The 144,179-nt window shown below is 44.1% G+C and overlaps 3 protein-coding genes across 4 annotated transcripts in view; 2 read left to right on the forward strand and 1 right to left on the reverse strand.

Annotated features, from left to right (window-relative positions):
* Window positions 1–2,412: 2,412 nt before the first annotated feature.
* Window positions 2,413–18,927, forward strand: Nars1 (asparaginyl-tRNA synthetase 1). 2 transcript variants are annotated; one of them, XM_087895995.1, is made up of 15 exons: window positions 2,413–2,567; window positions 3,552–3,634; window positions 6,465–6,530; window positions 6,645–6,737; window positions 6,823–6,912; window positions 7,893–7,971; window positions 9,255–9,325; window positions 10,612–10,698; window positions 12,536–12,757; window positions 12,856–13,055; window positions 13,423–13,558; window positions 14,467–14,580; window positions 16,512–16,643; window positions 16,965–17,096; window positions 17,825–18,927. In XM_087895995.1, exons 1-15 carry the CDS (start codon window positions 2,525–2,527, stop codon window positions 17,954–17,956), a joined length of 1,680 nt encoding a protein of 559 aa, XP_087752121.1. In that variant the 5' UTR covers window positions 2,413–2,524; the 3' UTR covers window positions 17,957–18,927. The 2 variants fall into 2 exon arrangements, with proteins under 2 accessions (XP_087752121.1, XP_087752122.1); XM_087895996.1 differs by having other exon boundaries at window positions 2,424–2,567; window positions 3,555–3,634.
* Window positions 18,928–28,350: 9,423 nt separating this feature from the next.
* Fech (ferrochelatase) lies at window positions 28,351–61,575 on the forward strand. Its single transcript, XM_048419671.3, has 11 exons — window positions 28,351–28,501; window positions 33,978–34,101; window positions 39,169–39,288; window positions 42,507–42,655; window positions 47,112–47,246; window positions 50,599–50,705; window positions 54,258–54,356; window positions 56,082–56,189; window positions 56,604–56,768; window positions 59,378–59,437; window positions 59,872–61,575. The coding sequence occupies exons 1-11, from the start codon at window positions 28,435–28,437 to the stop codon at window positions 60,004–60,006; spliced, it is 1,269 nt and encodes a 422-aa protein (XP_048275628.3). The 5' UTR covers window positions 28,351–28,434; the 3' UTR covers window positions 60,007–61,575.
* A 46,336-nt stretch (window positions 61,576–107,911) lies between these two features.
* Window positions 107,912–144,179, reverse strand: part of Onecut2 (one cut homeobox 2) — a 59,802-nt gene continuing 23,534 nt past the window's right edge. Inside the window, exon 2 of the mRNA XM_048419208.3 lies at window positions 107,912–120,264. Coding sequence (XP_048275165.2) covers window positions 119,978–120,264 — 287 coding nt within the window. The 3' untranslated portion in view covers window positions 107,912–119,977. The remainder of the gene's footprint in view (window positions 120,265–144,179) is intronic.

Below are 144,179 nucleotides of genomic sequence, written 5' to 3' on the forward strand. Positions count from 1 at the left end.
TAATGAATTATCATGTACTGTTTGAAATCACCAAAAAGTCAGATCTGGATGTGGGCTGGGCTGGTCCCCCCCACCCCTATTTCAGACCCAAACCTGTTTGTCTCATAGTATCTTCCAAGGCTCCTTGTTTGCGGAGGGGGATAAATAAATAATAATAATGGGGAAGAAGAGGCAAGGTCAGCTGTGTGATGCTCAGCCTGGTGCCTCAACGTCCAAAGCCGGTTTCTGCTGACCGTCTTGAGGGCTTGACTTGATATTATATCTCTATCTGCTGCTATTTGCTCCTTTACTTAGAAGCCTCGCCCCAGGGGACATTCTGAGGTGCCCAAGAATCCCAGTGCAGACTCCAGCTGGCTGCCTTAATCAGGCTGCTACTTGCACTGAATAAAATGGGAAAGATGGATGCTGAAACAGGAAGTGTGTAGGTTTCAAGCGAGAGCTAGCAGAGGTCCCAGATAATGACGTGAAGCAAAAGACAAGTCATTTGCTAGCAGCTGGGGCAAGACCGTAGGAGACCTTATGGGACACTGGCTAGGGAGCTCATTCGTGTGGATGGGAGGAGGGGAGGGAGGGAGATGGGGAAAGAGTGAGGAGTCCACCAGAACCCTCAGAAATTAGGCTGAAGGTTTAATTCACGCATGATCAGGAACAAAGGAGTACCAAGTGTCACTTCCTAATTCAGATTAGTGTGGACATGATACATATAGTATGCTTTTTGTGAGATGTGTACTTTTCATTTTTCAAAGTATCCAGGACTCAAGAGGTTAGGGTCCAGATCAAGGTCATGGAGCCAGTTGTGTTATTTTCAAGTGTATATGGTTTCAGAGCCCTAATTGCTCAAACTCGTCTTCTCTAATGTGATATTAATTTTTAAACGATTTTTATTTCTTATTGCTCCTGGATGCTTACAGACAAGCAGTTCACAAACTTGAAACGGCTGGAGGATTACCAAAGAAAAAGTTCTCCAAGAACTAACTAACGAACGAAGGAACTAACTTTTGCTTAAATTTAACTCTCCAATTTGAGAGGGAAGTTGAATCTTCAGTTCCTGAAAATAGTCTGGTAGTGATATATATCTCTACTGCTGTCTGCAGTTACGGATTTTATACATTACTTATATTTTCCATGCCCTACATCCTTTTTCAAGATGGGACGGGGTAAGAAGAAATCACAGTGATTTCTCTTCTCTCTTCAAAATTTGTTTTGTGGAGCAAAATACTAAACACACATGACCGCTCTTGGAAGTCTTCTGCGGGTTTGACAGGACCCAGAAGAGGAACCCGGAAGTCGCCCGAAATCAATATGGCGACGTCGGATTCGTATGCCCTGAAGATTAGCAGGTAACTATGGTGAAAGTTAAATACAGACAAACCCCTTTACGTGCACCGCAAACCAAATGGACCCAGTAGACATACCAGAACAATCTGGAGAACAGAACGGGAACACGGTGACCAGAAGAACAAAGCGCCCTTCAACTGGCCACAGTCTGAACAATGTCACTAATTAACCACAATTCCGTCAGTGAGTCAAACAATAAAGGGCACTGTCAAATTTCAGCCCGTTTCTGGAAGGGACTCTCAGCTATGCATCAAGGAAACGCCAGCTTCTGGAAGTTCTGATTAAATGAGACTGTTTGTCTAGGAGAATTAACCAAGCGCTTCCTCAACTCCAGGCAGTGCTGCAAGCGCTAAACCGATACTGGCCAGACACGTTATCATAATCTGACTGGTGACAGGGAAGATCCACGGTCGTCTCTAGGTATCTCGGGGACTTTAACACAACGCATGCAAATAGTGAAATAACGGACGCCTTATATCCAGTAGCATAGTGTCTGCAATGAGACTACATAAATCCTCATGCTTATTTTAAACCATTTGTGGATTAGTGATCAACTAATGCAATTAAATGCTATATAAACTGTTCTGTGGGGGAAGCAGGTAGATGGTCAGCTCATCACAATTCCTTTCTTTAAAAAAAAAAAAACTATAGGGGACTCAGAGGTTAAGAGCACCGGTTACTCTCACGAGTTCGTTTCTCAGCTCACAGCCATCCTTTACTCCGGTTCCAAAGGATGCGGTGACTTTTCTTGTACAAAGCACACACCTGGTGTACGTACATAGATGCTGGCAAAACACACATAAAAGTTTTTTAAAAATACATCTAAAAACCCTTTTCCCTCATATTGGTTGACTCAGAAACAGAATCTGCCATGTGTTCAGCTAGGTGCAGAGTCGGGAAGGCAGGGAGCTTAACCACGCTGTCCAACCCACTCCAGAGAGACCCAGTTCCGCCTCCGGAGTCCCGGGAAGGCACCCCGCCCAGTACCTCCGAACCGGAAGTGTTCTCTTCCCTGACCAAACATGGCGGCCTCTGCGTCACTTGCCCACCTTCTGCAGCCAATGGATGCCCGATGTTCCGCTGACTCATATTCGCGACGGCTGCGCTACACGGTATGATGCAACGCTTCAGTCAAGGAAGCCTTGTGTGCACGTTGAGGTGACCAGGCTGCGGTGGTGCGGAATCGATGTCCTCGGAGGTGATCAGGGCGACTGCAGGGATGGTACTCGGTGAGTGAGGTTCGGCTTGTGGTCCGGTACAGAATTGTTCCGGCCGAATTCTCAGAACTCCCTTTCGTTCTTGGCGCAGCATGGGCACGCTCCCAAATATTTGTGGGGTTCTGGTCCTTCGCACCAGACCCTCAGACCTGGGCCACCTGGGCACCGGACTCGGTGACCTAAGTCCGGTTCTACTCCAGCCCTGTGGGTCCCTCGGCCACCGCCTCTCTAGCCCAGCCCTACTGCCAAAGGCTTGTGATGCCGCCCAGACTGGGGCTCAGCAAGGCTCTGGAACCTAATGAAACCCCCAAATATGCAGATATTCTCTTGATCTTATGGAAGATTTAAGACTGTAATTATTTTTCGCACAACCTCATTTTTCTGCTGAGATTTGCAGCCGTAGAAATAAAAGATTTGAGAGACCGAGGCAATGTCCCAATTAGACCTAGCAGTTGTGAGGCCCTCTGCGGTTTAACCCCAGAGACTGGGTTTGTTTTGAAGAGCAGAGGGAACTGTCATTTTTCATTTGCTCTCGGTTCATTGTTTACCGGGATGCCTGATTCACATCTTGTTGTGTTTCATCCTCAGTACATACAGCCCTGTAAGGCATATATTGTTTTCCTGATTTTAAAGATAAAGAAATAAGCACAGTAAGGTTAAATAAATTCTCGCCGGGTCACCCTGGCTTTTAATTTAAGGTATAGCATCTAATCAAGATAGGATGGATTTCAAAATCCCGGCTTTATTGTTCACTCAAGGAAGAGTCGTTCCAGCAGGTTAAATCAGTTTTGTAATTCATTATGCTTGGTGGGATAGTCTTAAAAAGGGAGATCGGGGAAAAAATAATATGTTGATTTCTTTTGGCCTGTGGGTGTTTTTTACAAACCAGATGCTTTTTCTGTTTTCAAAGATAGAAAATGGATAGAGCTGCAGCAAGGTAAAGTGGCTGAGAGTTATTGATGAACGATGAGTAACTTTTCCTCTTTTTACAAACAGCAGAGCTGTATGTCTCTGACCGAGAAGGAAACGACGCAACAGGAGATGGAACCAAGGAGAAGCCATTTAAAACCGGCCTAAAGGTAACCTCATGAGGGTGGCTTCTCCACCTTGAGGAAGGACCGTTGTGGCGAATGTCTGTTCAAGAATTTTATTCCGTTCTTTCTTTAAAAAGAAAATACTACCTTTGTTCATGGGGGGCAGCATTTGTGTGCCTCTACATGTGGAATCAGAAGATACTATCCGCCATTTGTTCTGTCCTTCCTCCGTGTTAGGTATCAAAATCAAACCCAGTTCATCATGCCTAGTGGCAGTCACCTTTCCCCACTGGGTGATCTTTCCAGCCCAATAGTTTTATTTCACACACTAGAGTTTGAAAAGAGTCTCCTCAAAGGGAAAGTAAAGGATGTGTACATTTAAAGCAGTTCTTTTCCTTTTCTCCACGAGGTATTCATCTCTGCCCTTTTTCTCGTCAGATTTGTCTGTTTTTCCGCTCTTGTAACAGTAAAAGTTACCTCTGAGTCACACTGAGCTTGTGCCTGGGGAATCTAAAGAGAGGTCTCTTGGTGTATTTATCATAGTACAGAGATCATCCTGACCCTGAGATTCAAAGACTTGACCCATCCGAGGACCACGCCTCACAGCAGACTCAGGAATCTGAAGGGTGAAGACAGAAATGCCTCTTGAGTAGTGTACTGTTCTTTCAGGGCCTAGGAACATCCTGTGAGGTTAGCTCGTTCCTAGTGGACTGTTACACATGCCACAGGAGTGCGTCAACTCACAGCTAATCCCATCAGGTTAGGATGTGATCCAGGGTGTCTCCACCATACTATTTATTCATTGACAGGCCCGTTGAACTGAAATGCTGGGGTCCTCTGGTTCCAACTACCCTATGCGGGTCGGGGGGACTAAATGCTCTGCTCCCCCTTTGGAAGGGCAGGCCCCTGACACTCCTTTTTCCATGCATCCACGTCTGGGCGATTCTTGTTTTTCTAGATGCCTGTCACTGTCAGTCATCAAGTCCTCTTAACCTGGAAGTGTTCTCTCTTTAGGTCAGGCCAGGGTCTTAATATGCCTTAATATGTCATACCAGGGTCTTGGTTTTGTTTTTTTTTTTAACTTTTAAGAGTGAAGTCTTGTTCAATTGAGGCATCTCCTGTGACTTTTCAAAACTGAGAGCGCTTGAGGTGAGCAGCGGAAGAGGAGTGCTGCAGCTTGAGTATGTCCTCCTGTTACGAGGAATGATAGGCAGTTTCCATCCCTGACATAAAAACAAATGAGTATCGATGTGTTGATGAGAGATAGAGTCCTTCCAGAACACTGTAGGCAGCCAACAGTGGTCCTTCACGCTGTGGTCTGATGGGGCTGTAGTTGGACATGCAGTCCAACATTGATGTGGTAGGTACAGACTGTGGTCCCATGATAATTTACGGTTAAGTCCCTTGGTGTTTGCAGAATCACATCCCTGCTCTATAGCAGGCAGTGAAGTGGATAAAATCACACTAGAAGGTTAGGGTTCCTCTTGACCTTGGTTTTGAAAAAGGAAAAACTGATCAAGACTGGTAGAAGTGGGAGATAAACTTGCAAGCTAGATTCTCAGGTCTTGGAGGTTGGAGGATTTAGAGTATGAAGGAGGAATGTGAAGTAGTCATTGGGCGTGCTGCATGTCTTCTGAGAATGGGTGGAGATTTTCCAGGAATTGGGCATTCCTCCTCTTGTTCCTTTTATGTTTGTGGGGAGTCTGTGTGTGTGTGTGTTTGTCATTTTTAGTATGTGTGGGGGGGAGGTCTTAGGTAATCTTAAATGAATGTTGCTAATGTTTCCCTACAGACCTAGCTGTTTATACCCCATGTGACTGTCCTTTGTAATTTTATGGCCTCTAGTCTTTAGCTAAGAATGAAACCAGACAGTTGAGGCCATATGGCTCAGAGCATCTGAAGCGGGACAGCAGCTCAGTAGCCCTAATGGAGGCTCAAATAGGCAAAGAATAGACGTTTGGTGGATCTCAGAGGCTTTATAGACTTTAGATCTTACCTCCAGAAAGAATAAGACATTTCTTTTCCTGTGTGAGAGATTTTCAGACAGTGCTTCAGGTTACTAAGATACTCATATTTGCCTTGAGCCTGTAATTCCAGCACTTGAAAGGTAGGAGGATCAGGAGTTCAATCCTCAGCTACACAGCAAGGTCAAGACTAGTCTGAACTAGAGACCCCATTTAAAAAATTACGTTTTGGGGCCAGTGAGATGGCTCAGTGGGTAAAGGTGATTCTGCCAAGCTTGACAACCTGAATTCAGTCCCTGGGATCCAAGTATTGGAAAGAGAGCTGGTTCTCCTAGGTGTCCTCTGAGGCCCCCCCATGATCAATAAAAGCATAACAAGCATTTTTGTTAACTAACTGAAAACACACAAACGATAAACTATTAAATGATTTATAATACAGTAACGTCTGATATACCAATATCGCCCAAAAAAGAATAGTCTCAAGAATTCTTCGAATTAAATGTAACTTAGCTGTTATTTTGTTGAGTTTCAGACCTGCCTGACCTAGGTCTAAATTTCACAAATCGCTAACCTCTCAGATGTTGCTGGTGAAGGGGTTTTGCTCTCAGCTGCTGCTTTTGTTGGCATAGCTGTGCTTGTCCCTCAGTCTGTCTGACTCTGCTCTGTGTGGAGGCCGTTTACTGTGTGGGTGAAGTGGTTGGAGTTTTCTGTAGTGTGACCTGCCGCTCTGAGAGCCAACTCCTCTGAAGGAGGCTCAGCCAGATATCCTCTTGACGTTGAGTTTTGTCTCTTGGGTCCTGAGAGTTTCTTCTAAGCTCTTCGGCATGTTCAAATTCATAATCCAGGTGCGGTTTTGGTTACTAAGCACTGTATAATATTAAAGAAATCTTTTCTCTCTCTCCCTCCCCAAGGCTTTGATGACAGTTGGAAAAGAGCCGTTTCCCACCATTTATGTGGATTCACAAAAGGAAAATGAGGTAGGGCACGTTAATCGCTGATCATGTTTTGTGAATGATAAATTTTTCTGAGCACAGAGAGGGGTCGAAGATAATGCAAATCTCTGTGTTCTCTCTCTCTCTCTCTCTCTCTAGAGGTGGGATGTCATTTCTAAGTCACAGATGAAGAACATTAAAAAGATGTGGCATAGGGAACAGATGAAGAATGACTCTCGGGAGAAGAAAGAGGTGACTGGTGAATTTGCCACTGTGCACACTCTTATAGTACAACACCCCAAAAAACTACATTGACCAGTTGCATTGTGTTTATCAGGCAGAAGATAACTTACGGAGAGAAAAGAACCTGGAGGAAGCAAAGAAAATTATCATTAAAAATGACCCAAGCCTGCCAGAGCCGGCCTGTGTAAGTGTCCCGTCATTTCTGGCACTGTGGGCGTGGCTGTTTCTGGGCCTGCAGGACATACACATCTTTTCTTCTTACATTTTGTTTTCCTTCCTGGGGGAACAGAGACACAGTGTTTGAAGTGCTGAGGTTGGCATTTAGAGGGTCATTTTGTTGCTAAAACTAGAAATTGTGTGATCAGTAGATTCTGCTCTGGCTGATGGGTATCAGGTGTGGAGTACCAGCTGGCTGTGCTGGGTGATTTGAGACAAATGATTTTGCCCTCTGTGGTATCAGTTTCCTTACCCAAAAGTAAAAAGGTCGAAATCTCTGTGGTTTTCATAAGTTTTACAAATATATAAGAAACGTTTATGATTCTCTGAGGGGAAGTTTGCGCGTGTGTTTTTTCTGGACCCAAATAGATGGCTGACTCGGAAGTGAGTGTGGCTTGAGTTCCATTGATGCTTTTGCTGCCCAGCGTCTGTCACCTCCTGCTCCCTCCCTCGCCTCCTCGTTCCTCTTCACATTTCCTCTCTTGTCTTAGTGTAATCTTCCTGGTGTGTAGGTGTGCAGAGGGACTGGACAGGCTGGGATTGATGCTACTGTGGGGACAAACGAAATTCATTCCTTACCTGGTTTTCTTTAATAGGATCCCAGCCAGTTGTAGGTATCTCTCATTATCGATTTTACACTGATAGAAAAGAACTTTTTTTAAAATTAATTGTTATGGTGGGGAGTGTTTTTCGGTTGGTTGGTTAGTTTGAGTTTGTTGTTGTTGTTGTTGTTGTTGTTGTTGTTTCGACAAAAGGTCTCATTAGTATCCCTCATAGAGATCTTCCTGACTTGCCTTACAAGTACTGAGATTAAATGTGTCCACCATCACACTCAGCGGTGATTGTTTTTAATACTTTACTACAATCTATGGGTCTATGTAATATTAGTGAAAATCTTGGTATGTGATAAATGGCATAATTCAGATAGTTTTTATTTAAATTTGACAGGTAAAGATTTGTGCATTAGAAAAATATAGAGGCCAAAGAGTGAAGGTGTTCGGCTGGGTCCACAGGTTGCGTAGGCAAGGTGAGTGGGGTGGTTTTTCTTTCCCTCTTTTCAATCTTCAGTAAACCTGGTCTTAAATGAAGAACTGATGTGGGATGTCCTTTTGTATATGTATTGCTTAGTGAATAAAACTGTTTGGGCCAATGGCTTAGCAGAGCAAAGCCAGGCGTGAAATCTGAACAGAGATAGAGTAGGCAGAGTCAGAGAGGTGCCATGTAGCTGCTGAAGAAGGACTCCCCTAGAACCTTTCTGGTAAGCCACAGATTAATAGAAATGGGTTAATTTAAGATGTACGAGTTAGTTAATAAGACGCCTGAGCTAATTGGCCAAACAGTGTTGTAATTAATATAGTTTCTGTGTGATTATTTGGGTCTGGGTGGCCAGGAAATGAACGAGCAGCCTCCATTTACAAAGAACATCATAAAAACACTTCTCCGGGTTTGTTTAGGCTTTTGGTATGTTTACTGTCTTTTTTAAGTGATGTAACAAATTATAACCTAAATTCATATGTAATATGACTATGAAAGTTTGAAGATTATTTAGATATTACTTGAACTGTTCGTAATCACATTGATCAAGAGGTGTATAACAAGTACATCATCCTCAAATTGAATTTTAATTATTTAATGAGAAACAGAGCTGTGTGTTATAAGGAAAAACAGATCCTGATCTGGAATGTGATTACAGGTGTGGGTGTGTGTGTGTGTATTTTAAATCTTATTTTTTAAGTTAATATTTTTGTTGGTTCGTGTTTTCCTTCCTCCCCATGTATGATGTGTGTATGTATGGTGTGTATGAGTGTGGCATGCTTATGTGTGGACATGTGCATGTGGAGGACTGACATTGATGTCTGAAATTATCCAGGATCTCTCTTCCACCAGCATTCTAGTTTTGATTTTTATGATTACCTTCAACCTGTCTTTTTTTCTCTTTTTATTAGTTTATTATCTTGCTATAGGTGATTATCAAATCTTTCATAGAAACAAATAAGTTATAAATAAGTGTTTAATTTCACATTTTTTTACCCCTCTTTCTGAGTGCTCAGCACTGTTCTTTACATTATAGGAGATTCAGAAGTAGATAAGACAGTGCCTCAGCTCCTTAACCGACTTACAGTCCCATGATCGTGTAGATTGTGTGGATCATGTGGTTAGAACATAAAGTACACAGAGACTAGGCTTGGGGACAGGGATTTCAAAGGAAGAGGGCATGGAAAGGTCTGAACTCCCATGACTGACTTTGGGACTGTTTTATGTAGGAGGATTGTGAAGTACTCTGCTTGAACTTTTGTCTCCCTTTCCTAGGAAAGAATTTGATGTTTCTGGTGTTGCGAGATGGTACGGGCTATCTGCAATGTGTCTTGTCAGATGACTTGGTAAGTATTTTATCTTACATGTGCCCGAAAGATTGAATTTAATAGGGTCCATTGCTCTAAGTTTTGATAATTTTAGGATCTCTACATATACTTTAAATTTTTACTGTGTTAACTGTGGATACCTATGTCGAAACCGTTGTGTATCATAAATGTAAAAAGTTTTGATTGTATCTTGGAAAAGCTAGAGCGAAGCTTTTGTTATGGAAGTTTTCTGAACTGTAAAGACAGAACAGTATAGAGAGTCTTATGACGGGCCTGAGTAACCACCAGCTTATGCTGGGTCTTGGTATCTTTCCCTGGATGTCACATTCCTAACAGTGTCTCCTTGTCGTTCATTATCTCTCTTTCTGCTCCCAGCTATTTGTGGGAGGAAAACCCAGAAATTCCTCTGTGGAGCATCTCACAGATGGGTTTGGTGAATTCCTGCCTCTCTGTCACTTAGTGTGCTTCTGCTTGCCCTGTGTTTTATACGTGGACCTTGGTCTGACGGTGTTGATTTTTATTTTATCCTTCACATGAATGCTTCCTGTGCAAAGCTGCTCTGGTTATGTCCGGAGGCACATGATGTTGACATGTCTTTGTGATCAGTAGCTTTCAGTGTAAGAAGCCTTATCCCTCTATTGTCAAATTGCCCATTATCTTTCTCCTAATGACTTTAGCATCTGCTGGTCATCGCAGTGTAGAGAGGCTCTGTCTTAAGTCAAAAATGAACTGTGTGGATATGTAATGGACTAGGGTCTTTTATGCTTATGTATCCATGTAAAGAGAACTTAAATATGTTTTTACATAGCCATATGTTACTCAACCATAGCACCACAGTCCAAGAAATATGTTAGCAAGCGATCTCATTGAACAAATATCAGGGTGTGCCTCGCTATCATATCAGTAGGTAATGTGAGCTACCCTTAGGTAATAGGGAGCACTCTGCTGCTAATAGGAGCATGTGGTGCATAGGTACATTGCCTCCTCCAACAAGAGCGCTTGCACGCTCTTGCGCTCTCTCGCGCTCTCTCTCTCATCTTATGAATCAGTGGTGAACCCAGGGTGGTAGCATAACCTGTAATCCCAGCACTTGCAAGAAGAGGCAAGAACTTGAGCAGTGCAAGGCTAGCTGGAGCTACATGAGACCCTGCTCAACAAGAAGCCAAAAACAAAATTAGTGATAGTATCAATCCTGACTTACAAATATTTGACTAATAACTTGTTTGTAAACAATTCCTTTAACTTTATTAGAATATTTTAAAATCAACATAAGTAGCCTAATATGAGCTTTGACCTTTTTGCAGTGCCAGTGTTACAATGGAGTAGTCTTGTCCACTGAGAGCAGCGTGGCAGTATACGGAACACTAAACCTGACTCCAAAGGGCAAGCAGGTGAGCAGGGTGAACGCGTGGAATAAAGTAGTCGGTATCGAATGGTTTGTTCTCCAGTGTCTTTATTGGTACATTTGGCGTTTGGCATATAAATACACAAATGTGAAGTAGTGTAAATTCAGTATACTGTGTTCTTTTCCAGTAAAATATATCTGCTAACAGTTTATGTTGTAGTCTGATTTTTCATAGCTATAGCAGTCTCGTGGACTGGGAAATTTATGAAAACAAGAGAATTTTCTTGTAGTTCTGGAGGTTGGTTAGTCCACAATGGAGGGGCTACTTTTGGTGACGGCTTTCTTGCTGTGACACACTGTGACTAACTGCGTCAAGACTAAAGAATGCATTCAGTGGGTTGGGATGGGGCTGAGCTGGCTTGTGTGACAAATCTAGTCTCATAATCAGGACGCTAACTCTCCAAGTGACGGAACTCATCCATGCAGGTAGGGGCCTCCCAATCTGAACACCTCCCTCTGCTGCCTCAGTGGCAAGTAATGTCACTGTGACTTTGAGAGAATTCAGAGTTCACAGTCAAATCAGAATAGCGTGGGGATACACATCATTTTTAATCCCAGCGCTTGAAGGCAGTGACAGATAGATTTTTGTGAATCAGTGTGGTCTACATAGTGAATTCCAGGATGGCCAGAGCTACATAATGAGAGCCTGCCTCAAAACAAAACAAAAAACAAACGAAAAAACCTTAGCTTTTCAACTTAATTCTTGGTTAGTTGCGCAGCCACTTTGCTATGGTGTAGTAGTAGCTTCAGCCAGGCGAAAGTAAAATCTTGACCACTGAGAGTTTCAGAAAACACTAGTCTAGACTGAAACATTTTGAACAGAAACTGGTGGTAATTTAAGAAAAAAAAAAGTAGAAAGAAAGAGAAGAAAAATGTGCATATATTTGTGCCTTAGCCAAGGACAGATAATCAGTCAGTTGGCAATCACAATTCAAATAACTACTGTGGTTGTAATTGTTGCCCAGGAAGAGAAACCTACAGATGTAGCATATTAACCACAAGAGGGAGCAAACACTCCTAGCCCAGACAGAGTCCCTGTAATAAAAGAGAGTGTCTGGGTGAATTGGCCCAGCCCTCCTCGAAGTGGCGTGGCAGAGATGGAGCGGTTGTCATGGTGTTACTTGCTGTCCACTGTTTGGCAACACGATAATTCCATGTCCCACAAATGTGAGGCTTTTAAAAAGAATTACTTTCTGTTGAGTCGGTAGGGGAGATTTTGACTATCTTTCTCCAAATAGATAAGTAGATAAACTGCTTTTAGTGAAACTTTACAAATTTAAGATTTTATTTTTTATTACTTCAATTGTGTGTGTGTGTGTGTGTGTGTGTGTGTGTGTGTGTGTGTGTGTGTCAGGAAGCAGAGATGTCAGACCCTCTGGAGCCGGAGTTGAAGGTGGTTGTGAGCCACTCTGTAGGTGTTAGGAACTGGACTCGGATCCTCTGGAAGCTTAGTATGCACTCTTAACCGCTGAACCAGCTCTTAGCTCCGTATTTAAGTTTTGATATATGGATAAATATGTTAACTAAATCTTTAGGTAAATGCTAGAAAAATAAACCATGATGCTAATAGGTCATGTAATTAGAGTTGGTTTAATTCTTAGTGCATGCCTTCTTATTTATAAAAGTGTGTGTGTGTTTACATGGAAAGAAGTATGAAATATAAAATTATAGTATTGAGTTACTGGGTGTGTAATTTTGGAGGCTAAAACTACTAATGATGCTCTTAAAATAACACCTGGAAATTTGGACCCAGAATCTTCAGTATTGTCAGCTTACTGTCTGTCTCACTCCCTCTGCTTTTCTCTTCTGCTTTTTAACTCTAGGCTCCAGGAGGCCACGAGCTGAGCTGTGACTTCTGGGAACTGGTGGGGCTGGCCCCAGCTGGAGGGGCTGATAACTTGATCAACGAGGAGTCCGATGTGGATGTCCAGCTCAACAACCGGCACATGATGATCCGCGGAGAGAACATGTCCAAAATCTTGAAGGCGCGGTGCATGATCACCAGGTGCTTTAGGGACCACTTCTTCGACAGGGGCTACTGTGAAGTAAGTGCCCGTTCCAGGTCACCGTCTACGAGTGACGCCCCGTGCCATTGGAAGGCTGCTGGCAGCAGCAGACGTGTGTGCTCCTTCTCACCTAACAGGTCACCACCCCGACGCTGGTGCAGACGCAGGTGGAAGGCGGGGCCACGCTCTTCAAGCTTGACTATTTTGGGGAGGAAGCGTTTTTGACTCAGTCTTCGCAGCTGTACCTAGAGACCTGCCTTCCGGCCCTGGGGGATGTTTTCTGCATCGCCCAGTCCTACAGGGCCGAACAGTCCAGAACACGAAGGCATCTGGCTGAGTACGAAATTGTCTACCTAAGCTGCCCCTTGGGCAGGGCTAAAGTTCAACTAGTTGAGTGAATGCTTAGCATACTAAGGCTCCAGGTTCTGTCTGCAGCATCACATAAAGTAGCGGGCATGGTGGTACATGCTAGTTATCCCAGTTGGGAGGTGGAGGCAGGAAAGGCAGAAGTTTAATACCAGCCTGGACTATAAGACCCTGGCTGAGAAGCAAGAAAAGGCAGTTGGCTTCTTAGGTACCAGTCAGTGAGGGTTGCGAGAGCAGGGCCTTGGTTCCTTTCTGAACACTTCTCCCAGGTCCAGATCTTTGCTTGAGAGACACTTTGTGTAAAAGAAGAGCAGCTCTCAGCTGTGTCTGTTGTTTAGATTCACGCATGTGGAAGCCGAGTGCCCCTTCCTGAGCTTTGAGGACCTCCTGAATCGTTTGGAGGACCTAGTGTGCGATGTGGTGGACAGAGTCTTGAAGTCACCGGTGGCGAGCATAGTGTATGACCTCAACCCGGTAGGTGTGGCGTTTTCTCGAAATGAAGGGATTCCAGTCTTGTAGAAGACAGCATCTCTCTCAATTTTTGTAGATTTGGTGAGCTGAAATAAGTAGGCAATGTTTTGAAGACTTAAACTTATATTGGTAATTGCCAATTTTAGCTTATAGAAGAGGTGGTTCATAAGTATTTCTTCATCTAAATACTCTTTCATATTAATGATCTGTAGGATTATTCTCTTTCTTTAAGAATTTGTTATTACCTTATGTGTTAATGGTGTGTGGGGGCCTGCTCGTACAATGATGGCACATAGAAGGCAGAGAACAGCTTTGTGGAGTCGGGTTCCACGGATCAGACCCTGGCTATTGGGCTTGCCTGGAAAAGGCTCCGCCTGTCTGATGTGGGAGGTCCTTCTGTATATGTGTTGCTTTTATTGGTTGATGAATAAAGATGTTTTCAGTTAATGGCTTAGCAGAATAAAGCCAGGCAGGAAATCCGAACAGAGACATATAGAGAGAGTAGGCAGAGTCAAGCAGACGCCAGCCAGCCGCGGAGGAAATAAGACATGTAGAAAATGAGAAAACACCATGACCACATGGTAATACATAACTAATAGAAGTAGGTTAATGTGAGATGTAAAAGCTAGCTAAAAATATGCCTGAGCCATTTTGCCCACTTGCATGTCTGTGCACCACATGCATGCAATGTATCTGGAAGCCAGAAGAAGGTGCTGAGTCTCCTGGAACTAGAGTTATAGATGGTTGTGTGCTACCATGTGGGTGATGGGAATCAAACCCAGGTCTTCTGGAAGCTCAGCCCTTTTCTTAACCACTGAATCATCTCTCTAGCTCCATTTTTGTTTCTTAATAGATGTTTTAGTCTGAATGCTTTCCTTTTATACAGTTTTTTTCTCTTCTTTTTACTCTAGAACTTTAAACCTCCCAAACGGCCTTTCAGACGAATGAACTATTCAGATGCTATTGAGTGGCTGAGGGAACACGATGTAAAGAAAGAAGACGGGACGCTCTATGAGTTTGGAGACGTATGTATCCCTTTCTCCTTGCTTCAGAGGGGTTGTGTGCTAAGGCTGCTGATGGTGGCTGCTTGATGCTGGAAGCCTCGACTTGTCCTCAAGTCAGTAGTACTAGCAGAAACTACCTCTTGAGATTATCTGGATTCCTGATAGAGTGGACTTTAGAACAGCGTCCTTTTGGGCAATTCTAAAGCATTGGAGTTCCTTCTCTTCCTGCTCTCATGATCATTCGTCGGCCAGTGCATTCCTGAGCCTCCCACCATGCGTTTGGGGGTGTCAGTTATAACTGATTCAGACCTGAATCAAATAATGTATTTGATTATTTTTAGCACACTGTAGGTGCACACGCCTGTGTGTGTGTGTGTTTACAGGTGAAATGTCAGTAGCTGCTACTCGGCAGTTTTGGGGTTAAGAAGGAATTTGTATGGAGTTGAGAACAAATGACACAGCAGCTCTCCACACATGGCGCTTGCTGCCTTGTAAATTCAGTTCATGATGCATAGCATAGTTCTGCACTGAAGGTGTTTTGGTTTGTGGTTTTTGGTGTGTTTTTTGTTGTTGTTGTTTGTTTTATTTTTTTGAGACAAGGTTTCTCTGTAGCTTTGGAGCCTGTCCTGGACTAACTCTTGTAGACCAGGCTGGCCCTGAACTCAGAGATCTGCCTGCGTCTGCCTCCCTAGTGCTGGAATTAAAGGCATGTACCACCACCACCACCCAGCTTTTGAACTGAAGTTTTAAGTACTTTATTATTTCTAATACTTAGCATGGTTGAATGGGACAGTCACTAACTGTAGAGCCCAAGTATTCTAGTTCCCCAGGTGGACTCTCTCAGCCTGCTGTGTCACTGAAGGCTAGTGACCAGATGAAGTGGGTAACGCCCCTGGCACAGGATGTCCTCAGTGAGTGCTGGTGGGTGATGTGCGTTTCTGCTGTCCCACAGCAGTAGGACTCTGGAGCTAGCAAACAGTTGCAGACTTTCCAGTGTAGATTCGTCTCACACAGATCCCCCAGTGTGGGAGGAAGATAGAAGCTTGGAGATCAGACTGTTCCCCGCTCATCCCTGTCTTTCATACCTGAGGGCATAGGGCTTCGGGGAACAGAGCCAGTGACTGCCAAGTTCTGTTTCAGTTCCTTTTTTTCCTCCTGAGACAGGGTTTCTCTGTAGCTTTAGAGCCTGTCCTAGAACTAGCTCTTGTAGACCAAGCTGACCTCGAACTCACAGAGATCCGCCTGCCTCTGCCTCCCGAGTGCTGGGATTAAAGACATGTACCACCACCACCACCCAGCCTGTTTCAGTTCTTAAAACAAATCAATGAGTTTTGTCCAGTTCTCAGTTTTTACTGGGACAGGAGTTTTGAGTTCCGGTTTGAATATGATTTCCTAAAGGATGTTTTGGGAGAGGCACTAATTTAGCTTGGTTTATCATTTAATATTTCTTGGTTATTGTTGGAGGTGTGTCGGTTATTTTATGACTGTTTCTGTCAGTGAGTGATGTTTGTAACAGGAAGGGAGTGCAGGTCACAGTTTAAAGAGGAGTTCTTCAGTGCTGTGCAGAGCAGTGATGTCCTGAAGCGTACACCGTCTTCTGCTCTGGAGACCAAGCGGGCCATGTTCGTGTGAGAGCTTGGGTCTGGCCACTGACCAGGACAGCGAACAGTATCTTGTCACAGCTTAGAGATGTCTGGCAGTGGTTTGTTCCCCAGCAGCCTCGGCACACTGCCTGGGCTGTGTTAAAAGAAGCAGGTCTTCCTATAGTTCACTTGATACCACGAGTAGGTTTTCCTCTTTTTAGAAGGAATTGTTCCTGTGTTGCATGTCTGGGCTTTAGGTCCGTGTGTGTCCTCTGCTGTGGTATAGAAGCATAGCCAGGGCCAACTGATGCTGGAAGAGCTGCTCTCGGTTCACAGTTTTAAAGTTAATGAAATCTGGTTTCACCTCAGGATATTCCTGAAGCTCCTGAGAGACTGATGACAGACACCATTAATGAACCGATCCTGCTGTGTCGATTTCCAGTGGAGATCAAGTCCTTCTACATGCAGCGATGTCCTGAGGATCCCCGGCTCACTGAATCTGTCAGTTTGTGGTTCTCTGAGTATTGGAAACTTTGCTGTTTTAAGGGACTGGGAACTGTCATTTGGGATAAGATACAGCTCATGACAAGTATTTTATAAATCTATAATGACAGTAGTTAAACTTAAAAAAAATTTCTTCCCTGATTGGGTTGACGTGTTCTGATAAAGAATTTAAGTAATACTTGAATTTTGCATAATCACAGGGCTTCCTTTCAAGTTAGGAGCTTAATTGTAATTTTCCTTAAAGCCTTGTAATCTTGTCTGATAGACTGGCAGTAATTGTGATAGTTTTTTGTTTGTTTTTTGACTTATTATTTAAAGGTTGATGTGTTGATGCCCAATGTTGGTGAGATTGTGGGCGGCTCGATGCGCTCTTGGGATCATGAAGAAATTCTGGAAGGCTATAAAAGGGAAGGAATTGACCCCGCTCCTTATTACTGGTATACAGATCAGGTAAAAACAATTGTTTAAATTTCTTTAGCTTTTTTCACTGTAATACATTTTTCATATATTGAAATGCCTTGTGTTGTATGGCATTGGAGGCCAGAATCCCAGGTCACCCATGAGTAGATGATCTCTGTTTGCTTTGTGTAGCATTTGGATATTGCCATTTTTGCCTTCAGCCAAGTCAGTGCCATTTGCCAAACTCTTTGTCTGCTGCAGGTTTTTTGTTTTTTTTTTTTAATGTGTATGGACATTTTCCCTGCATGTATGTTTCACATGCAGTGCCCCCAGAGGCAGAAGAGGGTTTGAGAGCTCCTGGAGCTACCAGTACAGATAGTACTAAGCTACCTTGTGGGTGCTGGAATCTGAACTCAGACCCTCTGGTAAAGCAGCCAGTACACTTAACTGCTGAGCTAACTTACCTTACTAGCCCTGCTGCAGTTTTTAAATCTATTACTAGATCCTGCCAACATCTAATACTGTTCCTCAGTCTCCTGATAAGTCATGGGAATTAGGCAGAAAGGTTGAAATCATCTCTTCCTTTCAGGGTGGCTCTACATCCCTGATGTGGTATTTATTATCTCTCTGTGTGGTTTATGAAGGCATGTGGATTTGGGCTGCATTATTATTGCAATGAGTAGTTGTGGAAGTTAGCTCATGGTAGTGATTTTAACATGTTTAGTTATAGTTTTAAAGTAAGCATACGTTCTTTCTCTTTCTTCTCGTTTATTTAACAGAGAAAATATGGTACATGTCCTCATGGAGGCTATGGCTTGGGCCTGGAAAGATTCCTAAGTTGGATTCTGAACAGATATCACATCCGAGATGTGTGCTTATACCCTCGATTCGTCCAACGCTGCAGGCCATAACCGAGGGCCCTGAAGCATGAAGGAAGGGAAAACGTTCAAGAAAAGATAAGACTGCTTCTGCAAAAGAACAAAACTCTGAAGCCACCCCTTGATTTCCAGTTGGGCTAGTAGCTTTTTCTGTCTCTATGTGTTTTCTTCCCATTACCATAAAAAGAAGTAGATGTGACTTGAATACAAGGTGACATTGATGTCCCTTTAATAAAAATACTCATTACAAAATTTTCAAAAAGTACGTGGCATATCACTCTTTAGTTGGGAAAACATTTTATTGTACTGTAGGTTACAATCACTGTATTAAATAAACCATATATGATTGTATAGTTTTAAATATAGTCTGATATTCCATCAGCTTTATATTTTTGTCCTTTTAAATGTCACAGGAATTATTTAATGTATTATATACATGTTATAGCAAACATCTAAAAGAGAAATTGGCCATATGATATAAAAATCTAATACTAATTATAGTGCAACAGTGTAGCTATTGGGATCGAATACTGTAGTCTTTTACATTCGCTATTAATCTTTTCTAAATTCACACAGTGCTTCTGATTCTGAGGGGCATGAATTGGTAGGAAAAATTTATGAAGGGGGATTGAGTTAAAATTTACAATGAACATGATTTGGATGATGGGTTATTTAAATGATTCCAAGTAACTCCTCAGCCTTCAATCTGAGAGCAGGGTGAGGCTCGGCTTCCCTGTTCTGTTGTAATTCCGAGTGATGAAAGGTAAATATGGTCCCAAAGGATTTGCACCTGGAACCTTAGCCACCATTAGGCAGCTAAGTCACCCACCCAGTCTCGGGTACCATCTGCGCTGCCCGACAGGATCCTAGTTGGTTTACTGCATGGCCCCAGTGCAGTTGATTCGTTTCTCCCCCAGATGCATGCCATGTGTTCTGATGGGCTGTATTCCCACCAATCAATAAATAAACGCTTGTCAGACCCTTCTCTGGCTTGTTTTCTCAAAGCTGAAATCTCTGCCTCGTATTTTATATCGTCTGCGTTGTTGAATCTGTTTGTTGTGATTATTAGATTCCGAGTTTACTATGAGTGGAGTTACATGATAGTAAGATAATCAGTTTTTAAATTAGACTCTTGTGTCCTAGTTAGAACTGTTTTGCACTCTTTTGCTGTTTTAAATCCATTAATTTCCTACTATTTTGCAAATAAATAAAAGGGCAGATGGAAGCGAGGGGTTTGTGGCCGAGTACTGGAAGAATGTCAGTGAGCTGTACTTAGTTAGCTTCATGACCAAAATTTGGGGGAAGAGGTTAGGCTCAGTTAGCCTGAATTTTGATTGTATAAATAGGCTGATAATTAGAATACTAAAATGGAGCCAGGATTAGGTGAGATCAGGTGTCGGGTTGTGGTGACCTGGGACCAAGGAACTGAGTGTGACTGATTACAAACCCACTTAGGGGTTTGTCATTTCTCTCGTGTGGTTCTTGATCTGCTCTGAGGATCTCAGATGCCATCTTTCATTCCTGTGGAGGACCAGCTTCTGGACATCTCTGGTTCTAGATTCTGCTCTCCTAGGCTCCTATTTCAGGGCTCTGTCCTCTCAGACCTGTCGATGGTCACATCTTCTGTAGTAGACCTGCTCAGAGGAATGAGAAGTTATACTCCAGCAGTGCCCAATTAAGGATAGCTTGGTGTTTGGCTTTGTGCAGTGATAGGAAAGATTAGCCTAGAAAGCATTTTGCTTTTCAGCTTTAATAGTCAACAAGTTGCAGGTGTTAAATGCTTATAAGGTATGCCATATGCTCGAGGATTTGCCTGGCTGTTAGCTCAGTGCTCTGAGTATGTTTGTAGGCTAGGCCACACTATGATATAAGGTATAGAAATTACATGTTCTACCTGTGGTATTTTTAGCTTATGCTAGGGTTATGGGGGAGTAACCTGTATGCCAAGAAGCACCTAGATATACTATCAGTGGTCTTTAAATGTCCTTCAACCATTTTTAGCAGTTCAATTTTCTCTTTATCTCCTTCCCACCATGTTGTGTGAACATTTCCTAAAAATGTCTTCTTAAATATATAGAGAATAGTTCAGCTCTGTTTTGAGTAACCCTGGACGCATATTACCCGAAGATCTTATAAATAAATACTAGTGCTTGGATTTTACACTAGACTAGCCCAATCTGGATTTATGTTTTTTTTAAATATTTATTTATGTATTTAATGTATACAATATTCTGTCTGTGTGCATGCCTGAAGACCAGAAGAGGGCACCAGACCTCATTACAGATTGTTGTGAGCCACCATGTGGTTGCTGGGAATTGAACTCAGGACCTTTGGAAGAACAGGCAATGCTCTTAACCACTGAGCCATCTCTCCAGCCCCTCAAATCTGGATTTATGGATGGGGTCTTTTTTTGAAAATTCCCAATTAAAACTGGTGTAGGGTGATTCCCTTAGGCCCTCTTCTTACACTAATATTTCAGTCCTTAATGACCTCTGCCATCTCTAGTTGAGAGGAATACTGGGGAAAGGCTGGGTTATTTAAACAGTCTTAGCGTCATGTATGTCTCTCAAACCTTCGAGGAAAAAAGACGTCATGACATTCAGGTACCGAAACTCCTGCCATCTGAAATTGTTCAATGTAGTGACTCTTGTGCTAACAGTTCCTTATTTGGGGGATCATTAGGCAGACTGTCAGCGTGATCAGAATTAAATGCAGTCATGAGTGAGCACCAAGTTCTAGAGCGAAGGTTCAGCTAGCTGACGTAGCACCAGCTCTGAGACATGGAAGTTGTCAAAGTTTAGCTTAATTTAGATTTACCTCCATGCTGCTGGCTCACATGCTTTTTTACATTGTCACTTCATTTTAGACGTCATCTGCTCTTCGGCAAACAAGAGCCGTACTTTCCCGTGTGCACCCCTCGTGTCTCCATCTTTCCATCGAGTTACCATTTCTGTTGGATATGTAGTAAATTGGAATTACTTTGCCTTCCGTGCCTTTTCGTTTTCCTTGCAATTAATATCAGGTTTTATTCAGTTGATTCAATCACCGAAGACATCCAGACTTCTTCTTTCTGGTAATCTTTCTGTTGTTCCCTCTACCTGTAAAAGTCCCCTGGGCTGTCTACCACTTTTACCTAGAACCTGCACAACTTGTCCAGGAATGCAGTCTCCACTTGACCATGAGATGCTTGGCCGTGAGATGGGGGAGCTGCCCCACCGCAGAGTGGGAACCTGGGCATCTGACAGCTGCTTTCACGGACTTTCAATCCATCTCATTATAGCATGTTTTTCTCATCTCCACTTCCAAAGGCACCTGCTGCCGCCAGTCCTAGCCACTAGGGATTCTGTTGTCTAAATCTAAATGGTTCTTATTTTAGAATGGCCAGCTTACAATTCAGTTTTTCTTCGGCTGGCTGAACCATGAAATATTGATTCATCTGCCCTCTAGCTTCTAAAATTCTGTTCCTGTGGTGTTCTTTCCCTCTTTATTTTTTGACTTGTGCTTGAGAGCAAAAAGCACCCCTACCCCACCACCCCCATTCTAAGACCTCTGTGGAGATTTTGGTGGGGTTTGGGCCAAAGTGAAGCTAAATCTGTGTGTAAGCCCCGTCTTTACCTAGAGGTCACAATTCTGTATTTGAGCACACAGATCAGAATGAAGGAAGGGGAGGAATACACAATCATTAGCTGTTAGGTAGCGCAGGTTGGCAAGGAACGAAGACAAATGTGGTAAACCTATGAAACTTAAAGATTTAGGTTAAGTGGGTCTTGGGAATCTGAGAGGCTTTGTCCTTGGACTGTGACTGTTGAACGGAATTTCCACAGTGCAGCTCAGCTCAGCTGTCATTCTGCCTTCCTAGGTTCTCAGCAGTGGTCCTCCGTGCTGATAAATTCATGACACTGGCCATGAACTCCAAGAGGGCTCTCTGGCCCCTGCCCCTGTTAGCATTTTATTTTTTGAGTTGTATTTTGGAAGAATGGAAAAGCCCCCACTTTGGGAACACTGGCACACCTGTGTTCAAACACCAGCCTTGCCCCTGGCTCTGTGGCCTCAGGCAACTCGGGCCCTCTGCGCAGGTGTTTCCTTCATCTGTGGAATACGGTGGGATCACCTTTCAAAGAGTGTGTTTAGTGAGTGGAGTCAGTGATTGGCAGGGTCTAGACATTCAGTGGAGACCCTCTTTTTAAAAATCAGCAATTCCTTTGGCAAAGGTGGGGATGAGCCAAGAACTAGGCTCATGTTCCTTCCAGCTATGGTTAAAATCCTGCGGCTGTTGACTTGCTCGGGAAGAGCCCAGCGATTCAAGGACAGGTTGTTGGGAAGGAACTTGGGTAAGCCAGCAAACGGAAGACAGTAAGAGCTTGGGTCCTGAACGACCACCTCTAGGTGATGTGGCAAGCTCCTTTATCTTTAGGCAAAAGTGTTTTAGGTGACTGGTGATGGCAGAATGCTGTCTCTCCACTAGTCCAAACAGGATATTGCAAGACCAAAGAGTTGATTTGTTCAGTTTTGTGTAGTCACAGGTCCATACCTGGTAAATTTCGAGAACGTCTTTGTTATGTTTGCTTTGGCACCCAGGTATTAGAATGGGGGTAGGGTGGAGCATTGAGAAAATGGACCTCGGACTGTTAGTTTTGGACCGTCTTTAGAGGTTTCTATGGTTTGTGTTTTGAGACAGGGCCTTCCTACTTAAGGCAGTCCTGCCTCAGCTGCCCAAATCTGCCACGCTGACAGTTCCTCTTGTAAATTCTGATAGCCCTTTGGGTGAGCATTCCTTAGCCCTCTGAGCCTGAAGTCAGTGAAACTTCTGCTCACCCTTTTGTCCCCCACTGTAAATACATTCATTGGGTACATTTAATGCTTCCCCCCTTAGCTGAGTGTGAAAAGGACAGCTCTGGGAGACAGAATTGCCCGGAGGAGTGCAGGTAGCGTCAAAGCCAGAGCTATTAGGTTACAGTTGGGACTGGGTAAGAACTGACCCCAGTGAAAACGCTGAGGGACTTTAAGCAGAGCATCCATAGAACAATGCACACATCCTCAGTGTGCTGCTCTGCCGTTCACAGGCGAACATATCCACATAAAAGCGGGATGGTGGAGCTAGGGCCAGAGCCTTATGCAAAGGGGACTCAGATGCCTGGTTCTTCTGTAGAAAATTCCAGAAGGCTGGCTCTCTAGCCCGTATCAAAAGGAGCTTGGAGTGTGCACAGTTCCAGGAGGGAATAAAAGCCTCCTGGGAAGAGGGTATTGCAAATTTACACACCTTCAAAGAGGAAGACTGAAGCCAAGAAAATAATATCAGTCTGTTGGGAGCTCCCTGGGCTGCTGGCAAGAGGAAACAGACAGGCTCTGTGAGCATCTTTTTGCCACTGTGAAAATGGGGACACCTCACAAATAGGAGCTCACAAAAGTGATAAACCATGGAGGAAGTAATATATTTAGTTACGTAGTGTGTGTGGTGTGTGTCTTGTTTGTTGGTTTTTTGTTTTGTTTTGTTTTGTTTCGAGACATGGTTTCTTTATGTAGCCCTGGCTGTTCAGGAACTAGCTCTGTAGACTAGGCTGGCCCACGAACTCATAAGAGATCTCCTGCCTCTGCCTCTGGAATTCTGGAATTAAAGATGTGAGCTCCCATCTCCTGGCTTGGAGTGTTGGTGCTGGAGAATTGTCTGTATTCTGTCAATCATGTTTTAAATAAACACTGATTGGTCAGGCAGGAAGCATAGGTGGGAAAACAAGACAGGAAGTAGAAGCGGGGCAGTGAGAACAGAAGGATTCTGGAAAGAAGGGAGCTATTCCCCCAATCCTGCCCAGGCCACCAAAGAAGCAAGATGTAAGCTACCCGGCTGAGAAAGGTACGGAGCCATGTGGCTAACGTAGATAAGAACAATGGATCAATATAAGCTACAAGAGTTAACAAGAAGCCTGAGCTAATGAGCCAATCAGTTTTATAACTTATGGAGATCTCTGTGTGATTTTCTTTGGGGCTTGCCGGTTGTGGGGAACTGGGCAGGACATAAAGCCCAACAAGCAGCCCCTCATGTTACAGAGTGTGTGTCTTAATGTTGGTCCAGGTGCTTCCATTCTGTCCTTATGACCGAGAAAAGGAACTCTTAGGAACTCAAGTGTGTCAGTGCTGCAGGAAGGCAGTTCAGAAGGCCATGCCAAAGACCCCTCATCACCCGCAAAGTCCTAGTTCATCAAGGAGCCTTGGTTTCACCTCACCTCAAGCCTCACTCTGCTCCGGCCATGAGACCTCCTTGCAGGTCCCTCATGTCCCCTAAAAGAAGTTGATGTCCTAACTCCTCGATCCTGCATGTATGTATTTATTTGGAAATAAGGGTCTTTACCAATGTACTCAAAATTGGACTATGGGGTTAGTTGGTTCCAGTATAACAGGTGTTCAAAGGCCTGCCAGTCACCACCAGAAGATAGGGAGTGACCAGGATGGACAGGGGCTTGTGGCCCTGTTGATACCTTAATGAAAGTTTTCAAAATCCAGAGGGGGGGGGGGAAACCAGCAGAATTTTGAGACTTTGTCCCACTGACAAAGGAAACAGAACCCCTGTACAGGTTTCACTTGCAGAGAGAGGTCTTCCTAGCCCAGTTTCACCTTCCCAGAATTCATGCCAGACTGTGTCTACAGAAAGTAGCAGTTCCAGCCTCTCTGCATTCTTCTGCCTTTGCTTTCCTCCCTGCCCCCCAGCCATGACCTGTCTTTATATTGTGTATCTTTGTATTTTTCGTAGACAGCTGCCTAAGTGACCTAGAATGTTAGTTAGCTCCATATGGGTACCGATTACCGTTCATTCCATACATTAGGTATTTGGCAGTGGCTCTGCCTTCATACTTGTCTCGTAAATGAGCTACTTGCACGTACATACACGTTCCTTTAGAACCTTTTCACACTTTTATCCCCCACGTTACCTGGGGCAGCACTTTTCTCACCGTGGACACACTCAGTAGTGAGTGTGAGTGCTGGTGGGCTCCGGACAGTTTTCCTTGTGGTTTAGGAAAGCGTGTTGCAGTTGGGTCCGGATTTGGCGGCTCAGGTCTTAATTGTGAGGACAAGGGCTCAGATTTCCCTGAGTGATGATTCCAGGCTCGCCATTTGTCACGTGGAACTGCTATTTCTCTCGCGCGGAATCCCTTCCCCCAGTCTTTTTCTGATTAAGGAGACCGAGTGGAGTAATATAAATTTAGTTTGGGTAGCTCAGAAGTGCCAATCACTGCAAATAATGAATTAGGGGAGTCCCCCCTTCCCTGAAGCACTGAGCTGAAACCAACAAATTCATTTTATTTAGAACTACAGGCTGAACTCCAGAGTGTTGTCTGTGACAGGCAAGTGCTTTATTCACTAATTAAGTCACAGGGGCTCAGACAAATCTTCTCCCTCGCGGCTTATCTCAGTCAACACAAAGCCTGTATCTTTCAGCCTTCTGTTTGCTAATGGAATTGGTATAGAATTTTGCTTAAAACGCAAGCTGGGGTGGGGAGGGGAAGCATATATATGCAAATATATGTAAATCTCATTAGGGAGAGGAGAAGTATTTATATGTATATGCAAATATTTGTAAATCTCACTTCTTTAACCTTTCAAGCACTTTGTAAAATATTCTGTAACCCTGAATCCGGAGTTCACAACTTCTGGGCTAAGAACTATGTATTTTGTTTGTTTTTGGTTTCTTCAGACAGGATCTCTCTATATAGCCTTGGCTGTCCTGTCCTGGAGTCACTATGTGGATCAGGATGGCCTCAAACTTACAGAGCTCTGCCTGCCTCTGCTCCCAAGTGGTGGAATTAAAGGCGTGCTCTATGCTCAGCAGAAACTTTCTGAAGTGTGGTCGTACATGCTTAGAATCCCAGTGCTTAAATGGTAGAAGCCAGAGGATCAATGAGTTCAGGATTGTCTCAGCTACATAGTAAGTTCAAGGCCCACGTGGGCTGTAGGAGGCACTGTCTCAAGAAAATAAAAAAGCAAAATACACCTGCTTTTTTTCTGTCAGCCCTGGCTGTCCTGAAACTCTCTCTGTAGATCAGGCTGACCTCGAACTCAAAAGATCCACTTGCCTCTGCCTCCCGAGTGCTGGGGATTAAAGGCGTGTGCCACCACCGCACGACTTTAAATAAAAATTATATGAAATGCATTTTATCTGCTTATTTCATAATAATAATTATAATAATAAACTACTCACTTGGAAGCTGTTTTATTTGATATAAGGGCAACCTCAAAATATACTGTTTTTGTTACCAGAGTCAAGAATTAGCAAAAGGGCTCAGACTGGTGACTCAGGCAGGCCTCTAATTCCAGCTACTGGGGATGCCTAGGCAGCAAGGTGACAGGTTCAAGGGTTCAAGGCCTGCCTAGACACAGATTACAAAATAGCTCAAGATCACAAAGATTTGCTTGTTTTCTATTTCTGGTGTGTGTTCTCACTCAGTGCTGTGGTACATGTGTGGAGGTCAGAGGTCAGCTCTCAGGAGTTGCTGCTTCCCTTCCATCGTGGATTCCAGGAATCGGAGGTGGTCGGGTTTGTATAGCAAGCATTTTACCTGCTGAACCGCTTCTCACCAGCCCAAGTTTTGTCATCTTTTTAGAACCCATGAATCCCCAATATGTCCATCCAGAAGCTTTGCACACAGAAAATTTTGAGGTTTTCCGTCAGTAAACAAAGAAAATGAAAGAAATCATGCTCATTATTTTTTAAAAAAATGATGTTGGATTAATGTCTGAAATAAAACAATTTTGTCAGTTCTTTTCTGCTTTCTGGCCACACATAAATTTTGGCTGTCTCAGCTGCAGGTTTTGTGAGAAGTGGTGGCATTTTGCCCCATCACTAATCATTAGCACGTCTCTGGGAGGGGCCAAGAAACCCCTGTTATCTCCACTTAGCAGGAGTGCTCAGCTCCGGGGTGGCGAAATGACTCCTTCAGGGCCTCCCCGAGGTGACAGAAGAGACGTGGCAGACCTGGGGGCCTCACCCTGCATCGTCTAGCACAGCATCTCTGAGTGTGTTGTGGAGCCTCCGTAGTTCATTTTCTAGATGAACTTCAGAGAAGTTTCAGCTTTAGATGACCATAGAGGTCATCTTGTGATGATGGGTGTTCAGGGGTTCGGCTTGTCTCGGCCTTCTATAAGAGCCCTGGGTCCCTCCCATCTCTGCTATCGTTTTTGTCTAGATGTTTGTTCCTGGGCAGGTATTTTCCCTCACCTCCACTTTCTCACAAGAAAGGAAGCAGCCCCCTCAAGAAACCAGTCTCTGCCTTATCTGCCTCCATCCCCTAAATTTCCCCCAGGCTCTCTACAGGGCAATCTCTAGTACCATTTGATTTTTGAAGTCAAGAATTGCCAAAGGACTTGGTCTGATGGCTCAGTATTGCAATACCAGCTACTGGGGAGGCTGATGCAGGAAGATAGCAAGTTTAAGGCCTGCCCTGGCAACTTAGAAAACCCTGACACAAAATGAGATGTAAAAAGAGACAGGCCACAGGCCTAACATGTGTGAGGCTCTGGCCTCAGTCCTCAGTCCCAAGGGGGAGAATGCACACGGAGGTAATCCTGCCAGTTATATGAATTGTAATACATTTACATTTTACATCTGTCTTATAATAAACACAATAAACTAGTAAAGCCAAGAGCTCAGATTTTAGCCAACAGTAGTCAGGTTTATCTGGACTCCTGCCTTCCTTCCTTCATCTTTTGCTCTCCTTCCCTTCCTCCTCCCATCCTTCCCCCAAGCCTCCATGAGGACTTCTTCCGTCAGCCATACCCTACCGTTCTCTCTGCCTAGTGCACTCTCAATCTTTCAAAATGTTCTGTCTGTTCTGCTTATTTTGTCTCCCCATAGTCCCTTCCTAATCGGGTCTGCATCTACCTTCCTGACCTCCACCCTTCCTAATGCCCTCACACCAGCGATATTACGCTGGTTCCTTTGTCTTAAACTCTGCTACAGAAAGGTGCTTCGAAGAAAGCACACGCACACACACACACACACACACACACACACCCTCTCACACTCTCTCTTTCTGCTCTGGAAACAAGTTGGAAGGGTCTACACTGTGATAAAGTATTGAAGCAATCAAACTGGGAAAAGGAGGCAGAAGCCTGATCACGTCTAAGGACAGTATGGAAACGTTCAGAAAGTCTTTTTGCTGAGTCGTGGCTGCCGTTCCAGTTTCGTCCAGGATGGCAGACTGAAAGGTCCTCCGGCGCTGCAGACCTAGCGGGACCCGTGATAGCACGGGGACCTAAAGGAACTCGGGTGCGCTGCTCCATGGTGGCAGGAGCCGATCTCCAAGCCACAATCTCTCGGCCTGTCCCAGCTTCCAGCCCCCAGCATCTGGCCAGTTGGACCTACACGCCACGCCCCTAACCACACCCCCGGGGCGGACTCCTGCTGGCCCCGCCCCTGTCGCCTGGCGAATGTGCGGGGAGCGTTTGCCGAGCGCAGCCGGGCAGGCGCTCGCCGGGCCTAGCTGTTTCGCCGCTGCAGAGGATCCCCGGCCGTCCCGGAAATGCTTTCTGCCGGCGCCAACCTAGCTGCGGCCCTGCGGGCTGCGGGCTCGCTGCTCCGCGAGCCGCGTAAGTGGGGTTGTGTCTGCGATCGCGAACGCTAAGAGCGGCCGGGAAGCCGCGGGTTCGAGTCGCCCGGGTCAGCTGGGGGGCCTCGAGCAGTAGCTAGAATTAGTGATTACCGGAGGGAAGGTCTCTGAAGGACCCGACGTCTAGAGATTCAGGAGTCGTCACCATTACTGTTGGCATCTGCCTTGCAGTTCGCTCCCTGCTGGTGACGATCACGGTGTCCACTGCTGCTCCGCCCAGGCCAATGCCATGGCTTCTGGGTAGAAGGACTCACTGTGGGAACGCCCGGACTAGAGTTTTGCGTGGGATATTTAGAGAATAAGTGAGATCTCAAGTATTGCTGATACACCTCGTTAATGAGTGTGCCCACTAGATGAGCTGGTGGGACCCTGGGTGGGACACACTCCGACCGAATTGAGCAAGAACACTTTGAGCCAGGGTCCCAATCTCGCCAAACTCGCTTATTTGCTGTGAAGATTAGGACGCAGATGAACTAGGCAGTAGAGAGTCCCTCAGTTAACTAATGTAAAGGACTACAGCTTTAGACACTCATTTAACGAATTTGAATGGTGACTACACCTCACCCATTCCAAAGGAGTTTCCTAATCTGTCAGTTTGGCATCTACTTCAGGTGGAGAAAATATACTCCGAACATCCACACGTTATTGCGAGTGCCTTAGTTACAAGACAATAAGGTACATTGAAGATAGGACATTGGGGAACAAAAGGTTTTATCTTTAAGATAAGAACAGGCCAGTAAAGGGGGTAGCGAATTAATCCTTCACCTTCTTTTCTGTTGCCAAGAAAGCCTAGCAGACCCAAAACTGGAGGTCATGAAATAATAGAAGAAAAGACATTTTTTTTTGGTGTAAGTCAGAAGTAACTGAGTGAGAGGATTCAGAGACCACAGTTTATCTCAGCTCCAGCTGTGTTACAGGCTCCAACGCTTTGAAAAAAAAAATAGTTTTATTCCTTGAGAATTTCATCTGTGCAAACAATGTATTTTGATCATATTCGCCTCCAACTCTTTTCCCTAACTCCTTCCATATTCATGCCCACTCCCCTCCAACTTCCTGTCTCCTCTCCCCCCACCCTTAACTCGTAAATCCAATTTATGCTACCCAAATACCCATGGGTTTGGAGTCACCCGCTAGAGTAGTGGATCTCAACTTTCCTAACGTTGCGGCCCTTTAGTACAGTTCCTTATGCTGGGGTGACTCTCCCCTACCCCCCACCATAAGATTATTTTCGTTGCTACTTCATAACTGTAATTTTGCTACTGTTATGAATTGCAATGTAAATATCTGTTTTCCAATGGTCTTAGGTGACTCCCGTGAAAGGGTCGTTTGACCCCCTAGGGTAGCGACCCACGGGTTGAGAACCATTGCACTAGAGCATGGTCGACCTATCAGGGGCCGTACCTTAAAAAAGAACCTAACTCTTCCCTCTCCAGCAGCCATTGATTGTAATTGCTCCTTAGCTAGGTTGGGACTCAGGAGCCCCTCCCCACACCACGTTGGACCGTTGACTGGCTTGGTCTTGTGCAAATCTTGGACAGCAACCACAGCAGCAATGATGTGATGTCGTGAGGGTAGCAGTCTTGGCACGTCCAGGTTTTGCCCGATTTCTCCACAGTGTCTGGCTCTTACCATGCTTCTGCTCCTGCTTCTGCTGTGTCCCCGCAGCCTTTTGTGGGTAGGGGCTGAGATGTCACTATTTGTGGCTGAAGGCTTCATTCTTTGCACTTTAGCTAGTTGTGAGGTTCTGGGTTAACCGCTCACACCCCAGTTTTTAAAGACGGTATTACAGTACTTTTATCATTTTGGTGGACAGGAAAAGATTAATATTAGCTAAGAGAAAACTGTGTATTTTCTGCATCTGAATTCTGGAAATGAAAATGGAAAAAAAAACAGTTTTATGTTCTGTGTTTTTACCGCTTAGAAGTAGTAAGATGCTTCCTCCAGTGTGCTACACACCACACACACACACACACACAGACATACACACAGACATACACACACCACACACACACACACACACACACACACACAGAGACATACACACAGACATACACACACACCACACACACACAGACATACACACAGACACAGAGGGAGAGAGAGAGAGTGTGTGTGCGTGTTCTGTATTTTCTCATTCAAGAATTCTATTAGATTTATGCATTTTTTTTGGTTTTGTAATTTGTGTTCTTAAGGTTTTATGCAGAAATGAAACTTTCATCTTTCATGTAATCACTTATTTTGTCTTGTATATTTTGCAATATACAAAATTGTAGTTTATTATGCATTCAATGCTTCTCTGTTCAATTCCATCTTTTAAATTTTTTTTCATTTTTAATTATGTGTCTGTGTGTGGCTATGTGCATATGACTACAGATTCCTACAGAGGCCAGAGGGGTCAGATCCCTTTGGAGCTGAAGTACAGGTATTTGTGAGCTACCCAATGAGTGCTAACCTTTTTTTTTTAGGCTTAAGATACATATACACATCCATAACATCTTCTGCTTCTTTTTTGTAGTATATGTAACAGCAGCCATGCGTGGAAATTTTTTTCATGATATGCTCAATGCTCAAAGTAAAATTGCTAGGTGTTTTTGTTTTTTGGGTTTTTTTTTTGTCTTTTCAAGACAGGTTTTCTCTGTTGGTTTTTGAGCCTATCCTGGAACTAGCTCCTTTAGACCAGGCTGGCCTTAAACTCAAAGAGATCCACCTGCCTCTGCCTCCCAAGTGCTGGGATTAAAGGCATGTGCCACCACCACCCGACTTTAAAGTTGTTTTTGTTTTCTTTTAAAATTGTGTGTATATGTGTGTGAACCTGTGTGGGGATGTGTGCATATGAGGTACCCCAGGCATGAGATCTGGAATTGGGGTACAGGTGTTTCTAAGCTACCAGACGTGGGTGCTAGGTACTGAACGCAGGTCCTCTGCAAGAGTAGCCAGTGGTATTAACCCCTGAGTTCTCCAGCCCCAATATATTTTAATTTTTAATAGTTCAGAAATTACATTGGTTTTGTAAGTTCTTCTAACATGGCCATACATGACAGTGTTGGCTGGGAGATAGTGACAGTCCTTTTCCTATTCCTTGCTACAATCCATTGGAACAACAAAAATCAGAATAACTATCCACAACTGGAAGGCAAGTCCCCCTACTCCCACAGTCCCTGCTTCTAAGATAGCATGGGATCCTATTTAATTTTAGTTAGTATATGTAATTTGTACAGTTTGTATGGGTTTCTCTGTGACATTTTCATGCAAGCATAAGACAGCTTAAGCATACTCTCCTCCTCTGTAATCTTCTCTGACCACCTGCTCCTCATGCCCTGCAGTATCTCTAATAGCTCAGTTGCCAGAGAGGGATGTTTTAAGATGTTCTTGATAGGTATGTTAATCCTGAGTCACAGCAGGAAGGATCCCTTATCAGTACCAAAATTTAGTCAGCCAGAGACGCAAAGGCATGACTTGTACTAGGAAATTGTAATGTACTAGCTGGGGAATCTAGTCCTGCCCCACCTTTCCTTTCCTTAGGTTCACAGAAAGGAATCTTATTTATGACCATCCAGTTAGAGTTCTGTCTTCATACCCCATAGGGTCTGATGGAATCTTGTTCATGCAGGGACTTGGAGACATTCCACATGATTGAATCCCTGGTTAAATCTCACCATGCAGTTCATAATTAAACTTGTCTGAAACAGGGGTGCGGGTTGTTTGAGGCTTCATCTGAGTGGAGCTGAACTTATTTACATCCATCTTTCCACTCTGCCTTGATTTAGTAAGGCTTCCCCAGCATAAACTCATGGAGTGGGCTCTGCTGGGATTGTGCGCCATCTGCTTTTATTTATTGGTTTTGAGGCAAGATCTGGCTCAAACCCCAGATGGTCTCAAACTAAAGATCCTCCTGCCTCAGCTTGCTGAGTGCTCTGGTTACAGACATGCACCAGCTTGTGAATGTGTACTATCTGGATAGAAAGAAATCTAGGTGATTTGGGAGTCCCATTTTCTTTTATTTGGTTCCCATTTGGGTGATTTCAAGAAGTTAGAGCAAGCATGGTTGCTTTCTCTAGAAACTTCCAAATGAAACTATTATACTAATATTGTAGTAGCCCCTGTCACATGGCAGATGCTACAGAGTGCTTCTCTTGATTTTTAAATCCTCTGAGTTTGCACCATCCAGGATCCATCATGATACAGAGGGAAAGTTAAGGCTCTATGAATAAGATCATAGTCTGATCCAGGTCACACTGCTTACAAAGGGGAGAGCTGAACTTAGGTCAGACCTGTTTGATCCAGCCTGAACTTTGCCCTCATCAGGGCGCTTAGAGGAGAACACAGGCCGAAGATGATTGGTCCCAGACTAGTTTCTGACCCGGTATTAGGAGACAGGAGGCCACACAGTAGAGACCACTGTTCCTTATTATCTTCCTCAGTTCTAACTTGTGGTTTCAGTTTAGATTTACTATTATTTAAGGACCAGTGCTTCAAGTTACAACTCAGTATGGCACATGCACTCCTTGGTTCAGTTCTTTTCCTACTCTTGTGGAGCCCAGGTCAAGGGTATACACAGGGCCGTGTGTATTGCACATAGAATAGCAAGTCCTGTCCCTTGTCCTTAACTGATAGACTCTTCTAACCGCCTGGGAGGATGAAGTCTTGAACTCTCCTATACCCTTGCGGAGAAGAGGCTTTGAGAAGGTTGACCCTCAAGCTTTCTTGCTTCTCTTCCCACCAGCATCTCTTTCCTACTACCCCTTGGCCACCCTGAAGGTTACTACTGCTTATATGGATGGCAGCATCTGCCCTATGGAAGAGAGATGCAGGGAAGGAGCTGCATAGACTCTGGAATTAGCTATGGAGCTTAGCGGGGAGGAAATGCTTGAGCTGTCAGCTCTGGGAGCCTGGTCTGCCATGTGGAGTATTAGGTTCTGAGCTATTCTACATCTCGTGGGTGCATTCCTGCAGAAGAGAGGTGCCCTTTCTTAATTGTCAGAGCACAGGGCAGTTCTGGGATTCCTATCACTGACGTCTTACCCAGAAGGCTTGAAGAAAGAAACTGGATCCACAGTTAGTGGGGAACTGGGCTCAGCTTCTACTCTGATCCTATGTTAGTAGTTCTTCACCTTCCCCATGATCAGCTCTGTCCCACGGGTGGAAATATTCTGAGTGTGCAGAGGTTCAAAGAATGAGATCTGAGCAAAATTTGCAGCCAGGACAGGGTGAAGTCCTGACAGGAAGGTGTGTGTGCCTTCTAAAAAGATAACGCCACCCTGGGAGAGGGAACCTGCACCCCAGCCTACTAGAGAAAGGAGTCCTCCGTGTTTTACCTGCCTACAGAGACTCTGGGAAAGTCACCTCTGCCGTGCTACCATTTTCAAATTTAAAGCTAGCAATTATGCCCTGAGGACCCCTTGAAAAGAAATTACTTTCCAACTAGATTTCATGCTAGCCCTTTAATTTTGTCACAGTGGCGCATGGCAGCTCGAGGGCCTGTCAGCCATGGAGGTACCAGTCGGGTGCAGCGGCAGCAGCCACCTCAGAGAAAGTGCATCACGCCAAACCTGCAAAACCTCAAGCTCAACCAGAAAAGAGGTAACTTTAGGCTAAGCTAAGGCGTTCTTTTTGTTTTTCTATTATGACAAACGCCAAATGGGCTCAAGCAACCTAGGGGGAGAGGGATTGGGAAAGTGGAATATATTTATTATCAATGGTATGTTCTTTTCTTGGTTTCCTTTTAGCAGCTACTAAATAATGGGTTTAAGGACTAATGAAGGACAGACAGCTAATGGCAGTCTTCAGTCACATAAGAATGTGGCCCTGGTATATGTCAGATATGAAATCAACTGTGCATACTGAAAGTCTGTGTGTGAACTGAACCTATTTATGCCTGTAAAATGTATGGCTTGTATAGGACAAAAAGTAGCTAACCTACCAAGAACTTCTCAAGGAGATTCTACCATTATTACCTTTTGCTTTTAACATAGTGAGCATAATTATCAATGGCGTCTTATGGTTTGTACTTTATTAAGGAAATAGAGTGTACTTCACTCTTGGTATTTATGGGAGGCGGTTCTGTAGCCATGGTATAGCTGAGTGTTCTCTTCAGCAGCAGAAGCCACAGATGCCCACAGATGTGATACAGAAGAGCAGGTTTTATACAGGGAAGTTGTTGGGATCTAAGAAGGAAAGTACCTGTAATTAAATGACATCATGACTTTCCTCCTGCCAGACAAGACGCCATTCTAGAACTGTATAGTATATTAGTTTATTAGTTACTTTTCTATTGCTGTGGTAGAACACAACTTATAGAAGAGTGTATTTGGGCTTACAGTTCCAGAGGGTTACAAAGGTTGGAGCAGCATCAGAGAGCTCACATCTTGTACCACAAGCAGGAAGTAGAAGCAAACTGAGAGTAGTGTGAGTCTTTGAACCAGTCTGGAGGCCCAGCTCCAGTGACATACTTCATCCTGCAAAGCTACACCTGCTAAACCTGTCCAAACAGTGCCCCCACTTAGGGACCAAGTATCCATATGCCCCAGCTTATAGGGGACATTCTGAAACCACCATGAACAGCTATGTGAATGAAATGTTTTCATTTTGTGTTTGTTATTTTTCATTGTGATATCTCATTGTGATATTTTATTGATTGAAGGCTAAGAAACAGGTTGATTTAGGATATGGAATTAGGACAGGTCCCAAGTCCCTTCCTCTCATCTCTGTCTTCCTAGAGGATGCTGTCAGTGGGTAGGGTAGGAAGCACAGGCCTCTTGAGCTTGTGGCGTGCCAAACAGGACATGGCACCTTATGTACCCTGTGGAAAAACTGTTAGAATGAGGGGAAGGATTAATGCTCTGTACTAGCTTAGGAGTCCACAGGCTTTTTGTCAGGAGTTTGGTTGTTACTTTGTTTTTAGGTTTATTTTAGGCAGCACCATCTCCTTTGCTGCTCTTTACCTGGAAGAAAAATGATTTCATTGCTGTCTTAGGTTTTCTAGTGCTGTGTAGAGACACCATGACCGTGGCAACTCTTATAAAGGAAGAACATTTATTTGGGATGGCTTGCAGTTTCAGAGGTTTAGTCCACTGTCATCATGGTGTGATATGGTGGCCTGCAGGCAGATGTGGTGCTGGAGAAGGAGCCACGTGTCCTGCATCTTGACTCTCAGGGAACAGGAAATGAGCTGAGACACAGGCCATGACTTGATATATATGAGACTTCAACACCTGCCTCTCCAGTGACACACGTCCTCCAGCAAGGCCACACTTTCAAATGGTGCCACTCCCTTTGGGAGGCATTTTCTTTCAAACAACAATTGCTATATTTTGTAGTGACAAAAGTCAATAATATAAATGGTCTTAATATTATATTAATTGTTAAAATTAAATAAAAGTATAAGGCTTAGATCCTATTAAGCAACTTTATATAATATTTATATAAAACAATAGAAAATTCAGATGGAAAGAGGATTTAAAAATCCTCTTACCATCTACTGTTTTATTACCTGCTCGTATGTACTTACTGACATGTAAACAGTGCTATGTGTGTTATTTTACAGGTTTTTCTACTATCACCATATATTTATATGTTCTATGTTGTTTTAGTTATTTTTCTTCCTGCTCACAGTGTGTGGGTACAGTCTGTCATGGTGGCAGGAGTGTGAGGTGGCTGGCCGCATTTTACTCTGCACTCGGGAGGCAGAGAGAGAGAAATGCTGCTGTTGCTCAGTTCATTCACTCTGGGATGCATGGAATGGTGCTCCCCACAGTGAGGGTAGATCTTCTCACCTCCCTTAACTCAGTCCAAAGAGCCCCTCCCAGGCATCCTAAAGATTTGTCTCCTGACTAATTCTATGTGTTAGCCAGTTGACAGTCAAGCTTACCCATCTCCAAGAGTTTAGGAGTAGTTTAGGAAATCACAGTTTATTTATCTAAGCCCCCTTCCCGGCACTGGGTATGTCTAGTTTTGGATACTTGAGATGCTGAAGTAAGGAGTATCCTGGGCTTCGTTTGGGCTGGACTACAGTACTAGGCCAGCTGCTGTGCTAGGTTAGGAGTCCGCAGGCTTTTTATCAGGAGTTTGGTTGTTACTTCACTTTTAGCTGTTATAGGCAGCACCATCTCCTTTACGGCCTCTTTACCTTTGCTGTTACAATGTCAAGGCAGCCAAAGATATGATAGGTACTAGTGGGGCTGTGTTCCCGCTGTGTGCGTTCTCTCTGTGTGGCTTTTTCTCTCTTTCCCTTGATCTCTCTCTCTCTCTCTCTCGGTCTGTCTGTCTCTCTGTCTCTCTCTCTTGGTCTGTCTGTCTCTCTGTCTCTGTCTCTCTCTCTCTCTCTGTATGTGTGTGTATGTTTGTGTAAATTTGGTGCAGATTCTATTGTTTACTGGATTCTATTCTAGAAGTAGCATAGACCCTTGGGACACTGGTGTCTTGTAGGTTTTTTTATTTCCTTTCATCAGCATTGCTTAGATAGCACAGACTAAAATGACTGTTTGCTGACGGATGAGTTTCAGCTCCTGTTGGGTACATTTCAAAGGAAAAGCTTGTGCTTTGGAAGTCCCAGCCTGTAACAATGCAAAGCGTTTCAACTTTTCCCAGTGAGTTTCCAAATCCATGTTGCTGTGCATACTTGCTGCTCAAACAAAGACAGCCTTGGCCAGTGCTCCCTTGGTCTCAGGTGTGATCTGTCTGCGGGGCCGGGAGACAGCGCCCCTTGATTAAAGCCGTGCGCGCCGTACTGGACACACAGCAGAGGCCGACTAATGCAGCACTCCGCATGCACAACACAGTTTGGAATTAAGCGTTACGTGGGCTGGGGCATTTTCAAATCATATGCGACTCTTTCATGTATAAAACCAACACGGGTTTGCGAAACGTGAGCAGGGCCGAGGAACATCCGCTTTAGAGCCCACTCTTGCTCTGAGCTCAGGTGTTATGGACGGATAGCGCAGTTCTAAATCCCGTTCGCACATTGATGCCCTTTGCGGCTTAGGTAAGTCTTTTAGCCCAGGCTTCCTTAACCAGTAATCTGCTAACTGGCAGCAATCCATGGGGAAATGCATTTAATTTATTAGGAGTCACAGAGTTTGGAGGGTGAAAGACAAGAATTTGGGGGTAAGATGGGTGGTCTCAGTAGGAAGATTAAGGGAGATTGCAGCTTCACCAGGTGATGCGTCTGGCGTGTTTAGGTAGCAAGGAAACTCAACAGCCCTGTTAGTGTAATTGTAGCATTTTTGGGTGAAAAACTTTGGTAGGGGGTAGGGAGGTGATTCTGGGTTAAGGGCCTGCTGAGCAGTCGTGAGTTGAAGCCCCTACACCCACATAAAATCTGGGCACAGCTTTTCATGTCTGTAATCCCAAGGCTGGGGGGTGGGGCAAGAGAATCCTAAGGGCTCACTATCCAGCCAGTCTAGCTGAACTGATAAGCTCAAAGTAGGAAACAATAGAGGAAGACACCAGACATCAGCCCCCAGCCTCTCTATGTGCACAGCTGGGTATGTGTGTCACCTCCTCACACCCCACCCTCACATGCATGTGCACATACACAGGTGCCGAATATCCACACACAAAGTTCTGTAACTTCTTAAGTATAATTGCTTGGTGTAATCCTCTTAGTAAGAAGAGGATTAGACCTTCTCTCTCTAAGGTCTGGAGACATCTGTAGTTGTCACAGCTGAAGTGAGGAATTAGCCTAGTTTGGTTTCTGTCGCCGTGACAAAACATTGACCAAAAGCAGCTTGGGGAGGAAAAGGTTTATGTGGCTTGCAGGTTACAGTCCACCATTGAGGGAACCCAAGGCAGGAATTCAAGGCAGGAACTAAAGCAGAGACCATGGAGGAGGGGCGCTTCCTGGCTTTCTCCCCGTGGTTTGCTCACCTCTCTCATATGACCTGGAGCCACCTGTCCAGTGCTCACACCACCCCACACCAATAACTAATGGAGAAAATGTCTGACAGACATGCCCACAGACAGTGTGATGGAAACAGTTTCCCAACTGAGGTCCCCTCTTCCCGAGCGACTCCAGTTTGTGGCCGAGTTGATAAAATACTAGCCAGGACAGGTAACACTGTCCCCCAGGAGGTGGAGGCTAGGATGTGACCAAACACACTACTTTGTGTAGGAGGGGCCTCAACAGTAAAGGACTATCCCCCCAAGAACGCCAGGGGTACAGAGACTGAGAAACACTGGCCTCAGACAGGTGAAAAGTGGGCCTGCTTTATCTTTACCAAGTGGAACGTCAGTCTCTGTAGTAAGAAGAGGTTTGATGCAGGGCATGGAAGCATTCATAGTAGTATTGGGGGCGAACTCTGGCCGCTTATTTCTCTGCTTTTTTTTTTTTTTAAATCAAGAGTGAATGGAAGGAGGAGGTGGAAATATTGTCAGAGCTAGAGAGTGGAGAGGTACGTTGTGAGACTGCAGACATGGCAGGCCATCCACTCATGAGCTCACTCCCGCCCGCAGTGGCTATCCATAGGAGACCTGCTCAGGATTGTGCTCAGATGGGAAAGGGGTTCCTGAGGCCCCGCCCCTCCCAGAGGAGTAGTTGGCAGGTCAAACTAGCGGTTCCTAGGCCAGAGGGAGTCACTTTCTTCAGCTGAAGTAATATCTGCCCCGGAACAAATGAAAGTGTGGCCAATGAACTGTTTTTTTCTTATGCAGGAAGCCAAAAACCGGCATCTTAATGTTAAACATGGGGGGCCCCGAGACCCTTGGAGACGTTCAGGACTTCCTTCAAAGACTCTTCTTGGACCGAGACCTCATGACACTTCCCATTCAAAAGTAAGATATACTGCATAAACAGAGCGTCTTCTGCTTCGCTCTGACCTTGGGCATGCTGTCTTCTGTTGGGAGAAGGAAGTGGTGTGTCAACACCCGCAGGGGAAGAGGCGGGCAGTGAGTTCTTTCCTTGAGCCCTCTTCTCCCCAGAGCCCTGGAAATTATGGCTGTCTGAGCACAGCCGAAGTCACTTTAAAGTTTCCAAGGTTTTTAAAGCTGTGTTTGTGCGTGGCATTCACCTGCTCACTAGCTCAGCTTGTACTTGAGGGTGGGTTCTGGCTTCTCGCCTCTTCCTTTTATTCTTATTTCCCTACTCCTTTTTGCTAGTTTTTTCTCAAAAGATGTTTTGTAATGAAAAATTAATCCATGCATATGACTAAATGCAAATAATGTATTTACACTAAAAAGCAAGTGTCCCTGTCACCTTGAATCCTAGCCCCAGCTAACCACATGTCAGTGTTATTCTATTTGAAGCAATGCATGAATATGTGCATGTCTATCCACCTGTATGTATTTCCCACTTCATGATACAGATGTGAATGTACTAATGCACCTTACTTGGCCCTTTGTCATTTTTGTTAAAGTATTTTGTTTCATAGCATATTATATAGATCTACCTCATTTTCTTCATGACTGTTGAGAATTGCAAAATGATTAACTTGCATTTCAATGGTAGGCAATGCTTACAGTGTAGCAGTAAAACCTGTTTTGGGTACCTCACAGCCCACATATGCAGCCATACAGGATTAACCTCATTTTGTTACATTGAGAGCAATGCGGACTGTGGAGATGTCTCAAAGTTCAATCCCTGGAACTCATATCTTTTGTCTTGTTTTGTTCTTTTTTACAAAAAGCTAGCTGTAAGCCCAGCCCTGGGGAGGTGGAAATACCCAGATCCCTGGGACAGAATGATCAGCCAACCCAGCTTGCTTTGTGAGTCCCAGGCCAGGGAGAGACCCTATCTTCAAAAGCTGGTTGCAGAGGAACAATATCCAAGGTCATTCTGTGGTTTACATATACATGCAATCAAGCACATATGTGTGCACACACATCTGCACCCAAATACACGCATGCCTCCCAGCACAAGCGCACACACACACACAAACATATGAAGAGCAATGTATGGCACTGAGAATGTAGCTGTGGTAGAGAAGAAATTATGCTAAAAGTTATTTCAGCTTCGGATTCATAGACTCATTTTGTTTGGTGGCTTGCTAGTCAGATCCCAAGAATAGCCTCGCTTTGTCTTTACTCTGTTGTCTTAGAATATTATTTACTCACTTGCCAGCTGAGAAATGATTGAAGCATTTATTTCCAAATGATCTATGTTGTCCTTTGTTCCTCACTGTTTGGTGGTGTGCCACCGATGTTGGTGAGCGACTGTGGAGTTGGTGCCTTTGCGGAGTCCTTCCAAAGCATCCCAGCCACGTCCCAGCCATGTCCCAGCCACAGCAGCACAGTCACCTCTGCCTTGGCTTAAAAAGAGCACATGGCAGGTTACAAGGTGTTCTAAGGGCACTTTGAGAGTAGAAGGCACTGTCTTTGGTGCAATTATAGATAAACTTACCTTAGCCTTAGCACAGAATGTACCTGGGTGCTCATGGAACTAAATATGTTTCCCTGTGCAATAGTGAGAGGCTTTTTTTAAGATTTTATTTTAAGCTGAATGGTGGTGACCCCCACCTTTAATTCCAGCACTTGGGCAACAGAGGCAGGCGGATCTCTGTGAGTTTGAGATCACCCTGGTCTACAGAGCAAGTTCTAGGATAGTCGGAGCTACACACAGAGAAACCCTATCTCAGAAAAAAAAAGGATTCTATTTTCAGTTTGTATATAAGTGTGTGTCTGGGCATGTGTGGGCACAGGGGCTGAGGAATCTAGAGGAGGGTTGTAGAAGTTGTAGATGGTTGTGAGCTGCCCAACATGGGTGTTGGAACAGAACTCAAGTCCTCTGCTAGAGCAGTACCTAGTCTTAACTGCTAAGCCATCTTTCCAGTTCAGTAGTGAGTTTTGATGCCCAGGAATTTTGGAATTAAATCCCCGAGGTCTCTGTTTGATATGATGCTTTCTCATCTCTTCACTGCAGTTCTGTCGCTGTTGAGAGATGATTTTTGTAATATATAAGAGCATCTGTGGTTGTTTTAGAAAGGAAGTATGGTAAGAGCCATGTATTATTTTCTAGAGAACTTTAAGATTGTACCTAATATATAATAGATGTGTCAGAAACTGTTGTTTGAATCTTAGTCTTTTTTTTTTAAACATTTTGAATTTTTTTTTAAAGATGTGTTTATTTATTATGTATACAGTATTCTCAGTACTCTTCCTGCAGGCCAGAAGAGGGCACCAGACCTCATTACAGATGGTTGTGAGCCACCATGTGGTTGCTGGGAATTGAACTCAGGACCTCTGGAAGAGCAGGTGGTGCTCTTAACTACTGAGCCATCTCTCCGGCCCTGAATCTTAGTCTTTACATTGCTCCACTGAAACCCTTTTCATCACACCAAACGATAATTTCCTTTTTATATTTTATTTATTTAGTGTATGTATGACAGAAGGAGAGAACCAGTTCAATTCCTGCCAGTTGTCCTCTGACCATCATATGTGTGCCAGAGTGCATACACACATGTATATTTGCATACATGCACATATACACACACGATAAATAGTAAACATAACAAAAACTGCTTTTAAAGAGAGCCCTGTGTGAGTTAGACTTGGCGATGCAAGAAACTGGAGAAACAGTATCCAGGGCCAGGCTCAGCAACACTGTGAGTTCTAGGGTAGTCGACATCACATGGTGAGAGTCTGTCTCAAAATTAAAACCAAATCAGGATGGTCCTGGACTTCAGCTCAATGGCAGAATCCTTGCCTATCATGGATGAGGACCCGGATTCAGTCCCCAGCATCTTGAAACCAACGTACACTTCCTGTGCTTTCTCTCCTAATTCTTGTTAGGTGCAGAGTCAGCACATAGGGTGGTAGTTAGCAACATCCGGGTCAGAGGTGTCAGGTACGCAGGATGTGCTCCTCGAACACTTGCGGAGTGCAGAGGTGAACTCTCAGATCCATGCTGAATTGTCTGGGCCCTCACGGCAGTATTCCTTAAGACAAGTTCTATTAGGCTCTTTAAATTTTCCTCTCTCTTCTTTATTGAGTAGAAAATGTATCTCGGATTACAAAGGTCGAATAAAAGCCACTTACTTATATGTTCAATGATTTAGTAAGCTGGCACCATTCATCGCCAAACGCCGAACCCCCAAAATTCAAGAACAGTATCGTAGGATTGGAGGTGGATCCCCCATCAAGATGTGGACTTCCAAGCAAGGAGAAGGCATGGTGAAGCTGCTGGATGAGCTGTCCCCTGACACAGGTGTGTATTCTCACTACCACAGTGCCAGGTTTGTTGAAATTCAGAGTCAGGCATGGTGGCACACGCCTGTAATCCCAGCACGCAGGAGGCAGAGGCAGGGTGATTTTCTGCATCAGCAATGTGTGTGTGTGTGTGTGTGTGTGTGTGTTTTATATGCAGTCCATGTGTGCCTGTTTGTAACTATGGAACACATGTGTATGTGCATGTGGAGACCCAAAGTTAGTACGTTTGGTGTCTTCCTCGATTGCTTTCAATTTTATATGCTGAGGCAGGGTCTTTCAGTTTTACCCAGAACTCATCAATCCAGTTAGTCTAAGCGAGCCAGTTTGCCCCGAGATCTCTTTCTTACCTCTTCCTCTTACGTACTGGTGGCCTCCTGACTTGCCCAGATTTTTATGTGGTTACCAGGATCTGAACTCCAGTCTTCATGTGTGTACTGCAAGTCCTTTTTCTACTGATCCATTCCCCTGGTCTAATACTAGCAACTATTGATTTGTGAGTTTCTATAATTATAATTTCTATAATATGTATAGATACATATATATGTATATATATATTACATGGCCATTTGACTACTGAGTTCTTAAGATATTATCCTCCGACTGTAGACCCTTTTAAAATTACTTCCAATGTTACAAATACACCGAAAAGTTGGAAAGTGTTTCAAAAGGAAGTTGAGGTGAAGTTGAGCTAGATTGTAAAGAAGAAGCAACACCCCATACAAAGAAGATGGGTAAGGCTGTTGCAATGGCCTTTTCTTCTAGTTGGATAGTAATTAGATGAGCATTTAGAAAAGTAGCTAGCCTGTAACTCCAAGTGTAAGTCACTGAGTAATCTTCAGCCCTGCTTTCAGCTCCACACCACCACTACTGTGAGACTGAATTGCCACATTGGCCTAACTGATGGCACACACCTTAGAACTGTGAAAACTTCTCCATAGACCGAGACACTAAATGTAGGAATGAGCTACAGGTGCCACGTTCATTCCCATCCAAGGTGCACTTGATTGCAGGACACGCAGTTTCATATAATACTCAAGCATGGGCCAATGTGAGTGCCCTAGTTTGCTTTCTATCGCCGTGATACCATGCTGACCAGAAGCAGCTTGGGGAGGAAAGGGTTTATTTTATTTTGTATTTCCCTGTAACAATCCATCACCGAGGGAAGCCAAGGCAAGAATTCAAGCAGAAACCTGGAGACAGCGATTGAAGCAGAGACCACGGAGGAATGCTGCTTCCTTGTTGGTTCTCCATGGCTTGCCCAGCCTGCTTTCATATAACATCCAGGACCTCCTGCCCAGGGTCACTGTCGATAGTGAGCTTGGCCATCCCACACCAATCATCAGTCAAGAAAATGCCCCACCAGTGGGTGCGGGCCTATGGGAGATTGCTGTGTGCAGTGGGGCCGGAAAAGTAGCTCAGCTGCGTGGGGCGGGAGGAGGGGCAGTGGCATGGGCTCAGGCTACATTGGGCGCCAAACTGTAGTAGTACCAAAGAGTTCTGCAATAGCCTGGGATGGAGTATAACAAAGGTTTATTTATTTAGGGATAAACTCACAGTAAGATGCAGTCTTCTGCGTGTCCTGGGAACTGGGAACCCAATCCAACAGAGAAAACCACCCCCACCTCCCACACACTTTTTGTCTGTACATATAGTACATGAGAGCATGCCCGAAGTGGGCCAGTATCTGAAAGGTTATTGACTGAAGGCGTTCCCCCAGCACCCCACAAAGCAATCTGATGCAGGTGATTTCTCAAATTATCTTTCTCTTCCCAGGTGACTCTAGTTTGTGTCAGTGTGACATAATCGACCAGCATAATGAGAAAACATTAAAACTGAAAAATGTTCAAGTTAGGGTGTAAGAAAATATGCATTCCATAGCTTCAGACTCAGGACAAGAGTGTGGCCCTGGGGCCCTCAAAGAGAACAGTAGTCCGCTAGGCAGGACTGTCAGAGTTCTCACTGAGGAAACGTCACTGGGCATCAGCTTGGAATGTTCTCAGAGTCTACCAGTCCCATTGCACACAGGGCCGACTCCCTCCGCAGAACATCTCAGACAATTGTTCACTGTACTTCTGACCATCAGGTTTGCCTTGCTGTGGCTCAAGGGCTTTTTGTGTGCAGTTCACCCACACAGGCCACAGTGTATTTCTTTAGATAGGGCAGAAGATTTAGCTGTCTCTATGCATCCGTACTTGGTAGGGAACAAACTCTCTGATTGTTGCTAGTTTACCATGGTAGTGAATCCAATGTGCAAACTAGTTAGTGGAAAGAAGCATTAGAAAAAGGCCAGTCTTTCTTGTTTTTATGTTAGCATAGCGTCCATTCCTATGAATAGCCCAATCAGATGTCAGACTCGAGAAAGAAAACAGACAGGCAAACCCAGAGTAGTAATACACATCTTTAATCCTATACTTGGGAGCAGAGGCAAGCAGATCTCTATGAGTTGGAGGCCAGTCTATTCTACATAGTGAGTTCTAGAATAACCAGGACTGCATAGAGAGACCATGTCTCAAAAAAAAAATAAACAAAAACCAGATAGGAATGCATTCTTCCCACCTTTCCACCTTCTCCTTCTCTGGTCTCTATGGGGAGGCTATTGAATGCCCGGACTTTCTATGGCTTCAGTCTCCGAGACTGGCTGGACAGAGTCCCAGGGCACTTTACCACTTACTGTCAGATATCTGGTCCTTTTATCGTATGGCCATATAGTGCAAAGATGGGAATTTTCATGTGACAGGTTCTGAATTAATTCTCTGCTTTCATAAGCCATCAAAGACTCAAACACTCATCTCATCCTTGAAGTTGTTGGGGAGGTGACTTTTGCATTTCGTGATTAAACATTCTGTCCTTTGGAGATTTGATTTTAAGATATTCAGTCCTCATTATAACTTTGGGGCTAAGCTCAGTGATTTGCCGGTCAAGTCATTAGTTCACCCAGTGTGGCGTAAAATCGTCTCTTCTGTTTGGTCTAATCATTTGCCTGCATTTTCACCTACACTTTCACCCATTGGTTCCTATACCTGTGTGTCCCTCATGTGTCCATACAAGCTCCAGGTCTGTGTGCACACCGAGCGTGTGACAGCAGTGTCTTACCCTCCGTGGGACCGTCTTGCCTGGCCACTGTCACTCAGGCAACAGTTACTTCTCTTGGGCCTTTAGTTTCTCTGGATGTTGGAAGCTCTACTTGGGTTTCTAGCCCTTAGTGCACCTTGGCTCTCATGATCCTCTGACAAATCACAATCCACTTAGGTGACACTACTCTTTGGGAGACGGGAACAAACGTCTATTTACCCTAGATAGGGAACCGATGACAGACCAAGGCGTGGATGTCCCCAAAGTCCAAGTTGGTGAACCAGTGAATTTCATTGAGATTCTTTACAGGTGAGTGTGGGTAAGAGTGACTTACAGGCACAGAAATGTCTCAGAGACAGCTGCACCACTAAAGCCCACCATATCATGAGTGACAGCTCACCAGTGCTGGGAATCTGAAGCTCACTGCACAGATAGCAGACATCAACAGGTTGGAGAACATCTCTGCCTGCTAGCCTGAGCCTCTTCCAGGAAGCTCACCTGGTCTTGGTTCCTTCTAGGCCTTCCTGCTGTTCCCTGCTTCCTCTGGGCTACCGGGCTGAGAGTGGCTTTCAGAAGTCTTTGTTATTTTTCTTTTCTCTAAGTCAGGGTCTCATTTTCTATTCTGTACTGACCTCGGATGTGCCGTAGATCAGACTGGCTTCACACTCAGTTTGCCTGCCTACGTGATCAGGATCACGTTCTACAATGCCCCTCCAACCCCTGTCCATTTGTTTGTTTTGTTTTCTTCGTTTTGAGAAATGGTCTAGCTATGTAACTCAGACTGGCCTTGAACTTGCTGTGTAGCTTTTTTGCTGTCCTTAACTTGACCTCCTGCTCCTGCTTTCCAAGTGTTGGGAATTACATGTTTATGCCGCTTTGCTCAATTAAGACAGTACATGTCAAGAATGAGTATTAAATTTTAAAAAGAAATTTGAAACGGGGTCTTACTATGTTGCTCTGGCTGTCCCAGAACTATGGCCTCAAACTCACAGAGAGGGTTGAGGATTCTGAGGGCTGGGATTAAATAAAGGCTGTGCCACCTCGTTCAGGTAGGTACTAGTTTTTTTGGGATTTCTCCCTCTCCCGTTTCTTTAGTCTCTGTGTCTGGTGAAAACAGATAATTAAGAATAAAAGCTTGCATTTTAAAGATTAAATATTAATAACAGGTAGGCGGGTAGGACTGATCTCAGAATAACTGAATGCCCTGTTGCCTGCTAAAAGATGGACAAGATGCCAGGAGTACCCTAACTTGCTCGCCGTAGCAGCATTGTAGAAAATTAGGTTAGTCGTTCATTGTTCTGGCCATTACATTATGTTTGGTGACTCTGAGGAATCTATATAAAGATTAATACCTTCTCCTTCCCACTTGTGCTTCCTAATAGCACCTCACAAATACTATATTGGATTCCGGTACGTCCATCCTTTGACAGAAGAAGCAATCGAAGAGATGGAGAGAGATGGCCTAGAAAGGGCCATTGCTTTCACACAGTACCCACAGTTTAGCTGCTCCACTACAGGTAAGGACAGCTCGAAGGTGTCTGTAGCCCTGGCAGAGCTAGCCAGGAGTCTGAGTGTTGAAGGGATTTGCAATTTGAATGGCAGATCTGGTCAAGTGTCTTCTTGACACTTAAGGGTTCAGGTCAGTCACTTTGAAATCATGTGCTTCGTGTGCTTCTGGAATTATCGGTCTGGCAGCTGAGATTACAAATGGTGGCTGGAAGGTGTGGCTATGCTTGGTTGCTGCTTTAATACAGTTGGCTAAAAGATCAACAATGAACCTTAATCACTTTCTAGGCTTGCATTTTAACCTTATTTTATTGTCTACTGTGAAATTCTCATTAAGGGAGTAAAGTGGATGACTGTTCTCATTTTGAAAGCAGAAGTATCCATATGGAAATATGGAAATACTACTATTTTTATTTTTGTGTCTATCTTCAGTTATGGGTTAGTTACTGGTTACTTAAAATCTATCCTGTCCAGTTGGGGTGGCTCACACCGCTAATCCCAGGCAGAGGCAGGCTGATCTCTATGTATTTGAGACTAATTTGATCCATAGAGTGAGTTCCAGGCCAGCCAAGGTTACATGGTAAGAACCTATCACAAAAAAACCAAACAAATAAGCAAAAACAAAACAAAAAAACCAAAAAACTAACAACCAAAACAGAACAACAAACAAAAACAACAAAAACTATCATGAGGGCTCAAATGAACATTTTATAGACTTTCTGTGTTCTTGGTTTTTGGAATGTATTAGTCTTTGCCGTTCTCTGTATATTTGACTGAAAATGAACCATAAGCTTGGAAAACTGTATATTCTTTCTTTCTTTGCTTGCTTTTTGCTCTTTTGAGCCAGGTCTCAATATGTAGACCAGGTTACTGCCTCTGCCTTCTGAATGCTGAGATCAAAGGCATGTACCACCATACCTTGCTAGAAAGCTGGTTTTGGCTTGATTTCTTGTGTCTAGACCCCTCCCCCCTTTCAAACTTTTGTAGGTTTTATTTGGATGTACACCTACCATGTTGGAGTGCCATATGTAGGTGGTGGTGTTTCCCCATTCCTTACTACCCTGTCCCAAATATACATATAGAAGCTTATATAAATTACAAATGCTTGCCCAATAGCTCAGGCTTATTACTAATTAGCTCTTACAATTTAACCCATTTCTATTAATCCATGTAGTGCCCCAAGGCTTATGGCCTTTAGCTCTATTCCATTTTGTGTGTCTGACTCATTCGACATCTGGCTGGTGACTCCTGACTCTGCTCTTTCTCTTCCCATCCTTTTTGATTTGGCTTTCCTGTTTAACCTTATCCTACCCAGCTACTGGTCAGTTAGCTTCTTGATTAAGCCAATCATAGCATAATTTACACAGAGTACAGAAGATTTTTTTCACAGCATTTGATTATAGGTAAAGCTTTGTTATTATCCACAAATATATTTGTGTTCTCTCAAGGACCTGGGTCAGTGCATTTATATTCCCAGTTTGCCTTTGAATATTAGTGTTATTATGCCTATAAGGAGGAACAAAAGGCTATGGAGGAAATATTCATTAAATGATGAGGCACACAGAATGTGTGCGTGCATGTGTGTGTGTGTGTGTGTATGTGTGTGTGTGTGTGTGTAAAGAGAGAGAGAGAGAACCTGTTAAAATGCCCAGTCTTGCTCATACACCCAGAAATCTGAACTGTGATTTACTTTGGGAACCTACAGTTTTAAAATATCTAGTAATGTATCATTGGAGAATGAGTCAGATCTTAGAATTTTCAAGGTGTATTTTTATCTTGCTTTGCACAATGACCCTCGACTTGGAGATGTCTGCTCTCCGCAGTATGTAAGTTGCGGTTGTTATTTGTGTGGCTGCAGATGCACTCTACCCACAGATGGTTCCTGCGGTGTGGCCAGGGCTCAGGGCACAAGCAGCCTTTCTTTAGTGCATCTCATGTATAAGGACCAAACATCTGTACTTCTGAGCTATGAATGTTTTAGAAAACATTTATTCTTGGAGGCCAATAGTCTCCTTTTGCCTCTGTGTCCTTTGAACAGACACGTGTGTCCTATGTATTTCTCACGGCATCTTTCTCCCTTCTGTCTCCCCCTTCTTAATTACTTCTTCCACTAGTGTATTGACTGTTGTCCAGTGACAGGAGGGAGCTGACGTGGCTCCCAGAAGCCCTTTTGTACGTCAGAAAATGATGCCCAAAAGTGCAGGGAGAGCTGCAGTGCGAATATGATGAGCTACTTTGATTTCTTTGGAGATTATTTTTGTCCCTCGAATTTAGATTCTCTTCCATCACTGTTTCTACTCATTGGAATTGAGCTCGTTGATTTTTTTTTTTTTTTAGTGCAAGTTGAATCTTAGCCTGAACAAACAATTTTAATTAAACCGTGGCTGTGTCCCGAGTAAGCTTTTTAAAATGGCAACTTAACTGATTCCTGTGGTGAGGAGCCCAGGAAACTGTCGACAGGCAGCACGCAGGCACGTTGGAACTTGCTTTGTGTGACACTGAGTAAGAAGCCCCTGTTAGGATTGGTTTGTAGGCTTGAGGGTTTGACCCCAGTGTCCGCGTCCCTGGTCAGGGTGCCAGCCCTCTCCTGGACTTCGGGTTGTCATTATAGTCACCGTTCACATAGAAACACAGCTTTTGTTAGGTTACCTGCCAGAGTGCAGTGTCTGTTTCCTTCCTTCCAGGGAATGGTGCATTTTGTAAAAATTGATTAAATGTGGGCTTTTCAACCCCTTGCTAGGCTGCTTGCCCTACGATTGCACCTTTAGAAAGGGTGGCTCTAACGCTTTCATTTGAGAAATATTTAACTTGTAATATTGACTGAAAATGTCCAAAATGCTCTAGATATGGACTTATGCATATTCTAACCTGAAAACTTTGTAAAATGAAGCAGCTCTAAAGGAAACTGCCAGGAAACCGCTATGAGAGAATGGCACAAAGCAGCATCAGCATGCTGGGATAACAGCCCACTTCTGTCTTCTTCCTCACCCCCTACACTGCCTGTAATGGGGCTGATTCCGGTCATAATGGGAACGCTTTTCTTCACATGCTCTCAATTTTAAGACTTGGTCCCTGCAAATTCACAATAGCTTACGTCTCGTAAACTCCCGGCCTCACATCTCTCCGTGGAAATGGCTTCAATAATCTTTGAAGGTCTGTTGAAATTGATTGCTCTTTAGTGATCTTCATTTGCAGGGTAGTTAAATCTATATGCATTTTAGAGTATTGAAAAGATCGTAATTAGACTGGGTTTCTGTATAGACACAGCTGCCTACTCTGAACTTACAATTATTGCCCTTACTAGTCTGTTGTATTTTTTACCACAATCAAGCGTGTCTACTAAATGGCTCCCTTGTATTTTAGGCAGCAGCTTAAATGCCATTTACAGATACTATAACGAGATGGGACGGAAGCCCACCATGAAGTGGAGTACGATTGACAGGTGGCCCACGCACCCCCTGCTCATCCAGGTGTGTATGCCGCCAGCAGCCCTGTCCTCAGCCTCTGGTGCGAGCCTGCTCCGCTCTGCTTGAGCTGTTTTCTGACCCTGCTGGTCTCTTGCTTACCTTCCATGCTGGGAGTTAAAGCCACACCATTAGACTTTGTACTTGTTGTGAAAAGGGGCACTAAACTTAAGGCTAAGATGGTGAGACTCTTCTCTCTGCAGATGATACATTGGTACCATCGTTAGATTTTGAGTTTTGTATTTTTTGGTGACCAAAAGAGCGTTAAAGATTATGTCAATGCACAGTATTTCCATTAACTTATATACTTAGATTGGATTACCAACAAATTTAAATTCAAAACTTTCATATTCTAAATCCTTTAAAATATCAAAAGATTAAAATGTGCAGGCAGTAGAGATGCATATTCAGACATAGGAAAGTAAACATTTCAGTGGGGGAAGTTGCATAGATCAAAAGAAAATGCTCATTTATCCTGTACACTTATCTTTGTAATATTCTGTTGATGAGTACTTTATTTTAGAAGAATCAGTTAAAAATTACAACTATAAATCCAATAGCTTCGAATTGGTATTATTTTATTCTTTAAAAAACAAAAACAAAAAAAAAACCATGAGTGAAGTTGGTTTTTAAAAAAAGTCCTGAGTCATTCAGCTAGAGTGTGTAGAGTCTGTAGAAGTTTCTGCTTTTGAGCTATTTTAGGTTGAGAAATATAGAAGTGGTTTGGATTATAGTTCGATTTATTTTATATTCCTTGACTATTTAATGGGGCAAAATACCTGCAGAGCGGCAGCACTTAAAACCTGTGACCACTAGATGGTGCTAGACGGCATTAAAATCAGGCTGGCTTTCCCCAGAGCGGTGTCCTGTGGGTAGGGAAAGGGTTAACACTTGTGTTGGAGTAGAAACTAGAAAGCGGTCCCCTAGGGATGGGTGTCGCTGTGGGCTGTGTGTGTGTGTCCAGCGGTCATCGTTCTCCCGGGTCCAGCCGGGGTAGCTGGAGTGCCCAAGGCCCGACCGCTGCTGCGGCTGGGAAGGAGGGGGTATTTCAGGTCTGCACTGACATGTGGCACGGGAAGAGGGGTCTGCACAGCATCTGCCTTCCCTGATCGAGGGAGTAATTAGATTTGCATTAAAATTCAGCCCTTTGAAAAGGGGGAAGCAGAAAGATGGAAAGGTCTCTTAACCGAGGAAGTCTCTGTTCATAAAATGAAAGGGAATTTTAGAGGCATTTATCTGCCCTCCTGGATGGTGTGATTGAAGGCTCTGAGAGGCCGTGCTGCTTTCATTCTGCACGGGGGCTGTGCACAGAAAATCCTGCAGATGGGTTTAGGTGATTTAAGTAGCACTTCTATTTGTCCGTGCCGCTTGAGTTTTGAAGATGGCTTAGCGACTCTCGCGAGCCCCAAGGAACTGTGTTCTTAGTTGCAATTTTACAAGCCGAGGAAAGGGAAGGAAGGGGGACAAACCCCTAAAAATCTAGCCTCAATGCAACTAAAACCATGGCCTTAAATCCACATTTCTGCATGTTATCAGTACTAGCTACTCAAAATAGTCATGGTATTACCATTACTTTAATACCGCTCTTTATCTGGCCGCTGGAGTAGTTGTGGTAAATGTATGTTCCAGGCTTCCATGTAAACTTTACAGTGGCTACTTTATGTAGGCTGTTCTCTAAAAATAAACCTTCAGAGAAGGCCTGCTCTCCAAACATTATGAACACTATAAAAACACAGCTTTTGTTTGTACCAAATATTATTGCATTACAATATGGAGATGGGGGGGAAGGCAAACAGTATTAGATTCTGTTTCTAGGTACCATTTTGTTCAGTATTTACCAAATTTGTGAGTTCTGGAAAGGAAAATATCTCAGTATTCTTAGGAACTGGTTTGGAACCCACAGTACATCAGCTATAAGTTGGTGTGATTCTGTCAAGTTATTCTTTAAATTTTATTTGTGCATACAAAATAGTTACAAGAGTAATAGTTAGAAGGATAATGTGACCAGAGAGAAGGCTCCCTGGTTAAGAGCAGATACCACTACCCCAGTTCCGTGCCCAGCACCCACCTCAGGGCTTTCAGCTGCTGCAGCTCCAGCTCCAGGGGATCTGACGCCATCTTCTGGATCTGCGGGCATCCTCATACACATGCTTATATGCCGCCCCCCCATACACAAATATACATAATTAAAAATAAAGTAAGGGCAGGAGAGATGGCTCCGTGGTTTAGAGCACTGGCTGCTCCCGCATAGGACTCACAGTCTGAGTTCCAGTGCCCACACGGGCAGCTCACCACCATTAGTGTAACTCCGGTCCCAGGGGATCTGATGGCCTCCTGTGACTTCCGTGCACTAAGTATTCACGTGGTGCACAGCCACACATGCAGATGAAACATTCATATGCACAAAATAAATAAAATCATTTAAAAATGGTATAATTAGTTGCTATCTATTCTTTATCCATATTCATGTGTTAACATTTGTTTCATTTAACCTATCATTACATGTTCTCTGTATGTGTATATATGTGTATGTCCACATATATTTTTTTCTGAACTACCTAAGAACAGATAAACACATACACACACATGCACACATGCACACCTGCACACCTTAAGGTCATGGTTGTTCTTTTAAGATAACCACAATATAAAATTCCACAGTGGTTTGTTTTAACACTGATATTCAACTCCTGTCTAATTTCCCGTCACATTCCGGTTTTCTCAGTTGACCGACTCCTGTCTTTTGGTGCATTTTCCTTATGAACCAAATGGCCAGGAATGATTCAAGTGTAAGATGAAAGAAAGCCCTTTCAGATCTGGTGTTTCAGCACCTACCCATGAGACTCAGCAAGTGCCAAGGAGAAGTGAGAGGGAGGCGGTCTGGCGGACAGAGGTCTGAAGGCAGCAGGACCTGGATTCTAGTCCACGTTCACACATATGGCTGGGCAGCCCTCCCCTGGCCACATCTTGTCCCCCTCTGCGTGTTTAATGGGGGCTGTACAGTCTGTCATCCGTCAAGAAGCTTGTGAGGAGGATTGCTTTGGTGCAGACCCTGGACTCATACGAAAGATGTCATAAAAAATAGACGAGTATTTTCTAATTTCTCTCCTATTTCTGGCTAATGTATTTTAGTGTGATAAGCCCAAGAGCCAAAGTAAGGAAGATTTAGAAAGACCCCGTAAGCTGTTTTCCTGCTAACAGAGCAAATGTGAGATCTTAAAACAACTCTCCTTCCCATCTGTGTTTCCTTTCCATCTGGAAGTGTGCCCTGCTCTTCCCGAGGGGAAGCAACCCTCGGCATTTGTTTGCAGAGAGCCATTAGTGAGCGTTAGAAGTTTCCCATCAAATTCCCTAGGCCCCCGAAACCATTGCCATCCATTCTGAAGCCGAACCAAATCAAAGAGACTGTACTGTTTGCATTTTTTCAAAAAGAGGTAGAGTTTCAGATTTGGAAGATTACCCTGAGATTTTTGGTATCGCTCTCATTTCTGAGATGCTTCCTTCCTTCCTTCTTTGCTCTTCTCACTGCCTTCTCCCCCATTCTTGGGCTTCCTACAGTGCTTTGCAGACCACATTCTGAAAGAACTGGACCATTTTCCACGCGAGAAGAGAAGCGAGGTGGTCATTCTGTTTTCTGCCCACTCCCTACCAATGTCTGTAAGTAAGAACATTTTGTTTGGTGACCTGGTTGTAAAAGATGTGGTGGTTTCACTTTTTAAATGTTTAAAATGGACCTGGCTCCATTCTGCCTTCAACTCAGTGCAAGAATGAATTCTAAAATCCCAGCCATAGCTTGCTCATAGATTCATTTTCTGAAACCTCCCAGCAATTAATTCGATGCACAATATTACAAGCGGATCTCTTATTAATAGCCATTAATGTTAGCTGGAAGGTTCATTCATATATTAGAATTTCCATCCAGTGTACCAGCGAAAAGAGTTGTGCTTTTGCCTGCTGTGTGGAAGGACAACAATGTGCAGTTTCTGTACGTGGAACTGTGTAGTCAGCTTCATTCACACTAACTCTAATCTCTCTTCAAGACTTAGCAGAAGCCTGTGCTTTCTAGGGAGCCAATCTGGTTTCAAATTCATTAACACTGGAAACCACAGTGTGACCAGAGAATATACAGCACAGAGCTCTTGACCCTTGGTTCATCATGTTATACCAGGTTGTTCACTGAAATGTCACCTCCTGTGCCATGGCTGTTGCATTTCTGGAAACATGGCAATACCATGCTAGCAGGGCGTTTGAAAGATCCTGGACTCAGTGCCCAGTTCCATCTGCTCAGAACTATGATCCTGTCCCATGGATACTGTTTTCCATGCCGTAGAGGTGGAAGATTGCATTTGCTTAATGTGCCGTCGGTCTGAACCACATGATTAGCGGCACCAACCAACCTAGGTGGAGGGCACCATGTTGTTCCTGGATGATCGCAGGAGTCAGGTCCTGTGCCGCTCACCTGCAGGATGCAGCCATTACATCAGTAATGAATGGCTCTAAGGGAAATCTCTCCCTTTGGAAGCTTGTCTCTTCCGTTCCAGTGGCATCACAACTCCTTTTTAGTGTCATGCAAAGCCTTTCAAGGATCCATTCTAGGTACCAGAGGGAAGCTCCAGAGAGGGCAGATGAATACTTACACTGGAACATCCCAGGAGCCGCCTTACAGTGTGGATCCTGCCTGTAGTAGTTATTGTATACGGTGCCAAAGACAGCTTTGTATTCCTTTCATCCTTCTACATGTATGTTTCTAATGATTATTTGGCCACCAGTAATATCATAATGTATTTTCTTAGTATTTCATTTCACCAGTACAGTATTTATTGGGCACCTATTATATATATCAGATGTGGGGAGGATGTAAACAGACAAAGCCTTTGTTCATGTATAATAACAATAATTAACATAATATGAAGGAAAATAGCATGGTGGGGCAGGAGTTAATAAACACTATAAAGCAGGGGGATAGAGTTAGGGAGTCAGTGCCCCGCAAAGGATGAAAAGAGTTAGAATAAAATTGTTTCCGATAGGCTTTCCCATCGGGAGCACGCGCCTCACTGTTCAGTCATTTTGCTGCTGTCAGCTGTCGAGGAAGGGAGGAACAGATAGAAGACACAGGTGATATCGGTTCATACCTGAACCAGGTAGACCTTGTCCATCTTCCATAAACAGCATCTTCTTTGGAATCTTGTAGCTGACCGAATTCTTTTTGCCAATGAATAGCAGAACCAAGGAACTTTCCCAACGGTACTCAGATACAATTGTCATTAGTTCAGGGGACAGCAAGGAAGGGGTGTGGCTCGTGTTCATCTTGTCTCTGGACTGCCAGTGGTTCTTGGCACCCTTCACAGTGTCGGTGACGCATGTTACTTGTCTCTACTGCAGGTTGTCAACAGAGGGGACCCCTATCCCCAAGAAGTAGGTGCCACTGTCCACAAAGTCATGGAAGAGCTGGGCTACCCAAACCCCTACCGCCTGGTGTGGCAGTCCAAGGTAGGGACCTTTCGTACATTTTTATGCCATCATCTCTTGAAAATCTGCTTTATCACTTATTTATAAGTGGGAATTTGAGCTCTTCCGTGCCAGCAAGCTATTCTGTAAGTCAACTGCTCACTGCAGAAAGCAAGTAGATTGAAGGTGAATTGAGCCACCAGGGGAGTTCCATCAGCTAATATCCGACTTTTAGCGTTAGCGGAAGAAACTATTTGTATCATTGGCCTCTAGAAGGATTCAAGCTTCAGTGTGAAAATGACTCAAGCCCCTTTAAGGAGGTGTGGGAGGGGCTCTCACCTGGAAGGACAGATGTGTGTGCTCTGTGTGTGTCGGGGGTAGGGGTCATGGCAGTAATGTGTTATTGACCGGTCAGGAGAAATGTTCCATGTCTGCATTGGTCCTTCTTTCTCATAGGTTGGCCCAGTACCCTGGTTGGGTCCTCAAACAGATGAGGCTATCAAAGGGCTTTGTGAGAGGGGGAGGAAGAATATCCTTTTGGTTCCAATAGCATTTACCAGTGATCATATTGAGACGCTTTATGAACTGGATATTGAGTATTCCCAAGTGTTGGCCAAGAAGGTAAGTGTACCCATATGACTTCTTAGTCCCATCATGATTTGTTTTAACAGGATGTTTTCTCTTCAATTATCAATTTAAAAAATTACTGTTTTGGGGGATGGGTGTGGTATAATACTCCTTTCATCCCAGCACTAGAAGACAGAGGCAAGCAGATCTCTGTGAATTCAAGGCCATTCTTCTGCTTAGTGAGCTCCAACCAAAGCTACATAGAAAGACCACGCCTCAAAAAAAGCAAAGGAAGCAGGAAGAGGAGGAAGGAAGGAAGGAAGGGAGGGAGGAAGGAATGAAGGAAGGAAGGAAGGAAAGAAAGAACTTTTGATGTGTTCGTATGTACTGAATCCTCATCATTTTGAATAATACTTCATAAATTAATTCTACATCAGCCGTAGAAGAGGATGTTTTGCCTTTATTAAACCATGTTGCCCAATATCATTGAAACTAATCCTTTGTTCAGTGTGAGTTACCATGTGAAGTTGGAATCTTCAGTGAAAAGGAATTGCATATCTCACCAGTTCTGAGGGGGATGTTTATTAGTCTGTAATTCATTCCCCACACTTAGTACAGTTGTGGCTCTTGGGCTGTTACCCTGTTCTGGTTGGGTTTGAGGGCATATGAGTCTTTGCCATTTCGGAGAGGCACATAGAGCAAACACAGACACAGTGTGTGTTGTGATTCCCCTGACCTCTTCTGGGCCTTCACTTCCTTAGCTGTTGCTAACAGGTTGTGATCAATCTGACTATTGAAATAATAAATACCACTGCTGGCATAAGATGGATGTGGTGTGTCGCTCAGGGTGGAGAAAAACTGTTGCTCACCTGTCTTGAAGCTTCTGAGGGCTAGCCTGAAACCTTCGGTGGCTTATCGCTGGGTTTCTGTGGGAAGCTGGAAGCATGGGGACTTGGGAAGCCCTTTTCCCCTCTAATCCTGGGTGAGAACTCATGGCCTTCCCACGTGTGACTGGTGAAAATCTGGCTTCACACTGCACAAAAGAGCGGTGGCTTTTGGGACTGGGTGGCGGTGAGGGGCAGAGTGTAGGGTGAGGAGGGGCAGAACCGGAACCAGCTGTCCACCCTGCAATTTGTGTGCCTGTACCAGTCACCAGTCAAACATGAATGTTTGAACATAAGGCTTTTTTATGTGTTGAGCGATGGTTTCTATTCGTTTGTATTACAAGCAGAGGCTGTTAATAGTAACCAAGAGAATTATTAGTGATTGATAAATTAATCCCTGTAGGGAATAAAGGAAACCATGTAGCTATCATTATTTTGCTATGAAAATGTAACATGCTTGTAACAACTAACTTTAAAAGTTTAAAACATTTTATTCCGCAGTGGAAATGACTTTTTTGCCTTTTGCTGATAAAAATAATAAAGTTCTCAGATGGTGCCGAGAAGGTGATGTCAGGAGTGGGGCTCGCTCAAACTCTGACCCTAAAATAGGCATTTCTGCACTTATGAAATATTCATCCATATTTTTGTAATCCCCACTTTCTTTTCGTAAATACATATTTTGGATATAAGTGAGTAAATATAATTAAATGTCTGTAGCCATTTTTAGCAAATCCTTGATTAATAGTCATTTGAGGTTTTTTAATTTTAACTATCATATGCTGTGTCAGTATCATATGCTACGTGACTGTCATATGCTATACAAGTATGCTTTCACTTTTCCAATGATGTTCTGTGGACAGATTCATTGCTGCTGCATTTTTCTAGCCTTCCGCTCCCCCCCCCCCCCCCGCTGATTACTAACACTGCTTATTCTGCTACCATGGCTGGTTTGCAATATTTTAAGTAGAACCTCCTCCATGTTGAGGCCTAGATGTTTGCTGACTACATTGTGCTTCCTGAGTGGGTGCCTCATTTAAATGCCAATGTAAAGGATAAAGCAACTGACCATGTCTCAACATTGATGGAGAGAGAAGATCCTAGCTATGGAATAAATCCTATATAGTTCTACATTATCTGAGAACCGTTAGCTGTATCTGTTGTTGTTTGTTTCTATTGTTTGTTTTGTTTTTAAAGATGGGATAAGAATGTATTGAACAATACTCAGATTTTTTTTCTTAGATTTTTCTCTATAAAAGCTTATTTTAAAACCCAGTTCTACATTGGTTTCCATTTAGATTCATGACTTAGAGTCCATAAATTAATTTTCTTTTCTTGGCTCTTACTTGGGATCAAAGCAAGTAGGAAATTTTACTTAATTACAGCAACCTTTCCTTAGACAGGGTCTGTACAGTTTGGATTAGAGAGGTAGAATAGGAGCAAGAATGGTACGTGAATGGGAATCACTCTTGAGAATTCCACCCAGTGTAACGGCAAGCGTGGTTTGGAATCCCATCACTGTGGGGAGGTGATGGGGCGGAGGCTACACAGGACCAGAAGAGCAGCTTCTGGCAATCTGCTCAGCCCGCCCAACCACCCCACCACCAACATTCACGAGCAATGCGTGACCATTCAAGGCCAGGCCGTGCAGTTGTGTACATGTATTTCTGTGCGTTTGTTCTTTTGTGGCACTTAGTGTCTTTAAAAAAAAAGAAAAGAAAAGAAAAAGGAGGAAAGGAAAATAAAATGTGTCTGTTTTCTTCCCATTCTCATTTGATTCAGTGTGGAGCTGAAAACATCAGAAGAGCGGAGTCTCTTAATGGAAATCCATTGTTCTCTAAGGTACCGCGGTGTTACAACCATTTTAGTAGAACACAGTGCAGAGTAGTCCTTGGAGAAGCTCCCGCACGATATTGGTTTTCTCACATATTAGTACATTTGGAGTTCCAATTAATTACAAAACTAAGAGCGAATTCCTTCTCTGCTCCTCCTTTGTCCTTTAGGTTGCCCCAGCCTCTGTATTTTGCTACAGCTGCCTAGTTTTAGATCTGCTTCTCAGTGAAAAGGGGCAGTGGGTGGGGTAAGAGGGTCCCTTTCCTAAAGTCTCCCTTTGGACTCTGCCGAAGCAGACAGTCTCCAGGAAGGACTATATTTTACAGTTCTGGAACTCAGTTGAAAAGAAACCATAACCAGAGCCATTTTTCCGGGATGCGCGGAGGGCATGCACGCGGGTCCAAGCAGACTTGCCGCTGATGGCCGTGTACTCTGTCTTGCAGGCCTTGGCTGATTTGGTGTACTCGCACATCCAGTCAAACAAGCTGTGCTCCACGCAGCTGACGCTGAGCTGCCCGCTCTGTGTAAATCCCGTCTGCAGGGAGACTAAATCCTTCTTCAGCAGCCAGCAGCTGTGACCCTGCCTGAGGACCCATGGGACTCGCCGAAGCACAACCTCCAGGCGTCTTCAATGGGGACGGAAGGCACATTAGCCTGTGCACAGCCTTCAGGCACAAACCACGATTTCTTTCTTGCCTTTATTTTGTTTTACTTTATTTTTTGCTTCCCTCGGTGGTCCACGCTGGCCTCCAGTGGACCTCCTGCTCCATTTCCTGAACGCTAGCATCACAGACACACAAAATTGTGTTTCTCGGGGAACAGACTCTGAAATTCATACTGAGGTTTCTGTCTTCATATCCATGCACGGGGAACACTTACACCCTTTCTGGGGTCAATTTACTTGCCTGGAGTGTCTATTGTGACTTTCCAGGGGTGAGCTTTAAGTTTCTATCTTAGGAAACGCACACAGATTCTTCACTTATTGCCCTAAGCAACCTCCTAAAATAGTATGGCGGGTCCCCTCTGTATGCTTCAGTGGTGAATGAGTCTGCAGCCTCATGGATATAGCTTAAGGGAATGTAGCTAATTTATGAAATATAATTTGTGAAAGAATTGGACTTAGGAGATAGCGTAGTGGTTGTGTGCTTGCCTAGCGTGCATGAGGCTCCTAGTTTGGTCCCCCGCCCTACACGTAGATATTACGTTACCTACTCTTTCATACTGGAAGGCTGGTGAATCGGAGTGGCCACCTAGCATTGCCTCTGTTATCCCTGCAGCCACCATTGATCATGGTGTCTGTGGAAGAGTTTCATTTTCCTTCCCTGAACCCGAAACAAGTGCACGTCTCAAAAGCGCTCTGAGATTCCCTGGGCACACGGCCTGATAAACGTGTGGAAGTTCGGTCCTTGCTGTGTAAGCCTTACTTTGAGTCCGTGGTACCTCAGGGAAGGTAGACTCTGCTTCCTGTCTCCTAGGACAGTGTCACCAGGAAATGCTACTGATGGATTTCATCCTCCCCAAGGCCAGGAACCCCCTAGCATCACCCTGCTCTTAGCTGAGTGCCTCTATTTTCTGCTCACTTGTTTGAAAATTATTTCCTAAAGTTGACTACGTCTGATAACCTTGAGTTTTCTTCATTAATAAGTTTTTATTATGAAATATAGTCATAGAATAGGCCATTTGTAAAACACAGAGAAGAAGAAAATGACCACTCTAATGTAATAATTATCATTTTATTACAGCCTTTTCCTATGGATATTTTATATATATACATATATATGTGTGTGTTTGTATATATATGCGTTGATACTTTGAGAATTTCAACATATTCCATCATAGTCACCTTGCTTTCCCCTCCTAACTTGTTCCTGCCTGAATGTGTAATGAAGATTTGTTCTAAAAGTGTAAAAATTATATCAGAGCAGAATCTGATCCTCTACATTTAGATTTAAATGGATTTTAAAGTCTTTGGGATCCTTGAAGGATTTCTAATAATCACTTTCTCTGAAACTTTGTTCTTCAAAAAGAATATCTCTTTGAGCATTTTTATTTTTAAATAGAAAAGCAGTTCATAAAGTGGAAGTAATTAGGCGGATGCATAGATAGTCTATACTGAGGATTTACTATTAATAAACCTTATAGCTTTAGTCTGTTTGATTTGTGCTGTCTTCTAAAGCTGATTCAGAATGACTGAATGTGGGGCGTTCACTTTGTAATCCAGCAAAGCAGCGTGTCCAAGACTGCTTATACCGATCATGGCTTTCCAATTTGACCAACGTCTCCTTTTGTTCCTAATTTGGCTTTGTCTTTATAGTAGGCGTTTTTTAGAGAAAGATCAAAGGCCTGGGTACTATGGGATGTCCCGGTGTCCATTTCTTCACCTTCTGGGGGCGAGCCCCACAGTGAACAGGCATCTCAGGGTGGGCGGCCCCTGTTGGCAGGCACTGACGCTCACAGCCCTTACCCTCCTCAGGGAATTTGCTTGTCAGCAGTCTTGGCTCTTCAACAGTTTTTCAGAAGAAAATACCTTGGCACAGAGATATTGCTGGAAGTGCCAGTTCAGAAGTCCCTGCTAGAATATCCAAAGTCCCGCTCCCTTTTTCCCCTGACTTGGAAAGCAAACTCTTGATAAGGAATTGTGTCTGGAATTGTATCGCTGGTACTGAACTGGGAGCAGACTGCCCTTTTAGAGGCATCTGTGGGAATCACTGCCTATGGCTCCTTTGACTCTCAAGTGTTTCCCCTGACTGTTTACCACAGGTGAGGGTCACATACTGGGGTAGCATTTGTCCGGATGGAAATCTTTTTTAGAACTGCTGAGTCTTTGAGAGTCATTATCCTGTTTGTCAGCTTTGAAGTAGAGATGTTTGCCCTGGTAACAGGCAGTGGACAGCCAGTGCTGTCTGGAGCTGCTGTGTGTACAGACCTGACTCTTAACTGATCCAGAAGATCAGTGAGTGCTGAGAAGGTTCAGCCGCTGGTGTAATTGCTGGAAGCCAGGAGGATTCTCTCCAGCAGGCCTATGGGAAGGAGTCTGCCTCAGGAGTGTACTTGGTGTTAACTGCGGCCTCACATCAGGGCCGAGTTAGTGTTGGCGGGAGAAACCAGCGCCTTTGACCCCAATGCCGTCTCAAAGTGTGTGTGCTTACTCATGTGACCCCATGAGCTGAGTGTAATGTTACTTTGGACTCTCACTATTTTCATTGAGCCTGGATTAGCAGTGATCACTTATGAAGAAAACGTGGGCCGGGCGGTGGTGGTGCACGCCTTTAATCCCAGCACTCAGGAGGCAGAGGCAGGTGAATCTCTGTGAGTTTGAGGTCAGCCTGGGCTACAAGAGCTTTTTCCAGGACAACTAGGGCTTTTGATCAGCTGCCTTTGTCTAGCCATTCTGCCCAGGGTTGAAGAGCACCAACCATGCAGCCTCTCTGCAACACGCTCTCCGACCATGCCAAGAAAGAGAATGAGAGCAAGAAAACCCTCCTATTAGCTTTTCAACAGTCACCCAGACAAGACCTCATCATAGGGCTCATAATCCCCAAAAACCATCGGCTAAAGGGATCGAAATCCCACATCACAGCCATTAAAAAATGAACAAAGGTACATACCATGTTCATCTTTCTGGGTCTCAGGATGGTGTTTTCTAGGTCCACCCATTTGCATACAAATTTAATGATGTCATTGTTTTTACCGCTGAGTAATTTTTTTTTAAATTTAAATTTAAATTGTGTAAATGTACCACATATTCTTTATCCATTCTTCGGTTGAGGGGCATCTAGGTTGTTTCCAGGTTCTGGCTATTATAAATAATGCTGCTATGAACATAGTTGAACAAATGTTCTTGTAGTATGATCAAGTATCCTTTGGGTGTATGCCCAAGAGTGGTATTGCTGGGTCCTGAGGTAGATTGATTCCCAATTTTCTGAGACACTACCATACTGATTTCCAGAGTGGTTGTACAAGTTTGCATTTCCACCAGCAATGGAAGAATGGAGCACCGGGCTGAGATTCCAAAGTCCAGTTGAAGAGTGGGAGGAGTGAGAATATGAGCAAAGAGGTCAAGACCATGATGGGGACACTCATTGAAACAGTTTACCCAAGCTAATGAGAGCTCACCAACTCTGGCTAGACAGGGAAGGAACCAGCATAGGAACAAGCTAGATCCTCTGAATGTGGGTGACAGTTGTATGGCTGGGGCAGACGGCGGGTCCACTGCCAGTGGCACCAGGATTTGTCCCTGCTGCTTGTACTGGCTTTTTGGAACCCATTCTCTTTGGATGGATACCTTGCTCAGCCTGGATATAGTGGGGAAGGCCTTGGTCCTTCTTCAAAGCAATGTGCCTTGCCTTCTCTCGGGAGGGAATGGGGTAGGGGGGAAGGTAGAGGGGATGGGAGGAGGGGAGGGAGTGGGAACTGGGAAGATGAGCAAGGGTATGTGTAACCTCTCTTTGCTCTTGACCATGGCTGTGATCCCCGCCTTGGATTCTGCTCAGTAACTTCTGTGACTTGGAATTGAAAGCCAAATAATGCCTTTCTCTCCAAAGTCGCCTTTCATCTGGGTGTTTTGTTGCAGCAACAGAAACCGAGACAAGCATACATCTGTGCACGGGCACAGATATCTCTGACCACATGGCCGGGTCTCTGTGCAAATCCTGAAGGCAGCACAGACTGGTGCATCCCAGTCTGGAGGAAAAGGGAAACTTACTAACAAGACTGAGCTGACACTGTGGCTTTCCTCACAGTCCTTCTGTTTTTCAGTTCTACTAGCAAAAGGGGAGACATTTCTCAGAGTCAAGCTCACACAAACATTACTTTCACTTGTCTAAGGTTATGACCCGGAAGAACTGCATGACTGTCATTCACAGGACCCACCTTCCATTTTCCTCGTCACTGAGATGCCCTGGGAGCCCATCTCCCCTTTGGAACTCCTCCCGGTCCAGGAGGCTTTCAGCGATACCCAAAATACTTTTATAGAGGCCAGACCCACAAGACTTCTGAGTATGTGTGTCAAGTGGATTAAAAACAGAAGTAGATTTGGCTCAAGAAGCAAATCACTTCCAGTTCAAACATTGTAATGGTGTCCCCAATTAGGTCGAGGTTTCTTGTGCCTACGTTGTAGCCAGCCCGCGGTTGACTCGGACCGTGGCACCTGGAAAGTTCTGATGCTTAACCAGTTTCCGCCAGCTGCTCACCTCTGTGCCTCTTTTCAAAATGCATTTCTTTGGGAAATTAGAAGCGGTGGGAAGTTACACAGCACTGCTCTGAGTGCTGGATGCCCTTGAGAAGCAACTTGCTGCGGCTGCCACTTGCCGTGCAGCTTGTGAAGAGGGACTCTGGGAGGCATTTGCCTCTTGAGAACACAGCTGTAACATTTTAGGGTCCTAGGAGAGGGTGGAATGCTTTTTTTTCTTTTGATGTGGAAACCTCTCTCCAGGGAAAAGGTGAAGAAAAGGATTGTACACTGGGGTAATCAATTTTGTACAATTTTCTTTGATAATACCGTACGGTTGATTCTAGCTGAGTTATCAGCCTCCGTTTTTAGTACACCAAATTAGTCTATAGTAGGCCATTATGATAGGATGTTGGAATTATTTTTTAAGAATTTATTTTTGTGATTTTTAATTTTGTGTGTGTGTGTGTACGCGTGCGCGTGTGCATGACTGCAGGTTCCCACAGAGGCCAAAGGTGTTTGATGCCTTGGAGTTGTAGTTCCAGTGTAAGCAGCCTGATGTCAGTTCTTGGAATCAAGCTTGGGTCTTTTGGAAGAATCATTACTTTTAGCCACTGAGCCATTTCTGCAGCCCTGGATGTTGAAATTAAAAACGTTTGTGCCGGGGCGATGGCTGCATTGATCAGCACCTGCTACTCAAACGTGAGAACCTGGGTTCAGATTCCCAACTCCCACAGCAGAGGGGTACGGCTGTGCATGCTGAAACGGTTGTTTTGGGCCTAGGACGGAGACAGGCAAATCCTAAGGGCTTATTGGCTAGTCAGTCCAACTGAATCATTACACTCTGGTTTCAATGAAAGACACTGTTTCAAAAAGTAAGGTGGAGGATTGAGGATGGTATCTCATTGCCAACCTCAGGGCCACATGGATGAGTGCATTGACACAACACACACACACACACAAGCAAGAGAGAGACAGAGATACACACACACACACACACACACACACACACACACAGAGTTTTAGAATAAAGCTTGGTTTGAGCCTTTATTATAAAACTGTGTTTAGATCCTAGTTCTGTCTCTTGCAACTTACCACTCCGATGTTCTGTTTCCAGACATTCACCCTTAGTGGGCCGCTTCTGTGCACAGACAGCTCAGACTGTTCCCCTCCAGTCTCCCCTGTGATCCAATGCCTGCCTTCCCATCATGTTAAGACTAGAGGGCAGGGGTGTTTCTCAGAGAGTGGAGCCTGGGGTGTACAAGGAAGGCCCTGGACTCTAACCCCAACACTGAAAAAAATGAACAAAAGGAAGAGGCTTTCATGGATTTGACCCTGAGAACTCATATCATGTATGTTTTTTTCATTTTGTTTATTTGAAAGCTCATTGATGTAAGGAATAAAAGTGACTGTCCATGTTGGCGCATAGCCGGTTGCTGCGATCCCCGTTTGAGCCTAATCTGTGACCTATAGTTCAACAGCAGCAATAGGAAAGGTGACCTTCAGATCCCATCATCCTTGTGTATTTTACCACGTCATTGTCTTGTTCTTTATCTAGACTGAAGAAAGTAATGGAGAAAGTTAGAACACAGTTTAAAGTTAGTCCTGCAGCCACCTCATTGATCCTTACAGACACGTGAAGAAATGATCTCCAGTTGTTTGAAAAGTATTATCCAGTTTACCCAACTGGCATTTTGACATGTAAGGTTATCTTACAGTTGCCTTACTCGTTAATGAGAATGAAAACACCAACATTGGGACTGGAGAACTGGCTTAATGTGTAAGAGCCCTGGCTGCTCTTCCTGACAAACAGGGTTCTATTCCTAGCATCTACCTGGTGATCACTGTCTATAACTCCAGTCTCAGGGGACCTGAAGCCTTCTATCCTCCTTGGGCACTAGACATGCACATAATACACAGACCTGCAAGCAAAACACATGTACACATAAAATAATAATAAAAAACCCAGAACATCAGCACTGAAGTTAGATCAGTCGCAAGTCAGTTGACCACAGATACAAAATCTTGGTAAAAGTGAGCAGCGGTGGGCTGCTGAGATGGCTCAGTGGGTGTGCGTGCTTATTGCCAAGGGAAAAACCCAAGTTTGACTCTGGAACCCGCACTAAGGTGGAAGGTGAGAACCAATTTCACAAAGTTCTCATCTGGCCTCTAGCCCAGCCCACTCTCTCTCCTCTCCCAGGTCACATCACGCACATGAACAATAAATAGGACATCTAATGAGCAAAAGAATGCATTTAGACACGTTGCACTTATGGTAATGTAAACTCATCTTCATGCATAGAGTGTGGTGTTGTCTTTTCTCCCCCAGATTGCTAAGCGTGACTATTTCCCAGCATCCTCTACTGCGGTTCAATGGGGTGTTCGATGCGGTTCGATGGTGATGGGATGCCGGGAATGACCTGTATATACTTCCTGCTCACTCACGCTCTCTAGGTTTCAGTTCCTAGTGGAGTAGCTCTCCTCTCAGCGCCTCTCTGGGGTGAAAGCCACTCTGGGTGACTGGTTCCGATCTTTCTAATATGATTCCCTTCGTTTCCAGCGCAAGCCCGTGGGCCTGTTAGGGAATTCCTGGAAAGCGGATCTCAGGAGCAGTTTGGGCCAGGGCTGTGAAGAGAGTTTTCATAGAGCAAGGTCTGCCTGAAATGCAGCCTTTGTTTTACTCCCGTCTCATTTGGCCCTAGAAAACTGTCACGGGGGAACACATGCAGGTGGACCTCGTCCCAGGGGACATGATCTGCTCCTTCTTAAGATGAAGCCATGACTCTGGGTCCTGTCTTTGTTCTGCTGGACCTACCTATCCTTCATGTCCCTTTCTCTGAAGAAGCAAACCTTGCACTGCCTGCCTCAGCTAAGATGAAGTTGAAGGACCGCTGAGACAGGGGCTGCTAGGTTCTAGTTGGCTCATGAAGGCAGTCCAGCTGCTCTCTGATTCCAGAGGGACCTTCTCCGTCATTTCATGATGTGACAGAAGAGAAAGAATTGTATCACACATGCCGAGGTGTGGCTCAGGTGGCACAGTGCTTGCTTGGCATGAGTCCCTGGCTTCAATTGCCGGCGTGTGGAGGGCACCAGACAGCAGCATGTTTACGTCCCTCATAACTTGGCCAAATTAGAGACCCCTGCAGCCCCCTCACGCTTCTTCTCAGCTTCCCGGCAGGAGCTAAGACTCCTGCATTTCTGAGACGCTTTCTTTTGTTTCCTGAAACTGGGTTCTCCTTCACTGCAATCCCTTGATCCTCTGGAGCTAGGACCATCTCCAGGAATTTATGCCCGATCTCTTCCATAGCCCATACAGGCCAAGTACCAAACTTGAGCCATTATGGTGTCCAGTAGAAAAGGTTAGCCTGGCATCACCTGCGGGAAAGTCAATTGTGTCGTCAGGAACCTTTTCAGACGTTTTGTAGCAGCGGTGGAGCAGTAGGCAGAGTCTCCTCTTGAAACACTTCAATGGGTTCCCCTCCCCCCAGACTAAGGCCACACAGTCACGTGCGCAACATCTGGACCAAACTGTCTCTCTAGCACGTTGACCCCCCAGCTGTGTTATCCTTGAGTCCAGAAGATCTAGAGATGTCTGTCCAGGAAAGAGGGCTCCCAGGACTGGACAACTTCAGAATGGGAGCAAACAAGCCATCGAGTTCTGCATCTGAGCAGTCTCACCTAGGCACAAGACTGGAACTAGCCTGACACAGATGTGGTGTCTGCCCCTGGTACCCAGAACTCAGTTATCTGCTTCAACTGTGGCTCAGAGCCATCAAGTCTGGACAGAGAATAGGTGTTCTTGACAATCCAAGACTGCAGAGGCTCCCTCTTTCTGGGACAGAGAAAAAAAAAAAAGACCCCTGACCTGTAGTGTTTGCTGATTTCCGTCAGCTAAACACCTACACTACAGCTACTCTAGGTCAACAGACATAGAGTTGGGATGAGAAGCCATATTGGCTTTATGAACCAGCACACGCTAAGTCTACCTTGCTGCTGACTCAGTCCCTCTTCAGAGGCCCTTCTTTGTATCCTTGAATGTTCTACCATGCCATTGCCTTGCTCTCTTGAATAGAGCAGAACACTGAGGAGCTACAGACTAGTGGGGGTGGTGGGATCTCTAGAAGGAATAAGGCAAGTTGCTTTCAGAAATGGTCAGGTTGTATCCTTATACATATTTTGTATATACTTTATACATGCTTTACATACTATATACGTACTGTACCCATGCATATTTGGACACATTTCTGGTCATAATTTAAAAATATATGAGCCTGAGGTTATACATAATTTTATACATACTTTAAACTTATAAAACTGCTCATCTTGTTCTTCTTAAGTGTATATTTCTCATTGAATAATACCTCTTGGACATAATAATTTTTCTTTCTTCCTTCCTTCCTTCCTTCCTTCCTTCCTTCCTTCCTTCCTTCCTTTCTTTCTTTTTTTTTGAGACAGGTTATTTTCTGTATAGTCCTGGTACTTGCTGGCCTCGAATTCACAGAGATCCACCTGTCTTTTCCTCCTGAGTGCTGGGATTAAAGGTGTGCACCAGCACTGCCCGGCACTACAATACATTTTTCATGACTACAGCAATATTACATGAATATGACTCAGTTACTGAGATTGCTTATTATTATTTTCATTTTTACTTATTACTAAGTAGTGGCTTGATAAACCTCCTCATAGACAAAATCTCTAGGTATATCCTCAGTGATTCCAGAGGAAAAATTCCCAAAGGTAAGTTTTCTGGATCAAAGGATATATTTGCAGATTTTTTTTTTTTGCAGAAGATTGAACTGTGTGGTGTTTAAAATATGTGTGTGTGTGTGTGTGTGCATGTGCCTTCTTCTGTACATGTGTGCACGTATGTACGCAGTAATAACGCAACAAATAAACAAGCCCAGTGATCTCTTTTATTAATTTGGCTAGTGGACCGCTATAGTTCCCGGTGATGACTGTTCTAGAAGGTGAAATTCTTTGGTTTTAAGAACAATTAGGAAGAGCCTGGAGTCAGGATGCTCGAAGTTGAGTGCGCTTGCAGAGATCCCGGCAACCTCGAGATAATTCTTCAGTCTTGCCCTTTCGGTTCCTATTGCCGCTTCCTTTGCTCACTTGCCCTGGCTGGGTCATGGGCAGAACTAAAGACTCTAATGCTGTCAGTCTTTATTCACCAGTAAATTTGTGAAGATTTTAAACGCTGGGAGAAGTTGGAAATTCAGGTTGGGAAATTGGGGGAAATCATGTGTTGATTTCACTTACCCTTTACAAATCTGCAGGTCCCCAAGCACTGCCTGTGTGTGTCCCTAATGCCCTTCTGCCCCTGTGGGGCTCTGAGCCGCCCATCACAGCCAGGCATGCCTTGGTTCAGGTAACCACTGTATTAACACAATTGTCCCCTTACAGAAGGTCAGCAGGGAACATGTTCCTTCCTGTTTCTGCACTCCTGAAGGTTTTCATGTCCATGTTAATCCACAGCGGGCTTGGGCCAAGGCCAAGATGTCCATCAATATTTTAAAGCAGGAGTTATAAAATTTATGGAAGACGCACAAAGGACAATTCCCCGAAGTGATGAACCCGCTGAGCAGGGATATTGGCTAAAAGGAGATTTCCTACTTTGAAACAGTGTGAGATCAAGTACCATGCTGAAGAGGCCCTTTCTATGCATGGGGCTCAGAGCTTGGTGTAGGGCCTGACCTGGTTTCCAATCCCACCTACAACTGTTAATTTATTTGGTTATCTATTAACGGTCTCCTGGCAGCTTACTTTTATGTTTAAAATTAAGTGCTTGATTGATTATTTTCTAGAAGCGTGATGGGCTGTTGTTCTATACTTAAGCCAATCCATTAGTGGGCTTCTCTCATTACTGATCTTTCTTTCCTTCCTAAGTTCATTGTGCCTGTGTGTGTGTGTGTGTGTGTGTGTGTGTGTACACGCGAAGGTGGTGGGGCTAGGATGGAGGGCAGAGTAAAGATTTCTCCATTCTTACAGTAGAAGAAAGGGTAGCTTTTATTTTAAAATCCCAATGGAGTTTTCAATAATCGAGGAGTAATGTTCATAGGAGGAAGCAGTGTGCCAGAGAGTTTTATAATATCATGATTTCGTTTATCAAAATTCCTAGCATAAGTTTCTATTATCTCTCTCTCTCTCTCTTCCCCCCCTCGTGTGTGCATGTGTATGGTTTTGTTATACAGCCAAGGCTAGTCTCAAACTTGTGATTCTCCTGCCTCAGCCTCATGAATACTGAGACTACAGGTATACATCACACCTGGCTGTACATTTTTATCTTTAAAAACTTCTATTGTCTCTTGTCAGTATTGAAGCAGTTGATGAATTCCTGTTTTTCCAGATTTTGGTCCAAAGATGGAAGGTTCATTACATTTTTTAAATTTGGGGCTCCAATAGATAGAAGAAAAGCCCACGACATTAGGCGGAGCTCCCGACTCTGCACTTGGGTAGAATTCCCAGTAACTTAGGACATCTTGGTTGCCTTCAGCCCTTGGGATTGTGAAGAATGGCACAATGTCCTGTGAGCTCCAAGCCAGGTCATCTCTGGCCACTCAGAACAACAACATCACAAAGTAGGCTGGAACCCACATTCTGCCTGGAAAAGTCTGGGAACACTGGAATACCATGTAAAAGATAGTAATCAAGTATATGTTAACAGGTCTTTCTTTGGACTGCCAGCTCTTAAATAATGACATGGAGACTTCCTATGAAACACGAAAGCTTGGCCTTGTCTTAGCCTCATTCCCAGCTAGCTCTTAAAACTTAAACTAACCTATTTATATTAATCTACGTTCTGCCATGTGTCTTGGTATGTCTCCTCCATACCATATGTCCTATTTCCTCTGCGTCTCAATGGCAAATCTCTGCCCCTCAGATACCTTCCCAGAGTTCCTATCTCTTCCAGGAAGTCCCACCTATTCTCTCTTGCCCAGCTATTGGGCATTCAGCTCTTTATTAAGCCAACCAGAAGGTGCCTTATGCAGATGAGATAAAACAGAAGCACATCTTCACACAGTGACGATCAAATATCCCACAACGATCTGTTCCCCGGTTCACAGCTGATGAGTGGATGCCCAATGTCACTGTAGGCAGGAAGTGCTTCTCTTCAGAGTGTTGGCTGATTACCCCTCGTCTTGGCTCGTCTATACAGGGAAGCTGTGGGTAGACACCACCATCCACATTCTTAGACTGGGCTTCCAGTATCAAATGAGCAAGGGAGTCATAATTCAGTCCATCAATGTGAAGTATAGAGACATTCTTATCTCTCATCTGCCTGCTGATGATCTTTCTTGGAGCCAGCAGGGCTCTTTGAGGGAGTTCACTTTTGTCTCATAGTCTAGAGGCTCTTCAGGAGCAAACATGCGTATGTGTCAAGGCGTGCTCCTAAAAATGGCCATGAAAATGGAAGTTTTACCACTCTTGTTACATGGACTTAGGTTTGGGAGGAGAAGGGATTTATAGGAAAACTTTACAAAAATGACAAATCTTTCCCTGGGCTGGGATTTTTCTGGGAAGGTAGTTCAGTCAATAAAGTACTTGCTATTCAGGCAGAAGGACCTCCGCAAAGCCAAGAACCCATGTACAGAGCTGAATGTGGTGGTGCCTGTTTGTCGGCCCAGGGCTGGGGAAGAAAGAAGTAAGTTCCCGAAGTTTGTTGCCTCAGAACTGTAGGTTCAGGTCCCATTAAAGACCTAGTCTCAAAAACAAAGGAAGAACGGCATCTAAGGTTGACTTCAGGCGTTTGCGCACGCGCGCGCGCACACACACACACACACACACACACATATACAAAAAAGGCCCAAACAACACACTCTTCACTCAGCAAGTGTGTGAATTTAGATTCTAGTCTTGGGCTAGAACACCACGGAATAATTACCAGACTCATTATTACTGTATGTGTCTGACTTTTCATTTCTGCATCAGAGACCTCAAAGAGTCAACTGACAGGAGGGGGAATTATTTCAGTTTGGCATTGCAGAGGGGCTGGCTCCGTTGCCATGAGTTCGAGACAAAGCAGACTGTCGTGGTGGAAGAGGAGGTTGTTTACCTCACGACAGTCAGATGCTAAAAGAGAGACAGGAAGAGGCTAAATAGACCTCCCCTTCAAATTTCCAGGCCCTCCTCAAATAACACCAGGTCATCAGTACGAGAGGCTTTTGGGGTACTCATCTTACATCCTAGCACTGAAAGAAAGGGCTCCATGAAGCAAGGCCCATCTTTTCCCAGAAGCTCTGTCAATGGTAAGGAACATGAAAAGGATGGGCTCCAGCTGGAGCTGGTACCAATTTACGAGGTGGCCTTTCTGTTTCTCTTACTGGGAGTGGGAAGATTTATGGTTCCACGGGCCAAAAGCTGAGGAAACTAACTCCTCATACCTGACAGAGATGGCGATGATGAAGCTCTCGCTGGAGTCAGCTGTATCCAGACCCATACCTAAACGTGCACGTGACCATTCTGAAGGTGGACCCACTCCCCACGCTGATTTTGTTCTCTAGGGTAGCTGTGGCAAAGAACCATAGAGATCGTGGTTTAAACCAGTGTGTGTTTGCTCCTCACAGTTTCGGAGGCTGAAAATCTAAACGGAGGGGTCAGTAGGGTCACGTTCGACTTTGAGGCTCTGGGTAAAAATACTCTATGTTAGTCACCTTCCTGATGCTGCGATAAGTCACCATAGCCAAGATAACTTAGAGAAAGGAGGTCTCATTTGAACTCCTGGTTCCAGAGAGATAAGGTCTGTCATGGTTGGAAAGCGTTTCAGCAAGAAGCAGGTTGGAACAGCGACTGAGGGCAACTGCAAGCCGGAAGCAGAGAGCGCAATCTAGAAAGGTTGTGTGGCTTTCAACTCTGAAAAGTATGTACAGTGACATACTGTCTCCATCAAGACCACACCTCCTAATCCCACCCAAACAGTGCCACCAACTGGGGACCAAGTATGCAAACATCTGAGCCCACAGGGGTCATTCTCGTTCCAACCACCACACCTTCCCTGCCTCCTACAACTCTGGTAGCTCCAGGTTTTCCTGGCCTTGTATCTCCATCACTCTGGCTTCTTCCTTCATCCCTACGTGACCACCTCTGGTTTGTGTCATCCCCTGTTCAGTTCCCATGAGAACAGTTGTGGCTGGATCTGGGGCCCCTCTATTGAATCCAGTATGGCTTTGTAGCAGAATCCTTTGTGAAGTCTGACAAAGGTCCTGAGTTATGAGATGTGGATAGATGTCATTCTCCATGGTTCAGAGGCGGGGAGTCGGAACCCTGACAGCTGGGCTGACTTGCTCTAATTGCAGCTGGATTGTGAGGGCTTGGGCCTGGTTTCTAGGTCCTGTGTACTGTGGGCCTGTGCTGGTTACCACTAAGCCTGGTTCCAAGGCCCATTTCCACACACTACACATACCAGGGTTCCTCCTGGGCAAGGGATGAGAGCTTTCCAGAACCTGAGCAAAGTGTGCCGATGATCCTGCGGAAGACCAGAGGGAGTGGTTTACTAGATTTGATGGAGGTGCCTGAGTTAGAAAAGAAGGAGCCCAGGCTTTCGTCCTGATGGGTTTGACCCTAACCAGGATCATACTCACCTCTTCTATATTTTTGATTGTGAGATTAGACTTTTAAAGGCTGAGTCATTTCTCCGGAAGCCCCTCACCTCTCCTAATGCCCCTCACCTTTCCTTCTCCACTGTCTTAGTTAGGCTTTCAAGTGCTGTGAAGAGACACTAAGACCACAGCAACTCTTAAAAAGGAAAATATTTAATTGAGGTGGCGGCTTAGAGTTTCAGAGGTTTAGTCCATTATCATGATGGCAGGGAGCATGGCAGCATGCAAGCAGGCAAGGTGGCGGCTACATCTTGATCAGAAGGCAACAGGAAGTGGACCATAACTCTGAGCGAAGCTTAAGCAAAAGAGATCTCAAAGCCCGCCCCACAGTGACGCACTTCCTCCAAGGCCACACCTCTCAACGGTGTCACCTCCTATGAGCTTATGGGGGCCAGTTACATTCAAACTAGCACACCCCTCTTTGAACGGAGCAGTTTCTCAGCCTGCAGTCACTCTGCCCCCCTACCTCCACCTGGCAGAGCCTCTTCTTTTGCATCAGCAATGGCATAATTCATCTATGTTCCTGAGACCAGGCTTCCAAAACAGCATGGAAAAATCTTCCAAAGTTTCCAGAATCAGATGTGTTTCCTGGGTATCACCGAAAAAAAAAATGCCTTTTTCCAGGAGATTGCTTTCGATCTCTGAGAATGAGGCAGACGGTCAAGTCTCCCAGTGAACAAACGGGTATAGAGAAGGAACCTTTTAATTCATTCTCTTGAATCTCACCACTGTGCTTCTGAAACACAGATGTGACAGGTAAGTCCTACAGGAAGCGGTACATCCCGGGACCTGGACCACACCTGTGCAGAGGAGTCCCCACCCTCAAACCGAGTGCAAATGAACGCCCAAATGGAGGCAGGAAATTTTAGGAAGATGAAGTGACTTTTCCCTAAGGTCACCCAGAGGCAAGCTTTGGATGCTAAAGGTTCTTTAAGATTTTTGTTTCTTTTGATACTGTTCTAGTGCCTCGCTATTCCGCGCACATCTAAAGAAATATTATTTTGTGTGCACGAGTGTTTTGTTGGCAGTATGTCTGTGCACCACTTGTGCACCTGGTCTCCACAGAAGCCAGAAAAGAGTATCAGATCCTTCGGAACTGTAGTCCCAGATGGTTGTGAATCCCCATGTGAGTGCTGGGAATTGAACTCAGGTTCTCTGGAAGAATAACCAGTACTCTTAATTGCTAAATCATTAGATACCATAATGCTGCTTTTTTGGGCACCGTTACAAATATAGCCCCATTGTTTCAGTGACATAAAATGGAGCAAAGTTGAACGGAGGCGGTCAGAGGAGACAAGGAAGTGAAACTTTTTTCCAGTGTAACACCTGCAATGAGGGTTTAGGTCGCAGACACACTGTTCTGGTTCATTGTAGACAAAAACTTGTGTTTTGTTTGCATACTCAGTCTCTGTGAAGAATAACTTTTTATTTCACGGACTATTTGACAAAATTCTCAAGGTCCATTTCCTATCATCAACATCTCACCTAGGGATCTAGATACACACACGAAAGTATTTCTTTTAAGAAATGAAACAAAACAGATTGACATCATCATGAAAAATAGGAGGTTACCCTGCTTAGCTCTCCAGCTATTCCAATAGTATGGCTCATCAATTCAGAAGTTAGGCTGACCTTTGCCCTGGGAGCATGTGTGCTAGGTATTAAGGACAATTGTGGGATAATCTGTGTAGTACGGGAAGCGACATCTGTTCAGCAGAATGAGGTTTTTGGGGCCTCCCTTCCACATATGTAACAAGCTCTCACCTTCCTCCTCCTCTTCCTCTTTTGAGACTCCTGTATCTAAGGCTGGCTTCAAACTCTATGTAGCTGAGATGACCTTGAAGTTCTGATCATCCTGCCTCCACCTTCCAAGTGCTGAGATTACAGGTATATTCAACACACCCAGTTTATATCGTCCTAAATATCTAATCCAAAGTTTCATGACTGCTAGGCCAGTACTCCACCAACTGAGCTAATCCCCAAACCTCATTTTCCTTATGGCTTGTTTGAGCCTCTGCTTTTCAACCTATCACTGAAGGCTCTGGTAGGCAAGGAAAAAACAAGCAGCCATCCGAAAACTTCCTATACCTGTCCGCAACAAGCTTAGCTCCCAGACAGACCTTCCAACAAGCTTGGTTTCCTGGTGGTGGTGCGATATCAGTATGTGTGTACACACGTCTGCTAGTGTGTTCATGGGGGCAAAGAAGGGGAGGAAAGCGCCTTATAAATCACTTCTTGCAAATCCTTCCATTCTGAGCCAGTTGCGAACTAATTTCTCTGCTTTTCTCAAGCTTTGATTTATGTATTGGGCTCCTGGGGTTTGGGTCCCATCTCATGGCTGTAGCTTCGGATTTAGCCGGGTGCACCATAAAAATGTTAGACGATTTGCATGCTGTGTGCTGATTGAGTTGCATTCTTTATGGGATCATTTTGAGATGGATTGTCTCTGTGGGCCTCTGTTCTTTTGTTTGCTGGGGTTCAGAGGTTACATCAAAAACCTCCAGGCCTGCTGCCTGATGCGACCTTTGAACTCTAAAGGGCACAAGATCAGGAGGCTATAAAACAAGGCCCAAACACTAAAGGTGTCATTCTGATGGTCCCCAAAGGACAGGAGTTTAAGGCTTGGTCACATGACAGAATAGAGGCAATTCAAGCAAGCAGGAAGCCAGAATTAGCACATCTTAATCTCAATTTCTATACAGGGAGATAGAGAAGAGCCTCTGGCACCAGACACTGGGAGAATCGCTAACTGTGTTGGTTGTGTCTTTGTATGGCCGTGTTTGATAAAAACGTCCAGCAAAGCTCAGTCTATAAACCTGCAGTCTGTGTGGCCTTGTTTTACTGTGTCACCATAAGCAGGTTCATCTTTCTGTCTGCTGCAGTGAGTAGCACCAAGCCAGCAGAGGTTACGAGGAGGGACTGTGTGTGGCCAACCTAGGGTTCAGGATCACAGGAAGGACAACAGAGCAAAGCTGAAACCTGAGAGCCGTGGCCACCGTGGCTTGGGAGAGCTCTATATTTGCTCCTGTATTTTTTTTTTAAGGGGAAGAAGTGCTGGCTGCGAGTCAAACCTCCAAAGAGCATGTCATTAGGAAAGGAAGATCTATTCTGAATAATGATAAAAGTTTCCTTGTGCTTGGCTAGCACTACCTGGCCAAGCAAAGCAAATGTGTGGAGAAAATGCAGCCAACCCTTGCAGGAACCGAGGTAGAACTTTAAAGGCTTGAGTTTAGGATCCTTCGCACCAAATAAATGATCCAGAATATTCCCAAACCATAAATGGACTCCTACTGATTCATGCAGAGGTTTCCAAGGTCTTTCAGAAATGCATTGTGAGGACATTTGCACTCCCTGGTAGCATGGAAAATGGTCCATGGCGGCAGAAAAGAGGCTAAACCAAATCAAACTGAAAACCTTCAGCAACAGATAAACTGTGGTGTGTGTTGGGGGGAGTCCACAAACAGGACATGATATGGGGGAGGGGTAGCCTTGGAGAGAAGCCAGAGTGCCCTGTGGATTGCACACGGGGAAACAGAGCCCATATAGGGTGACTTGGACACATCTATGCTCAGATGCCGCTCTCATACCCAATTCGAGTGGAAAGAAAAGACATATTTTTAAAGATGTCTTTCGTGTGTGTGTGTGTGTGTGTGTGTGTGTGTGTGTAGCAGATGTTTGCCAGTGCCTACAGAGGTGAGAAGAGGGTGAGGGGTCCCCTGAAACTGGAATTATAAGTGTTTGTAAGCCAATGGACATGAGCCCTGGGAATCAAACTCAGGCCCTCTGAAAGAGTAAGGAGCAGCATTCTTGGTTGCTGTCAGCATCCCAGTGCCTTGGTTGCTTCACATCTAAGAGTGAAGCACATATGCAGAGACCTGAGCTCCCCGATGACAGGATCCTCTCCAGTGGATACAAGGCTGTGCTTCGAAGGCCTCAGCATGGCCCACTAGAGAGTCATTTAGGCCAAACACTTGAGGGTCAACGGCAACTGGAGACTAAGGGAGTCTGGGTAGGGATAGAAGAAAGGATGGGGGAGGTGAGGGAGTCTGGGTAAGGATAGAAGAAGGGATGGGGAAGTGAGGGAGTCAGACTCAGAGAAAGGCAGCTGGTTAGTACTTCTCAAGCCAGGGAGAGGCTTGTCAACATAGGGATAGAACAAAGGAAGGGTTTTTTATTCAGAATGACTGGGTTTTGAATAGCATAGGTCCTCGGGACTCAGAACTCGACCCTGAGAAGGGCTGAGTACGTGGGCAAAGCTGTTGCCTACTTTAAAGGAGGGGCCTGGTATATGGGTTGCCTGCAGGTTTCCAGTGTTTTATGTACCCATTGTAGAAAGGTAACATTGTGGCAGAGATGCACCCACGCCTCCTGATGTCCTTTATCACCTTCCTTCCTCTCTTATACTTAAGCAGTCCAGGGACCCTACCTGAGTTTTTATGCCTCTTTCAATCTGAGCTGATGGTCATTTAGGTCCTTTGTTTTTTCATCTTCATAATGAGAAAGGAGGATGAGCCCCAAGACAGGCTCTCTCCATATGAGAAATCTTGGGTGGATCTGGCTGTCAGCATCCCAGGGCCTTGTGGGAAAGAAATTAAGGGAAAACTTTTATGGGGTGGGGAGACAGAGTTCCTAAAGGAGAACATTTACAAAGCCAATTAAAAATTCTCCTTTCCTTCATGCCTCTAAAGAGCTGGTTTGTCCACCCAAGGGCCTGTGATACCCTACCTGCATTCTCCACTCATTTGAACTCATTTATCTTTGAAAGATGAGATTAATCCTGCCATCTCCAGAAAGTCTTCCTGGATCTGTCCATCCCAGAAGGACCTTCCCTTTGGGTCCTATAGAGTGCCATTCATCTGGCATGTCTTGCTAGACTTCCGGTTGCTAACCAAACAGCCGGCACTGGTGCATGTACATTTATATATTTAGATATCTACCGCGCTGTCCAAACGCCCTCTCCTGCTAAATTAGAAATGCTGTCCTTCCATTCATCTCCTTCACTAAAAATATTTCTTGCTTAATTAATGTATTGGCTTCTTGAGTGCATTGCTCATCTTCTTTTGATGGACATTCATTTTATTAGAAGTTTAGTTGGAGAACGTTGATGAAAAATGCCCCCCAACCCCCACCATGCCATGTTCCATGCGTCTGTGAATATATAGACCATTTATAATCATTTCATCACCATCACTTGTACATGTCCAAATAAGACAGTTCAGAGGTTGAGTTGGGGAAGGGGAGATGGGACCAGCCCAAGATAATTCAGTTTTGAGGGATAGGAAGGTTGAGACAGTCTAAGCAAAACCATGACAACCCCGGTAGAGACTCCAATGAAAGGTGCCTGAATTGGAAGCCTGCCTTAAAAACTCCCAAGTGGCTGGACTGTGGAGCAGGCTTGGGGTCATAGGCCTGTATGGTAAAGGCAGGCTGCCACTTGATTCCGGTGACCTCTTAATCTCAGTCCCTAGTTAATTGAATGGGAAATCTGATTGGCTGAACTGGGTACCAGGTGGACACATCAGGAGCGTGAATGGTGAACCTGGCTATTGAAAAGTCTACCCCTTTGTATTTGTGGGGTATTTCTCAAGAGTGAGATGATTGTGTTTGGCAGACATCCCCAAAGGTGACTGGAATAATTCCTGATGCCATCATCATACCAAACCCTACTGCAATCGTTTTCAGGTCTCTGAGCTCTTTAAAATCAGAGATGATCATTTTTCTGAAACACTATATATTAATCTAGTCTCTTGCTTTCTGTACTTGATGGTGCTTTGATATGCTGGGGCCTTGTGGACCCTGGGAAGAATAGTCCCTACCAGGTTTAGCAGTACTAGAGATACCCAGCAGTTTATCTGCAGGAATGTCTTTGATATACAAACAAGCCCATCTTCACCCTCATCCACTACCCTTTCAGCAAGTTCAAGTAGCTCTGACGACATCCTCCAGCCCCATCACCTACGGAAGATGCTTCTAAGCAACTAGACCACTCCCTTAAGCCAGAGTCCTCCGAAACTCTTCAAATTACCTACTCCTAAACATGGTCAGTGAGAATTGCCTGATGCACCTTTCCCTGTAAATCCCATAGAAAAGGTTCCTGCTCTGACTTTTCCCATCCTTCTCCCACCTCCAGAATCACCCCGGTACTTCCTGATGTGGCTCATTGTGACTCCTTTCCTTATAGTTGGGAGCTATAAACAATGAACTAGCACACACACACACACACACACACACACACACACACACACACGGTCTCATGTATGTCAGACTGACCTTAGATTTGCAATATAGCTGAGTATAACCCTGAACTTTTTCCAATCCCCTAGCTTCTACCTCTTGAGAACTGTAATTACAAATGTGTGACATCACACTCCATTTCTGCAGTGTTAGGAATCAAACCCAGGGCCTCATGCATGCAAGCTAGGCAAGCACTCCTCTTAACAACTGGGGTACATTCTTAGCCCCTGGACTAGCGTTTCAGGGGTTCTGTCCTAATTTTTTGATCGCTCTCTACCTGAACACAAGCAAAATTCCAGGTTTATTAAAAGCAAAACAAAACAAACAAACAAACAAACAAAAAAACCCCAACAACTCAACACCTGACACAGAATGTACCATATACAAGGCAAGCGATAAATATTTACTAAATTAAATAAATGATGGGGGAGATGAGTGGATGATTGACTGGATTGTACTGGGTAGGTAGATGGATAGATGGATGAACAGAAGGATGGACAAATAGATCTTTGAGAATTTAGTAGGGGAAAGGTGTGATGTTGTGCATTTGATTTAACCCTGGATGTTAGGTGCCTGTGCCTCATCCTACACGCCTTCCTCTGTTATAGAGAGAACCATGGACAATTACAGGGAAGCAGCAGAAAGGGAAAACCATATGACTCCCTGAAAAATAGCAATCAGATTGAAGACTCAAGACAGAAGAAAACGTGAGTCCTCCCCGCTAACCCCCCACCTTTGTGAGAGCCCTTCCTAGTGTTTGTAAATAGAAATGATAAATGACATGCTCGGACATTGCTGTCACCATCACGGACTTTCTCTCCTCTTTTCTACACATCCACGCTGTCTCTTGAGTGCAAAAAGTCTGAGTAACAAAGAACTGTCCCTTCTAGTCAAAACTCGGGGAAACTGACAAACTCAATACTGGTTCATTAGACCCAGAGATGAATTATGGGACATGGAGGGAAATCGTGCTTGGCACACCCGTAATGAACCCAGGATCTCTAGTGATGAATGGATGGATGGAGGTGAACATTAATCTACTCTCACTGGCTCGATGATGTCATTTTTAACCAACGGTAAGCTTCACCCAGAAGCCAGTCTGGAGACAGAGCAGCTGTAATGGGGAGTGAGAGGTTGCTGAGGGAGGAACGCAGGGCCAGAGTCCAGAATCCTGACAGTCGGTGCTGCTACATGTTCATTCTGATGCTCTGTTTAGCTCGTGCTTGAATTAAAACAAGACAGGGCTAAAACTTTAATCAATCCAGTTCAGCCGCCACACTCAGGCACAAGCAGGGAATAAAATGAAGGTCACAAGAGAAGTCCAGGAGAAAGAAGCTGACAGTCTCTGCAGATGAATGGGGCTACGCCAAACGGCCTTGGAGATGAAAAGGAGGCTGGAGCCATAGTTCATTTAGAACTGGAATGGCCGTCTGTCTATGGCTGGTGCCAGATTCCTGATCCCTGTGTTTCCCGGGGGGTTGGGAGATGTATGTGTGTTCACCTCCTAGAGTGTAAAAACAAGTAGAGGAAAAACCTCCTGTCCATTCATCAGCTAGGGCCTTGCTTGGGTTAGTTCATGACTGACATCTGCATAGAGTTTTTTTAAAAAATGAGTGTAAATGTCAACTTTGCACAATGGTACTTTGGTCTCAGTTCTTGAGCTCCGGGAAATGGTAGGGACTGAACTTAGCTCACGTGCCGGTGGCCTTAAGTTGCAGTGAGGGGACAAACATGGGAGAAGGTATTATAGGCATGAATAAGGACACCCACTGGAACTTTAGGACTCTCATGTGGATAGTGAATGAAACAGAGACAATGCACTAAGGAGAAAGGAACTCTCAAGAATCGAAGTGGGCTAGAGGACTGGTGCAGGTCCCAAGCTCAAGAATGTTGTGACCTTTTCTAGGTCACCTACCGAGAACTGCTTTCTGGTGTTTGGAGATCATGGGACTTTTTGTGCATTCTGTTTTGGGACATGTAGCCCAAGGGATGCTCCAGTTTTCCTCCTGCTTTGATTGCTTGTGTAGTTAGGCTCGATGCCTTGCCTCTTCCCCCACACCCTACTATCCTGACTCAAAAGGAGTAAAGGGGTCCAAGATCAGCTTCTCCTCCCAGATTTTCTTTGTATCTTGTAGACAACCTTCACAGGATCCGGAAAAGGCTACTGCTCACTATGGGCTATGTACTCAGAGATCAGCAGAGAGGGAGGTAGCCAGCAAGAGAACTGGGGATCTCTCAGCTGGGTCCCTATGAAGTCAGTTCTGACACTCCCCCCAGCCGCACACCTTACTCTTATTTCTTGGCTCTCCAGAGTCCTGTGGGACTTAGATGGAAACCTAAGGAAAGATCAGTGTAAGCTATGGCTGCTTCCATCCTTTCTGCCCAGACAGCCTGCCTGCCCCCGGTACCCTGCTCTCCTGTCTCCTCTCTCTTTTTCATGGATGCTGTCACACTGGCCCCCTTATGGAGCTTATTCCAAGCCTCCTGACTTTCCCCAGGCCTTCCTGCCTGCTGCTCTCACTTCCCGAGATGCTCTGTGCTGAAATAAGCTCCTGGCTCCCTTCCGGCTTCACTTGTCAGTATCCAGAGAGGTCTCCCCTGACCTTATTTAAAGAAACATGCCATTCCTCATTCGTCCTGTTTAATTTGTCCTCTAAGTACTTGACACCACTGATGTTATGTATGTCTGTATGAATGCGTGCACGCATGCATAAACACGCACACACTTGCGCAGGTGCACACACACACACACACATGTACACATATACGTGTTCAAGGGTGATTCCAGGATCCTGTACAGATATTCAAATCCCCAGATGCTCAAGTGTCACATAGAATAGTCTCGTACTTGCATGCAACCTGTACATAACTTTCACACAGTTTAACTCAGTGCCAGGCCACATCTAGAATAATACATAATAATACAATGCAAGTGCTTCATAAACACCTGTTATGTTATAGTACTTAGGTGATAATGGTAAGCAAAATTCTGCACACACTCAATCTAAAGATACTCCCCTCTCTCAGCACACAATGTTTTTGGTTTCTGTTTAGTTGGTTGGTTTCACAGATGTGAGGCGTCCCAGTGGCCTTAAGTTGTAGTGAGGGGACAAACACATGGATCTGAGTCCAGAGAGCACTCACTGGGACTCAGTGGGCCGCACATGCATTTCTTATCATGTGGTTTCCTTATCACAGTGCTGGCCCACAGGATCCCTGCTCGGTCTTTTCTCATCCTGTTGTATCCAGAGTGCTCATCACAGTCTGTCTTAGAGTTGTGGGGGAGCGTAGGGAGCATGGCTTCCCTTCCCAGCTCCTATCGCATCCCCTGCTTCACAGCACTTTTTCCTCCTCTCATTCTCAACAGCCTCTGTCTAGAGCAACTTCATCTAGCCTGAGGCAGAGTGGCCTGACTCAGACCTATCAAGTATTCCTCCAAATCTATTATTAATGCCTAAGCCGTTTGCCCCGAGTCCTCCAGCCCTGAGGCTTCTTATGCTCAAATGCCAGGCTGCGAAGCAGCAAGACCTTCGCCTCCTCTTTACACTCTGTCTGTGCCGGCCTTCCAGAACCCTGTCTTGTAATGTAGAAGGGAAAGCTTGATTCTTTTTCATTGCATTTTGCGATGTCGTCACTTCTTTAAGGCAGGAAGTATGAATATCCCTGCAGCTGCCTACGGATGAAGAAGGGAGGGGTTGGTGGATCAAAATACTATCTGCCATGCACTTTGTAGTAAAGGAACTCCCACCAAGCCCTGCAGTATGAATGGCCTTCATGAAATCGCCTTAAGAGCATTTCTAATGGGTGCCATAGCATTAACAAACTAAAAAAAAAAAAAAAAAATCTGAGCTCAGTGTTACTGGGGATGGAGGCCCTGCAGACACGGCTGAGGTTGTACTCATTTGCCCGGAGTTCCTGGAGAGCAGTATGTCCGGAGGGAGCCGAGAGCTGTGAAACAGTTCATCCTCCCCAGATAATGCTTTAGTAATCCTCCTTGGTAATTATCCTTGGGGAATGTGCTCTGTGAGTATAAGCCAGATGAGCAAATGAGAACCTGTAACTAGCTCAGCCATAATTACGGAGTTATTTAGGAACAACAAGACTATCGAAGACAGGAAAGCGGTTTTTAAACAGAGTGTGGTCTGATGGGTTGGTGCGGATACAGCTTTGGTCTCACCTGGAGCACAGCTGCACCAGCAGCCTCAGACTTTGGTCGCGTCACATGATAGTTGATTCCTTGCCCACATCACCATTCAGTGTGACTCCTTGGTGGGGGGGGGGGGGAGATTTATTCCCTTCCCTTTGTCACTCAGGGAGCCATGTTTCTACATCTAGAGGCTCCATTGTTTCCCTTCTGAACCTGACAGCGTGTGGGGAAAGAGAGGGAAAGCAGGGAAATTGCAAGAACATTTTCCAGAACCAGAACCGCAAATCTGGGGGCAATGGCATGGCTGCCTACACTGTTGGAGCGAGAAGCCAGACTCGGGTCGCACCTGACTGCGGAGGCCTGGGAAGTTCGTTTTACTGTAGGTCCGGGATGAAGAGGGAACGAACTGAAGAATGTACAGCGGTGACGGACTGACATGGCCCTAACGTGATGTGCCTGTTGGTTATATCGACACACGGGGATTTAAGTATTAAATACGCTAAGCAGAAAAGGCAGAACACAGAGCACTAACGGGCTACTACCTAATAATCTTGTAATCGTAATTATATATACTGACCAAGTTAGAAGTGATCTTAGGTTCTTTCAGACTTTGTCATTGTTTGAGTTATTTTTGTTTTTCCTCCTGTGAGAGGAAAAGGCGTGATGAAGGTGGAGAGTGGAGCAGTTGTAAACATCACTGGACTGAAAGTTGAATTCCACGCTAATTTACTTTTTTGAGGTTTTCTTTATCATTAATAATAGGAATGCTTATTTGAGAGCCTATGGATGAACCTGAGGATATGATGCTGACTGAAGTAAACCTGACAAATATTGTGTGGTTCCACTTTCACGCAGCTTCTGCGAGAGGGGAGTGGTGGTTGTAGGGCCTGGGGTAGGCAATGGCGGGGGGGTTGCTTGAAAGGGTGCATGCTCTTCAGCTCTGAAATGAATAAGTCTTGGGATTCTAGCACAGTGCTGATGGGCTGTGTCAATTACTTTGATTATGGTAATCACTGTGTGATGTGTACATAAATGTCACGTTATAGACATCCAATAAATTTAATCTTTACTGTCAATTTTATTGACTGTTTATTTTTAAGCTTTTATTTATTTATTATGTATGTGAATGCATGCGGGGAAAGGGGCGTATGCATGCTGTGGCATGTTTGTGGAGGAAAGAGGTCAACTCTTGAGAGTTACTTCTCTTCTAACGCCTTGTGGGATCTGGGATCAAACTGAAGCTATCAGACTGGGCAGCAGCAGGACAACCAAGAGGAGTCCCAGTGTGGCCCCAGCGTCGACAGTGTAGCGGAAACCAGAGGCCTTGAACAGACCCGTGATGCTCTGCAATGAACACTTGCAAGTAAAGATAAGTGGGTAACAGCATTACCGTGTGACTCACTGTGTCACAGTACAGCTTCCAGGACAAGACTGGCGCCTTCCTTCTTTTATTTTTGTCCTTAACTTTTATTTTATTTCTTTTTGGGGGAGCTTGTGAGGGCAGAAGTGGATATGAAGGGATGAAGAAACAGATAAGATGTAGACACATAAGATTTAAAAAAAATTTAAGCTACCAGACCTGCCCACACGGGTATCTATTTGCTGAACCATCTATCCACTCCTATCAATTAAACATTTTAAATTAAAAGTTAAAATAAAAGTGATGTTAATGTGATAAAACCATTTTTCTGAAGTTCTTTTTTTTTAAATCATAAAGCAATGCCGCTTGTACAAAATTAGATTTTTTTTTTTTTTTTGGTATTTTTGAGACAGGGTTTCTCTGTGTAACATTCCTGCTTTCCCGGCCGTCCTGGAACTCGCTTTGTAGACCAGGCTGGCCTGAGACCCGCCTGCCTCTGTTTCCCAAGTGCTGGGATTAAAGGTGTGTGTCACCACTGCCTGACCAAAATTAGAGATAAAAATCTATTACTATTTTATTCATTGATGACCACCTCACTTGGCCAGTTTTTCCCCTAAGCATGTGCTCATACGTTTGCACTCTTGAGATCTTACACTCTATGCCATTTTGTGGCCAGCAGCTCTCGTTTGACACTGTCCTAATGGGTAGTTCTTACCACTAACATTACAGTATCTTTATGATAGTCCATTCTAGCCATCTAGGACATCCTACATCACTCTCTTGGCCAATCTTGTCCCCATATTGTACTGATCTAACGGGCTCTCTGAGGTCTCCTACAAATGTCTCAAACCGTATTTCTGGTTGCTTTTTAGGATAGGTTGCTTCAGAGGCAGTGAGAGCTCTTCCGGGCTGTGTGGCACAGCCAGACTGCCGTGGGGGAAGGACTCCTTGTTTACATTCCTCTCCCGCTTCACCCCTGTGCTGTCTGCTGCTATCGATAATTCTCTTCCTCTTTTTCACCAATCCGATCGTCAGGAAGCTATATCTGGTGGCTTTATGTTTAATTTCCTTGGTCACCTTCGTGACTACACGGCTTCTTAGATGTGCTCGTCATACATGCCGATTTTCTGTTTTGTAAATTATCCATTCATAGCCCCAACCAATTTTTTTTTCTATTTCTGCCTCTTATTGATTTGTAGAGATGCCTTACATAGTAAGAATATTAACCTTTGGCTTGTCAGGTGTGTGGCTAATATTTTTTTCAGTCTATTGTCTACATTTATTTATTTATTTAACATCTAGATGTGTCAAATCTTCTTGTTCTGTTAGTCCGCTCTGTGCTCCCTAGGTTATTTTATACTTTCAACGCATGGGTCAGGCAAACATTTAGCTGCGTTTTTGTGATCATTTTCACCCTTTTAAGGTATTATAGTTTTGATATGCTGGGAGTTTATTTCATCTTATGATATGATATGAGGCCTGGCGTATTTCTCACCACCAGCAGGCACACAGTCAAATGACTCTCTCCTCCTCACTGATGGATGAAGCCTCCCTTGTGACTGGTGGGCGCTTACTGATGCAGAATTTAGAATCCGGAAGACAGAAATCGCCACCTCTTGCTGACTAGCTAGAGGTCTCACTGAAATAGAATGCAGTAGACTCCCCATCTGTGTGAACCTGCGTCCAACTCTGAAACACCCAACAGGACCTTTGGTGGCTCAGGAGAGAAGGGAAAGAGGAAGTGCATGGCAAGGTGATTGCCAGTTTCTTTAAGGCCCCGTGAATGAGGATGCAGCTGGGGTTGATCTCCTTGGTTCTGAGCTAATGGGAGAGTCACAAGTCTTTCTGTTTACCTTGTCCTATTTTATTATTGCGTTTCTGCCCACACTCACATCCCTGGCTGTTTCCCCCAGCCCAAGTCTTCTAAATATAGGGAAGGAACTGGTTTCTTTTACCAGGATGGGGGTATGTAGAGGGTAAATGGTACTGAAAACAATGAACAGAAATTAAATTGAGGCTTTATTTAGAAGTTTCCATCTCTGCTTACAAGTCATCTCCAGAAGAGACAGTGTTGTGCCCTGTTGGAATGAACCGAACAGTGGTTTGGGGAGGTTCTGCTGAGGGGGGCGACTCACATGGGAAGGCTGTACCCATGAGAAAGCCCTGTGAGCTAGGCCCCATGAGCCAAAGACCACAGTGGGAATCAATGGAGGGTCAGTGTGAATCATGAGCTCCAGATGAGGGGAAGGTGAAGGCAAAACCATGAATTTATGCCACCTTTCTGAGGGACAGAAAGGAGGAGACATCCGGATGAACATTCTGGTAACCCTGTATTTCCTTCTACAGAGCTGGGTTGTTGTCTCCCTGACTAACTTCATCTGCCACTTCCCTGGGCTTTTACTTCACCCCAATAGAGAGACACCTTGTTTCTCTTTGCCCACTGCTCTGACTCTGTCTGCAGAGGTGACGTGAAGCCCTGACTTCTTGGTGCACAGTCTTCCTATTGTCCTGACTTTGTCTCTTCTAGTTTGAAACAAAGCAGTCATATCACTCCGTATTCAGAAGGCTATGTGTTTAGACAGGAGATTATTAAGTGGGCTTTTTTATTTTTATCTTTCCAGCAGCAAAAGGGCTGAGGCCCATTCCATATAGCCCCGAGTGATTTTTTTTTCCTGTCATCTTTAAGGATGATGCGCAATGTGTGAAGATGGCCCACAATCGAGGCTAATTATGACTCTCCAGCGGTCAGGCTGCGTTTTGAGGAAGTCTTAAACGAGCACTTAAGCAGTAATGCCCCTGAGCACGCTGCTGTGGAGCTGACAGAGCCTTGGTTCCTGAGCCAGGAGCAGACTCCTCCCACGACCCTCCCACAAGCGTTTTTAGCACCAAGTTATTAGACCATTATGGTCAGCAATTGTCTTTTGCCGCCTTTGCTTTTTTTTTTTTTCCTCTCTCTCTCCTGTTGTCACACATGAGGAAAGCAATGTGTAATATGATCCCAAATGCCCTTGTTTGTTTTAATCCACCATTTTAATATATTATGGCTTCCTGCCATTCTCCTTCTCCGGCAGGACCCTAGGGCCCCTTGGAGATAGCTATGGCCTGGAGTGTGCTGGGCACTTTGGGACTTTAGAGCAATGCAGGCATGCGTTCTCTTGCCAGGTGGGGACTCAGACCCAGGAATGGACCCAGAGGCCTTGGTAGTCTGGAATAAAAGAGCGCCCTAGGGACCAAACACATGGATGTGGCCTTCCAAGCACTCCTCTTGTGAAAGTCCCGAGTTCCAGAAAGTACTCATGTGGGCCTGGAGTACAAACCCATTTTCTGTTGCCACAACTCAACACCACAGACTGGGTGTCTTAGAAAGATGATAAGCACATTTCTCATCATTCTTGGGGCTAAGAAGGCCAGTGTCTAGGGATTGGGTGTGATGAGACTTTCTCAGCAGTGCAGTCTCTCAGTAGAGGTCCAGAGCAGGACAGGCATCCTACAGCATGACCGAGTGCGCTTGTGTTTAACAAAGGCACATCCCAGACCCAGAAGGGTGAATGAAAACTCTAGAAAGGGACCGGAGAGATGACTCGGTGGTTAAGAGCTCTGGTTGCTCTTCCAGAGGATCAGAGTTTAATCCCCAGCACCCACATGACAGCTCACAGTCATCTGTAACTCCAGTTCAGGGGCTTTCATCCCTCTTCTGACCTGCATGGGCACCGAGCACCCAAGTGGTGCACAGACATACATGCAGCCTAAACATGCGTACACATAAAATGAGCAAACAAACAAACAAAACCCATGTAATCCCCTTTACGGGTCCTTCCTGATCCCAACCTTTAATTCTTTAATTCTCTCATGATGGAGATTAATTTTAAAATACCTTTTTACATTTATATGTGTGCACAAGTCGGGGTGGAGGGGAGGGAAGGAGGGAGATGCTCCAACTGGTAGAATACAAGTGAACAGAAATGGGAAGGCAACTCTGGTGTAGCTTTCTTCATTCTAGCTTTAGGAGTTAGCTTTCTCTCCTTCTACCACGTGATCCAGGGAGGGAATTGAACTAAGATCTTCAGACTTGGCAGCAGGCACCTTCCTTGTCAAGCCAGCTTGCCAGCTTTCCTTTTACTTTCAGATGAAAGAGGAGATAGGGAGCAGGAACGATGGAATCGAAATCAAAGGTTGTGTATGTATAATTTACAAATGAAGGAGTGTATTTTACTTAGAAGGATAGTGACAACTACTCAAAACATTAAGCATAATTGATACAATTATCAAAATTGCCTTAAATTATAGGCAGAGGTGACTGTAAATGTGAGCAAACTGACTTCTGTCAGTGAGCATGGAAATTACTTGTATTATCTATTGGTGGTGGTGAGTCAAGGAGTTGTGATCTCAACATAGTGTTCAGAATTATGATAGTAACTTAACATAGCGATGTATGCTAGTTATTTGAATCAGGAGGAGCCCAAGATCAAGGCCAGCCTGGGCTACAGACCCAATCCAAACAAAAGAATCATAGTGCTAATGTCGCAGAATAATTAAGATCAAAAGATTGTGAGTTCACTCTCTGAGGTGCGGAACTGGGTGAGGACAGCTCGTTTAACATCAGCCTACACAGATTGAATGTCTTAGCTTTGTGCTTATATCACTTTATATGTAAATTTTTGGAAATATATTTGTGAAAAATCAGTGTTAACAATAGGGATAGAGAAAGGGCTAATTAAAGAATAGTTCTTTACTGCTGGTGGCATCTGCTAGCTTGAGTCTTTAGCTAATGATGTATCTGCTTTTCCTTTGGGGATCCTTTCTCTGCGGCTGAGTTCCTGTGCTTCAAATGACACAATCCATCATTCCAAATCAGCATGTGCACTTAACAGTGCTATTTAAGCCTTAATAAATATTGTATCAACATTCGCAGGGGATGGTATAGAGAGAGACAGGAGCTTATATAAATGAGGGGCTCTTCTCGTTGGGGATGGTGTGTGTGTGTGTGTGTGTGTGTGTGTGTGTATGTACACATATATATGTCAAAGAGATGGACACCAAGGGGAGGAGATTTTCACTGGTACTTTTAAAACCTTAATGGAGAAACACACAGGACCCCTCTGTATTTCCTTAGGAATGGGGAAAGAATCAAGGACTCTTGGGACTGCCCAGGGCTTGTGTCTCTGGCCCTACACATCTGCCTCAGTCAGTCTGTTCCTCCATTTGGTTGTGGCCTCTCTAATCTCAGAGGCATAGCTCTATAGAGGAGCATGTCTAGGTGCTCCTCCGAGATTTCCCATGAGAAGTGACACTCTTGTTGCTGATGCTTTATGTTCCTGGTGTTTGGGACGTGACCAGGGTGTTTCCAGCTTCTGGGACTCTTATCCACACAGATCTGTGAAAGTATCAAGATAATGTTATTTGGAGCAAAGGAATAGTAGCATCCACTGCCAAGGATGACAGTGGGCCATGTGAATGAGGGTACTCAAAGGCCCCAGAGATTAGCCTGGCCTTTTTTTAATGGTCCTAAAGGAAGGAGGGTCTGATTACCATGGAGCCAAGTTTGGGTGATTCTACTTGGACTCATAGATTAGATTCTCTCTCTCTCTCTCTCTCTCTCTCTCTCTCTCTCTCTCTCTCTCTCTCTCTCTGAGACAGAGTTTATTAGACTTGGCTCATGTATATCCAGGGATAAGCAGAGCATTGGTAAGATCCAGGAGACCAAAGGTCATAGTCCTTGGAGCTCTGCTATTTAAGGCTGGAGAAGGATGTCCCAGCTCCAGGAGAGACAGCAATCCCCCTTTTCTTAGTTTTTTTTTTGTTTTTCCTGGGACTCTAGCTAATTAGGCAGCTCCCACCCACACTGAGGGTGGATTTTGCCCATTGAGTCCACTACTCAGATGTCAATCTCCCCCAGAAATACCTTCCCAGAAGAACCCAGAAATGACACTTTCCTAGCTATCTGATAGCTTCGATCAAGTCGACTTCTAAACATGTGTATATGTTCTTCTCTTTGTCCTCTCCTTTTTAATTTAATTTTGAGAATATGTCATTTCCCCTTCTCTTTCCTCCCTCCTACCTTCCCACTACCCCATCTCTTGCTCTTTCTCAAATTCGTGATCTCTGCTTATATATTCATCTATCCCACTGTGCTTTTCCTTTTCTACAATGCATTTGTTTTTGAACATTAATATCTCCAATTATTTATAGATATAAAAGAATACATAGGGGATTCTCCTAAAAGGTTGCTAGAGGACACAGTTTTACCTTCCTGCACTTGCATCTTAAACCAGTTCCGGTCAGATTGGTCTTTCTATTCTTCATACCTGGATGCACCGGGAATACACTCGAATAGAATTTGTCTAAATCTGAATGTCACCAAGGGTTGGGGCACATATGAGTGTTCAGAGATGAGAATGCATGTATCCCAATACACACAGAATTTGCTAAATACATTGTTTGGAGAGGGATATATGTGCATAGGATGTGCTGGCAAAGGACCTAGGCTGTGGAATGCATTATTAAAAGAGGTAGGCTACTGGGTGGTGGTGGCTTATGCCTTTAATCCCAGCATTCAGAAGGCAGAGACAGGGGGATCTCTGTGGGTCTGAGGCCAGCCTGGTCTACAGAATGAGTTCCAGGAGTCTCCAAAGCTACAGAGAAACCCTATCTCGAAAAACAAAATGAGAAAAAAAGAAGATGTGGGTATGCGTGTAACCCAGACCAAATGGATGTCCCCAGATGACTAAGCTGTCTCCTATTCTTGCCTTACTACCTGCATCAGGATTTGCCTTGGGTATGGAAAAGTGTGCTCCAATGGTAAACTGTTCTCCACAGCTCCAGCTGGAGGTGCAGGGCCCTCTTCTCAACATCAGGCTCTTGTCATCTGGCAGTCTTTACCCTAACATGTGTGTGCAAGCATGTGCGTGCGCACACACACACACACACACACACACACACACACACACACATTATAGTACAAATCTTAATACCGGGTGAACACACACAAGGAGAAAATGACAGCAGGAGACGTCCAAGCATCTCTTTAAAAGGCAAACAGCTTGATTTGTGCCTCTGGACCACTCCCCTCTGTCTTGAAGCCCACTTTTGAGTTGGTTATTATTAGCCCATTTTTTTTTAATTAGAAGATCTTCATTCTTTTCAGTTCACGAGAAGCTTCTCCAGATACGTCCCATGTACCGTGACGCTATTTAAGTCTAAAGTTGACTCCTGGATCCTGGAAGGCTTGTCTGTCTCTTTGGTTATATGTATTTGAACAATTGCTTATATGAATATACAGGACCTTAAATGTTATTGTCTTCTTCCAGGGATATTAGTTTGCTTGCTTCTTCTCTACTCCTTGGAAATGCTTGTATTCTGGGTAAACAACCTCAAGGCAACTTCAGGGCTTACCATTCCCTTGGCTGAACAGACAGATGGCCATTTGAGGACCCATTCACTTTTAACTCTCTGACAGAGCTGTCATCCTGAGCTTTCCACTGATTGGTGGGTCCCGCATTTCTCTCTTTTGTCCTTTCAGATTTTGAAAGATTTCCAGAATCATAGACCAGCAACAAAGCAGTCTCTTCTATATCAGCAAATGTTGCAGGGCAGAAGCTATAGCAAGCGATATGCTTCCCACCGCTGCATTTATGTGACTTTCTTCACCACCTTATCAAGTCTTTGAGGCTTTTAATATGATGTTTTTGCGTTTCATCTGTGTTTCTAATTATTTTCTACAGAAAAGTTCATCTGAACTTCTTACTCTACCTTTGTCGGTAGCCTTACTTAGTGAATGAGTTCTCAAGGATATTCTAGGTTGTGGGTAAATCAGGCATATGGTGGCTAATCTTGATTGTCAACTTATTTAGGCTAAGAAATGCTCAGGAAATTACTAACGCACAAGGAGCCAGAAATAAACAGAAGGGCTCTGATCTAAGGAATGGTTTAATTCATTGATGGATTTAAAATCTGAATAGGCTACTGAGATGCAGTGGAATTATAGAAGGTGGGGCCTAGTTGGGAGAACTTGATGTGTCACTGGAGGATGTCTGTCTCCCCTCTTCCCCTCCTATCTGAACTTCTCTCTGCTCCCTGTCCACCATGAGTTGAATCGCCTCCTCCCCTCCACTTGCTTCTACCATCACCACGATGTTGAACCTCAAATTAGGCCTAGAAATAATGCAGGTGACCATGATGGACAAAGCCTCTGAGACTGTGAGCTCAGATAAATCCTTCCCCTTAGGTCAGGCATTTTGTCATGGCAGCAAGCGAAGCAGTGAACGCAATGGAACTCAATGCATGGAATTGAGAAGGTATGTGGAGATGGTTGGAGGGCCAAGGGTGTCATTCAGCTCAACACTTAGCCTCACATACACAAGATTGTAGGTTTAATTTCCCAGAGTGACAAAGGCATTAAAAATCAGGAATGGCAAGAAGGCTTGGGAGGTGAAAGAGCTAGCCCCTCTACCTTGGTGAACTGAATCTCACAAAGAAAACTGACTCCCTCAAGTCAGCCTCTGACCTCCGCATGCACACCATAGCACACACACACACACACACACACACACGCACAGTGCAATAATACTCATAAAGTTTAAACATTATGAATTATATAATATATAGATATATAATAGCAAAAAATAATAAATTAAAATTATAAAAATGAAAATGTAAAATTAGCACATAAAACAACAAAACCCACCATGAGAGTACCTGGGCAAAATAGTGCCTTGAACACCAGGTTCAAAATACAAGAAACTGAGAAAGCAGGAAAGGTTCACGGTCAAGAAACTCCAAGGGGTAGTTCATAGTCTCAAGACTCTACTGTGAAACTGTCTTAGGGAAGTAGAGAGAAGACGAGAAAAGAATGAGACCTGTTGGGAGACTACTTTTTAGTATCTGATGATAAGCAAGGGGAAAAAAATGGGGGCAGTGAGCAGAGGCAGAAACAGGAATGCTTCCTGGCTTCCAGAAAATTCCTTGCTGAGCATCAGAAGTGAGTGTGAGGTCGCTACTGAGACCTGACAACTATACAAGAACAACGAGGTGAGTTTGCAGAATTACCTGCAATCACATCACCCTGAAACTTTGAATAGGCAGAAAAATTATCTCATTCTAGCTCTGGGGCTGTAATATCAAAGCAGTCATGAGGAGGGATGGGGGAGAGCAAGGGCCCTCACTCTCTTGGGAGAGCATAGAGGTTTCTGTCATGGTGACAAAGATTTTTTCTTCTTTTTAATTTGGAAGTAGATTTTTTTTCCTCCTTGGGTAGTGAAGCCTGAGAAAAGTGAATTTAGTGTTCTGTGATGGAAGTAATTTCCAAGCTCAGATAGGAAAAAGCAAAAATCAATGGGAAAGTTAGTTGTCATGAACTGGGGCTTAGAACTGGGGCCGACTCCCCTTGACCTTGAAAGAATTACCTGATCGGATTCCCAGCTTCCCTTGCTTTTGCTCCTCTCAAATCTAGGTCCTTAGAGAGGCCATTCAGCAAAATAATTTCAGATGATACCTCCAGTGCTCTTCAGGGGTTGTTTGGACTTGATGACAGGAGCTGCTAGTAGCGTGACATCATCTGTAACCAATAATTCCACAATGGTGCTCTCTTCATAGGGAGCAAATCTGTGTTGGGAGCTCTCTTGGAATCATCTTTCTAATGATTGCAGCCCACTGGGACTTTGGGCAGGTTAGCAGAGCTCCTGGGCACAACTGTAAGATGGGAGATAACAATAGTCCCTCTCTTGTAGGTGTTTGGCAATAATTAAATAAGATACTTCACTTAAAGAGCTTAGGATAGAAACTGATAAGTAGTAAATTCTCCATAAGTACTGGTTATTATTTTCCTTTAAATATCTTCAGCGTCATATAATCTTTTATTTATTTAAAAAGTGCTTTTGAGAACTAACCATATACTAGAAAACATGTTAGATTCTGGAGACATAAAAGAGAGTACAATTCAACGCTTTTTTCTAAGCAGCTCCCAGTAGAGGGAGGAAGTCAGTGAGGAGTCAGGCAGGTAGAAACACAAGATAGTATGGATGGGCAGGCAAGAGACTTCCAGTTCAGTGAGTCATCAAGGGTTTCTCAGCCAAACAAATTCCAGAAAGAAGAAAGATTATATATGAAGAGCTATAGGCAAAAAAGTAGATGGAGCCCACAAATGCTTTTTCCATTGTGATTGGCTGTATGATGGAGGTTGGTGAGAAGTGAGGCTGGAGAGTTAAACAGATCCTTAATGAAGGAAAGCCTTGAGAGACATAATAGACTTTGGGCTTTATCCTAAAAACATTGGAGAACCTCTAACATCATCAAGTAAAGAAGTGACAGAGTCAGACTAGTGATTTAGAAGAAGTGAACTGATTATAATATAGGTGATGGGCTGGAGAGTTCTAGACAGTTCTAAAGGTAAGATCAGTTGAGTCTCCTTTCTTATCTCTCTGCTGTTCTGTAGTTGGACTATTTTGTCCTGCCAGCCAGCTCCCAAATAACCACATGGAGACATCTTATTAATTATAAAAGTTCAGCTGATAGCTTAGACTTGTTACTAACTAGCTCTTACAACTTAAATTAACCCCCCCCTTTAAAATCAATCTACAGATTGCTACAGACTCACAGTATTTACCTGTCCTCTTGCACGTCTTGCTCCCACTCTGTCTCGCGACTCCACTCTTCTTCATCCCAGGGTTCTCTTTGTCTGGCTCTCCCACCTATGCCTTCTCCTGCCTAGTTATTGGCCTTTTAGCTTTTTATTAAAGCAATAACAACAACACATCTTCCCAGTGTACAAAAACATTGTTCCACAATACCCTTTCTCTCCTCTGTCCACTTCAAAACTTGCAATTGTGGAGGCCACAACCAAATCATCACTCAGTGAATAATGTTTTGCCTTGAATGGAAGTTAGTAGCTTCCTCTCACACAAGTCATCTCTTTAGGACTGTAAGATGCCAGCTTGCCTGTGTTGTACTGGAAAGCCCAGTTGAGTCCTTCTTCTTAAAAATTCAGTAGTGAGGCATCTAGAGAGATGCTCAGCAGTTAGAGCACTTGCTGCCTTATCATGAGAACTGGGATTCAGATCCTGACATCCATGTTGGGCAGTTCACAAATGCCCATGACTCCAGGGGATCTGGTGTACCTTCTGGCCTCTATGGACAGACATACATGCACGCACGCGCGCGCGCGCACACACACACACACACACACACACACAAATACATATACATAAGTAAAAAATTTATAAGTAATAAATGGCTTTGCTTTAAATTTTCAATAATGACGCGATAGATATGAAACCTTGAGCCAGGTCAGAGGTGGTGGGGCAGGATAAGAAGATTGGAGATATGGTAAGTAAGTGAAATGTTATCACTTAGTAATGAGATAAAAAGAAAAGTCAAGGCTGAGTCTCAGATGAGTGTGGTGATACACTCCTCCGTCTCCTTCATTTGGGAGCCAGAGGCAGAAGGGTCAGAAGTTCAAAGCCATTATTGGATCCATGGTGGGTTTGGGACCAGCCTGACCTGTGTGATAACCACCTCACAAAAGCAAAACAAAACAAACAATCCTAAAAAACAAAACAATGAAAAACGTATGACTCCACATTTGTGGTCTGTGGATTAGATGATGCTATGTCCTAGTGCTATTCCTTATAAAGAAGAATTAGAGCCACTTTTGGAGAAAGGGATAAGTTGAGTTTTAAGGGAAGCTTTAGGTATCCTTAGACAAATAGATATATTTGAATGAACCCCAGAAGATACGAAGATGGATGAGTTAGTAGTATTTGGGTAGGATCAGCCAGGATGATCCTTGGGTGAAACAGCACTGGAGGCGCCCTCTGGCTGCTTCCAGGAAGCTGAGCCCTGGGAAAGACATAGTAGCAATGGTCAGAGATGCCAGGTATCATGGGAAAGGATGGTGTTTTATAAAGGAAGGAATGGTACAGTGACAAGGATTGCATGAAGAACAGAATGATCATAATGGAAGAGGGCTGCTCTGTTATTCTAGGAGGGAGAGGCACCTGGACTTCTTTCCAGGGATATTCTGAGGATGATGCTCCTGATGGACCCCAGAGTGCAGTGAGATAAGGGAGGAATGAGGGGTAAGGCAGTGTTGATGTAAGAGTAAACTGATGCTTCGAATACAGCCATGCACAGAGAAAACATATCTCTCGCTATGCCGATGCCAGGGGAGATGGAGGACAAGGAGAGTAGGAACAGACTTGTGCAGATGAGGCTGTGCCGAATGCGAAAGGAGCAAGAGACACAACCCCGGGCTGAGATGATGAGTGGAATATAAAAAGCAGAGCTGGGGAGAGGCAGCGCAGTTGATAGAGTGCTTACTAAGCAAGCACAAAGTCCTAGGTACCAACTACAGCATCCCATATACTGGGCATCATGGGGCAGGCCTGCAATTTAAGTACTTGGGAGATAGAGGCAGGGGGATCAGAAGCCCAGCATCATTGTGAGTTTGAGACCATCTTGGAAAGTTCACACTAAACCTTGTCAAGATGTGGGGCAGCCTCTCCTTAGAGTTACGGTGCTATACCAGTCATCATTGCGTTTCATAGGCATCATAGCCAGGTATGATTATTTTGTAGTGTTACTTAACCATAATATATGTTTTCTTCAAGTCCTAGTTGAATTATCAACTTCTGGAAGATGGTAGAATCTCTTAAATTTGTGTGTGTGTGTGTGTGTTGGATGTGTATGTGCAAGTGTGTGTGCAAGTGGGTGTGCAGGTGTGCTCACCTATATGGAAGACAGAGGTTCATCATATCAATGTGTCTTCCTCAATTGTTTTTGTGAGACCTGGTCTTTCTGTGAACCTGGAGTTCGTCATGTCAGCTAGCCTGGCTGGCCTGCCTGCCCCTGTCTGCGTCCCTAGAGCTGGGCTTTCAGATGTTCACTACCATTCTGAGCTTGCATTTTACTGCAGAGCCGTTTCCCTAGTCCTGCCGAAATATCTTGTTTGCTTTTGGGTGCTAACACAGATGCTGGACCCGCACGAGAGTCCTCATAATTAGTTGTGGAAGGGAAAAGGAGTCAGCGTATGCCTTATAAACAGGCGGAAGTGAGTGCTGCACTGTCTGGACTCCCACCAACCGGGTCGCTCTGGGGGCGGGCGTTCTCATACTGTTGCGATCATCGAGCGAATCATTGAAATTCAGCTGCAGTGCCAGCACATTTGAAAAGCAGTCTGATGAAAATGCAAAGTTTATGCTGTCTCCAGTGACTTCAGCGAAGGAAAATAAGCCTAGAGGGGGAAATAAACCATTTTCTAAAACTTCACACAGGGAGAAAGCAAAAACTTTCTCAGGTCGCAAGCAATGACTAGTGTCTCCGAAATGGCGTTTGATTAGGACCGTGAGAAGACAGAGGTGGTTATGAGAACTAATGGGGCAATTGGGAAGGGCTTGGGTACCCTAATCAGCTCCGGAGAGGGAGCGATAGAAATGCAAATCTAAAGCTACCCCCAGATCCCCTGGCTAAGTGCAAACACCTAGAGGCGGAATCAATTTTTCACTGTTCGATGATAGCCGCCTTTTCTATAGGGTGAAGGCAGAAGTGTCGGAAGCTTTCAAAGTTCTCGGGAAATAATAGGTAAGTAGATGATGAGCAATTACTGCCGTTGCTAACACACACTCCCCAGCTTCTTTTCTCCTCTGGAGCGGGATTGGCATCGCATCCACACCTGTCTTGGTCACAGTTGACTACCCTAGCTACTAATTAGCTGTGATTGTCTCTATGCTTGGGAGGGAAGACAGAGAGGGTAGTGAGCCCAGGGTGGGCATTTTCAGCCTTGGTCTGGGAACCATAGGGGAATAAAGAGGCAAATGGGAGGGTTTTAATAATCAGCTTTTCCTGCTTAAGAGAGTTCTGCTGAGCGCTTGGTCTAGATCACACAGTGTGTGTGTGTGTGTGTGTGTGTGTGTGTGTGTGTGTGTGTGTGCATGCATGCACATGGACAATATTGATCTGATAACTATGTCTGTTTATTTTTCTCCTTAAGTTGAGGGAAAGCAGTTTTAGTGTTGTGGACTCTGTTGGAAGAGAAGAGGAACTGAGCCAGGTCTCTAATTCCCAAGACAGAGGACTTTGCTCCCTTGGCCAAGCTTGAAAAACCTTAGGGACCAGAAGGAAGCAGTGCATCTCCTGGTCTCTGAAAATAGGCTGTCCATCTCAGGGAGAATTAAAGTGCTGTGAGGATCTGGAAATCAAAGATAAAGACTCTGAAAATATAGGGAAACATGGTACAAAAGGCAGCAAGAAGAAGGATCGCCCACTTCCGTGTGACAGTTTCACACGAGGACTTCTGTGCTAAAAGCGTGTACAGAAAAGAGGAGAAAGTGACAGACTCCTTGAGTGAGCAAGAGCAGCATCAACAGTGACAGGCGGAGTTTGACTGTGTGTGACTGTGTGTGATACAGTCTCGGGTGCAGGAACAGGCTTGTCTTCTCTGCTGATTAGGAACTTAAAGGGCAGGTAAAGTTTGAAAGTCAAGCAAAGCCGATATTCATTCAAAGAGGATAGTTTTATTCATGCAAAAGATGATCTTCAGTGCTTCATCCATGCATGGCTCCAGGGCCTTGACCCTGACTGGGGCAGAGACGGAATGGAAAAGAGACATAGATGGGAAGATGGACAGAAAGCGCTGGGGTTGGGTGGTCTGTGCTGTGCGCTGGAGAAACCGCAATATGCTGGAAGCTCAGTGTGTTTATCATGGGCCGAGCATATAACTGAATAACAACAACAACAACAAAAAAAACCCCAAAAGTTTTTAAAATAACCTTTTGGACAAATAGGTTTTAGAAAATATGTGTCAGTCTAAAAATCAGAGCTCTCATCTCAAAGGGAATAAGAGCAATATTCTTCTTTTGGCTTTTGAGACAGAATTTCTCTGTGCAGACCTGGCTGTCCTGGAACTAGCTCTGTAGACAAGGCTAGCCTCCAACTCAGAGATTCACCTACTTTTGCTTCCCCAGTGCTAGAATTAAAGGCATGTGCCACCATTGCCCAGCTATCTTTAATTTTTTTTTTTTTAGTTTAGAAGAAAATTTTTATGGTTTGAATATGAAGTGTCCCCCACAGACTCCCATGTTGAGAGCTTGTTCTTCCTCTGGAGGAGCTTCTCTGCGAGGTTCTGGAATCTTTAGTAGGTGGGGTCACATTGGAGGAAGTGGGGTAATTGTAGAGTTTATACTTGCTTCTCAGTCCCTTTTTCCATCTTTATTTATTGGGAACTAGAAGGTAAAATGTCTCCTCTGCCACATTCTCCAATTGCCATGATATTCTAGCCAAATGCATGGAGCCAGTTGACTGTGAACCAAACCCTTTGAAATAGTGAACTAAAATAAGGGTTTCATGTATGTGTGAATGCATGTGCATGTGTGTGCATGCACACACATTCTTGTGTAAGAGTGTGTGTACATGCGGGGTACTTGTGCATATAGGCCAGAGGTCAATCTCAGGTTTTATTCCTCAGGCACTGGCCACCTTATTTTTTGAGACAGAGTTTCTTGCTGGCCTGGACCTCACCAAGTAGGTGAGGCAGGCTGGCCAGCCAGGCACAGAGATCTGTCTGTCTTTGCCTCCCCAACCCTGGGATCACAAGCACATATCACCACACCTGGCTCTTTCTTATATTTTAGTTGCGAGGCTACCCATAAATGGCCGTGTCATTTATCCAGCCCAGCCTAGTTTTTTCAACATGGAATCTGGGGATCGAACTCAGGTCCTCCTGTTTGCATGGCAAGAATTCTACTAGCCCCAAATCTTTTCCTCTTCTAAACTGCTTTTCCTGGATATTTGACCACAGATGTGTCAAATCAACCAACACAAAAGTGTAGGTATAAATCTTCATAACCTTGCAAAAGAGAGATATGACAGCTGTCTTAGGGTTTACTGTTGCTCTGAAGAGACACCATGATCATGGCAACTCTTCTAAAGGAAACATTTAATTGAGGGGGCTCACTTACAGTTTCAGAGGTTTAGCCAGTTATCATCATGGCTGGGGATAGGGCAGGGTGCAAGCAGTGTTGATGTTGGAGCTGAGGCTGTTACATTTTACAGGCAACAGGAAGTGGACTGACTGTCACACTGAGTGAACCTTGAGAAAAAGAGCTCAAAACTCGCCCCCACATTGACACACTTCCAACAGAAGGTGTGGCCCAGATTAAAGGTGTGCCCTCCAGCCTCAAGGTCCGGATTAAAGGCGTGTGTCAGCCTGCCTCCTCCAAGACCACACTTCCTCCAATGAGGCCACACCTCCAGATAGCGCCACTCCCTGTGAGTTTATGGGGCCAAATACATTGAAGCTACCACAATAGCAGAAGCAGCAATAAAGGAAGATCAAATAGAAACAGGGAAGGGAAACCAGGATCTCTGCAAATGAGCTGGTACCTGGAGGAGAGCCCAAATCCACATTAATCTCTAACAGCCTTGGCCACCAACCTCCAGATGGTGATGATGTGTAATGCTCTAAAGGAGGAATGTCCCATGGTCCCGGGCACTGAAATATTTGATCCCCAGATCGTGGCACTCCTTGGCAGGGGGCCTTGTTGGAGGAGGTATGTCACTGCTAGGTGGGCTCTGAGCGTTTAAAGATTGACACCGTTGCTTGCTCACTTTCTCTGCTTCCTGCTTGTGGTTTATAGCGGCTTGGATAAGAATGCCCCTCATAAACTCTCGTGTTTGAATGCTTAGTCACCAGGGAATGGAACTCTGAAATGATTAGAAGGATCAGAAAGTGTGAGTTTGTTGGAGGAAGTATGCCATCAGGGTAGGTTTGGAGGTTTCAAAAGCCCATATCAGGCCCAGTCTTAGTCTCTCTCTCTCTCTCTCCCCCCCCCCCCACTCTGCCTGCTGCCTATGGATCAGGGTGTAGCCCTCAACTACATTTTTAGCGTCAGATCTGCCTGCCTTGCTCCTCACCATCATGACAATGGACTAAATCTGTGAAACTCTAAGCAAATCAGAACATCCCAGACACTCTGGGAATAGGGTATATGAATGCCAGGGACTGGGGTGGAGCTTCCACCAGAACAATAACTATTCCTAAAGTATGGAGAAGATCTTCATTGTAGATGTGTTTGCTTTCACCAGGGTACCAAGGAAAATGGGACTATCTGGCAAACGGGACTATCTGGCTGCCAATGAAAGTGCCTCACCTAGTGAATTTATTGTGTAAAGACATAATGTTTCATCCATATTTCTGACATAGCATACTCAAGATATCAGGTATACATCTTGCCTACCTGAATCATTTTGTTCTTTTCCTTTTTTTCTCTTTTAAACTTTATCCGTGGAGTGTATGCGGAAGTCAGAGGAAAACTTGCAGGTGCTGGCTCTCACCTTTTGCCTTGTGGGTTTCAGAAATTGAATTCAGCACATCAGGTTCCACAAGCACCTTTACCCTTTGAGCTATTTTGCCGGTCCTCCCTTTTTGCCCTGAAGTCCAAGCTGACTTCAGATTTGAGCTCCTCCAGCCTCTGTCTCCATAGTGCTAGACTATGGCAGGTTGTGCCAATACAGCTAGCAACCCAAAACTTTTGAGCAGGTGCAGTTAGCCACCAAAAGAATATGTGTCGGTTATGACTAAATTGAAGCTGTTAGTTCATGGCAGTTTGCATGGATGGTCTTTATGGGAACAACAGACACATTTTAAAATTTATCTGTTCATTGCACTCCTATTGTCAAGGCTAATTGTTCAGCAAGGGGTAGTGGTGTGCCCCTGCTGTGCCAGCTTCAAGAGGCTGAGACAGAAGATTTGTTGAAAGCCTTTATTCCATTGCTGTCTTACCTATGGTGTTGCATACCCTCGCAGGGTCAGGAACATCTTTTTTTTTAAATATATATATAAAAGCACAGGGGCCTCAGTAGAGACCAGGGACCCTCAGTCTTGATGTGTACCAGTTGGAATCACAGCTTCATATTCTGAGCAACAATGGTGGGTCATGGAGTCAAAGGGTAGCGGATGTGGACAAGGTCCAGTGATCATCTGGCTTAGTCTTACTATGAACCAGGAGGGGTTATGTGTTCTCTAAGCTACTTCTTCCTGTCAACAAGAGCCTGGCTCACTCTGGTTTTTGGAAGGCTTTTTTTTCCTTTTAACCTGTATTGGTCCGGTTTAGGTGATATCTACTTTGCAAGTCTGAAAGCTGTAGATCGTTTTTTCATAAAGTGAGGTTGTGATCACGATGACAGCATTTGAGAGAATATCAACCCATAAGGATAAGCATTGGTGCTGTACAAAAACTAAACAAAACAGAGAAACACAAGATTGTAACTGGAAGTTTTCATCCCGCCTGGCCCTGCAGCTGCTTTTAAAATAACCACTCAGAGGCTTAATAGTAATTACATACTGTTTGGCCTATTTGCTCAGGCTTATTACTAACTAGCTCTTACAACATAACCCATTTTTATTAGTTTATATTTTACCATGAGGCTTGTGACTTGTTACCTCACATCTTGCTTCTCTGGTGGCTGCTGACATCTCCCTGACTCTGCCTTCTTTTCTCTGTATTTAGTTTGGCTTTGCCACCTACCTGTATTCTGCCCTGCCACCCAAGTGCTGGGATTAAAGGCATGTGACACTAGGAATTCTTTCTATCCCGTTTTAAGAGATCATATGTGCAGACAAGAAGTCACTCCCAAAGCTATCGGCAGAACGAATTCCCACAATGCAAGATTCTGCTGTGTTTTGAAAATTTAGCTGAGCATTTGAATCTATGAGAGATCTTTTAAACCATACTGGCTGTGACAGATTGTAAAACATGGTCACAGTCTAAGCCTTCTCTTGGTGGTGTAATCTTGCCACTTTCCCCACTAAGGAGCAGAGCTGTCCCATTTCTCCCTTGAGAACCTGGGATGGACTTTGGTTTCCTTCTGTCAACAGGATACAGCAGAAGTGACTTTATCAGGTTCACATTCGAGCCTCAAGGAGCTTTGGGTGCTGGGAGATGAAAAATTAGAGTCATCCAAACTAATGCCGCCTTAGTCTAGCCCGGCCCCAGTCAAACAGAGAGCCAATGGCAGATACATGAGTGAACATAACCAAGACCAAAGAACCACTAAGCTGGTGCCAGCTCAAGGTGGTAACCACTATAATTGCAAACTATATATTTTGGCAGAATCTAGGTTCACCGTGAGGCCTCCCAGCTCCGTGTATGTTTGTCTATGTGTTTTGATTCTTTCATAGGTGGCGATCCTCCTTTTGAGTTGCCACAGGTGATCTCATCTGTACAAGGGCAAGACTGAATAGAAATAGGCTCTCTCTCAATTTTTAATGGGGAAGAATAAGAAAGCGGGCAGGCCTTTCTAAGTGTTCTGTGACTGATAACAAGAATGGCAGGTCAGTTGATCATAGAATGTGCTGTGTGTCCTGAACCAAATAGAACGACTTTGCTGCTCTCTATGAAATTGCAATGGAAGGAATAGCACTTAGTTCTTTCAATCAGAATAGGAAGAAGGGACTGAAAGATGGCTCGGCTAGTGAAGACACTTATAGCTAAGGACCTAAGTTTGGTCTCTGGAACCCGCGTGTTAAAAGAAGAACACACACACACACACACACACACACACACACACACAGAATAAAAGCAACTGAGCCATGATCCACGAATTAAAGCAGTTTATTTGACATTAATTGTAGAATTTACAGCACGACCATTTAATGATAGGATTAAAAGAATCCAGTGTAAGCAGTGTTGTTGCAGAACAAACACTAGGGTGGGAAATGAGACATCTTGCAAATGCAATCAACATTCAGAGAAATCTTCCAAAAAGACAGGACTGGGGGCTTGTGGGGGGCGGAGCATAGAGTGAACGTGATGGATATTCATTCTCAATCAGGAAGCGTGATCCTCACGCCCATCAGGATTTCGGGACAGTCACTGAATATGTACCCTGTGGACCACCCCTGGGAAATCTTTCAGTACCGTGTGACTTAGTGTATCTGAGATGGGGTAACACCTGGGGATAACGTGCTTGTAAACATAACTCAGGGAGAAAGGACTGAATCAGCACTGGGGAACTTTTTCAAAATAGGAGGGAGTATGTTTTCATGGTGCCCAACACCAGAAGGGTCGATTAAAGCGACTTAAAGGGGGTTGGCTAAAATAAAGTTTCCCTCCTCCAGTTTCCTGGCGATAATGGTTTTGTGAATGGCTGGGGTCTCTTGGTCTCTCTGGGTCTGGCTGAAGTTCTATGACAAACAGTTGGGTTTCCACTAAAGGGTTAGAGTCCTGGAATGGCCACCGAGGGCAGAGGACAGAGCCAGGACTGGAGCAGGGAGGTTCCTACTCCTCCACAGCCACGCCCCCACTCCACAGCCACGGCCCGTGACATCATGGATCGCTTCCATTTTCAAACTTTAAAAAGAGGTGGGGGCAAATTCTTTCTTTACCCCCCCCCCCCCCCGTCTTCCTTTCACGACAGCCACCTTTAAATACCACCATAAAGCAACCGAAAGACTCGACGGAAGGACTAAAGGCGCACAGGCCAGCATGTGAAATTAAATAGTGGTTTCTAAACCAAAAGGAAACACACCAGGAGCCAAGGCCGAATGTGAGAGTCGGATCTTGAGAACCAAACTGGATAAAAGAAAATACACTGGAACTTGTTTTCACTTTTCTTTGGTGGGAACTATAAGAACTCACTGAGCAAGAAAGAGTCTACAGATTTCTGCTAATAAAGCAGTCACCTGGTAGTTATTCAAACAGGAAGAATGGGCGGGGAGAGGGAAGACCTGGCTGGCTTTCTTTGAGAAAATGCAGCAGAGAACTCACTAGAATCTTGGTTGGCTCCCGAGTGCCCTGGTCCATGCAGTTCTTTGGCATCCCGGGTGTGCAAAGAGGACATTGAACTGTTTTGGGGACTGAAAGGGCAAAAGAGATGTGTTGATTGGAGACGGAGATTAAAAGCAACCTAACGAGATGGTGTGGTATCCCCTCAGCTCCAAACTTCCATTGCTAACTTCTCAAGCTTGAAGCTCCTTCTTGTTTCGGGAGATTCAATAAGCCAGGTGTTTTATAAACTTTCATTATGGGCTACTGGCTCACACTATTAGGGCTTGTGTGACAAAAAGTAACACAGGGCAAAAAAAGGTGGGGGTGGGGTGGGGCTGTATTTTCTATTTCAGGAAATGTTTTCTAATTATGAGACTATCTGCTAGCTAGGTATTCTGTGTATGCTTAAGTGTTCTCCTCAAATACCAGACTCCCTGACTTTAGCTGAAAAAGAACCTGCCCTAGATAGTAAATTGAGTCAGGCGAAATGCCAAATGTAGCCAAAGTAAGGGAAATGGGAGAGTAACCCATGTTCTACAACTTTTTTGAAAAGGACTTCCAAGTGGAAATAAACTAGGCATTGGTGAGCCGTATTTTGGGTAGGCTCAGTAGTTGTGATTCAAACGGCCTCCAAACATGGTCAATAGCATGGGCAACCTGCCTGGCTCCTCTGAGATACAGGAAGCCAAAGGATCTTTTTTTTTTTTTTTTCCTCACCTACAGACTTTCTGATCTAAGAACCATGAAGACACAATCACTTAGAAATGAAACACTAGAAATGAAATTCACTTAGAAATGAAACACTAGAAAGCCATACCTTTGATTCTTAAGGAATCGCCTCAAAAATGACCAATGTGATAGTTAAATGGGATGTAGAGCGTGACTGGGAAGCCAGCTGATAGCAAGAGCCTCCCCCCGGCTCGAGTGAGTAACTGACTCCCTTACTGGAGTCAAGAAGGGAGAAAGTCCTTCCGTGAAGGCCCAGGCTTGCTCTGGGTGGAGCTGGGGGTGAGTGAATTCTTAGTGGCTCACAGAAGATGCGAGTTCACCAGGTCCCCTTTCCTGCATGAACTGGGGTTGGTGTTTTGTTTGTTTTGTTCATGGACTCTTAGAGATATGATGGGGTCCTGAGCGACTGAGGTTGGAAAATTTGGACCCAGGTCTTTTCAAAGCTGATAGACATGAAGACCTCTTGCTAGTGTCCCAAATCTACCTTCGAAGCGGAGGCATAACCATTTATTTCCCAGGCCAGGACCACACACCTCCACAGGAGGAAAATCCAGGCCAAGCAGAGATAATTCCATATTTCTTGGGTTTCCAAGGAAAAGGACATTCATTGGCACAAAGATTGAGTAAAAACCCTTTAATAACAAAATAACATTCACAATGTAGCTACTTCAGTTGTCTGGAAAACTCAGCTTACACTTGATTCAATGTATCACTTTCCACAGTTTAAGAAAAAAAAGGAAATAAAACGGCATAACAAAATATACCTCAAATTTCATAAGACAAGTCTTCTTGGCAAATTCTAATGAGCCAGACCCCTGCGTTGCTTGTAAAGAAGGCCAGGCATGCTTGTGCCTCTCACACCCCTTTGTTGGCTTTGGATCAGAAATGCATTAGAACCTTGTAGATGTTACAGCATCTGCTAGCATCTGTATCATGAGGAACAGCTGGCAGGCCTGCGAGTGTGTAGAGAACTTACGGAAACCAATAGGGACTTGACTTATTGCAGAAGAATATGCAAAGCTTTCTGGGAGATTAAACACTATTACAATCAACAACTGGCTTACAAAAGTTGATTTTAAAGTTCTTGTATCCGTCCCCATCTTTGGCAGATTAATAAGAAAGAAACACAAACAAGCAAACCAAAAGATTACATTACAAAGCTTTCGTCATCACAACCTACTTATAAGGCCGTTCCTTTGCATCCTCGACGAATGACCATCTCCAACATACTCACTGACAGACACACATGCAACGCTCTGCTGTCTCTTGGCGATTTCCAGGACTCTGCACAGCAGGCTGCTGTGCCCCCACCGTCGTTTCCTCAGCTTCGTTCTCTTCTGCAGGACAACTGCAGAACTTGGCAGCTGATTTGGCTTTGTGGTGTAGGAAATAGGTAGGAAACTCAAGAGTGGATCTCAGAACCCAAATATAAGGATATGTTTGCCCAATCCACTGAGACGGGAAAAAATAAATATTTTTTGAGCTAGAGAGACCTCAAAGGCTGGGGAATTCAAACCAAGATGGTTTTCCTAAATTGATTCCCAAAATTCTTAATACTCCCCTCTAGAATATAGGCATAACTTTGTAAAAAGGAATCTAGAGTCATTTCTGACCCTAAGGAGGAAAAGTATGACAGGGCCACATGAGTGAACGTTTAGGGGATAATCATATGTCCAAATAACTGCTGGGGTTATCTGTGAGAGTGTGCCAAAAATCCAGCGATATCGATGCTACATGCATTTCAACTGGCAGCTGACAACAGATTAAGCTGGTCCCCATGGGAAAATCCAGGAAAGAGAGACCTAGATGAATTAGCATTCATGGCCCAATAGGTCTGAGGTCATGAACATAAAGCCAAAACTCCTTTTAGTGGAAATTAAAAACGCAGAGGTGAGTTGCTCTTTACTGCTAATTCTCAGCTCTCTCAGATGTCGCGATATATCTGGGTTATGAGGGTCCCAATTTGCGGGGTTCGAGTAAGCTAACTGCAGCTTGGATGACCTTTCTCGTTATAAAATTCAAACCTGATTCCATCTGACTCATTTCGAAATCCCAACAGATGTGAAGGTATTTCCAAGGTCATACATCTCCCAAGAAAACCAGTATTATCACTGTCTGAGGCCAAACTGTGTGCATTTTTCACAGTTTAATGTATACACAACTGTTCACGACTGCCAACAAATGATGGGCGCCCATGCATAAACAATGTCCATTGAACCAAAGGGGAGGATCTAGTACAAAATGAAAAAGGTTGCTATTAAGACCACAATGCATCACACTGCTAAATTTTTAGCCTCATGCATAAAATTATAGCACTGATTGGCAGTTGCTAATTATAATACTACACTGTTAACACAGAACAATTAGCACGAATGTAGAAAATAACTTTTTTTTTCAACAGAGCAAATGAACACAGATTGTTTCTTCAGCAAAATATGAAACTGTAAACTTTGGGCTCATTCTGCAACTTTCCCCAATCCAGAATAAATAAAATCCAAAGGGGGAGAAGAAAAATAAAAAGAACATACATTTCCTTTTTAAGCGCACATTTTCATCTATTACAAAATCACAACCTAAACTGTATAAAGCTTTTTTTTTCTTTTTTCTTTTTTTAAATCACAGTTACCAAAAGAAACAGTGAATAATTTATTACATACGCTATAATAACATTACTCTAAACACTATTATCTATGAGGTATATCTGAGAAAATTCAGTAAGGAATTGCGCGGTCTGCATTGCCAACATGCCCAGGTTCATATTAAAGCTTTGGAACCGTGAGGGACTAGAAAAGGGGGGGCGATGGGGAGGCGGAAGGAAGAGACGTAGAGAAAGAACCTTTGGTATCAGTACAAATCTTGTTCTTTGCAGGGTTGCATTGCAAAGCACCGCAGTACGATAAGCCCACCAATTTACTGTATGGAGGCCCAGTTGAAGCTGAGGTATTCACAGGAAGGATTAAAAAAAAACAAAAACAAAAAAAGCACAGAGAGGTCCAGACTGGCTAAATCGTTGCTTTGGTTCAAGCAAGGCACTCGTCCCATGGTTATGTCACACTTTGAAAGTGAAGCATGAGGCTGGGGGGGAGAGGGGGTGCTGAAGAGGGGTCTGCCAATTGAGATCTTTTCTGTGTTCAGGCTGCCATTGCTCTTTGTGGGTTCTCTCTCCTAGGGCTCAGTGGTAGGAAGACTGGGGAAGCTGCTACTGCTCACGGGGAACCACTCTACCGCTTAGGGTGTCTGAGAATGTTTGCTGAATTTGAATAGAAATTTGGTGATCCGCGGCTTGGAAAGGAGGCCTTGCAGGTTTGCCTTGAACATGGAAGCTGTGAAGTTTTAGTCCCATCTAGGGAGGAAAGGATTTTTACATACGCCAGGATGGAACTTGCAAACTTCAGAAAGAAGATAACTGTTTGGACATGGTGGTTCGCAACTGGAGTCCCATTGCTAGGGACACAGAGGCGGGAAGATTAAGAGGGAGTTCAAAGCCGTCTGCATCTATCCATCAGTTTAAGGCTAGCTTGAACCACATGAGACCCTGTCTTTAAAGAAGAAAGAGAGGAAAAGGAGAGAGAGAAAGGCTATGTTTCCTTGTTTATAAGTCTTGTAAAGTCTTCTATCAGCTGTACCCTGTTGGTGTATGGAGCTGATGAGTTAATTGATCTGCCCTTCTTAGCTTTATCTAAATAGTCTCTTTAAAAGCTCAGTGATCACTATTGTGTGAGATGTAAAATCACAGTATTCAATAAAGAGCTCTGTAGACTAGAGATAGGAGCTTGTGTGTACCTAAATCCCATGTGGCCAAAAGCTAAAAAAGATTCATTGGCTAATGTTCCAATCACTTTGGTGAATGGTCTTAATAATGACTTAGTAATTTTATAGAATTGGAAACTTAAAGAATGAAGTTTTGACCAGGGAAAACAGGAGAGAAGTAACTATGTCACCATAATTAAACTGGTATACTCATTCTTCTGCTATTGGGATATTTTTCATTTGCAAGGAATACATCTAAGCATCAAGCAATGGAGGGCTTACATTTATCGTGTAAATTGAATTAATTTAGAAGTTAAAAGGGAACACTCTTAGGTAAAAAGAAAACAAACAAATAAAAAAGCTGACAGGTAAAATATCCTACCAAAACTGGTAGCCAAGGTTCCTCGCTTGATAAATATTGACTTTAGAATAGCCATAGTAAATAAACTCAATGGTTCAAGATTGAGCCTTCTCCTTCCACTGATTTAAGCTTATTTATTCAAAACTTTGTAATCGGTGTGTTCAAAAGTCTTCTTACTGTTTGGGTCAATATGCTTCCCAGGCAGAACCCCTCAGTGGGCCCTACAAGTTCAAGGCTGGCCACGCTACTAAGGAACAAATCATACATGACTCTGATGTAGGTACCTGAAGAGTATTCTTAAAAGATGAAAGTATTGATCCCTAAGCTACAGTTTCTGCTCATTGATAAAGAATAACTACTTCCCTACTTGACAACGTGTGACCAATGTCAGGCAGAACCCACAGAGCACCACAGCATAGGCAGGACACAGGACCTGGAGCTAGGAAGCATGGGTTGGGTTTTGCTCTGGGGTCACTGGACACAGATTAACTAATTCAACCTGGCCATAGGGCATATGGGGTGGGGGTGACTGACTGTGTCCTAAGGTCCCTTCCAGCTCTCCTATCCAATGCTTATTTTTGTAGCTGGCAATAGCCTGGCACGTTTTCCAGTGATAGCTCCAGAAAACAGAGGCCGGCAGGCCACCTCCAAGCAGTCTTTGTCACCAAATTGGAACTGGGACTCTAGAGAACCCAGGGACAGCAGCATCCCAGCTTGCATCCTGAACACGCGGGAGGGGCAGCAGGCAACCGTAAGAGACACAGAAAAGATCCCTTCTCGGGTTAGCAGCCACCTTCACAAACATCAGTGTTTCTTTGGGGTGTCTGAGCTGTGGCTGTCCGTACCATATCAGCAAGAGGAGTTCAAATCATAGAAGAGCACAAACGGAATGCAGACCGCACAGAGAAAGGAATCTTTGGTATCTTTGGTGTCATCAACACAATTAAAATTACAAATGGAGAAAGTCAGTGAGGTAGCCTTCTTTGGTTCTCACTACAAATAGAAAGTTTTTCCGGTTTTTTTTTTTCCTTTTTTTCTGCTTTTTTTCCCTTTTTCGTTTTGTTGCTTTACACGCACACTGGGTTCTTTCTTGGAAGCAGCTAGTGTAAGGGTTCTCTCGTTTTGGTTTATTGTTGTTTTTTTTTTTAATTTATTTTTCCAGTTTCCATATAGAAGCCCCAAAATCCGGGCCGGTGATGTTGGATCTCAGCTCGAGGGTTCTGAAGAAGGTTCAGGCTGAGCAGTCACTGCGTGTCCACAAATCTGCTCTGTTGTTCTGACAGCAAACTGCAGTGCTCTTTGTTGTTTTAAATAACAAACACAAACTGTACAGCGCACCTGTCGCAGATGCCGAATAAGTTAAATAAATAAGTTACAATAGAAAGGCTCTGAGGGCCCCAGTAATTAAGAGGTGAAGTTCGCCTGGTACCTGGTGGCACTGTGAACTTAAATTAAATAATTTAAAAACCATTAAACCATTCTAGAAGTTAATCCGAGGGGGGGAAACACTCCCCCGCCCCGATTTTTTTTTTTCAGTTTCACTGTAACCTAGGCTTCTCCCCTGTCTGTAACAGAAGTTCACTGTTATAAGAAGCAGGGTCCAGTGGAGGAGAACGGCGGCTAGGGTTCTGCATCTCAGATGCAGCATTGCTTGCTCTGCATTTTCATAAATAAGAACAAGGAGTCAAATCAAACTAAGGAAAGAGAATTAAATAATTACCCCAAAATGCTACGTGCTAGCATACAAGACACTAACTTAAATAACTTAATTATATTAACTAACAGCTTCTCGGGTCACAATTGAAAGAGACACATTAAAATATATCTGAGGGGTGGGGATGGGTTGTCTTCATGGTTTTTTTTTTCTTTTGATGGACAAAACGGGTGATTTCTTCCTATATTCTAAGTTAACACAAAGCAGCAACGTATAACATTTAAAGCTTTATCACATTAAAGACCACTTTGATGTGACAGACATGAGGGCAAAAAAACACCTTTCCCCCACTAGCTAATGCAACCTCCACAAGACCACCCCACCCTTGTTTCCCCCCTGGAAACTAGAGCCCACTTTTTCCCACTGATGTGCACTTTCCTCTGCATCCCCCAGGCCCACCCGCCCCCTTTTCTGTTCTTTTTCAGGTCTTTGGATTTAGCTTTAGTTATGAGAGATTCAGAATAAAGCTATTCTTTCAACCAAAGTCATCAAACATCTAACACAGACAATTAAATAATATCCAATGTTCCATCAATAAGTTGTTGGTCTTGGCTGGACCCAGATGAAAGTAATTTCAAGTATAAAGATGATGACGATGTGGGATACTTTTGCTTATGTTTCTGTACTTTGGTTTTCAGCTTTACAAGAAATAACAAAGACAAGGTACATTGTCAAAGTATCACATACATGTTGCATGATGATTTGTAATTTATTTATTGTAACAGATTACAATATATATATATATGTATTAAGCATGTCTGTACACACTTGCATGTACACAGTCTAGACACCTCTAGCAATGTATGTGGATATAAAGTCAACTATGAGGATCTATGTTGAAATATGTATCTAGATCTGTATACATCCAAGCCCACAGACTGTATACGCGCCAAGCAAACTTATCTACCAAGGTCTGTGCCATATAAAATGCCTGTTGCCAAAAACTGAGCTAAATGGAGGATTCCCATGGAATGACCAAACCTATGGTGATTTTTTTTCCTTACATACAATTTTCTCTACTCAAAAGCATGAACTGGTTAATGTCAATCAACCTAACTCAAAGCGCACAGAGGTGAAGTCTAGGCTCGACCTTTCACTTCCCTGCAACTGGTAGCCACTTGGGTAACTGAGGTTGATGGGCCCTTAAGGTGGACTCACAGCATAACACATGGGCCTTGATGAAGAGTTCTGCATCTACGTATATGAGATCCTAAGTTATTTTAAGAATTATTATTATATTTTGTTTCACAAGTACTTGGGACTTTCTAAAACGAACCAGTCAACCTCCCACCCTTATCCCCTGCCTTGCAAAGGAACATGTGTAGATAGAAAATAGGAATTAGGGCATCTATAGTTCAAGCAACCACCAGAAATACTGCTCTTCTTAAGTGGGGATTCCTTTTGACTTATTTTACAGCTGGCCCCTCTGGTTAGCTGACTGCACAGCACTGTTAAGCTATGAAACCTTGCAGGTAATCATCAGAAAGGCTTGAGCCCTTCTGCTTCCCACTCGCTTGGTTAGACCAGCAGGTTTGAATCAGCATCAACAGGACAGTAAAAATCAGCTGCGACTGGGCAGGAAGCTAGAAGAGGTATTGACAAAGCAGTGTCTGGGCCATGTGGTCAACATTAACCACAACTTTTATCTACTTTCTCCATTTTCCAATAGACGATTATTCTTTAACAATCTTGGAATTTAGTCTGCTTGTAGGTTTTGAAAAATTCCAATTAGACAAGATCCTGAGGACCCATTTCCTCAAAAAGTGTATTTCCATGATAGTATCTAGCTAACAGACACATCCCTAGACATTTTTTTTCCATAATGGGAATACTTCCACTCTGTACCTACCAAATGGTGACAACTTGCTTAAAAATCTATTTAATTTTAATTTACTGGCACTAAGTCACGGATGCCCAACATAGACAGTGTTTGATTATTTAAAATTGAATTATTAATATTTGGCTTTGAAACTAACTGCTTGCCTTAGGAAAGTGTGTGTGTGTGTGTGTGTGTGTGTGTGTGTCTAGTAGGCTTAACTTCCTAGTTTTTGGTTTGCTTTAGCTCGAAGTGACAATGAGATTGGATTTCCAAAGCTGAAGCTGCCAAGAGCCTTTAGAGAAACCAGAGCTGTGCACACAGTCATCCTGCTGGGCTCAGAGCTGTGCACACAATCTTCCTGCTGGGCTCAGAGCTGTGCACACAGTCTTCCTGCTGGGCTCAGAGCTGTGCACACAGTCTTCCTGCTGGGCTCAGGCTAGTCTGTGGCACAAACTAAATGCTCTATAACATTGTGGGGAAATTTTTAAAATAATGAAATTGAATTTTTATCATTGTTGTTATTGTCCTTTAAAAAAGAAATAGATTGACTATCCTTTAAAAGAATTCTGGTAATGAAGGAATTGAATCTCCATCACTAAAATCACACTGAAAACAATAGAAAATACAAGTTTAGTTACACAAAGGCTTAAAGAAAGACTTGTTTCACCCAGAAGCATCGAGTTTTTGGGTTTCTGTCACCCCAAGAATGTGAAATTGGGTTGTGAACTATTACTGCATAGTGTCCAGCTGTTGCTGATGGCTGAGGCAGCCTGGAACTTTCCTTGGATTGAAGATTTTGACTCTAGACTTTATCCAATGGTTATTTTATCTGAAACTATTAATTTAAAATACAAATGTAAAAGCTTTGGGAAAAAACACTGGATTAAATTCTATAACCTTTCAGTATAGCACTTTTTTTCTTCCAGCTAGCCAGCTAGCAAGATTATACTTTGTAGGGCTTAAAATTTTGACACATATGTATACAGACACATATACATATATGTTTGTGTGTGTATGTATAAGTAACTTCTTAAAGCAAGCATTCTCTTTGATATTATCTGAGATACGTGAGACATTTTTCTTGCTTTTTTTCTTCATGCCACCATCTTCCAAGGATGTAGAGACCCAAAAGCTGTTACTTAGTGTGTCAATCACCAACCAAAACAAGGTGCTTGGTTCCTGAGCCTACATCCCATCAGAACTACCGTTCCCAGTGGCCACACATCACAGGGGCCCATTGAGTGTTTGCCCAAGCTAAAATTCACCTGAACAAGCTGAAATGGGAGCAACCTCTGGAAGAAATATGCATTTCTCTTGGTCATTTGACCAAGGGTCCATGGAATATAAGCAAGAGATAAAGGGAAACAAGGGAAGAGTGAAAGAAACATTCCCCAGGCAGGACAGACTATAAAAATCACACGGAGTTCTAGAAATGATGCCCATACACAGGATAGGCCACACTGGGCACGTAAAGAGGTGGCATAGCAGATAGTGTGGCTCTCCAGGGATATGAATCTGGGGCTCTCTTCACAATCTGCCATATGTCTTTTCTCCAGGGTTGAGCTATGCCCCCCCACCTCCCGCCAACAACCCTGTTCCACCCCAGTGGGAGCTATGGTTACACTCAAGCTTGTCAATACAAATTGGTAATTACTACCCTGAGGACACCTGATCAACCTATTGCAATAGGCGCTGGACTTCCCCATGAGAAGTCCCTGGTGGCTCTGCTCACTTTGAAGAATCTAGACTACACTGATGGATGGGGCATCTACTGGAAGGTGGATTTCTGGGTGTTCTACCCCACAGTGGGTGGGAATGGACCACTAAGCATTCCCCGAACTGCCAGCCACAGTAGCTCTGAGCTAACCTGGTGGAGAAACCTTGCTGAGCATGATTGAGGCATAGAATCGAGATGAGTAGATGCAAATAAAACTCATTTATATCATGAATCCATTCATCAACGGGTTACATGAAGTAATACTTAGATGTGACTTTCAACTTTCCCCATAAATTGGCATAGAAATGCGGATACTGCCAGACAACCACAGTGGCAAAATTAACTCTGGAATGGTATGAGAAATGAGAACAGTTGTGAACCGAGTACTCAGAAAATGGAACACATGACAAAAAGATGGCATGATGACAGCAAAACTGCGGGTTGTCACCACTGCAGGTGGTCTATATATGTACTCATACATTTAATATATATATATTTATATCTTTCTTTAGAAATGCAACTTTACAGCTGATTTTTTTTTAAAAAGCTAATAGAAAAGTAGAAACTGGCGATTCTTTTTACATGTTTCCCCACCCCCAAATGAAGCCCTGTTAATATGTGGCAATCACATGAAGATGAGGTTGTAAATTTCTCTATAAATTCTTTGGTTCTGTGGCTCTGGAGAGGACGTATCACTAAGACTCCTACCCCTGACCCTTGCTCCCCCTCCCCTCCCCTAATGATGAGACGCTGAACATAGAAGCAACCAAGTCTAAGAGTTAAGCAACAAACATTCAAGTGGTAATAGTGTACCCCAGACTCTGTTGAAGAGAAAGGGGAACAGTGTTCAGTATCCCAACATCTCAAATTTGGGGGCCATGGAACCTTTCGGGGGGGATTCCATGCTGAGTAAAAAGCCATAAGACAAAACTAAAGGGAAGCAATGAAATCAAACAAATGACCCTTTCCTTTCGTTGCTTAAAGAAACAAAATCAATTACCTTTGTACAGATCAATGACGCTATTAGTATTTTAGCCAGGCAAAAGAAGGTAACGAACTGAGACAAAAGGTGTGAGAATCCTCGTCTTTGGTATTGTAGCTGTTGAGGTTTCTGTTGTTCTGTTCCATGTTCTTTTGAAAAAACTGCATAGGCACAAATTAAAGACAATCTTCAGCTTTAAGATTACCGAGTGAGTTGTCAAATGAAGCAGCGGCCACCAAGGCTCTTCTGTGTTTTGATTCTTGTCTCAACCCTTTCTTTCAAATCTGCTTCCAAAAACAGAAAAAAATTAAAAGGAAAAAATGTCCCAAGAGGTCTGTTTGAACACAGTGTGTCTTCGGTGTTTTTTCCATTTTTTGTTTTTATTTTAGCGTGCTTTTCTTGTTGGTGGTGATTTCCGGTGATTGATGGGATCATTTACTCAGTTAATGGGACAGTTCGGTTTGTTGCAGAAGTAGGTGCAGAAAAAAGATTCTTTGGTTTCAATTAAGTAATTCATACAAAAGTCAGTCTTAAGTGTCTGTAAAGAATCATTGCAGCGTTTGGCTTGTTTGGAACACCTCACGGTGCCCACCTGGGGCCATTCACTGGTAAATATGCACATAGTGACCTTTGTAATCTCCCAGAGTTCTGTGGGCCCTCTTCCACTCGCTATGAGATAGTGACAACCAGAGCTGGCATGGTGAAGCCAACGCCTGGATGCAGGGCGAATGTCATTGACATAGCTGGTTTGCTCAGCCAGAGGGTGAGCCCAAGACAAGAGCCGAATGCCACTCGGAGTTACAGAGGTGTTCTGATCTCTAAAAGTAATCACAGTATTTGTAGGCTAGAAAATGGCAGGTAATAAATGTCTTTGGTTTGCAGTATTCTGCTTCTTTGGTGTGCTGTGTTCTTTCCAGATTCGGTCAGCTGTTTTACAAGGATGAGCCAACAATGGGAGAGAGTTAGGAAGAGACAACAGGATGTGGCTTATGAAACTGTTTCTTTCTAGAAAACAATAGAAGCATCCCCACTCACGGGATGGGATAGCGAACAACGTAAACCAGCAAGAATGAGAACCAACCGCATGATAGTCTTAATGCACAGAGGAGGAACCCGGTGACTAGTAAATCAAGGGCATGGTAATGATCTAAAAAAATCTAGATCTTTTTAAACGATGCATTTGCTCCTGTACTGTAACAGTTAACTTGGCCTCCTGAGTGTGCATCTGCCTTACGGAGAAATAGAATTTGTAACAAACTGGAAAGTGTGCTTGAAGCCATATTTCCAAGGATTCCCTAATGACTTCACAACAGCAAGGCAGATCTAAACTGCCTTGTCAAACCGGATGCATTGAAACCAGAACCTTCCTTATTTCTGTTTTATCTTCGTTGTGCTTGATACTTTGAGCTCAAGTGAACTGACTTTTATTTTTTTTCCCCCGACGGATCCAAAAGACCACATGAGATTTCCAGGAGGTAAGGAAAAGGAACATTGTAAACTGAAATCAACCTAAAGCTTTCTAAACTATCCAGTGAAAAGATGCCTGAGTTGGAAAAAAACAGGTCCTTGAATTTTTATTGATTTTCATATTTAAAACTTGTGCTCAGTAATTACCATTCTGATTTTTTTTCGTAATGTTATGGCTGAGAATTTTTAGTATATTGTGATATAAAGACGCTAAGCACTTGGGAAGCAAATGAGGTCTTTCTTGTTGTTAAATTCTTTTCATCACGTAGTGTCTTGGAATCCTACGCTGTGTCTGTTCTCAGGTCAAACTCCCACTATTACTCGTGGGCCACGGACACAAGAGATTGATGGGGGCCCGAATGGGACTGTTGACGCTTACAGCCACGCGGAGCTCGGCTGACACCCTGCTGTAGTGAACTCGCTCCAAGAAGGCCCCATTTGGATCTCTGGGATGCCTAGCATGCTCAGAGGATACTGTCTGGTTCAGAGAGATTCGTTTTCAGCGCGCACTTGGACTCTGTGGCCATTTAAAACAAAACCGAACACAATGAACACCTGGCCTATGATTACAGCTAGAAGAGAAGTTTCAAGAGAATTGTGCTTTCAAGTCACCAGTGAAGGGCCCCAGCTAAGAATCTGATGTCTGTGATTTTTTTTTTTTTGGTATTTTGGGTTTTTTTTTTTTTTTTTTTTGGTATCTGTTGTCCTCATTTGGAGGTGACTTGTGCCCAGGTGAGAGTCCTTGGATCATGCTTTGGTACAAGTGCTGGAGGTGGAGGAAGAGCCCCCCGTGCTTAGGTCATCTTGCCATTTCTCCAGGCTGCGACGCCGGGCGTTCATGAAGAAGTTACTGACCGTGGTCAGCTCCAGCCCCAGTTGCTGGGAGATGGTGATCTGCATCTCCTTCGAAGGACGCTTGTTCTCCTTGAAGATGGCGAAGAGCGTTCGGCGCTGGAGGTCCGTGAACACCAGGCGGGATTTCTTCTGGGAGTTGTTCCTGTCTTTGTTAGGTTCTTGCTCCTTGCGTTTGCACGCTTGAGGGAGAGAAAAGAAAAGGGAACGGGGTCAGTGGTAGTGTGAGAACCCAAGGGGGAGGTGATGCATTGACAACATCGTATAGGGAATGGAAACGGTTAAGTTTTACTGTGTGGATTGCTCAGCTGTCAATAGCAAACCTACCCAGTTCATCTTGGGGAGTGGGAGAAAAGAGAGCTGAGGTTGCCTCATAGTCTGGTTTGGATCTGACTCAATTTTCTTTTATTCCCATTCCTCTGTACAGGTTTAACATTCTCTCTCTCTCTCCTTCCTTCCCTCCCCCCCTCTCCCTTCCCTGCCTCTCTCCCTCTCCATTTCCCTCTCCCCCTTCTTTCTCCCCACCCCGTCCCCAGAACCAGTTGTGAAGAAGGTGGGGCAGCCCTGCATCAGGGGGAGAGTCAGTTAGCTAGGGGGTGCCCTTTGCACGTTCACCCTCTATAACTGTTCTCAGTAAAGCCGAAATCACTTCTGAAGTTAACGTCCCCCCCCCAAAAAAAACCCCACACAAGCAAGGCTTCAATTCACACAACTCCAAAAATTGTGAACAGGATGAAACACAAGGTGACAGACGAAAGCATCCTGACCCAAATCCTGTTCATCCAGACATTTAAATAGCAAAACCAAACAAACAAAAATCACGGGAAAGTCAGTTCAGCCAGCTCTATTTTGGCCACTTTAAAGTGCAGCCAGAACAGAAAAACATGTGTGTGTTTGTGTGAGTGGAGGGGTAGGAAATAAGCCAAAGATGCAACGACAGCCTTTAGGGTCCTAAATATGTCTATTGCCATATGCTTTGATGCAGTAGACATGAGAAGCTACAAGTGAATGATGGATGTGACCAGGACATTATTTTAGCCATCAGGGCCTCCCCCTTAGTCTGCAACTTCTTAGCAGGCCAGGACCAATGGTGTCTGATATTCCTAACTGACTCTTTGGAGCAGGCATATAGGTTCTACTTGGCACAGTGGTGAAAAATGGCATCTTGACTCAGGGAATTAAGTTCTTCCCTCTGAAACTTCCAGAACCAGGCCTCCATTGCCTGCACTGTTCTCAACATTATGATCATCCAAGTTCCTGAAGAGCATCTCACTAAGCTCTCAGCACTCAGTGACTTTTCTAGCCTGAAGTTCCAAGTCCTCCCATGAGGGCATCTCCCCAAGTCAACATGGTAAGGTCTGTTACAGCGACACCCCACTCCTGATGCCGATTTGTCCTAGGCAGTGTTCTACTGCTGTGATGAAATGCCATGACCAAAAGCATCTTGGGAAGGAAAGGGCTTTATTCCACTAAGAGTTCCATATAACAGTTCATCATCAAAAGCCATGAGGACAGGAAGTCAAGCAGGTGGGAACCTGGAAACGGGAGATGGTGCAGAGGCCATGGAGGGGTACTGCTTACTGGCTTACCCCTCATGGCTTGCTCACCCTTGTCTTATAGCACCCAGAACCCCAACCTAGAGATGGTACCATCTACAATGGACTGAGCTCTCCCCCATTAATTAGTAATAAAAAAACATGCTGTACAGAGGACTCTTACGGAGGCATTTTCTCAACTGAGATTCCTTCCTTTCAGATAATTCCAGCTCGTAGCAAGTTGATATAAAAACACACCGCCTTCAGAAAAGTGATTATAAGGTCTAAATAATGCAATTCATTCAAGCCACCATGTTGAGACATGAAAACACAGGTTAACCTGACTTGAAAGAGTCTCAAGCTTCCTGGGGTTGTTGCATAGCCTCAACAGTGTTACATGGGGAAGGGCAGGAAAGACAAGGTTGGGCAGCCTCCTCTACAGTGAAATTCCACTGGGTACCTGACTCCCAGGATGGGAATCACAGCTGCTCAGTGGTGAGCAGATACCTTTCTGCGCATCTCAAGGTACGGATGAGCAAATGTGCCTAGACCTTAGTCCAGGCATTCCTGTTTGCGGAACATTCTCGAAGAGTTTGGGATCTGCTGTTATGTAGATGTTTACATACCCTTACTAAATTCATATGCTGAGATCCTAGTCAAGGGCAACATTAGGAGGGTGGGGCTTGGAGAAGATAGCTAGTTCATGAGGCCAGAGGCTTTGTGACTAGTGGTCTTATAGGAATGCTAGTGGATGCCTTTCAAACGTGTGAGCGTGCCCGGCAATACCATCATCTGTGAACCAGACAGCAGTCCCTTGATTTCTTTTTCCTTTCCAGTCTCCTGAGAAAATGAACCCCAGTTGTTATAATACAGCTCATAATATTTTACTATAGCAGCTGGAATGGACTAGAAGAGGATTTAACCCAAGGACAATACTCATGGGGAAAATACTCTGGAAATGGAAGCTTCTCTTACCAAGCTCACGGATGCTATCTAGGTGCCATACAGAAACAAAGAGGACTCACACCTGAAGTAAACAAGATGCGTACCTTCTAAGGGCTGCAGGAGCAGAGGGACCTCTGATGGGAAAACTGTTGGGGCCTGTCAGTTTGGGTAAATAATTTCTTCCTGGTTTGTCCTTCTCTCATTAAGAAGAATAAAAAATAGGAGGAAGAGGAGAGAGAGAGAGAGAGAGAGAGAGAGAGAGAGAGAGAGAGAAGGAAGAAAGGAAGAAATGAAGAAGAAACAAAGAAAATGAACCATATTATCTTTCAAAAATAAATATATCCACACAAGTACATTTTTCTTGGAGGTTTTAGGGTTTTTCTCACGAAGGGAGGCTCCCTGGCAATGTGGTTTCAGGCAGCAGCTACTGAGACTGCCCTCCATGCCACCCTTGGATGGCTTCCCCATGCACACTCCCTTGCTCAGTCCCACCCCTGCCCACCCCACCCCACCATGTTCTCACGGCTTGTTGGATTATGTGGGTTCCTGTCTGGCTGTCATAAGCGCACGTTAGACTCTCGTGTCATATTTCGGGGCATCTATCAAAGTGATCCTGAACGTTACGGCGTGCAGGAGGCATCTGAAGAGCACTTTACAAACAGATGTGGACGCAGCCAGGGTTGGGGGTGGGTTGAGATTCCGCATTCTTCATTAGCTCCTAGGTGATGCTGTCCCCAGTGGTCCACATGCCTCAGTCTGAATTACTTGCTTTCTAAAATTTTCCGGAGCGCCTGCTGCATGGAAGCTATGTAGCTAGAGGTACCTGTATTCAAGTCTCGACTCCCACTTCTAAGACTTGGGACCTCAGAGTGCTTAACTTTTCAGGGCCTGTATTCCTGAGCCAAATAAGGAGAGCGCACAGTGCCAGTCTCCGCTCATTGGATTACTCCAGCAATCATCAGGCAGGATGATTGTCATCTTAAAAGGAAATAAGAGGACACCTGGATAAAGAGAGGATGGTCCCGAGGCCAGGCTTCCTCTCTCCCTCCCAGAGAACAGCTCCTTTTGCAAGGGGAGGGGGCTCCGTGCAGGGCAGTGTTTAGTCCTCTCCAGAGACCCTATGGAGGGCCGCGCTATTACACTCCCTACAGCTTCGTCTGAGATGTGGGAAACAGTGATTCTGGCCACTCATGACCACTTCAGGTCCTTACAGCCCTGTCCCAGCCTCCTGGGGTGGAACCTTCATCTGGAGGATTCATAATAAATAGTGATGCCCAATTATCACCTGATAACATCTGAGCAAATAACTTCTATAAACATTGGCTGGGGTCCTCTGTCAACTCGCCCGCCTCTGGATTAGTCCTGTAGCCCTCAGTTTTTATCCCGATATTGATCACCCTTCAGAGAAGCCTCTACTGGTGTTTTCAGCAGGGCGATTACACTGTGTGGGAGAAGTCCACATTGGTTTGTCAGATTGTATTTGGTGAGATACAGACAGATGAGATAGATATTAGATTTATATACTTAGAAAAATATCAAATGCTTAAAATGTTCAGCACTGCCAAGAAATAACGGATCGATACTTTCTTTCTATGCTCTTCCAATGGCTTTCTGAAGTCCCCAGAATACAGACCGGCAGAGGCCATGTTCCAGTGAATGTACACCAAGTCAAGCAGGCCCAAGTAATGAAGTGGCCGGACTGAATTTGTTCAGATTATCAACAGCTGGAAGTTGGCAACTCATGAGTTCCACTCACAAAGTCAGCTGGTCAGTGACTGGTCCAGGTGTGGAGAACAGGTATTTGTGGTGTGCTCAGGCATAAATGGGACATCTATATTGCGGCCTTCCCACCCCAGGGTTAGGAAATAGCAGGAGAGGGAGTAGAAACATTCTAAGAGTCAGGACTTGGGGAAGACTGGGGCAAAACAGTGTTTCTGGACACAAGAAGACCATTGTCCTCCTGAGCTCATGGAAGCTGTAGGTGTCCACATGAGCTCAAGCCAGTCATCACGGCAGCATGGCTGGGAGAAGGGCTCTCAAGCCCCATCCCAAGCTGAGGCGCTATTGATGTTTGGCAGTTGATGGCTGCCAAGAAAAAAAAAAGACAATGAAATGATCCCTAATGATATTCTGCTATACTCATAGATTGGTGACTAGTCCAGTTGTCATAAGAGAGACGTCATCCAGCAACTGATGGGAGCAGATGCAGAGACCCAGAGCCAAATGTTAGACAGAGTTCAGGGAATCCTGCGGAAGAAGGGGAGGAAGGACTGTGGGACCTACAGGAATCTATGAGAAAACCCACAGAACCAACTAACCTGGTTTATCGGAGCTCACAGAGACTGAACCGACAGCCAGAGAGCCTACATGGGACTAACCTAGGCCATCTGCATATATGTGACAGTTGTGAGCTTGGTCTTCTTGTGGGACTGCCTAACAGTGGGAGCAGGGGCTGTCTCTGACACTTGTGCCGGCTCCTGGGACCCTTTTCCTCATACCGGGTTGCCTTGTCCAGCCTTCAACTTGATATGCCGTGTTTGGTTGATATCTATGGGAGGCCTGCACATCTCTGAACAGAAATGGAGGAGGAATGGATGGGGGTGCAGAGGGGAGGTGACAGGGAGGACTGGGAGGTGAGGAAAGAGGGGAAGCAGTGGTCTGGTTCTAAAAGTAAATAGGGCTGGAGAGATGGCTCAGAGGTTAAGAGCACTGGCTGCTCTTCCAGACATCTTGAGTTTAATTCCCAACAACCACATGGTGGCTCACAACCATCTATAATGAGATATGATACCCTCTTCTGACCTGTAGGGATAGATGTAGGCATAATACTGTATACATAATAAATAAATAAATCTTTAAAAATTAAATAAATAAATAAAAATTTTAAAAAGAGATCGTTTTCTTTAGTGGTGTGGTAAGTTGACCATACTTCAGTGGATGGCCCCTCACTCATGTACGTATGGTTGGTTGGACTCAGAGAGCCATGGAAAATGAGGTCATGCAGTCAGGAGAGAGATGTGAACGAGGGCATCTGGAAGTGGGGAGACAGAAGTATATGGTGGAAAAACATCGTGTGGACACATCAAATTCTCAAAGAATAAACTAAAATAGTATATTATAATAAGCAAATAAAAGGCAAAGTCAGTCGCTCAGAAACGGAATGGAATAGTTTTACCTTGGAAAGTCTAAAAAAAGCCAACAGATGGAATGACAGGTAGCGTGAGGCTGTGAACCTCAGTATTTTGTTGTTGTTGTTGTTGTTGTTACTCTTTTTTTTAATTGATTTTTATTGAGCTCCACATTTTTCTCTGCTCCCCTCTCTTCCTCTCCCTTCCCCTTCAACCCTCTCCTATGGTTCCCACGCTCACAGTTTAATCAAGAGATCTTGTCTTTTTCTACTGCCCATGTAGATAAGATCCATGTATGTCTCTCTCAGGGTCCTCATTGTTGTCTAGAACCTCAGTATTCTTAAAACAAGCCGCAGTGCCAGCTATCCCCAGAGACACAAATAGCCTGTAAATGGTTCGGGTATTGTTAAGATAGTAAACTCTACAGTCAATATGTACCCATTTCTGAGTGGCTAGGAAAGTGCCAAGTGACTCCCTACAACTGAGGAATGTGCCAGAGACCCCAAATAATGGCAGATGTTCACAGGCAGTGTTGATGGAGTCTTGCTACAGCCTAATGCTGGCCAGGCCCGCCCAGTTTCCAGCTGCCTGAGGGGAATTTCGCACTGGAAGATGGGTCAATGGCATCCTGGATCCTTTTCTCTTCCTCCCTTCTTTAGGAAAAAAAAGCAGAGAGAACATAGCTGAGTCAATGAATGAGCTCCATGCTGGTGAGGCTGGTGTGAATCCAGGCAGCTTCCAGCCATCGGTGACTGTCCCCACCCTCTTTATGTGGAGCATAAGGACATTCGAAAGCTCTTTTCCAGCTCACAGACGGGGATAATATTCTGCTTATCTACCACAAGGTGACTGCCCCTGCCACCATGCCTGTTTCCTCTTCCCAGAAGAAATTCTGTTGATTCAGCTTGGTAAAGTTTGGACAGTCAAGAATCCACGGATCTGTCCATAACCTGTGACTAGCAAGCAGCTACCTACCTACAGATGCAGGTGCACTGATAGAGTGGGGTGTTAACCATTTGTTTCTAATGGAGGCTTTGGTCCAGGCGCAAGCCAACTCTCACATCTCAACAGGTCCATTTGCCTCTTACCTGGTCACCACTTGATTTGCCGCCTTTGGTGTATCAAGGAGATTAATAAGATAAGACACTGAATAGCCTGGGATGTGATACTTCCCATAGCTGATCCTTCTTAACCAAGAGGGAGAGATCAGTTCTCTCCTGGCTGCTTCTCTTTCCACATGGCCCCATCTCAACTCCCTAGATGGCCAAGTCTTATTTGCTTTGGGAGGGAGCTTCTTCTAGAATCATGTGGTCTCAGTTGTCCTCTGATACTCAGGTCTTTAGCTGTGCCCACTGGTCACCCTGGGCAATGTGCAGGAATTGTGGCTGGAGACCTTAGTCGGGATTTATCAAGCCAGAGACAATTTGCATCTGTGGAAGACATCAGGAGTATGTGGTGTGGTGTGTGCACATGTGTGTGTGTGTGTGTGTGTGTGTGTGTGTGTGTGTGTGTGTGTGTTTGCATGTAAGGCACTGTCTGACTGGCTCTGGAGGCAGGTACAGGTGGGTAAGGTCATTCGGGTGGCACACTTCTCCTAGACTCATGATTTATCCCATAGGTTCAGTGCCTTTAGTTTCTCAAAGCCTCTGAACACGTATTTGCTTAGCTCAATACAAGATACATGTAGTCTTGACTGGCCCAGAGAATGTTGTTTCATCGAGGCTCTACTTGAACTTGTGGCAACTCTCCTGCCTCTAACACCTGAGTGCTGGGATTCTAGGCATGAGCTACCGTACCTGGTCACCTGAACATCTTTTTACCTCCTGTAGCCTGGTCTTTGCCATAGTCATAGACCTTTGGGGTCCTTGTCTGGTCAGAGGCTGTCACATTCATAATGGAAATGAGGAATACAGAAAAAAATAAGGACTAACAGAATCAAAGTTAGTACCAAGATGCCCCATTGAACTTTCTTTCCACATGTTTTAGAGGAAGGTAAGGCAGAGGTACGGATTCCCATTTACAGTTCATAAAAGTTCAGTGCCCCCTCTTTGCTGAGGATGACAGTCAGCAGACTCAGAACCTCCCTTTTTAACCCCCTAATAATGCCCTCCTTGAAGTAAAAGTGACTTAAAGCATGCCTTTCAGGAGCAGAAACGCGCCCCATTGCCTGGGTTTTGCACCATGCATTCTGATCCCCATCAGTATGTGGCCCTTTCTTATATTGGGCTGAGACCCTCTTTAAGCCTGGAACTCTGAAACAGAATTATCCATATGAAATAACAATAGAACCCCCATGTAGTGGCCTCATTAAACAGGAGGAGATGGGTTTTCATCCTTCCTATACTAGCAGCTTTAGGGGATGCGTGTGGAAAGAATTATACTGTCATAGTGGAGGCTCATGAATTATTTGGTGGAGAGAGAGGCCTGAGCAAGTCCTTGGTCCCAAACAGCAGTAGGATAAATATGGTCCAGGGGGATCCCAGTGTCTGAGGATGAAGGTTTGTCCCCTCATCTCTGACCTTCTATGCTTCTTCTAGACTCATTTCTGCTTCCCTTCAGTTCTCACTTGCTTTTCTGGGACTGTCTTGTCCACCCTTGTCCTCTAAGAACCCAAGTGTCCTTTCTGTCCCTGCAACCACACTCCCTCTTCCCTCCTCACCCCCCAGCTCTTGTGTCACCTCCAAGTATGACATTGCTTCCTGTGTCTATCTGGTAACTCCCAGAGTCTTCACAAATGACTTTTTCTTTTAACCCTCTCCCCTCTGAAACCATGAGTGTTTGCACCAAAAAGAGGCACTGTATGCTACAGTTTGGATATAGTTTAAGTGTTTGGAAGATTTCTGCCATGCATAAAGAGGCAGGATCTAGTAGGAGGATCTGGAGTTATTAACTCGTGCCGTCAAAGTAACGAATGTCATTCTTGTACAATGCCCATTGGCCTCATGTCTCCCTTTAGCTTCCTGCCCCACTATCTGATCTCCATTTTAGCTCTCACTTTTCATAAAGCCTTCTGCCCTATGACTTTCTGCTATACAGTCCTCATCAAAGCCACAATGACACCAGTGCCATATCACTCCAGTAATGAGTTAAATGCACCCCTCTTCTTTGTCAGGTGCCCAGTCAAAGGTATTTCATCATAGCAAAGAAAACAGAGGTCATTTCAGATAGCTGAGATAAGGCAAGAGAGTCCTGGCTCTGTCAGCAAAACACAGAGTCAGCCAGAGACTCTCAGGGCTGGGTGAGGGGAGCTAGTCTGAGGGCTGGTGATGAAGGGCCCAGCTTCAGCAAAAGCAGGCTGGAAGAAAGTTTGTCTCGGCTCTGGGAATGCTACCAACAGGCCAATGCTAACTGTAGGAGAAGATGAGCTGACCCAACTCCAGCCATACTAGATCACCCCCCGCTGACCCCGCAGCTGACTGCAGATGGTTGAGGCAGCACAGCTGAGATCAGCCAAGTGCAGCCTGGATCAGCAAAACAGCCAGGCCAAGCCACAGACTCCCGGGCAGAAATAAATGCTGAGATCTGCCACCTGCTTTGTGGTTATGTTATGCAACCTGATTGTGGTGAGAGCCGGTAGACACCAAAGCCAAGAACAACCTTTGCCTCTCTGCTTGTGGACTGAGTCAGAGGCAGGGTTGGAGCCTCACCTCAGAGCCAAGCCACTTCCAGGTCTCCATTGGCCATGAAGCAGCTGCATTCCCTTTGGCCTGAGTGTCCTCACTTACTGGGAACTCTAATGCCCACCACTCCAGGACATCAAGAAGCTCGCTGTGGGCTGAGGACAGAACCAGCTCAGTAACATGCCTGCTCTGCAGACACGAGGACCCGAGTTTGGATTCCCAGAACCCAAGTAAAAAGCCAAGCAAATTGGTGGTGTCTCTCACCCTGCCGCTAGGAGGTCAGAGACAGGAGGATCCCTGTGCATCACTGGCTAGCCAGCATAGCTAAATCAGCATCTGGTCTCCACACATGTGTACACACATGTTCCCACATGCGCATGTGTATACACACAGACACACACACACATACACACAAGCTTGCTTCTAGGCCCCGTGAGCACTTGTACACATGTGACAGGCACTCAAGGCAGAGACATACACATACATTTAAAAAATTAATTCACGATTTCAAGTGATTTTCATACCTTGCTCAACAGTATGTGAACTTGCCATAGGGCTAATGGCAATTAAAAATTTATGATTTTGTTCTCCCTTATTTTCTCATTTAGTTCCCAGTATCGTGCAAAAGATAAGACCATGGTGGACTTTTTTTTTCTTTTGCCTGTGTCAGAGGGCCTAAAAGGCTCCTGACCACAGTTGTTTCTAACATCACTAATTTATGTTCAAATACATTCTATCTGCGATGGGTCTTGTTAGCACCTAAGAAATAATGCAGCCACGCTCTATTCACCTTGCGTTCAGTAAATATTCCCCTGAAAAGTTCATGATGCTCTTACCAGGATGGAGATGGGGGCAGAGGTGGGGAAAGGAAACCATCACAGGTGTGGATCTGTCAGCACCTGCAAGTCTACAGGTCTGAAGTTTGCAGAAAAATCCTTTGTCTTTTCAGCTGAAGAGCCTGAAGCTAGCTAGGGACTGTCCAAAGAGGGGAGAGAGTGACCTTCAGCAAGGAGGCCCATCCCAAGAGAGATCCAGGGAGACAGGGTTGGGAAACAGCAAGGGCAAAAGGTTCACGCTGCTCCTTTTGCACAGTCTATGGGCTTCTGAGAAAGAAAGAAAGGAAATTAACTCCCTTCACTTCTGGGCTTGTAAGAGGTGACCCTCCAGTACTGACAGAAGAGGGAGCTAACCCTGTCTCTGGAACTAATTTGCACAGTCAAGAGTCTACAGGGAAAATAAAGGGATCCCTCACATTCAAACAAGGAAGCCAGCAGGACTCACAGACTGGTACAGATTTAGTGTTCGGTTGCTCATTGATGCTGGTAAATCTCAGCCCTGTAGGCTGCTTGGGCCAGCAGAGGGACAGGAGCTAGCACACTGCTAAAAGGGCATGGGGAGTGGAGGCGGATGCACAGGAGACTTGGTCTCAGGCTCCAAATGTCGTGTTGGCTACCGAGGGCCAGTTGAATGACCTAGGTGAAGCAAGGGCTTACTGTGGACATGGGGTGGTTTGAAAATCATTTTCCTATTATTTTGTACTCACTGAACTTAGGAAACTATAAGTAGTTTGCAAGTTCTCCCTGCCTTTCTGAATTCCTGGCTTATCAATAAGGTGTGCTATGGTCCAGATGACCAGAGACGCAGTACTGTGAACTTGGTTCTTGTAAGCTAAACCCTTAACTACCTCAGTTCTCCCTTGGTTAGAGTCAAATGGGAAGCATACTGGCTTTTTCTCAAAAGAGAAGGCTGCTTTCCTTAGAAACTGTCTCTAAAGACCACTTCCTAAATATAACCCTAGCAGCACAGACACTGAGAGAAATAATTAACAAATGGGACCACCTGAAACTGAAAAGCTTCTGTAAAGCAAAGGACACGGTCAACAAGACAAAACGGCAGCCGACAAAATAGGAAAAGATCTTCACCAACCCCACATCAGACAAAGGTCTGATCTCCAAAATATACAAAGAACTCAAGAAACTGGTCATTAAAAGAACAAATAATCCAATAAAAAAATGGAGTACAGACCTAAACAGAGAACTCTCAACAGAGGAATCTAAAATGGCTGAAAGACACTTAAGGAAATGTTCAACATCCTTAGTCATCAGAGAAATGCAAATCAAAACAACTCTGAGATTCCATCTTACACCTGTAAGAATGGCCAAGATCAAAAACACTGATGACAACTTATGCTGGAGAGTCTGTGGGCTAAAGGAAACACTCCTCTATTGCTGGTGAGAGTGCAAGCTGGTACAGTCCCTTTGGATATTACTATGATGATTTCTCAGAAAGTTAGGAAACAACCTTCCTCAAGACCCAGCAATACCATTTTTGGGTATATATCCAAAGGATGCTCAATTGTGCCACAAGGACATGTGCTCAACTATGTTCATAGGAGCATTATGTGTCATAGCCAGAACCTGGAAACAACCTAAATGCTCCTGACTGAAGAATGGATAAGGAAAATGTGGTACATTTGCACAATGGAGTACTATACAACAGAAAAAAACAATGACATCTTGAAATTTTCAGACAAATGGATGGGGCTAGAAAAAACCATATTGAGTGAGGTAACCCAGATCCAGAAAGACAAATAAATATTATATGTACTCACTCATAAGTGATTTTTAAACATAAAACAAAGAAACTCAGCCTACAAATCAAAATTCCAGAGAACTCAGACAACAATGAGGACCCTAAGAGAGACTTATACGAATCTAATCTACATAGGAAGTAGAAAAAGACAAGATCTCCTGAGTAAATTGGGAGCATGGGGACCATGGGAGAGAGTTGAAGGGGGAGGGGAGAAGTAGAACTCAATAAAAACAAATTTTTTTTAAAAAAGAAACTGTCTCTACAGACCTGATACTGATCTACTGAAGTGGCAGAGCCAGCCATATCTACAAGACACATCTACCTGGGGAGGCCAAGGGAAGAAATGGTGTGCATCAGAAAAAGGACATAGGGCATTCATCATTGTTGTCCCCTCTTCTCACATGCTTCTACTTGTGGGTCGAGGTCAAACCTTGGCAAGAAGAACCTCAAGCATTTGTCAGCTCATCCCGGACACCTGAGGGATTCAGTGTGCTAGCCTCAGAGCTACAGTTCAGCCTATCAGAGCAAATACAGGTGGGGGAAAAGAGGTGCTAGTAAGGAAGAGAGAGAAAAGAGAGGGGAAAAGAAGGAATATAGGAGCTATAGAGGGTCTGAGGAGATGGCTCAGTCAGGGAGATTGTGACCACTCAGTCCATCCGCTGTTTGCCTTGCAACCATGAGAGCAGGAGCCTGATCCCCAGAACCCACGTAAAAATAAGCAAGGTGTAGCCGTCAGAGAAATGCAAATCAAAACGACTCCGAGATTCCATCGTACACCTGTCAGAATGGCCAAAATCACTAATGACAGCTTATACTGGAGAGGATGTGGGGAAAGAGGAATGAGTACTCTTCCACTGCTTCTGGGAGCACAACCTTGTACAGTTGCTTTGGAAATCAGTATGACAATTTCTCAGAAAATTAGGAAACAATCTACCTCAAGACCCAGCAATATCACTTTCGGGTATATTCCCGAAGGATGCTCAATCATACCACAAGGACATGTGCTCAACTATGTTCATAGCTGCATTATTCATAATAGCCAGAACTGGAAACAACTTAGATGTCTCTCAACTGAAGAATGGATAAAGAAGATGTGGTACAATTACACAATGGAGTATTACTTAGCAGTAAAAAAATAATAATGACATCTTGAAATTTGCATGCAAATGGGTAGATCTAGAAAAAAAACATATTGAATGACCCATGAAGACAAATATTACATGTACTCACTCATAAGTGGCTTTTAGACATAAAGCAAAGAAAAACCAGCCTACAGTCCCCAACCTCAGAGAACCTAGACAACAAAGAGGATCCTAAGAGAGACATACATGGGTCTACACAGGAAGGAGAAAAAGACATGATCTCCTGAGTAAATTGGGAGTGTGAGGGTCACAGGAGAAGGAGAGAGGGAAGGAAGGGAGGGGAGCAGAGAAAAATGTGTAGCTCAATAAAAAGGATAAAAAAAAGAATGCATACTACAATAAAAATGATTGATCCTATTCACATCAAAATCATATGCTTTTTTGGTCCTGGTGATTAAAAATATGGATAATTATGCTCATTTATTTTGCATAGGACATGACTGCATTAATGAACCCCATTAGTTCTAGAAACTGAGATACATGTCTTAGCCAGAGATGCCTCAGACCCAAACCTGAGGTTCCAAAGGCCAAAGCAGTATGGTATCTTTTAATCAGTTTTAAGTTGTTTCTTTGTCTTGCTTCTTTCAGAAATTTGAGAAATGACCCTTTACCCTCCTGGAAGGATAATGAATTATATATACTTATATGCATATAATCCACATATATAATATACATGTGTGCAGGTATGTATGGTATAGACACACATATGTATGCACATATGTACATAAATCAGTCTCTTTGATTCCAGTTAATTGTGCTATTGATTTAGTTTGTTGCTATGTATTTTACAAGTATGGAAGAAATTCTCCAAAGAAATAAATATTTCCAGAAGGTAATAAAATAAAAAAATAAGCAAGGTGTAGTTTGCACACTTGCAATCCCAATGCTGAGGAGGCAAAGACAGGTGGGTTCCTGAGGCTCACTGGCTAGCTAACCTAGACTACGCTTGGAATTCTAGGCTACTGGGAGACCCTGTCTTAGAAACAAGGTGGATGTCACCTGTGGAATGACACCCAAGGTTGACCTCTGACCTTCAAATATCTGCATACATGTATACATACAAACATTCTGGAGTCCAGACAGTAGGGGTAGCCTTAATTCCACAGATTCAGGAGGCCAAAGGGGCGTGGTGCTGCCCACGCATGCCTGTGCTGTGCATTGAGCTGAGCTACCGACCCAGGACACATTTCTGAGTATGTGGGTGTTTCTGAGGTTCCCTCCTCTACGCTTTTGGAAATGTGGGCAATAGATGATGAACACCTGCCATTTCTCCACACCCCAGATTCCCTGCTTTCACGCGAGTGCTGGGCAGGTTATAAGCAGGCTGGTTTGGATGAGCATCACGCCAACCTTGCAATGTCCATCTCTCATCCAACGAAAGGCTGGCAGCACAGGGGTCGATCTCGGTTCCAAAGCCTCAAGGGCAGCCTTTGGATAAAACTAGCTCTATTTCCTGTCCTTATTTTTTACTTTCAATGCAAGGTCACTAAAGGTCTGAGACTTACAAAATGAGAGCCCTCAGATGTCTGTCTCTTCGTCACCATCTGGCTCCAGTGACAATCAGGAAGCACGTGGAAGCTTGCACTGAGAGCAGCTATGCTTTCTGCTTCTGCTTCCCTTTCAGCCGAAGGGAAAGGAGGAGAAACAAGAACCACTAAAAACCAGGCAGCCAAAGCCAGATGGTCTAGGCTGTAAAACCATGAAGTTCAAAGACAGCAGAATTTAGAAAGCACTTAGATGAGTGTAGGAGGCTGCAACTTCTAGAGGTGACTTCGTTTTGTGTCGTCCTGACCATTGCCAGGGAATGACCGAGCTCTGAGAATCCATCTGTCCTCCCATCTGATCCAGTAAGGGTTTCTCATTTAGCTACCATGATAAATCTTTGGAGAACCCACTCTTTGAAATCACAATTGTTGACCATCCACTCTTTAGAGGCAGAACACTGCCCTAAAGAAATCCCCAGCTCTCTACATAGCTGGAGACAGCTAGGGATAACATGCCTCCATGCCAGCCAGAAAGCCAGAAGCTTCAAAAGCAGTTGTAGGGATGCCTGATTTCAAATGGCTAGAAGATCCAGGGAAGGCTCAACTTCCCACTAAAACCATTTTAAAGACCAAAAAGAAAGCGGAAACTCACCACAGTAAAAACTATAACTGGGGGTGATGGGAGGGATGTCGGCACAGAAGGAGGAGGGTATGGTAACAGCAAAGAAGTCTGAAAAATTCACAAGGAATCATACCATTATTTATTTATCTAAACTACATACAATAATGTAAATTTGTATATGCATATATATAGTTTAAATGACGTTATCCCACTTGGTCTGATAATACTCATTCCGAGGACCATATACTACCAAAAACAAAAACAAAAAACTGCAGTAGCACGAGTAACCCCCTTTGAATGTTTGGTCAGGGGAAAACAAAAGACTCTCAGAACAATATAGTTTATGACTGTAGCTCTTGGCTGTCTCCCCACGGTTGAAGGTAAGTCTCTATTGCTGGAGACACCATGCATTTCGCACAGAAGACCCAGAGAGCTGAGTTGGATATGACCTGGAAGCCACCCCTCCACTCCCCACCCCCCGCTGAGGACTAGCTTCCAACATATCAGAAGGTGGCATGTAAACTTCCAAGGTAGGAAAGCAGCCAATAGCCCTACCCAGCTGCAATGCTGATGAACCACAGTGATGACCAGAATGGCATGATAACCCCAAGACAGGAGTACAATGGTGGCATTCATATCTTGGTTGTAAACAACAGCTCTCTAGTTGGACTTACAGTTTACTCAATAGAAGAAAAATCATGCCTGGGACTAAAAACCTAGTTAACCAGCCAGGGCTAGCAAGGTCATGGATCATAGAGGAGAGCCTAAGATTTATACTTTACTAAACCAGAATAATCCCTAGATATGTTTTAAATATCTAGCCTTATATCCATAGATAAGTGGAGCTCTCATCCCTCACCAAAGAAACTTTTCTCTCTTTGCAATAGAAGAAGACCATTATCGAGTCATTACTAGTGAAAACACAGAGAACAAGTTATCACAGGTGTCAAGCTGCAAGGCATAAATCTACAACACAACCGCACCTAAAGCTCAGGGAACATTGCAGAAGGAACAGAAAGAACGTAAGGGCCAGAGGATCAGGAAGGCTGCTGTGAAGTTGTGTCTCCTAGAAACGGCAGGAAAGCTGCGCCCATGAAGTCTCAACGATATAGCTGCCTAAACAAGACCGGAAGAAGCACACCATGCTAACATGAAGAGTATCACGGTGCCCCGACCCATATAGAAAAAGAACTGTAGGCAAGGACAAAATGCTGAAAGTGGAAGAAACAGTCTTCTCCAGGGATGAGGTCCTTAATTGGTTATCCAATACTAAGTGGTCAGCCCTGAAATCATACACATACAACTAACATTATACAGACTAAGCAGGCTGCATTTATATATGTAGGTGTGTGCTTATGTTTGTGTATGTGTGTGCACACTAAATAAATAAACATTTTAAAAACCTGCAGAAAAATAAGGAATATAGAGGAAGCATTGAGGCACATGGACACAGTGAGTGACCGTAATATTGGTCAGTTGATCTTCCTTGTAGTAACACAGTCTGTGTTTTCTCCTTGAAAAGAAAAATAACTTGAAGATGTCCTTCAGGTTAATGAGAGTTTAGTGAGACACAAAAGCTCGGGAATTTGATCCTCTTCTCAAACAGTGGCCGGCCAGGGTGTTCTGTGATGATCTCATCATGCAGCCTCGGGAGGTTTACAACATATCAAAGCATGTTTTCTGGAAAAGTTACACTAATGGGTCTATAGGTGGGGAGCCGTGAGGATGGGGAGGCAGACGTCTGGGCGGTCTCTCTTTTCCCATCTCAGTGGTAGGCAAAGACAATTCCAGCACCAGTGTTTCCGTTTTTATGTGAATAGCACAACCTCTCGGAGTTGAACAATAATATATCAAATTGTGTCAGATATATCAAATATAGAAAAAATATATTCCTACAATAAAATCAGAAGGCTATGCTTCAGAGTTTCTAGATGAGGCCTTCAAGCACCACTACAATCCAGCTCTATACTGGGAAAGCAGCCATTACAATGAAACAAACGAACAAACAAACAGATACAATGTTGAGATTTAGGAAGCGGGGAAACCGACTGACAGGGGCAGCTCTTTCTTTGCCGGCTCTTCCTTCCTATTGGCAAGAACTCATCTATTATTGCAGCCACTCCGTGAGGGGCTGTTTATAATTAGGGACACCAAGGTCAAGAGAATTAAGCAAATTAATTACAGCTACATAGCAAGTAGCAAAGCTGGGATACAAATTAGGGTCGTATATACAGTCAGGCATAGTGATGCATGCCTTTAATCCCAGCTTTTGGGAGACAGAGGCAGGAGGATCTCTGTGTGTTCAAGGCCAGCCTAGTCTACAGAGTGAGTCCTAGGAGAGACAGAGCTACAGAGAGGCCACGTCTTGAAAAATAAGATAAAGATAAAAAAAGAAAAGAAAAGACAAATTAGGGTAGTCTGACTCCAGACTGCTTGCATTTACAGTACTCTGTACTCTTTCTCCAGACAGAAACAGAAGCTACATTACACAATAATCTCATTTTTACCTAGAAAACTCAAGGGTCCCTGAGACAGATTATTAGGACTAATAAGGAAGTTCAATAAGACGACCAGTAACAAGATAAACACACACAAAAATCAATTCAGTACCTATATAAAAAACCTAGGAAAACAAGCAAATTGCTAAAATTAATACAAGAATTAAAAAAATTTCTTAGACAGTAGACAAAAATCAATGGTATTTTGATATAATGCTACACATAGAATATTAGAAGTATTGTGCATCAGGGTTAGAGAGATGGGTCCGTGAGGAAAGCACCGGCTGTGTAAGCATGGAGGTCAGAGTTTGGACCCCTGATGCCCACGTAAATGCTAGGCGGACAATGGCAGTCTCCTGTAGAGGCAGAGATGGCGATCCCTGGAGAGAGCTGGCTAGACAGACTAGGCAAATCAGTGAACTCTGGGTTCAAATGCGAGAACCTGCCTTAGTATTATAAGGTGGGATGAAATTAAATAAGACACTCTACTTCAGCCTCCAAATGCACATATATGTACCCATACACAGGCTAACATCTACCATGTACACATACACATGTCAATACTATCTATACTAATATCAAAACAAGTAGAGAGACTCAATCTAACAAGATGTATTGTACAAGTCTCTGGCAGAAGTTTTCCTGTTTCTTAGAGGAACTACAGGTGATCTAAGTAACTGGAGTGGTAGATTTGATGCCGACAAGATTCAGTTCTTCCCATATTGGTCTATAAATACAACATTACCTCTAATCAGAAGATCAGAGCCCTTTCCTTCCTCCTCTCCTTCTTCCTCTATTCTTGACAGTTTTTGGAGTTTAATTAGCTAATCTGGAAATGTACAGGGAATGCTGAGGTAAAGAATACCCAAGCTGCTCTCCACAAAGCCGTATTGTGTCAACGACCCAGATGTTTAGTAAGGAATATAGTGTCACATGGGGGAGGAGAAAGCACACAACTCTAGGCCCACAGAACAGAGCCAAGGACACAAAGATTCAAACCCATGAACACTTGGGTTAATGACAAAACATGTCTGTAAGTTTCCAAAGACTGCCCACCTCACTGTGGGAACACCAGGATGATAGACCATATGCTGCGGCACCAGGTTTTCTGTGCATTCTGGATCTTCAAACTCAGATCTTTCTGCACACACAGTAGGTACATTACCTACTGAATCACCCTCCCATATCAGACAAGGTGTAATCTCAATCTTTTCTTCATTTCTTACACAGATCACAAATCTTAGCATGAATATAAAAAAGTGAAATGTTCAGAAAAATAATACAAGCTAATATCCGATAACCTTGGGAAGATCTCTTAAAATTCAATAAGTATTAATCCAAAAGAAAATGATCTATTAGGACCCATTAAAATTAAGAACATCTGTTTACTGGAGACAGTAATCAAGAGTAGAAAGAAAGTCGTGGATATTTGCCATACATGCTATTGGCAAAGGGCTTGGAGCCAGAATATATAAAATCTACCGGAAATCAATAAGCAAAACCCAGACATCCTAATATGAAAATAGGCAAGGGACTACACAGCACTTCACAGAAGACACTTGAGTTTCCAATAAATATATTAAAAGTAACTAAAAATTATTGCTAATCTAGGAATACAAATTAACATATCAACCACACACACACACACCAAAATGGCAGGAAATGTAAAAATCTTTATCTGCAAAGCTAGGGCCTGTAGGGAGCTGACTGGACTGATCTGGGAACGTACAACGTTTGGAGAGCTTGACAGCATCTTCAGTGGCTGAACACATGGGGGCCCCATGGCTGGCAATCTGCCCTTAGACTCTCCTTCACCAGCTTGTGCCAGGCACAGGCACAGGCCGCTAGAGGCCCTCACTGCTCTAGTTCATGCCAGCATTACTCCCAAGTCACAAGTGTCAGCACTGGCATTTCCTTGCTTGAAGCCTTTCTCTGTATGCCATGCCCTACCCTGCCCATGGGCAAGACCAGAGAGCCCCTTCTATAATTCCCCAGCCAATGAACAATTAGGGCTACCAGATGAACTGGCTTCCTCGGGTAGGGCATCTCTGAGATGTGTGTGAATGTATGCGTGCTTGCTATTTCTTTCTTCCCTTCTTAAATGAACTTCATTATTTTTTAAAAAAATCACAAATAAAAACCACACGCCAAAATTAACCGGACCTAAAATTTAAACTTACACAACTCAATGAACTTCCATACAGTTAGAACGGGCATTCGGAACAGAAGCCATGGATCTGCACATTAAGTTTTACACTCAGTATCGAACATATTTTATGCACTTATCCACCACCAAAACCAAGAAATCCATAATGTGTGGTTTCTATGGCATGGCACAGAGTGTCACAGAAGGTCAAGCTCCATTTGCTGACACTGGGAATGCATCTCATAAAACAACTCTCCTTGGGCTTTCTGTCACTGTTCCAGCCTTCTATTAGTGCAGGGGTTCTCAACCTGGGGCTCACAACCCCTTGGGGAGTCTGAACGGCCCTCTCACAGGGGTCACATATCAGATATCCCACACATCATATATTTACATTATGACTCATAACAGTAGCCAAATCACAGTTATGAAGTAACAACAAAAATAATTCTACGGTTGGGGATCACCACAACATGAGAAACTGCCTTAAAGGGTCGCAGCATTAGGAAGGTTGAGAACCAGTGCCTTAGCGCTTTGTAGAATCCTTTTTCAAAAAGACCACCTATCCTTAAGTCATGGTTGCAAGGTCTTCTGAGGAAATCTAAAACTCTACTGAGATGTATGCTGTGTACACGGAGGGTATTACATGCATTTGGAGTATCCAGAATGGCTCTGTTTATGATAAGACTGGGAATGACCTAAGAGCTCGCCAACAGGAGAATGGATTGATTGTGGCACACTGATTTGATGGCATGGCTCTGGAAAGAAGGGAAAGCTGCTACATGAAATGACATGTAACAGCATAAAAAAGGCTTCAAGAAAAGAACCTTGACACAAAAATAAATACTGGGAAAATCTACACATATATGATCAATGTTAAAATGAGGACAGCTTAATCATGGCGCTTAGGAGTACAGACAGGAATGTTAAGAGTGGTGGAACCGATCAAGAGCAATCCCCCTAAGTCGGACCACTGAGGATGTTTCTTGTCTCTGAGAAGGAGTTTTGCTAAGGAACATCAGCTATTACCCAAAGAGCTAGCAATATTCAATGTGCTTTAGAATTTAAGCATGTGTTTCTGTGTGCTGTGTATGTTCCCTCTGATATTAAAACTTCTGTCTTGTGGGGGGGGGGGGAAGCTTGTAAAGGCACAGAATGGTAGAAAAGGTCCAGCAACAGAGTATCCTAAGTGGAGGTGAAACATTCCCTCCTATAGGGAAGCTCCTGAAATCCAGGAAGTAAACAACCCAGAGGCTTCTGGAAGTCTCTGACTGAGCAGAAACACTAAGATCCCCCCTCCACAAGCAGAGCTAAGCAGCAAGGATGGCTGTGAGGGAATCTCAGACAAACTGAGTTTCCTAGAAGAGGCCCAGACTGGCCAAGTAGCCTGGAAGAAGCTCAGACCAACTGGGCCATCTGGAAAGGACACTCTCCAACTTGTTGAGCTCCCTGCAAGCTGTGGGAGCTCCAGGTTCCCAGGTTTTGTGAGCTGTCACCTATATGGGGGTGGTCTCCTGATGATGTCATTGAGTCATTTCTGTCCCTATAAGTAGCCCCTTGCTCGTATTCCTGTGAGTAACCTCAATAAATCTCATGCTTACCAAGCTGGAATCTTGGGATCTCTTTTTTTTTTTTTTTTTGGTTTGCCGGGGCTTCCTGTCTGGGGTGAGCAGATATTTGTTCTTATCTTCCCAGGAACAATATCACACACAAATGTATTATATATTTCAATCTGTCTTTTACTTCACAAAAATATATTTGAGAAGGCTATAGCTTTTTCTATGTATCACAACTAATCTCTTTAAAAGGGAACAAAAGGATAATGCTTTCTCAACAATAATGAGTGACTACTAAGGACCTTAACCAAACAGTGGAAAGGACAAATCTCAAACTCTTTTCTTCTTAAGGAAGACGTAAAGATTGGAATAAATGGCACATTGACCTATAGGCAATCAGGAAGATTAAAATCATTTATAAATTACAGCCTGCTCTATAATTTTCTGGAAGAGTGGAAGGGTAAGGAAGGCAAAGCAAACACAGAAACCAAAGTTAGGAAGAAAAAATTAGCCTTGGCAAAGCAAAAGACACTTTTAGTAAAAGTCATTAAAGGTATGATGTTGGCAGAGCAACCAACACATTCACAGGACAGAGCAGATTTATGGGAATAGACCCAAGTGTATAAGGGACCTTAACGTGTGATTAAGAGGCAGTTCCAATAATAGGGAAGAAAAGAATTACCAGAAAGTAGTTCTGGACTGAGCGGTTCCTCATCTGAGAGGGACATTATGATCTCAACATTATGCCACTTATAAATGAACCTGAAGATACATTAGAGATCCACAGGTTTAAAAGTTACCTTGGAAGAGAACATAAAATAGAACACCGCCACCAGAAAGACGAATTTGACCACAACTAAGTTAAAAGATACCTTATTGGATGCAGTGGACTGAATGAAACCATTCTCCACAGGCTCACATACTTGAAGATTTGGTGCCCAGTAGGTGGCACTGTTTGGGGAGGATTGGAGATGTGGCCTTGTTGGAGGAGGCAAGTGACTGGGGAAGGAATTTGAGAACGTAAAGACCATTCCTAGTTTATTTTCTTTGCTTCATTCTTGTGTTCAAGGATATGCACGTGTTTCCTGCTCTGGTCCCCATCCCTGCTGTCTGCTGCCATGTTTGCCCATTATCATGGCCTCTAACCCTTTAGAACTGTATCCCAAATAAACTCTTCTCTTAGTTGCTTTGGTCATGGTGATTTATTCAGCAACAGAAAAGCAAGCAATGCATAGGTTTCATAAAATAGTCTGGAACCATGTATGATGGCAGACACTTATAAGTCTAGCACCCTAGAGGCTGAAGCAGAAGAATCTTCAGTTCAGACCTAGCCTGGACTATATAAAAAGGTCTAGGGCAGTCTGAGCTGATCTCAGAGAATCAAAACTAAAGTGAACAAAACCAATACCAATCTCAAACAACCAACCAAAACCAATTAGCATGGGAGGAAAACATTTTTGCAAAATACAAAATATTTGTAAGCAGAATATATGAAGGACACAGAGAAAGAGAGATTATTAGAGGAAGAAAAGGAGGTAAAGGATGGGAACAGGACTTTGTCAAAAGGAAATGGATCTGTCTGGAAAGTATGTGCATATCTCCATATTCATAAGAAATCATGAAAAGTAACAGACAAAGCAAAAAGAAACCACAAACTCTACTTTAACACATTGACTATGAAGAAGATAGAATGGCTACAGTTTAGTAGGTATGGAGAGACAGCTCTTACTGCCTACCTCTGGAAGCATCTGCACTGGAACACATAAAGTGTTCATGCAACGTAGTTTGTCAATAAAAGAACCCAAAGGATCAATAGCCTTATCATTTGGAATGGTGGGTCTGCACCTGTAATTCCAGCACCCAGGAAGCTGGGGCAGGAGGATATGTTCTAGGCAAACCTGGGACAAACGGGAATACCCCAGTTCAAACAGGAATAGTAATAAAGGTGGCCTAGTTGCCCATCAGTACAGAATGACTAAATGAAATTGTCAATTCCATGGTTTGCTCTGCTGTAGACTGAAGTTGGAAAGATCTCATTCAAAGTGGAAAACTGACAGACATTTGCATATGAAAGTGACGAGTCCTCGAACAGTATGGGCTCTGTGAACTCCCTTATATTAAAGGAACACACACATACTTACATGATAAAACTTTTGCAAGTGCAATGTGTAGGCAAATATGTGCATGCCTAGATTGGCAGATAGATACCTTTGAAGACCAAACGGAGGTTGCCTCAGAGAAGTAATATGGGAGAAAGGGATTAAAGGGAGCAGGTAAATAGGACTTTATCAAATTATTTACAGTTTGATTTTTACACAAAGTTTTATCTATTTATGTTTTATGTGTAGGGACGTTTTGCCTGCATGTATGTCTAGGCGCCATGTGCACGCAGGGGCTACAGATGTCAAAAGAGGGCATTGAATCCCCTGGAACTGGAGTTCCAGGCAGTGGTGAGCAATCATGAGGGTGCTGGGAATTGAACCCATGTCCTCTGGAAGAGCAGCCGGTGCTCTTCACCACCAAACTATCTCTCCAGCCCTCAGGACAAGATTTTAATGCAATGTCTAGGCAAACTGCAAAAGAACAGGAATATTATAGCAAAGCTTTGTTTTTTATTTTCCAAGTTTTAAAATTACAATATAATTACATCTTTCTTTATGTAAAATGTATTATATGTAACATAAAATTTACCAACTTACACAGGCCTGTGCGCGCACACACACACAAACACATTTTTTGGGAGACAGAGTCTCTTAGTATAGCAGAGGCTGAATATTTGTCTCAGCCTACCAGCGCTGGGATTACAGGCGCGCACCACCACACCCAGGGCCC

The sequence above is a fragment of the Myodes glareolus genome, chromosome 13 (genome assembly GCF_982192425.1).
Source record: "Myodes glareolus chromosome 13, mMyoGla1.1, whole genome shotgun sequence".
NCBI lineage: Eukaryota > Metazoa > Chordata > Mammalia > Rodentia > Cricetidae > Myodes > Myodes glareolus.

What these genes read in the sequence shown, in the direction of transcription:
- Nars1 (XM_087895995.1), top strand. Translation starts at nt 2,525, where the DNA reads ATGTCCTCGGAGGTGATCAGGGCGACTGCAGGGATGGTACTCG. An exon ending in GACTGCAGGGATGGTACTCG is followed by an intron (nt 2,568 to 3,551) that starts GTGAGTGAGGTT and finishes TTTTACAAACAG; the next exon opens with CAGAGCTGTATGTCTCTGAC. An exon ending in GTGTCTTGTCAGATGACTTG is followed by an intron (nt 9,326 to 10,611) that starts GTAAGTATTTTA and finishes ACCTTTTTGCAG; the next exon opens with TGCCAGTGTTACAATGGAGT.
- Fech (XM_048419671.3), top strand. Translation starts at nt 28,435, where the DNA reads ATGCTTTCTGCCGGCGCCAACCTAGCTGCGGCCCTGCGGGCTGCGGGC. An exon ending in ATGACACTTCCCATTCAAAA is followed by an intron (nt 39,289 to 42,506) that starts GTAAGATATACT and finishes TCAATGATTTAG; the next exon opens with TAAGCTGGCACCATTCATCG. An exon ending in GAAATCCATTGTTCTCTAAG is followed by an intron (nt 59,438 to 59,871) that starts GTACCGCGGTGT and finishes TCTGTCTTGCAG; the next exon opens with GCCTTGGCTGATTTGGTGTA.